General features: G+C 40.6%; 2 protein-coding genes across 3 annotated transcripts; both read right to left on the bottom strand.

Moving 5' to 3' along the window:
- Positions 1-15,892: 15,892 nt before the first annotated feature.
- Positions 15,893-29,705, bottom strand: LOC122777814 (Krueppel-like factor 15). Its single transcript, XM_044039300.1, has 3 exons — positions 29,454-29,705; positions 26,110-27,744; positions 15,893-18,779 (listed from the first exon to the last, which is right to left on the bottom strand). The coding sequence occupies exons 2-3, from the start codon at positions 27,642-27,644 to the stop codon at positions 18,611-18,613; spliced, it is 1,704 nt and encodes a 567-aa protein (XP_043895235.1). The 5' UTR covers positions 27,645-27,744; positions 29,454-29,705; the 3' UTR covers positions 15,893-18,610.
- Positions 29,706-43,451: 13,746 nt separating this feature from the next.
- Positions 43,452-120,593, bottom strand: LOC122776604 (copine-9-like). Of its 2 annotated transcripts, XM_044037204.1 has the most exons (20): positions 120,397-120,593; positions 117,401-117,441; positions 98,634-98,680; positions 94,721-94,824; positions 93,890-93,929; positions 91,610-91,689; positions 72,747-72,810; positions 71,708-71,811; positions 69,641-69,745; positions 66,577-66,618; positions 66,277-66,352; positions 63,236-63,289; positions 62,922-62,983; positions 62,456-62,502; positions 59,182-59,363; positions 57,962-58,089; positions 56,079-56,181; positions 55,619-55,676; positions 53,683-53,756; positions 43,452-45,916 (listed from the first exon to the last, which is right to left on the bottom strand). In XM_044037204.1, exons 1-20 carry the CDS (start codon positions 120,474-120,476, stop codon positions 45,734-45,736), a joined length of 1,674 nt encoding a protein of 557 aa, XP_043893139.1. In that variant the 5' UTR covers positions 120,477-120,593; the 3' UTR covers positions 43,452-45,733. The 2 variants fall into 2 exon arrangements, with proteins under 2 accessions (XP_043893139.1, XP_043893140.1); XM_044037205.1 differs by lacking the exons at positions 72,747-72,810; positions 98,634-98,680; positions 117,401-117,441; positions 120,397-120,593 and adding an exon at positions 92,581-92,666 and having other exon boundaries at positions 91,610-91,686; positions 94,721-94,780.
- Between the last annotated feature and the right edge of the window lie 8,063 nt (positions 120,594-128,656).

Raw genomic sequence — 128,656 nt, forward strand, 5'->3', positions numbered from 1 at the left:
TTTTCCGCAGCCACCTGGGCTGGAATGCAACTCATTATCTATTCCTTTGTTTCTACTATACCTTCCTTCTCTCATGGTTCATGGTCTGGATTTCTATTTTCAGATATTCCCCAATAGAACAAATTATAAAATATCTTCAGAGGAAAGTTGCTAATAAAGCACTGATGACCGATGCGAACATCAACATGGCACTGGCTAAATCTTGATTCTGGACCCTTCAAAATAAGAGTTGAGAAATGTTTGCCACTTTTTCCAATCTAATATTTCTTTTTGAAAAACAACAGAAAAAAAAAATATCGAGGAATTTCTATGTGTTTGTTTGTGCCGATCTGATGGATTCCAGATTTGCGGGCGTATTGTTGTGAATCTGATGAAGTGCATGTTGACTGCGTGTTAAAACAGTCGCAGATTGTTTTGTTTTTATGTTTTTTTTTTTTTTTAATGCATCAAAAACAGCACTGTGACACAATAATAAAAGAAAAAGATGAAATAAATTGAAGACACACAAGCCTTTGATGAAAACAGACACAACATCCTGTGCGCGTCAAAAATAGTGACAAATCTATTCAGTCGGGTTATTGTTGCAGCTCTAGACTTAAACTTTTCCTGCGGAGGAAACGTCCAGAGTGATGTGGTGAAGTCTGTGGAAATGCAATCACTGATCTGGACCTGGACAACTGTTTTAGTGCTTGGCAGAAAGTCAACATTTCTTGGTTTTGCCAAAATAACTTTGAAGATGTGACCAGCAGCTGGACAACAGCTAAGGTTTGGACTTTTCCGTATGGTAATATTTGAGAACGTTATGTAACCTGAGGATTTCCCGTTTGCACACGCTCTTGCCACGTGAAAGAAATACAGATTAAATTGAATTCCTCAAGGTGAAACCTGGCTATTTGTTTGCAAGAGCACACTATCTTATTAGCTTTCATGAAAAATATTTATGACGGTGTTGTTTGTATGAAAAACGGCAGGAAAGGTTGTGTGAGACATAAAAAGAAATCATGCAGCGGACTAATGACACTTTAACTGTTGCATTAAGTAATACAAGTGTAATCAATAATAATAAACTTTAATTAGATTCATGTTTCAAAGCAAACTTATCATTTATCTTTGAAAAGGTCAGAGGATGCAACAAGCATGGCTGAAGAAGTTTAATGGCACAAAAACTGTCTTTGACCTTCAGCGACGTAATGTTTCGTGACAACAGATCAATGGCCCTCAGGCCCAACGCTCCACAACATACTTCTGTTACTTCATCTAAAAGATAATGACCATTACATGACACATTTAAATTATATATCAAAGACTTTTTTTTCCCCATAACTCAAAAACAGGATGGCACGACCTCAGATCCTTGTTCCTTTGTTCCGCAAACACCACCACAACATTCCTGTTGCTATTGACGTCACATGCTGACAGTAAACGTAACAGGTAACAGCTTCGGAATTAAAATTGATTGGTAAATAAAGTTGTTGAGTTTTTTTTGTTTTTTGTTTTTTTTGCCTGGCAATAAAACATTTTTATTTTCTTGTGAGCAAACAATAGAAGCACCACAAGCTTCTTTTTGCTCATGCGCTCAGTAACAATGCAGCATTTTTACCAGTAATGACATTCTTTGTGCTCAACTTTGCAGAAGCAGCACGGACGAGGTAGAAAATACAGTCAGTAACGTTATATAGCATAACGCATATAAGATATACAAGTCATTGGTAGTAAAAAAAACAATACAATAGTCCCCCAAAGTTATATAAAGATAAAGTAAACTGTGAAATAAAATAAAACTAAACTGGTACAAAGTCATTGAGCATATACAATAAACTCAGAATAAATTGGGTTATTATAAGGAGAGAGAGAAATGGACAAAAGCCTGCTGCAAACTACTGGTCAGAGATTCCAGTCGGCATCCATTTAGTATACTTTTTTTCAATTCTCGCCATTTGAACAAAATCCGCTCCGATGTTTCTTCGTGTGTGACCCCTCGCTCGGTCAGACAGTCGTTTCCTCTTCCTCACTTCCTCAGATTCAGGCCCCAATCTCAACAACACAACAACAACAAGCTTTCAATGAAAGCACTTTTAGGGAATCATTACAGTTTCACACCTTGAATTATTGTGACAGTTGAGCGTGGAAGAAATTTCACTCCACTAAAAAGTTCAATTCCGGCCAATACGCCCACTCTTTATCCTCTGAGGGTCAAACGTCATGATGCAATCATGTGGACATTGCCTGACCGCAGTGTGCATGCCATATGCAGCAGAACTGCACCAAAAGCAACCAGTTTAATCCAGTCGAGCACTTTGCAGCCTGTGCATAGATCTGATAATTACAGGTCTGTGGACAGCATAGTGCGAGTGAAAAGGCCATTTACAACAATAACACGTTTCATAAATCTAAACACCTCCTCGCACACTCTGCAGCCAGCGAAGTGTAGACTGGCCTCCTCTGCACAGTAACTTATAACAATGCGTCATTTGTTGCAAACACCTAAAGGACTTTACGTCATCGTGGGGGATTTGCGTCGGCAAACTTCTCCACAGTCTCTACTGGGTCCAACTCGCTCATTCTCACTGTAAAATATAAGCATTTCGAAAATAGTGTCACAGTAAAAAGGCGAATTTCCTCTCCTGAAAGTGTGAGCTGTGTAATTGCCCCAAGAACACTGTCAACATTTATGTATTTCTATGTGACACCTCTGCTTGGGTAACTTTAAGTCATACGACGTCATTTAGCCAAAGTTGGCCTGCAGCATTAAAAACGAGATGAGCTACTGTGCGCGCTCTGCAAATCACTTTGCCGAGGCACATTACTACTTCCACTGGCACCCGGTGTTGGCGCGTGCACGTAAACTGTGATTTGCAGACTCGTCAAATATGAATGTCGTTCCCTCTGTGCTGCGTTGAGGCTGGCAGCGCGGGCATTACTTTTTATTCCCTCAAAACTGCTATTTCTCCTGCCTCCCACATTGACCATGAAGTGTACATGCCAAAACATTTTGGAAGTACTGGCATTAAAAACAAAACAAAATAAAATTCTTAAAAAAAACCTCAGGGGGAGCTTTGTGTTAACCACAGTGCAAGATTGAATCATTCATTTTAAAAGGGGACAGTTTATGAATAAGTGGAAAAGCAACAGAGAGAAATTGTAAATAAGAGGCTGGATCACGTGTGAAGACGCGGCGATGCCAGTTTGGGCTAAAGCACTGCAGTCATACATGCATTATGTTTAAAGGGGGTTTAAAATAGAGGCGAGGATTTCTGCTCTGACAATGAACAACTGATCATACAATACACACGAGCGTGTATGTGCATGCACGCATACTCTATCTATATCATCATCACAGACAGAAATATAAAATAGTCTGTCCTCGGGGGACGTGATGACAACATACCGACCAGCCATAAACCAAACTCCTCCAAAAGTCATTTAAATGGCACTTTTACTCCTTCTGGATCAGTTCTGATACCATGCAACAAAAAAAGTGTAATCTCTTTTTTTTAAACAGTCATCCAGACCATAAGGACGGCTATTCATCATTACTGACAGGTCACATTCATCAGCAGCCTTCTTGTAAATCTCCAGGTCTGCTGTGAGTGAGCTGTGAATGATGTTACATAAGAGAAATCCTGCTCGTACACTTCCTCGCTCTCGACTATTCATTTCGCCGGGTTTTAACTCGGCAGCGATGATTAAATCCTCTCCTTCCTCACATTGTCATCCGTGGGAATCGTAAAAAAAGACACTTTTGATGGTAATTTATTATTAGACACGGATGAGTCTTTCCTGCTTGACAAGTTATTTCGCTGAAGGCCAATTTTTATTTTTTATTTTTTTAAAATATGAATACATACTCAGCCCCTGTAGACTTGAAAGGGACCTCTTTTAAAGTCTGCTACTTCACAGGCGAGAGCAGCTGTTGCCAACTTGACTCACAGCAGGAGCAAGAGATTCCAATAGTGGCTTCAAACAGTGTCAAAATGCACCGTCAACAGAAACGTCTCAGCGCGCTGCCGCGTCTATATGAGGCTTGTTTTATAGAACAGGGTTTCCAAAAGTGTTTTATGAGGGGACTGACTTTTAGAGGATGACTTTAATCCAGAGCAAATCTGTGCATGATATTACATTTGGGAAGATTCCTCTGACTATTTTTAATACCTTTAGTCATTTCCATATATGCATAAATCGCAGCAAAACTTCTTTTTGCTTTTGTTGTCCTGATTCAGTCTCTGGGTGCAAACACCCCCCAGCTCTACCAGAAATAAATCAAATTTAAATTTGCCACTGTGGTAAGCATATGATGCTAGACTAGAACATTTCAGACTGTAATGTGCCTTAAAATGAGGAAACACTGACCAAAATGAATCTTCCTTTTTTGTGAATATACCTAAGAATGTCTTGTATTTGCACACACACCACTCTGTGATTTTGAGTCTTATTTCTGTATCTAACACATCCAGTAAACACACAAACCAGGGGCAGGAGCGAGCGACTGAGATTTCACACAAACCATTTTTTGTTACTCGTAATTAAAGATCAAAGTAAGTCGTAGTATTTTATTAGGACAAAGTTGGATATTTATTCCTAAAATCAAATCATTTTTCTAGTGCAAAATGTGCTTACCAAGCTTATTTTTTTCTTTTTATACAACAAACTTATTTCACTTTCTTGACAATAACTCTTTGTAGTGAAAAGCAGAATAATGTGCATGTTATCCATTCATGCACAGTCACACTGTCTCGGTTTACGGGAAGACTTGAACGGAGGCATAATTGACGTTATTAACCACACCTGTTTTTGTTGTGTTTTTGTTGCTACGTCCGCTGTGTAGAACTAACCCCGTCTGTTTATCTGTAGCCAATAACAGTGTTCCAACAGTCCTACTTGTGACGGCTCTTTGCTGTAGCATATGAACAAGTTAAATGGCAGCTATAAAATATATATATATATATATATATATATATATATATATATATACATATAATATATAGCAGTATTTTATATATTATTGGTTGTATAGCAGGCGTAGTGAATTCAAATCCCACGATGTTCCAGACTGGGACATCATAAATGTCTGTATCTAAATAATAGAAAGTATTTAAGAAAATAATAGACAATTTTCTCATTGAACTGGACGGGTAATATAATTGTTACGGCCTCCCTTTGAAGAATAAATGCATGGCTCAATAGGAGACCCAACATAAAGGACGCCACAAAGTTACCCAATCAATCATTTTGATTTATTAAACAAACGCGTCATTTCAGACAAAGTGAGCAAAAACAAAAGATTGGAGACCCCGGCAAAAAGGTGGTAAGGACCCAGTGCGTCCCCGAAAAGAAAAATAGATTAAATAAACAAAACCTCCAACCAACTAAAACATGAAATGGCAACTGAGGAGAAAAACAAAGAGGCAGAAAAACAAAAAGTCCTCCACCTGGCTGCCCTTTCTCCTGTCCGTTCTCTCTTTCCTCCTCCTTTTAAACTTCCCTCCCCACGATGATGCTTTCTCCCTCTCCACTCACAGCTCAGGGATTGCAATCACTGAAATGAAACACAGGTGAGTGGAGAGGAAAGACAGACGGGAGGGATAGGTAGAGAGAAGCTGCAAGCAGCCACACATAACAATAATCTAATAAAATACATACTCTTTTCTCTTGACAAGTGACAGCAAATGTATTACGTTAACCATTGTCTTTATTTGTTTATTTTTCCCCTCTTTTCAGATCTTGTCAGCTTAAGTTTTCTTACTTTCCTCTACTTACAGTAGAAATGCTGATTCAAGGTCAGTCATCTGTTAGTTTCATGAGTGTTGTCATGTGACTATGTAAAGTGCATTCATTCCCTGGACCTCTGGTGCCACAAATGCAAGAAAAGTAAAAAATACAATTCTGTCAAACATGGCAATTGTCAGCGATTTGTGTGGACAGGATGGTGTCTGGGTCTGGATCCAGACCATGGTCCGTGGTCTGACCATTTATGACCACCATTGTATAGATACAGCTTTTCTGCTATAGACTGCAGCAAAATTCAAGGACTAAAGCCAGAGTATGCAGATTTTTGTGATATTTTCCAGTATATGCTCCAAACTCTTACTGTGAAAACATGCTGCCAATGGCTTATTTCATCCAGACTCATTGTACAGTTGGCAGAAGATCAGAATCCAAGTCTGGACCTTATAAAAGAAGGCCGTTGCCAGGGAAGAGAGCTTGTGATGAATATGTAATGCACTTCTGCTTTACTACACTTTTTCACATCAAGGCTTCGAAGCTGCTTACATGACATCACTGAGGCTGACTCACATATAGGGCTTTCACGCCGGCACAGCTCTGATTCCCAGACTCAGGAGGTAATTAAGGGTCTTCCTCTCACTCAGAAGTTTGCTGGTTCTTTTTGGCATAGTGCCTTACTATGTTAGTGTTAGGCTAACTGACAATTAGTGTAAGTAATGATTATTATTAGTTGTTAACACCTCAGAAGGAGACTCTGTGGACTATGTTGTTTACAGATGATAATGATATCTGTAGTGAGTGTAGGGTACAGGTGAAGGAGAGCCTGGAGGGGTGGAGGTCTGCACTGGAGAGGAGATACATTTGGTACAGTTAAGATGCAAGGAGTAGAAGTAGCTAAAGTGTTGATACACTATAGAGCTTCCTCCTTAGAGGTGACTGTAGGTGTCAACCAGGAGAAGATGTCATCAGGCGGTATCCAAATCTTCTCCTGGGCCCCAGCTCATCCCCTCCGTCCTATTCCAAAAGCAACAAGAGGGTTTCTTGGCTGCCTCCCCCAACCTACAGACAGATGCCTTCCTCTCCCACCCTGTTATTCCCAGAGCTGTGAGCGTGTTCCACAGAGACTGTGCTGGGAAGCCCCTGCATCCGACCTCAACTGGGAATAGCCAGGCCTGCCATCCTTCGTCTACATTGTTAGACCAGGTCCTGATACTTGGTGGCTTCGATCAGGATGATCTTCTTGGCCTCTTCTGACCAAATGACCGTATCAGGTCTCAGGGTCTAACCTCATCTACCATAATGGTGCTGACTGCAGGAGAACCTTCTTAAATACCTGCAATGAAGCAATGAAGAGTACACAAGAGAGGTGAAGAAGAGGGTGCAGAGAGTTTACCTGCTCGGTTTGTCTTAATATATTAAGATTTGTATGAGACAAGACTGCAGGGCATTGAAGAAACACTGGTCGCAAGAGACACACCATCAGCTGACTGTTGTTGACTTATGTTACCTTACAGCAGTGGTCACCAACGTGGTGCCCTCGGGCACCTGGTAGCCCGCGAGCAGCCAACGAGGTGCCCGTGGGCACATTTCACTTCACCTCACTTGCATGTATCCATATGATCACTGAGTAAAATGTCCTTGATATTGTTTATACAAACTGTGATAATCATTAGGAGTAAGCACTGGAATTAATGTTTATGCAATTCAATGCATAATATTCATCATTTAAATGGTAAATTGCACAAAATAATAAAAATGAATATGGTAGCCCTCCATATTATTCTCTACCCTTCAGGTAGCTCTCAGTCTCAAAAAGGTTGGTGACCCCTGCCTTACAGTACTCTGGTACGCCAAGGAAGGATGCCAAAAAATTTAACGGTATTTTGGTACTGTTCCTAGTGGAAACACAAAAGAATACTTACGGACTTTACCAAACCAAACTTGATGGAAACATGGCTTCAGAATGACGGATATAGAGTAAATGTACCGTCCAGTAATGCCTCAAGATCGCCCCAGTATGAACTGGAAAATGTTAATGGGGAGAGAGACATCTGAACTACATCCATCCACTGTGGCCCAACTGCAGACAAGCAGCAGAAAATGGATTGATAGACTTTAGTTTTTATTTCACACCCACGGCTGCCATCTGTGAACTAGCTTTCACTATATTTTAAAGCACAACTACGATTTATGCTCCTCACTGATGCCACAACAGTGTGTCACATTAGTTAAAAACCGCTTTGAAAGTCTTCAGCCAAGGTCTGGCGGTCACGCTCCAATCCCAACCTCATGAGCTCCTGGCCCCTCTGGCCTTCTGCCCAACGACTGTTAGACAGCAAGAGGTGTTTTTAATGAAGCAGAACCAACGGGTGAAGAGAGAGGGAGAGAGAGAAATGGGGAAAATAGGGAGGAAGAAAATGATTGATTTCTCCTCCACGCTGACGTCACCGGTCAGCGCTTCAAATATAAAACATGTGAGAATATAAAGAGATAGGAGAAGCCGAGGAAAAGAAAAACTATAAAGAGGAAAAGGCACACTGGTGACCAGATGTTTTTTTTACTGAAAACTAGTGAATATGTAGGAGATGCGGTGAAATATCACGTTACATTTGACAGCTTACCAGTTTTCTTTTCAGTCAATGGAAAAAACTTCAATGTCTAGAGGTTTAACAAGGATTTTAAGCACAAAAAAGTGAGCTATGTTTGACTGCAAAGGTGAGTCGTGGGTTTGGCATGTTGCCCTAGGCAGATGAACGCTTAAACTGACAGCCCATTGCTTTGCATGCTACACTTCTTTTCAGCTCCTTTAACTTTAAATTGCAGGTTCTATTGACTCAACGTCAAACCGTAGAGACACATCATCATTATGCTTAACTGCCTCATCGCCTTTAAAGATTATGTTGGATCACGAGACAGAAACATAGATTTACGTGAATGTTTCTGTCCTACATTACATTATGATATTTGTTTTATTGCCTAAGCGGACAAAGAACCCGAGCTGTCGTGTTGAATACTGGTATTTATTTATTTATCACATGGAAAAAAAGGAAATTATGCAATTTAGTTCCATGTAAATATGAAGAATTTCTTGAAAATCTGCATTTTCTTGTTTCAATCTTTGCAGATACAGGCATGTGACCGATAGGATACATAATAATATGTAACACCACCATTTATGTCACTATTTACTGCTCACATACTAAGTGATAGGACCATTTTTTTACACTAATGTGCTAATGCTAGAGCTAAGTCTAGAGCTAACCAGCAGCCAATAGTGTGGCCAACAATTTACTATGTGGTCCAGATTTCTGCCTCACTTTCTGCCTCATCACCCAATCCTGTCCTGGGTGACTTGAGTCTGACTCGATAGGGATGTTTGAAGAATCTCAATGGCGATTGACTTTAGTGACATTGTGTCACACATATTTGTTTCCCTCAACTGAAGGTATTTCAACTGAAGTGTTCAAAGTGAACAACGTGAACTTTACATCCTTGCAGTTGAAGCCATATACTGCAAAGAAATATTTCAGGCTAAAACCCGTTTGGATTTGCATGATTAAGTTTTTGGGTTTTCATTGAGTCTTCGGGAAACCGGAACCATCTCTTAGTTAGGCTGCTATAGACCTAGACTGCTGGGGGAATATCTGTGGTGCACTCACACTCACTCTCTCACACTCAGGGTATGAATATGACTTTTATTATATGTCATTCTGAACAAGGTTAATGAACAAGGTTAATGCTCTGTGTCCTCATCTTGTAGGCTGCAGGATCCAGATCCAGAGAATGAGCTGGGGGGATTTATTTCAAAACTTGAGGTGAAAAGGTGGCATTCTTAGACTCCTGTGGACGGATAAACAACACTGGGACAGTTTACATGAATTGAAAACTGTTTAAGCTGTCTATTTACCACAATATATGCATTTTTTAGCAAACAGGAATATTGTTTACTGGCATACATTTGAAATTATCCTTTTAAGCAAGACTGCATGTAGTGTATTGATAATGAATAGCACCCAACACTAAGGGGTATGATGAAAACAAGAGGGTGCAGAAACCCTGTTACCCAAAACTTGGCACAGTACAGGTATCTATAGTGTTAACATCACCAGGGTAACACGTGGAGGGGGGCAATGTCTTCTGAAAGGAGGGAAGTTCCCTCAACCGATAATCCGTGAACATGTCACAGTAAGAGCAACGCTGGAATGAAGCACAGCCTTCGTGTCCACCCCGTGCTTTGGCTCCTTTGGCTTATGTAAGACATGTGGGTTGTCATAAACTTGGCACCCAGCGGGCTGGTTAGCTTCCTGTTGTTGACATACACGAGAATCCATCACTTCACACTTGAGTGAACCTGCTGTGCATGTGTCTGTGTGCATATACATATGTATACACTTACAACTTACCAACCATTTGTGCACCTGAATGTGCAAGGGTTCTTTTCATGTAAGTCTGTGTGGGTATTTCTTCAGCTTCCAGCTGTGTACCAGTGCAAATGCTGTTGTTGGCATTTTGTGTAAAATCTGAGGCAAGAAACATTGTGTACCTGAGATCTTTTTTTTTTTAACATGCATAATATAGAAGTACAACTAACACATATTACATTTTCTTTGACTACTAGTTAGAAAAATGTCAACGCATTCCAAAAACAAGGAAGAATGTACCACACTAGACAGCTGCAGCAGATAGAAATTCCACATCATCATTAGAAGCACAAACACAAACACAACAGTTCATCGTGATAACTAACTAAATAAATAATGATAATGAAAAGAAAATGCTATTGACATTGAACACAGCTCTAGGAACGCCGACGTCATCGTTGCTTTCATGAACAACGATGTTCTAATTATCTTAAAAGAAAGCTTAAGTGTTGCAATGTGTGAAAATACAGCACACACACACACACACTGGTTTCCATGACTACATTGACTTGTATTCATTTCATGGAGACTCTAACCTTAACCATAACTATTACTGGCCTAACCCTAACCTTATCCTAACCATACATCTTTACCTTAAAATGTGATCATTTACATATGGAGACTTGCTTTTCCCAGAATGGAGACTTGTTTGTTGCCTCACAACATGAGTAACACCTGGAACACACACAGTCGGACAGCCCAAACAAATGACAACCTAACCACAATTCCAATCCTACACTTAACCGGTTCCTCAGAAATGAGCTTCTGCCTCATAAGGACCAGGTTTTGGTCTCCATGGTCCTAACAAGGTCAGTGTTTATGCCAGAAAAGGTCCTAAAGAAGTGCAGGCACGCACACACGCAGATGTATTATTTTTTCCTGACTGTCAGATTTTTCTGATGTCACATACGTGATCTGTTTTTATTCCTATGTTAGCATGTATTATTCAATCACACACACACACACACACACACACACGTCTGAACTTGGCTGAGAGTCAAAGTTACATAACAGGTATCATCTGATCCCACATGTCAAATCCGCACATGGGCTGTTGAAGTTTGCTGCAGGCTAACTTGTGTCTGACCTTCAGATTTGTGTACAGTGTCTGTCTCTTAAACACACTGACACACAGCTGCTCAGAACACCATATCCACACGATATCCCCACAATACAAGTTTTGAAAAAATTCAAATAAATATTTAAACACACACACACACATCTATCTATGGGATTGAAAACAGGGAAACGCAGGTAAATACACAAGTATGAAATAAAAGCATCACAATGCACAACTGGATAGCACTGCAAACTTAAACATATCTGGACAAAAAGCAAACAGAATCTGTGCAACAATTCTGCTCTTCAACTCATGCTGTGTGACTAACTAACAACCATACCTATATTTTTGCTTTTATAGGAAGTAACAGTCTTATAGTCTTCAATTCAGAGTATGCCATTAAACACATTTGTTGTTTTGTTTTGGCTTTGTTTAAGTGTCATGCCCAAGGACACTTCTGCATAAAGACCAGGGGAGCGGGGAATCAAACCCTCCATCTTCAAGTTGAAAGACGACTCATGACTAAAATGTCTCACAATAAACTCAAGCAATATTCAATAAAGATTTATCCCAGTTGAATGAAATTAATTAGCTTCAGTCAGGAGAATTTTAAATAAATCAATCAATTCTTTTTTTTTTATATATAATTTAAACCATCATTTCATTTTTATTTCCTATGTCAACACGCCTGTGTTACTCTACTGGTATTTTATAAGCCCATGATTTGACTCTGCTGTTGCATGTTCATGCATGCTCAGAATGGCATTTAAAGCCAATGGAGTGTAGTTGGTATCCAGATGTGCTGAATTAAATCCTCCTGTTTCATCCCAGAAGGCCCCTGAGACTTGCGCTGCCTCATAAATCAACATGATCTACATGAACATCAGACACTGCACAGCTTACTTGTGCTGTTAGCTGCTCCCTCTCTCGTAGCGGCTACATCTCTGCTTTAACACAATGACTCAGCACACACGCTCAGAGCCAGTATACATCACAAAAAAAGTGAAGGGGGGCTAAGTAATTATGTGAGCTGAGAAAGAGTCTGGCTGAAGGAAGAGCAGAGAATGGGGGTGTAATTTCCATGCAAGCTCTCCATGTGGTACAAATCTTACACTGAAATTCCTCAGGTTTTTTTTTTTCTTTTCGTTTCTTTCAGCTTATTCTTCCCAGTGCAACTTTATGGAAAACTTTGTTCTCTATGCTTCATGTGAATAAAAGCACAGGGACAATATATTTGACTGAGGTAGACCACAATTAAACCAGCATAACATTCAATGTTTGGATTGTTTTAACCTAAAGCCAGGAAAAGTTGCTGCCTACCGGACATGGAAAGTGTTTTTATTGCAGCTCCCTGCAAAAAAAAAAGGGAACAAAGATATTTATTGTTATATCTTTCGCTATATGTTGAAAAGTAAAGGTTAAAAGGCAATAGGCTGATATGAGGCACACGTGCATAATGTTTATTTTTGCTTTTTTAGACTTGCAGGAAAGAATATTTTACTGGATTAGTAAATGAAATTACTGAAATAAATAGATGTTTAAATATACAGTAAGAGGAGGTTTACCATTTACACATGGCACTAAAATGTGTGTTAGCAAAGAGAAATAAGCATACAGGTGTGGGCCAAAAATGTTATAGTTGGACTTTGAAGCACAGAGGACAGAGATGGACATTTAGTGGTGTTATGCTGTGTTCACACCAAATCGCTATAATGTCTGTCGCGCTGCAGAATCACTTTAGTACATTCCGGAAGTCATCATATTTTGGTTGCAAAGCAATTCTTTTCACCATCAACCGTGGGGAATATCAGTTGCTATTGCTTGTGGAAATGTCTGCAGAGAAGAAACTGCCATCATGTATAGTTTCACAGCACCATTTCTCCAGTTAGAGCCTCTTCCAGCGATACTTGACACAACGCAGCCGAGACCACCGAAAAATTCTAGCCTAGCATCAATGTGAGCTAGCGAATTTTCAAATTAGCTGCTTGTCATGCTAAAGTATCACTGGCCTGATCTACTGTAGTTTGTACATTGACTTTGCCACTTGAGAAATGTGCGCCGTGTCTGGTGTGAACGCAGCATTAATCCCCGCTATCAATTGATACTCTGCTCTGCCCTCTTGAGGAAGTATCGTGTAAACGTCAACACAAAAGGTAGTGACGGAGATAACATTTGGGACGGACAGACCTAAAATGGAAGAAAATGAAGTATACATGGGCCTTTACACCGAACACCGGATGAGAGGATCAATACAACATAGTACAAAGCAAAGGCTGCAGCTCTTTAGCCTAGCTTCTTTCCAAAGATAATAGAAACCAACTGCTAGCACAGGTAACGCTAACAAAAGCAGCATGTTAAAAACAATTTCCATAATTTGTACAAGACAACCAAAACCTTAAAACAATATGTGGGTTCATACAGGTTAAGTCTGAGATAATCCTCTATGCGTATCTTGTCATCGCCAGACTGAAAACAGCTGCTGAACCCAAATAAGTGACAGGTAGAGCAAACATCAAAGCTGACTGTTGCTGCCTGTGTAGCAGACATGAAAAGTCATTTTTATCTCAGTTATCAGCAGAAAAATAGACAGGGAACAAAGCTATTGATAGTTATATTGTTATTATAACAATTTCACCATAGTTTCAGGCTATAGTAGAGCTTATATGAGGCACACATGTGTAATTAAGCCACAGCAATTTAGCCCAATAGTACATTTACATAATCCATGTTTGAAATAACATTTTAAAGCACAACCAAGAAAATAACATGCACTTTTATCGGACTTTTAGCGTTTTAAACTTACATTTTTACATGTCATTGACGAGTCAAAGGTTTTGGAACTACATAATGTCCACGAACAAGCAAAAAGGCAGCCGCTCTGTTTAGCTTAGCTTCTTTCCAAAACTAATAGAAAACAACTGCAAGCACAGCTAAAGTCAACTAAACCAGCATGTTTCTGTAATTTGTACAAGACAACCAAAATGTAAAAAACAATGTGTGGGTTCACACAGCTTATGTACAAGAGGATTTTCTATTTCTCCACCATCTTGTCATCGCCAGAATGAAAACAGCTACTGAACCAAAATATTACAGTTTCATGTTGTTATGCCCCCAGTGCAATAACTCACTTCACATTAATATGCAATATTACATTTTCATAGGTCATATGCAGTACTTATTTATTTAAATTTATTCTAACTGGAACATTTTTAAATTATATTGCTTGAATGTAAATGTGCTGACTGGGCGGAGCTCTGTAATTTTGCTTTCTTTCTTTCTTTCTTTTTTAAACAATGACAATAAACCTGTACTACATCAGATACTACGGTAATCGATTTGATTAGAAATAGATTAGATGTTCTTAGACTGATAAAGCTTGTTGCACTGGTTACATTATCTAAATATATTACCTGCATAAAACACTCTGTGAGAATTTATCTTTATGACTTGACTTTGTCCAGCAAGTAGGGGACAGCCCCAAATGTCATATTCACCCCACACACAATTGAAAGATTTCATATTGAACACTTTGAAAGGACTTTGAGAGACAAATGTATTTGCCCTCTTGTGCATTTATAATATATGTCTTATAATGCAACAACAGGCACTTTCTCACAGTGGTGCTGCGGCGCCGTTAAGTGCCTGTAAACAGGAGACCATGATCTGGAATTAGTGGTTTGTGTTGATCTCTTCTCTAATTAGAAAGTCGTAACTGTGTTGCAACACTTTCTTTTTGGGGCAGTAAATACAGCCCACAGTAAGAAAGAGATACAGAGATTTTATTCAGCTTCAATGATGAGAGCCAACTGAGAGTTTAAGGGCAAAAATCGATAATTCTTGCATTTTAAAGCGAAATGTTCAATACTTTAATGTCACACTGAGGTGCTGTGGTTTGAACTGAAAAGTACAATCAGTTGCTATTCATGTAATCCGACAACACGTGGAATTATAATTCAAACTCTGACTTGTTTACCAACACAATGATTGAATTCTACCATGAGAAACACAAGGATGACAGTGTGGGTGAGGAAAAGAGTGGCTTTTTAACCAGTAATACAGAAACACATGTTTTTGTTTAGGAATTTTTATTGTAAATGTGTTTTACATAGTAGAACAAAAGCAAAAAATATACCAGTTTTTAGCAACTCCTATTGTGTTACGTTAACAGAACACATTTGAAAATCACGCTTCACAACATGACAACACCATTTACCATTTACCATGAAACGAGACTTTTAAATGTGTTGCATAAACGTCTGACAAACCGCAAGTTGCTACAGCTTTTTCAATAATATATTTGAATTATCACGTTATGTACACTTTCTTTACATATTTCTTTTTTAAAAATCTTTCACAATTGCAATAATCACTAAAAGAATATTTCTCTTCTCTCTTTAGATGCATATACAGTTATTTACATACATTCATGGGCTCACATAGGACGCCCATTTAGAGAAGTGTTTCTTTTGATTACATGGAAGGAATGCCTGCCAGAGTTAAAACACTAACTCCATACAGCGTACAGGGGTATGTCATTGCAGGTGTCAGCTAATTAAATATTGAAGTGAATTTCAATTCCGAATTTCACGTTCTTTCCTCAAACCATTTCAATACTGAATCACAATATGGCACAGCAGTCCATCTCTGTGCAGTGGACATGTCATGTCCCTCCCATGCCTTTTTTTTCCCCTTTGTTTCATTCAACTCAGATGCAGAGTCACATAATCAAATCTATACATATCAATACAAAGGCAAAAAAAATGATAGAAAAGAGAAAAACACTCACTGTTTCCTTACAGTACAAGACAAAGGCAAGATAACTGGTATGTTCCAAGAACATGGGCAGATATTGGTGAGTTTGGATGACTAATCATTTCCTTTCCTCTCAGTAATATGCTGCATTAAGTGTTATTGTTATTATTGTTAGCGTAAGAGCAGAGACAATGAGAGCAATCCCTTATGAATGCTGTAATGGCTTACAATTCCAGTCGCAACAACACATAGGTAACAAGCATAAACAATTCAAGTTAAATTTGATATGTAAATCATTTAATATCATTCTTCAGCTCCTGAAATTAATATGTGGAATTGCATAATTGCATGAGACCAGGCTTCACTGGGCGCAAACTCCCCCTCTAGGATACAGTAGGTGCAAAACATTCCATATATTAAAGTGAGTCTACATAGATTTTTTTTTTTTTTAAAAAAAGGCCACTGTCTTTTGAAAATCAAGCTTATAATTCATAAGAATTAAAACAGTTTTTCACTGAATTCTGGCGTGACCAGTAGCCTTTGGTGGCTAATGTGAGCTAACATATTTGCTGACTCTACTTCAAATGTTACGTCAGGCTCATTTGTGCTCCCTTTACATACAAAAACACTTACTATTTCCCACTAACTGTCTCACTATGTCCCACCATGCAACAGTCAGACTCAAAACAACGCCATTTTGGCAGGAATCCATTTCAAATCCAGTCTAATCTGCAGCATATATTCCAGGCGATATGTCAGGCAGCTTCTATGGGAAAATGGTGGATAGCTGTGAGGATAACAAGGGGCGACAGAGTTATTTTATCACCACCATTAAATGAGCCTGGGAAACACAAAGACAATGCATTTTGCTTGTGTCGTGATTACTTCATAACAGGTTGAGAATCCAACACTTTTTAATTGGAAGAGGGGAAAGTTTATCAGAAAGTTGAATTTGCCTAGATACTGCAGTTCCTTTAATAATGTCCACTCTGGCTGTTTCTATACTTATATAATATAGTACCATAGTTATAGTAAGTTTGTTAAGTTGTGTGATCCGTGGCTCGATCTCCGTGGTTTTAAAGTGCACAGTGAACCGTGACACGTTAAAACCGGCACTTAGCAGAGCCCTTTCCTGCCATCATGGCGGTGTAAACAAACTTACTTCTCATCTCTCTGAATGGGCAATAAGGACTAAAATGAATTCCAGTTCATTTCAATCAGAACATTATGTCTTTTTAATAGAAAACTGAAGCAGAATTAATACGTGGCAAGAAAAGGGGAAAAAAAACTTGATTTGGCAGTTTGACCCATACAGTTACCAAACGTTCTGTGTCTTTTCATATTAAATTACTGTCGTGTATGATCATTTTTATGGGACATTAAGCAATACATGATTAGGCCTCACATAACAGCACAAAACTTGAGAACAAATGCAATTCATCACAAGTCGAAAGCGGAGCAGCAGACTTGCTTCTACGTATGCTTGTTTTCAAAGTGAGCTTGAAATCTTTTGCAGATTGCCATCAGATTTAGCTGCAACCCAAGTCTGTTTTCATCCAAAAATAAACAGAGGGCCATAAAAACGACAACCATTCTGATAAACAGTCCCCTTCTTCCACCAGATGAGACCAAGAGGGCAGGACTGTACGTGAATGAAGCGAGACATCTCACATTCACCAGTGCAAATTACACATTACAATGATCCGTGTTGGTGAGCGGTAATTCCTCGATGAGCTTTGTTCTTCCAGGGATCGAGTTTGAGGTTACTACGCAGGGTTGGTTTTTATTCACTAACAATACTCAAAGGCAACAAAGAGACCGAATCAAAGCTGAAGGAATGTTGATGCATCGTCTACTCTGCCGTCTATTGATGAAAGGGACATTTCAAGATGATTGGCGGGCCCCAGGCAACATCCCATCATCCCAATGTCAAACCAAAACAAAGCAAGGAAGTGGCTCTACGCCGAGTTTGGAGGTTTGCAAACAAAATAGAAGTGAAGCCATCTTGTAGATCACAAGGCTTATTAATATAATGCTTTTGCTGCTGGCAACAGATACAATTTAAACCAGTGAGAGATACATTATTCCTAATATTACTTTTGAACAACAAGTACAAAGGGGGGAAAAAAACGAGGGTTTTAAATAGTAGTGCCTCCCTATCCCACCCCAAGTCTCACAACACCTCTTACTACATGGCTTTTGAGTCGAACACACACCTCCGTGTTGGAAAGAAAAGATAAAAAAAGAAACAGGCTCTGAACAGCGATTTTCTTCAAATTCCATTAACGATTTGAGCGAGACAAATAAATGTTGTAATATACAAGAAGCTTATTCCACCTGTGAGGGTGTTATGTCAAGTAACAGTTTTTTTCTGCTTTAGTTCAGCTTTTACAGTCTTTTCCTCGCCACCCAATAAATTATCACAGTACCATGAATGTACGTCAACGCATACATACGCGAACAGAAACACACACACAAGCAGAAATGGCCCTGCACACACTCCTTTAAAGGGCGTTTGGACTTTCACCCTCCACCTCTGTCTGTCCTCGCTCTCTCACACACACACGCACACACACACACACACACACACACGCACGCACGCACACGCCCCACCCCCTGCTTAGCGTCAGTCTGTCAGAGTGGGTCAGGAGGGTCAGTTTGCAGAGCGTCCTGTCCTGCTGCTTCGTGGAAAGCGGTGGACTTTGAGGTGTTTCGACAGGTGATCACTGCGGGCAAACTTCTTCTCACACACGATGCACTGGTACGGCTTCACCCCCGAGTGGGAGCGACGGTGCCGGGACAGCTCATCGGACCGGGAGAACCTGTCATGGAGAAAATCTGAGATGTAATGAATCACGTTGATTTCCCAAATCACTGTTAATAAAGTCAATCTCACCAACCCATGAAAACACACAGTTTCTGTCAAGTTTTGAAAATAACAAGCGTAATCTGAGACGTGTGACACTGTTCATGTGTTTTGCCCTTTGTCTCTATGAAGGTAAAGCACCACCCTGTTTTTAGCTCATCACATATGCACTGCACCCTGTTCAGGCTATTCCTGGCCTGAACTGCTTTGGTCTTTACAGGCTTGTGATATCTTGCAGGGTTAAGCAGATGACAGTCCGGTGCCTGTTATACATGTGTGTCTTTTTTCTTGGGAATCTCACTCAAGCTGTTCAAGAATCAGATTAATCTCTATCGCGGATTAGTTTCCAGGCAGATTTCCAGTAGCAGCCGCGGCAGCAGGTTTACGGCATGAAGGTGATAATTCACCGAGATGTAAAGGCGTCACTCGCAGTTATGTCAAACCATTTCCACTCTTGACGCGGATTACACAACCGGCCTATTCATCATTTTAATGGCCCCACAGTAAAAAGAAGATAAGCGACACCGCTTATACTGCCAGGCTGTGGAATGTAAAAAAAGTCAAGAACCTCAAAACAAACACACACTTAAGGTTTTGTCTGCTTCAAAGTGAACTATGAAGCTCTAAGATGAAATTTATGTTTGCACGTTACCGACACAAACGTTAATTGTGTCGGTTATTTAGTAAGAATCAAGTAATCGGTAATCCTAGGCCTCCTAGAAATAACAGTGGTGTTTTCATCAATGTCTCAAGGGTTGTTAGTTCATGCACTTGGAGGAACCAACAATGTAGAGAACAATGTAGATGAACCGAAGAAAATGTTCACGATGACTGAAGAGCAAGTTAAAAATTGCTCTCCAGGATGCCGGCACGCAAGACATGTTCCCTTGTCAACGATAAAGAGGAAACTTCCCGACCAAAGCCGCAGAGGATTCCCCACAAGAGGCAAACACGCTCCATCAAAATGATGGAGGGTAAAAGAAGTGGAGAGAGATAAAAGGAAGAGCTCACGAGCCAGAGCCACCACCTCATCTGTCAGATGGTTGTGTCGCGGCTCAGGCACGTATGGCTGATTTCACTGCAGCAACAGGATGAACACAGATGGAGAACTCTGTGCAGCCGCGATGCCAAATGCATCCCAACGACATTTCATCACTCGCCAGGCGAGAGATCCAAAACATGACCAAAGCAACCGAAGGGCTTTACAGGGTGAACAGGTGGAATATCCTCGTGGTTGAGTCCGTCACCTGATATCAGTGTCTGATCTCAAGTGTCAGCCTGCCGATGAGCGGACTTAAGTCAGGGAAACAAAAACAACCAACAAGAGCTGCGGGACGCCGCAGTGAAGCGTCACCAAGGAAGCCACGGGGTGTCATGTTAAACACGATTTTTTTATGGGTTAACTTTATTTGTCAGTGCCCCATAAAACGGTGAGTCAGTTACCACATAAATAAGTCTATCTTATCTTATCTTAAATGTTGGCACCGCGTGTTTACGAGATCCGCATCCTCCACAAAGCTGTGGCACTTTGATGTCGTGTGCTCCGTGTATTTCATTTCCGAACAGGCTGTCGTTTTAATAAACAAGCACGCGTGACGGTCCAGACGCTGTGTTTCATGTGGCCTGTTGGTAACTTGTTGACAGTGATGCCGTGCACTGTTGACGGAGCGACTAATAAAAGAATTGTTTTCAAATTGCTCCCAGAATGACATCGATTAACACGTTTTGTGTAATAACACAAAGCAGCTTATAAACGTATACATATAAGTGTTCTTCTCACTGTGATTGTTGCACTGCGCACTTATGGTCCGGACCAAAGATCTTTAATCTGTGATAAATTTGGTCTCATCTATTATAGAGCTAATGGCGAGCGCAATCGGTCTATTGGTGGTAATATTAAAATACTGTCATTCATTTTCAAACTCTGCATTAAAAGGGTTGTGAACCTGTAACCAGGTCAAGCAGCTACGAGATGAATCACAACCATAAAACATTTGATTCAGAGGGAAACAATACAAAAGTGAAGGATTCTTCCATTAACCACCGCAGATGTTTGCGCCGCTCAGCCTCGATATAAATACAACTGTTAACTTGTTCTAAAGTGGTATTAGACGGAGTGATGACAATGACGTATTTGGACAGAGCGAATAATGTAATGTAAAACTTGTGTTGTAGTTTCTGTTGATTTCCACTGTTATACTTGTCTTGTTATGAGTGTTTATAGCTTGTTAGATACCAAAATCATGACCGCTCTCTGATAAATGTTATATAACGCTGAAAGATCCCATCTAAGCCTACACAATTTTCATATTTGCTGCATCCAAAAATATCTCTATTACCCAATAGTAGAACCTGAGCCCTTTTTCAGACAAAGAAAAAAAGAAAACCTGGCTATTTCTTTTTTTATGGCTGATTTCCATGTGATTTCCGACAACCTACACCTGAGGATTATGGGTAGAACCTCTGATATCACATACAACTTCTATGGAAGCACATCATTTTATTATTAGTACTACACATAGTGGTTACTATGTCATTTTCTACAGGTGACACGATCCTGGAGGCACGAAACATAGGCTGTGATGCCTTGTATTAGAACGCAGGCTACTGTGATTTTTAGAGTTTAATAATGGTATGATATTATCAGAAATCACATCGGTCTCTTTATGCTGTACTCTGCTCTATGTGGCAGTGCATGCGTTACTCACAGTCACTACACCCTCAAGCTGCATGGTAACAGCATCAAGCTGGGGCATGAAGCACACAATGACTCCAAAACATAGCGAAACATGCATTCAGGACCTGCAACTAGGTAACTGACATCAATCATGCGAGAGGTCTCACTCGCTACAGCTCTACCCCTCCCTCGTTATTTTATTCCAGCCGCTCCCGATGTGACGCGCGTGACGTTTCTGTGTCTTCTTGTTTGTTTGTTTGTCTCAGCTCTGGTGGGCGAGGTCACTGAGTTTATAGCTCCATGTTGATCGCTTGAGAGTGTTTTTCACATGTGGGGTTTTTTTGCCCTTCAAGTCCTCGGGGCAGTTTGGTGTGGCTGCAGCGCGACACATACTCTACTGTACATACAAGCGTGAGCGCTGTGGGAAACACTCACGCGGGTTTTGTTCTGGCATGTCCATAAACTGTGCTCGGCAGGCAACAGAAGCACAGTGAAAACAGCCTGGAAGGGGTTGAATACGCACCTGGAAACTCACAGCCGTACAGTACCTAAGCTCTTTCTTTGTGCTGTCACTGTGTTTACACCGAGGCTCAGTCTTAACTGACATCGCATGCTCAAAGAACAACAACATCAATGCATGACTGCACTAATCAGTGACAGACGTTTGCCGAATACACGCAGAGTTTTGAACATGCAACCATAAAAATTCATTTGACTGGTTTCTCCAGAATTCGAGTTTTGAGCCAGATCTTTTAATGGCTTTTTTTTTTCGTTCTTTTTTTGACAAGTTCTTTGAAGATCAGTCATGTTATAAATTTCCCAGGAGGATCAATAACACATAAAATCTGACGAGAAAGGGAAAGTAGTCCCTTTTCACTCCGTCCCTCGCTTACATTCGCACACAAATGCATTCTCGAGTTACGTTTCAAGTGGTGCATATTGTCTCCCAGATTACGTTTGTTTTGTTTTTTTATCACTAACAGGGAAGTAGTTACAAAAATGGAGGAAGAGGGGCTCAGTGGCGGCGTGAAACAGTGAAACATAGCGGGATGAGGACCGCGTAGCAGATGTTGACGCTATGAGGGGAAAAACCTTGAGGTATTCCATTGTTCCAACTGCATTGTAATTCTGATGGGTTGCAGTTCAACAGTATTGACAATTGTCGTTTTCTTTTCCTCCTGAATGAGAACTTTCTCGAGACAATATCACTTGAGATATATTTTTTTAAAATCAAAGCATGTAATCTAATATTTATCTCAATTGAATGGGACGGTTTATTTGTTTGTTTTGTCAGCTGCATTTAAAATTAAAATAAATACAACCCGGGGCAAGTGGAAAATATTTTTGCCTACTCAGTGTTCACGGGGCTATTGCAAAATGGAATCAAATAATACGACCCTATGAGCCTTCAAGTTAAAATGCTTCAAATGAAACTGCCTGGATTCCAGTTTACTGTGACAAACAATACCTTTTAAGATAAAACTGCTACATTTAGCTGTTTCTGCTAGTAGAAATATCACAATACTAGAGAATAGAGGTTTTAATTGCCTAAATAAATCTTACAACACACAATTTTTTCTTGAAATGTAATTGAGAATCGCAGTTTAGTGGAGTGGGGACATAATTTGTAGGCTGCTTGCGCTCACCTGCCTCAAACTGTGACAGCTCTGTCACCAGCAAACAATGACAATGAACCCATCGGCTGACAAGTACCACAACAAGCCACTGCCCCTACAACACACATTGCCAGTGTTTTTACAGTAAACTGTTCGGGTTTGAGTCCTTTTATGTAACAAAGGTCTCCACGCAGGTCTGACTTTAAATAGCTATGTATTTATGTGTGTTTCTTTCATGTTTTTACACGGTTCTTTGCGTATGCATCCGGCTCTGTACACGGTCTCTACATGACCATGGAACACATTCAAGGATAAAAGAAGAAAAAAACATTTTGGCAAAAGAAGAAATACAACTTTCACTGAGTTATGAGTTAAGCAGGAGTGCGGCCAATGAAAGGGTCTGTGCTCCAGAGGCCAACGCATGCGTCTAAGGTTACAGCGGGTAATGGGTGCCTGACTCCCCAAGCGCACCTCCATTTCCTGGCCCAGAGGGAGAGGAGCAAAGAAAGGGCAACTTTATAACACACTTTTATTGTGGCTCTCGCGTGAGGACAACAGAAGGGCAGTTTTGGGAGAACTGGGAGTATTAGATTTTAGGGTCAGCGGAAGAAAAACATGGTCCTGAGTTTCATAAAAACGTGAACGCATGCCTTTCAAAAAATGCAAAGATACACTTCAGTCATCCCAAAACCTATGTTTCTGATTTAAAAACTGGAAATATGCTTTAGAACTGAGAACAGAACGTATGAATACATTTCTAAGAGTGTAATAAATACAGTATATGCTTCAGATAGTAAGGTGAAGTTATATTCATGGACAAATCACAGCGTGGATGATTCCTGATGTATCATGTCCTCTCAGCATCCAGTGATCAATAAAAGCCTCTACAATACAGCAAGTGCTGCGTGAAATATTCTATTTCATTATTTTCCAACGGTAAAGCAAAGAATCCTGAGCTGCAATCAGCAACGATGGCCTTCCAAAACACGTCACATCATTGGATTCATTCGTACGATTTGAAATAAATGATCAAACTGTGATTTGACTTTTTTCATTTCGTTACAGCTTTGTGCAATTTGCGACCCCAAACTGACCGAAAATACCAAGGTCTGGAAGTAAATCTAGAACAAATTGTACTGTTTACCACTGCACTTTATCCAATCAGGAGCCACTGAGAGGCGGTCCTCTCTGCTCGTGACGTTGGGCTGTTTTTGTCAGTGAACAAACACATTCATGATGTGAAATATGGACGAGGTAGGGCAGTGCTAACAGCAAAAGACCAGATCACTGACAGCAACTTCTTCACTCTCACTGAGAGTGAGTTAACATCGAAACCACTCACATGTCTGTGCAGTTACAAAGTAGTAGCAGAAAGACAAATAAAAACATTCTATCTCAATGTATTTGGCGCTGTATAGGCAACCAGTGCCAGGACGCAGTGACTTCTCCTTCACTGGGAAAACCTCTCTGTGAAGGACAATGGCAAAGATCCTGTATTTACTAAACAATTTCTTTGTCTTCAAGGTCAAAACAAGGGAAATGTGCTATACAGTACAAACGAACATACGTCACGTAACAATGCAAGAAACTGTTTGCACAAGAGCTTGTTCAACTCCCAAACAACTTGATATTACATAGCGTTAACAAACACTTAGGAATAAGCCCTAACACATTGCTTATTAAGAAAGAATGTGTCACATGTGGAGGATTTGAAATGGCTGCAGGTGCAGCGCAGCCACCTCTTACTGTGCTGTTCGAACCATCACTGACCTACCTTCTTGAACTTGACTTAATCTAACATTACCTTTCAATCTTACCATAATTAATCCTTAACCACACTTATGTTAAGGGTTACTAATGTAACCCTCCTGCCACAAACACACACGGGCTATAGCCTATGGTGCGTTGGGCAATACGTGCATCTATAGAGATGAAACCCATTGAGCAACAGGTCAAAAGGTGGCATTCGATAGCAGGGTACATCTACTTTTTTGCAGTTGGCTGAAGACAAATACGGAAGAAGAGAAAAATCCAAGTGAGCCACTCTAAGCCCGGAGAGTCTTAAAATATAAAGTCTTAAAACATAGCATTGAATTAACGAGCTATGAGACTTGCCTAAGGCGAGAACTTAAACTTGATCCTACAATAATCCAGTGAATCTCTACTGCTTAAACGTGCACAGGTGAAGTGGTTGCAGACTGTGTGCAAACACGTGAAAATAACTAACAGGGTACAAAGTCTGAATGGCAACTTCAAACATCGCTCTATCTAATCTGGAACTTTACCATGGTAAGAAAAAAAAAACAGAAAGATAGCGGGACACACTGCCAGTGTGTGTGGGACAAATACATTGAAACTATCTCAGATCGGATGGTAACTTTCCAAAGGTTGGGCCCCTCCATCCGTTAAATATCTTAACTGATCCTTGTAACTTTCTGTAACCTTTTGACAAAACAACGGGGGTAGCATAAAAGATGCTCACTGTTTCAACCAAGGATGGAAACCCTCCAGTATGTTTCAGACACCAGGATAAAGTCAAACTAGACAAGTGAACTCTGTCATAATCCATGATGGATTATTATCTCTACTTGAGTGCCACGGTCTCTTCTTATCTGTATCTGTACTAATAAACGCATGGTTATTTACACGGCGAGCTAATGTTTATCATCGTCTGTGTCGTCAAAGCCTGTGCATATCAAAGTCAGTTATCAATAGCAGTCTTCAGCGTCCACAGTGGAAGTTGATGACCCTGCCTATTGTCTGTAATCTCTTCAATTCCGATAATCACATACAAAAGTTTGCGGGTTGTAGTGCGATTAAATACAATAAACCTACACTAATGCATTCTTTGATTTCTATGCACTTACTGAATCTTAGACCAGAACTAAGTCTACAGGGAGCAACAATGGCCTGATATACCTCAAATGTATCTTTTGATAATGACTGACTTCTCTTTCATTTTATATTTGAATCATTTGATCACACTTGCTCACCTCCATCCACAGCCGGGCCACGTGCAGGCGAAGGGCTTCTCGCCCGTGTGTCTCCTCAGATGGGCTTTAAGATGGCTGCTCTTGGTGTACATCTTGTTACAGCCGGGAAAAGAACACTTGTGCATTTTAATAAGGTCTGCTACTGCGCTCTTCTGGTACCTCTGTGCTGCAGCGAGGACCCCAACAGCCGAACCTCCACCCAACACACCTTCCCCAAGCCCAGTGGGTTTAGCAGCAATAGGAACGGGCGCAATCCGCACAAATTTAGACGAAGAAGCATTTTTGTTTTTATTTGAGCAACCGATGTTTGCCGGGGAAAGCAGCTGAGGTACCAAAGCGAAGGTTTGCCCCTGGATGTTCACCAGGAGCTGGGCAATTTTGATATCCGATGAGGACTGGTTTGACTGAGATTGAGTTTTGTGTGGCTGGGTTTCTTGGGTGACAGCGTCAGATATGGCACTGGGGTTTGGTTCTTGCTTGATTTGTATTGGCTGGATTTGTAAGATGACAGGCACACTGGAGGGACCATTGGTGCCCTCTGATGAGGCCTGCGATAAGCCACAGTCCTCCTGTTTGATCTCATCAACTTGACAACTAGAAGCACTACAACTCGCTATACAACTGGCATCCACTGTTGATAGTGAATTGTCCATTTCTGAAGCACATGGTGAATGTTTGGTCTCTGTGTGGGACAAATATGGAGAGTGGGCTACGGGAACAGTCTGATCTGAGTTCTGTGGCACTGACACCAATTCTCCTGCTAATGTCCTTGAACCTTCAACCTCAGCATCCTCCGATGTTTGTGACATTGCCTCATCGCTCCCCTCCTCTTCTTTCTCCATTGCCACCACCATGTTTTCCTCAAGGAACTCCTCAATCTCTTCCAGGGTGGGCTGAAAGAGAAGCGCCGTAGGATCCTGCAACTCATCAAGGAAAACGGGAAACTCGTAACAGTCCTCTTTGTCCTGCTGCTGGAGGAGACTCAGTCGCTGCTCTCTCTTGGACTCCCAGGTCTGGCCCATAGGTAAAAGGGGGGCAGTGAGAGATGAGGAGGGTGCTGAGGAGACATACAGAGAGGAAGAAATAGAAGCGAGAGAGCTGCTGCTGATGCTGGCATTATGATTTAATGAGGTGGTAAGGGAGTTCTGTGAGAGAAGAATGTCCAGCAGGCTGTCCTGACTCTCTCCTCCTGACGAGGAGCTGTAGCTCCCGCTGCTCCTGCTGCCCCTGCTCTCAAAGCCAGAGTTGAAAATGTGCCGGGAGGCTGGTGATGAGGACTCTGGGCTCGAGCAGAGGGAAGAACGAGGGCTGGAGGAATCACTGAGGTCATCCTCGGAGAGGCGAGGAGAGGAGACCGTCAACCCTTGGTAAGGGTGGTGGTGGTGGTGGTGGTGGTGATAACCGCACGCATCCGTTACCATGATGCCCGACAACACACCACCATTGGCGTGGCGACAGAGGCAGTTGCAGTCAGACCCCAGGGAGCCGGTGTAATACAGGAAGGTCTCCTCACCAAGTGGCAGGTGATCCACCATTCCTGTTGGGATCAATGGCAGCTGACTCTGGTCTGCGCTCAAGATCAAGCTGTTCTACTGGAAATCAAGTGAATGTCGAATGATAACTTCTTTCTTCTTCCTGCAATAGAAGAAAAATGTAACATGTTTATCATTTTTGAAAACAAAAAGACATATTTATGTATATATTTAAATTGGACAGCATGTCAGACAAAAAGAAATGATTTACTTCTGAATAAAAAAAAAACAACATCTCTCCAGTGGCATCCGGTGCGTTCAGGTTCTCGGAATCCTGTGCAACAGCACAGTCACACTGACAGAGTTATTAATCTGAGGGATTAATGTTTAACACAACAGTCTCTAAACGTTCTATGAAAGCACGTCGACCTGCAGACTTACTGAAGATGTATTTTTGGTGTCTCTGCACTACCTGCTGCTTTAGTAAAGGATCTGCGAATGATGGCATTTCAAATGGCAACTCCAGCACGTGTGTGCAGCAGCAACGGATTTGAAAACTGTGTGTGTGTCTGTGTGTGTGTGTGTGTGTATACGCTGCAGCTGCTGCTGGTTCAGCCTTCACACTGACCATGTGGAATCAGAGGTTCCCAGTTTCTCACCACTTGTGACACATGTTTCGCGCTGCCCTGCTTTTCCTCTTGTGGTCTCACAGTTTAGTCTGAAGGATTAAGTAGCTGTCATGGTGCAGGACTTGCAGATATACTAATATTATTCTTATGAGAACAGAATGAAGAGGTGACCCTAAAGAGTTCCTGTGGAGCACCAAGAGGCAAATACTAAAAGATTCAGACTGCGAGAATAAACAACAACAGATTTGAGTGGGATGAGGATTTAGGGACTATTTTTATCCATCAAACAGTGCACCATGGATCTACTTTGCACATGGATTAAAACGAAATGCTACACAGTCTTAACTGCAGTGAGTTGTCTTTGGTGATTAATCATGACAATATGATCTTATTTAATACCTTCAATAAGCCACGTGTTGAGCATCAAATAAGAGAGTGAAAACAAAATGTGTGTGCGCCCTCTAGTGTAAAGCCAAGGAACAGCCCTTTCTTGAGTGTAGTCAGGAGATTCAGATTCATGTGGTCAACACAATTAACTATTTTAATCAGCGATACAATAAACAAGAATATTAAAGTTTGCTGTTTATTAAATGTCCAAGTGCTGCTGTTTCACACCTTCAGTTGAGTACGTATCGATAATATAGAGACTAATAATGGTTATATCTATATATGTTGTAGTATATATACACAAATGTAATATTATGTGCAAAATACGACTCAGATGCCCTGTGCGTGTTTTCCAATGTGATAATATAGCATCATATGACATCGAGGTTCTGCAGCTGCTGCATTCAGGAGACACCTCATGTGGGAAAATAGTTTTGAGAGCACCTTGGCTTGACTAGGTCTTAAATCATTTGCCCTAAAGTAACCCCTCTGACCGTGAAACCCCAGAAAACAGCAGTGCGATGCTCTCCTCCAGTCGTCTCTAATTACAGAGCTTTAATCTGCGGACTGTGACATCCAATTTAATCACAGACATCAACAAGAAAATAAAATGAAATAAAAATAAATGAGCCCGTTTCAATTTTACAACACAATATAGATGTAAACATGTTGTGGTATCCACCTCAGCGGGAATACAGGGGCTTACTTGGAAGGAAGCGGCATCACACGAATAACGCATCCAGTACATTGGAAGCGCGCATGGCACGCTTTTTCAAACTCCCCGATCAAACAAACAGAAAACACACTCCGGCCACTCTCATATCACACCGTGCGCCCCTGCTTCGTCTGCACTCACCTGAAAATGTGTAAAATCCCGCTCCACTGCTTCGAGAGCTGCTGTCTCCAAAGTAGCTGTCAGTGCGTAATCGTGCGTAATGGCAACACAACACAGCACGGTCTTTGCATAACTGTAGGCCTCCACAATCATGCACTCTCTCTCTCTCTCTGTCTCTCTCTCTCTCTAAAACACACACACATACGCGCGCGCGCGCAGCTCGCTGTCATTCACTCTCTCTTTTTCTATCGCTCTCCAAAGAGCTGGTAGTTCACTTAACTGTCACATGATCGGAGCTGAGCACGTTAAAGCAGTCAAATGAGGGGGGTCGGCTCATGAAGGCTCGCCTGCTCGGCACGCAGCAATTGGTTCTCGGTGGACGGGGAAGGAGGGGGGGCGGGGAAATGCGGCCCCGGGGTCGAGCGTCAATGGAAAGAAGAAGTGTATTTATGTGTGCGTGCGTACTACTGAGAAATGATCATAAAGCTGCTTTCAAACTCCAGTGTTAACAGCAGAGGACTTACTGGGCCATTATGTTGATTCTCATTAACACTTTGCAACTTGTACTTCAATCCAATTAGGATTATATGCCATTGAGGGTGTTGTTGTGTTCATTCCAATGCTCTGTGGTAATAGTCAGCATGGGCGAACAGTGCTGTATCACTCAGCCATGTAATTACAAATAGTCAGTGGTGTTGCAACAGGGTAAGCAAAGCAAGCCACAGCTTGGGGGGCCCGAGCTAAGAGGGGGGCCCCCGACAATGGCTGTGTGTCTCAAGTTTGGAAGACACCACACGTAAGATCAGTTGAATGACGTATCAGCATGCATCTGGGAAACAAGTTGCGCTCAATTAGAAGCTGTAGTCTGTGTTCATTGTTGACGGGACTACATGGCTGAGCAGAAGAGAATTGGGCTTGTAACCGGTGGGTTTGCCGGCCCGAGTCCCCACAGCCACGGGGGGTAGCTCCCTGTGCCAGTCCCAAGACCAAATAAGTGGGAGCATCTGCTGTGGCGACCCCTAGAGAGGGAGAAGCAGAAAGAAAAAAAAGCCCCCTCTGTATTCGAAGTTGAAAAATTAAACACAAAAAAGTTGTTCAGCTTGTTATAAGATCAAGTGGGAACCAATAGTGATGTCACTGATAAGAGTCTGAACTCCCAGCTGCAGCCAGACACCTATCGTTCAATACCAGCTGTCAGTCAAACTGCTTTCCATTCATATTCGCCGTCTGTTTTCTGACAATTAACTCAAAACTCAAAAATTTGTTTATTTGATCGTGTAAATCAAGTGAGAAATAAGAGTTTTCTTTTTTGCAACCAGCAGAGTCGCCCCCTGGTGGATAATCAAAACATTCTTACATACGTCCGAACGAGACCGATTAAGAGTTGAAATTTAAAATGAACCTTAGGTGTAAATAAAGCTTTTCATTGACATAAAGAACTAGTTGGAAAGCAAATGAAGGTCACTAGGTTATCATTTTCAGTGGTTCTGCCCATCCAGACTCCATATCACCCAGCCTTATACGAACTCATAATTCACGACGGCATTTAAGCCGTCACAGTGTAACATGATGGTTACACTGTGATTACACGTCCAAGAGCACAGACGTCAACTCTGTACGTTCGCATGAGTCTGAAGGCACACTGAGTTTCTTGTCTGTCACCGACGATCATGACTAAAGTGTCTGAGTGAGCGAGTGGATGAGGGAGCCTTTGACTTGAGTGAGGGAGCGTGTTTACATGTTGCCTAATGACATCACTAATAGAAGTTTTGCTTTCATTCCAGCTGAGCAGACTTCATATAAACACCTCCACTGGGTTGAGGTAACTCTACTGGCTCCAGCTTAATTAGATTTGCCTGCGTAGGTTAGATTACCTTTCAGTGTGTTTGGATAAATGATCCACTTGCAGCAGCCCGCTTGTAAACATCGGGAGCATTTCAGTGTGTACGGCGTAGACTCAGTGGCTATTATGTTACGGCTATTATGCATTGAGGACATGTGTTTTGTATGACTCTTAAAGAATAGCATCAAGAGTCATAAAAGCAGCTGTAACTGCTATCTCTAGAAAAACTCACACACATCACATTTCCTGAACAATTAGGATGTTTCTTCAATCATGTCAACCTCACAATTTCCCTCTGCTACAAATAATGCTACTGAGGTTTCACTGCAAAACTACTACCCTTTCACTATTGCTTACAATCATGTTGTGCTAGTACAAGTGCTGCAACAAGTGTCAGGATCAATATATCCATCCTTCCATCCATTATCTACCGCTTTATCCTCTACCGGAGGGTCACGGGGGGTGCTGTGCCAATCTCAGCTGACCTAGGGCGATAGGCGGGGTACACCCTGGACAGTTCGCCAGTCAGGATTAATACATCTATCTATAAATTCTGTCTGAGTGTGTCTGTTATTCTCATATCTCTCGAACCGATGGTCCGATTGATTTCAAACTTGAGTAAGAGCACAACTTTCTGTCTGTCTGTCTGTCTGTCTTTTAATTTTGTCAACCACCCATTCAGTCAATTTCAAACTTGGTAGTCAAAAACTGGGCGTTAGTGATTGTGAGGTGGATCTGACCAACATGATACACTCTACCTAAAAGAACAGATAACAATGTATAGAGCTCCACTAGCTGACATCACACAACCAAAGCAATGGCTGAGTCCCATTTAGTTTCATTTCTGTTTAGGGCTCTGGTATCTGGTAGCACATGTCAACCAAAGTGACTTGGACCCAAATGCACGACTCGGGAGATGAAGTGAAAAACAAAACAAACTTTTATTTCCAAAGTGCAACAAAAAAAGTTTGAAAGACAGACAGAAAACAACTACTAACAAAAAACAGGGCTAAAGCTAACAAACAAAATCATTCATTCGAGGAAAGCTAAGAAACAAAAAATACTTTATCGAGGGAAAAAGCAAGGGCGTGACAAAGTAGCAAAGAAAAACCTGACGAGACAGTGGCATGGAGCAAATAATGATCATTCCTGACAAGACAAAGCCACAGGAGTAACTCTTGTTCTCTGGGTCACAAGACACACACACACACACACACACGACAGACAAAGCAGACGCAGACCATATATACACAAGGTAATAGGGAACAGGTGGAAACAATCAGGGCGGGGCAGACAATCAGACTGGCAGGAAAACACAAGGAGCAAGTTACCTGAAACGAGGGGGGAGAGACATTTCAAAATAAAACAGGAAACACAAGACAACAACTAAAACAGCCATGACAATCTGACATTTCACATATGCCACATTCTATTCTATCACGTGATATTGTTTTACCAGGAAGATGCACAGTTTGGTTTGCACAGATTTCGGGCTGCACATGAACCACATTTAGTGGACTTTTATAGATGTAGAAACTATCATTGAGCGCCTTTACTGGGACACGTGAATAGAATGTGGCCACTTGTTTCAAAGTCAAAAATGTCTGCTGGAGAAAAAGTCTGTACTTTTTCCTCCCACCACTGCAGCAGCACATTATTCTGCCACAGATAACACTTTGAGTCTAAAGGAGTGTTTTCTAAGAGAAATGAACCATGGCTCATTTACCCAACTCTCAGCCTTTCCCAGTTGATACTGACCTGAAATCAGGGTTCCTGTAAAGTTTTTTTTAAAAAGACACAAGGCGACTGGTGTTGGCTGTGTCCAGTCAACACTTCTCTGTGTTCCCACACAGATTACATCTTCACTCATAATGGTCAGCTTGTTAAATATGTTAGGAAGTCCCGGTATCTTGTTAAGCCAGGCTTTACTGGAGCTACTGTATCTTGGTGACCACTTTTAAGTCCCAAGACATATTTCTAAGTGTAATTGGATGTTGTGTTTGAGGAAGTGCTGTGCTCATGGTGATTACTCACTCACCGATTCTCATGAAATCCACAGAGGTTCTTTTCTCTGCCCTACAAAGTAATTGGTTTCGGCTGCTCTATTCAAACTCACAAACACCTACACATATGCATATTATGTAAGTCCCAGATGGACTTAATGGATCAAATTGATTTATTTCCTCTGGCAACGGCTGTAACTAGCCAAAAAGTAAAATGGAGAAAATGTGTGCTTCTTGGGTGCAGTTATACAAGGTCGTAATGATCACAGAGCAAACTTGGAAGTTGATTTGGGTGTCAAGGTTACATTTTCACTCATAATAAAATGAAGTGTCCTTCTAAATCATCATCTAGACTCCAGTCTGCATTATTACGTGAGTGTTTTGCAGTGTTTTGACATAATGTAGAATAAATCACGTTATTTGTGCTGTTTTTCAGTTTTGTGTTGATAATGGCAGTATAGGGATTGAAACAATCGAGAGCAACAGGGAGAAAATGTTTTGTTCAGACCGTAAAAGATGAAACATTTAAATGGAGACAATGAATACCAATCATACTGCACAAGGACAAAAATCAATGAGATACAACAATGCTGCAGGTGTAGGAGAGGAGAGTCCAGCGACTCTTTTTCTGTTTGTTTCTGTGTCGACAGGAACAAACTTGGCTTCATAGGTGGATGGATGCAGATAGCGTAATCAGTTCAACATCATAATGTCATAGTTTAACCCTTTAACACTGCTGACGACACGTCTGCACAAGCGCACTTTGCATCACCGTAGTTACGAGAAATTACGTGAAAGTTACGTTTCTGAAAGCTGAGAAGTTCCACGTCAAACCCCGATGTGTCGTTATTGAGGTAATTTTACTTGTGCTGTTGCAGGACGCCGCCGAATCAACGTCTTTGTCACCAGAGAGGAGAGAGTTGGTAAAATGCCTGTACATAGTTTCCATTTCTTTGAGAAAAAAAATCAACCAAATGTTATTTTAAATATGATTTATACTGTTCAAATTTCAAATTCGACATGCAAAATCTGTTTGTGTACAACTACAGCGTTTTTCCTAAATAAAACATTTTATTTTTATTCATTTTAAATTGTCAATGCACTATTTTAACATGTAGTCATTTGTAAATAACTGCCAATATTCTGGAAAATAAATAGGCTGGTTCAAATAAGTCTAAAGGTCCAGACGGGCATTTTGAAAGTCATAAAAATGACCATGATTATGTCATCTAAGATTAAGTAGATTCAATTTAATCCAAAAGATAATGGGTTCTTCTTTGAATCCTATGGCACGTTCCCACAAAGAACATCAATTCAGTTCTGACAGTTAAGTCAACTTCGGACATACGGGTGACTTGACCTTTTTTGTGACCTGATATTGATTAAGCTTTAGCCAGTTTTAGCCTCACAAGCTAACACTGACACCTGCAGCTTTAAACCCTGTCATGTAAACAGTTCACTGAGCGGATGACTAGTCCTCTCCTGACATGATACAAAACTGCCACTGACACTTGTGGTATAAACACCAATAAAAGAAAATGGGTGTTTTTCATGTTGCGGTGACTGGGATGTAATCATATCTTTTGCCACAAATGTGGAAAAACCAGACCGTGGGCGGTCATGTTTGGATTTTCTCCTTTGAGACGTTAAAAATGCTTTTCCAGGAAGAGGTGTATTGTGGGTAGTAAATCTATTACAGGACACCTCACCCTTTTGCCTAAAGTTTCTAATTTTCTCAACACACACACACACACACACACGCATGCATGCACTCAGTGTATTTTCAGACTCTCTCCTGAGACGTTCACCGCACCAATAGCAATGTGGTAAAAAACAAAAAAACAGGAAAAAAACAACTCGTTGTTGTGTATTCCCTCTGAGAGTTACACAATGACTTTTTAATAAATCTGCGATGCTTCTACCCCCAACCAATAACTGCCACTGCCACCAACACAAACACAGCCCTCCTCTGTCTGAAGTACTTCTTGGACAGCTTACTTTTTAGTTCCGCTGGCACGTCTCATCATGTCTGATGGATTAAGTGTCTGCGCCCACCTATATACGCTGCTCTGACTCACAGTGAAGGATATGCAGTCAGTCATGCAGTAAAGAATATTTGTACACTGTAGTACTGTTACACAACTACTTTGAACTGCATTTATACGAAGTCTTGTTTAACTTGTGTAGCTTGTAGTAATGGATGACCGTCGATTGTGTCTCAAGAAAAAGAAAAGCGCGGTTTTATTTTTTTTTAATTAACGTTGACCAGTGGAGACATGATTGACAGCCCTCTGCTGGAAGAGATGAAGCCAGGTACAAATGTGAACATGGGTAAACAGGTGAAATTGGAATGATGTGTCCGTCACCACTGGGGACAAAGGAAAGTATTGCAGAGCTGTAGCATCAACACCCTTTCTGATATTTCTTCAACAAATGATAAAAACAGAGTAAAAACTGAGTTGGTGTGTAACTCATTTTGGCCATGACACTGCAAGAATCTATGTCTCTCATAGTCTCTCCAGCATTGGATTATTAGATACAGATTGACACTGATGTGAAGTAAATGCTGTCTGACATGTGAGTGGATATTACGGTGAAGAAATCTCATGCAAATCCATCCATTTACTTACTGTCTATGCAGGTCTGAGTTTCAGTGGCAGCAGGCTAATGAGAAGCTCGTCCCGGGGGTGTCAAGGTGTCATGTGCCCCGCGGCCTCCTCCAAATGAGACGTGCCAATACCAGCAGAGGGAGCCAGACAAAATTAGACGTTAGAAAATGACCCCGTCAAGATAAGGAGTGAAGCAACACATGACACTTTGGTCAGAAGAGAGTCCAGTTAGGTTTCAGTGACGGGCCCCCTATACTTATCAGTCATAGTCATTTTTGGAACACGTGGGTCTTTGGAGACCGTTGGACAGTTTAGTTGCAGGCGAGACGGAAAATCACAAAAATTAAATATTACTTTTACATATATTACATATATACTTTTTTTTATGAATATGTTCAGCCATTAGTTGATTAAATACGAGAGTCCCCAAACCTCCATACAAAATAATGTATGTCGCTGTTAAGAATATGCTTGACGGAGTCATTAGTCATGCTCGGTTATGTAACGACTTATGACTCAAATCCACACAGATGAGAAAAATATCTGTTCACTTACTTATCACAAAGACTAAAAGCTATACATTCAAGAAATAGATAGAAAATCACAAAATAAGGCCGGAGGTAAGGTGAGCAGTGGCTAAATACTGAGCCAGCTGTGGAGTTAATTAAGAGTACACAGGTGAATCTAATTGGGGTGGATCACGTCATGTCAACGGCGGGAAGTAACAGGAAGTGAAGATGTCTGACGATGGGATTGCCAAAGTAAAACAGGAAATGATGAATAACGCAACAATAAAACAATAGTTTGAGCGAAGAGTCTTTCTGTGGTTGCAGTGCGGCATTATTCACATGTACAGAATGGGAATGAAAGCTTTAAAAGTCAATAACCTATCAAACTGATTTTGAAGCTATTACGTTTAAGGTAAACGTAGAGTCAAACAAAAAAAAATTCTTTTTTCTCATAATATTACAACTTTATTCTCATATTATTACGAATTTACATAGTTTTGTGTGATGTAATCTTAATAAAATCCACACTGACTATACATTACTTATTTATTTTTTTAATCAGGATTCCGTTGACTGAGAGTCTCAGTGTTAACGCTGCGAGATGGCAGTGAAGCAACACATGACACTTTGGTCAGAAGAGAGTCCAGTTAGGTTTCAAGGTTAGAGAACAATGAACCGTGACGTCCGACACGGTGACGCACATGATACGTGACAGAGTTCACTGCTTCACATTCGTTAAAAAGATCACTTTCTACTTACATACGCTGTTTTTGTCATCAGTGCCGCGTCTGCCTTGTTACTCTACACTTAAAGAAGAAAAGAGCAGAAAGCAGGAGGGAAACAGCGTCCCCATGTTTATTTGTTCTCCTTCTCTCTCCATTTGTTTAACCTATAAAAACCTGACCAGGCAGTTCATCGTCTGCTTTTCAAGGTCTTGAACCAATCTGTTGTCAACACATCTGCCTCGCTGCATTGACGCACATTTGTTTTGGGGAGGGAACTTTTTGAAATATTGTGTTATTGTTATTGTTTTTTTTCCCCTTTCTCTCTGAGTATGATTCATCAACTAAAGCAGAACTCTCTTTGACGCTCTTCCTCCCTCTCGCCCTCTTTTCGGGTGAATAATTGACAACATGAATCCAGCAGTGTCATGAATAAAAAGGTCAGAAAACAGATCTTCCTAATGGAGCAGAGTTATTTCTCTCTGTCAGTGGGTGTTGGATAAACACTTGATGCTAATGTGGAGGAAATGTCGATTACTCACATCCAAACGCCACCGACGGCACCAAAATATGCAAAATTCACATACCTGCTGTGTGATTAATGTCCCTGCTTTGTTGTCTCTCCTAATGCATTCTAGTGGCTGGTGACCAAGTGAATCAGGTGTATAAAAGACGGCCTTGTTTTCCCCCTCATTTGGCTGCATTTTCTCAGTCCGAGCCTATAATTATTACTTTGACTTTCAAAGTAAAGTAAAGTGCTATGTGGCAGACAAGTTGTTTAGCAAGTTGCTTTCAATTAAATATGTGAAATAGTAACAAGATGTGACTAGACCTGTGAAATAATGGGATCTTAATAGGGTTGCTATTCACATTTGAACTCAGAAACATTACCAGTGCCTGGAATTTGGTTTCTTAACAGTCGTGTTTAAATACTTTGTTTTCAGACTTTCGTTAAAAGTCATGTAACATTACTATATGGTTAGTTAAATTAAAAATAAGGCTGTTGGTTGCTGCAGGGCCCAAAAGTCATTGTTTAAGAAGCTTTTGAGGCAGTGTATTGTTCCACTTCCTTGGCACTGGGTGCAGGGTGGCTGCTGTGTGTGTGTGTGGGGGGGGGGGACTTGGCTTTCAGACCATCAAATGCACTCTTCCAACTGTAGATTTATTTTGTTTTGGACCAGGTGTCTCATCTGCTGAGACATCGCCAGCATTTAATTTGTCACAAACACTGCCAACAGCATTCTCAGGGAACTTTCTAGAAATATAGTGCAGGTTGCTACGTCTTGGTTTTGTCAACCTGATGGTTTAACTTGCTCTCTTACATCCTGATTTAATGCCAGTAGTTATATAGCAAATCTAGTAAATGCATACAACACATGCTGTCTATGAGCCGGGTCATACTATTTGAATTTGCATGTGCACAAAGACCCGGGTCTGTGTGAGGAAATTTCATCATCTGCTCATTTCAAATGTGAGCACACCTACAATTTGAGTCTCCACAGACCAAAATCTATGCATGCTCCATGTAGCACGACATTTTCCATTGGGTCTATTGGGAGGTGTGCTCAAAAGAGAAAAAGAAGAAGACAGTAACCATGGAAACTTGCTTGAGATTATGCATGGAATCTGCAGGTAAACATGTTCTATATGCACGCAGCATCACTTTTGCTGAAATTCAGTACAAGCCATCTCCTTAACTTCCAGTCAGTCGTCATTAAGTTAAGGTGACGTTGGTGAATAAAAGTTTCTGATATCGATTGAAAAAGGTCACATTGTCTTTGTTTGTTTCAGTCGTTAACCTTGAGGGACTCAACAGGGCCTAAGATGAAAAAGGCGTCATTTCAGAGCATAGCACTGCTGCATCCTTCTGTGCAAAGCCTCCGCTAAATACCATAACCTGTCACTAAATACTCTTGGTAACTTGGCATCTCTGCATCTTTGGCTGACAGCTCACAGAAAATGGTCAAAACCAGTCAAAAACCAGGAAGATACAGTATATTCCGTTAAGTGCTTAAAGGTAGAGTGGGAGACAATTTTCTGGAGCATTCTGTATTGGTTAAAATCCTCTTCACCCCTCGCTTGTAACTAATTCATTAGTGCACTGTCACAGAAATTAAAAATTGTCCGTCAGCTACGGAACGGACAGGCCTGTGAAAACTCCATCCACTCATACTGAACGGCCCAAATTAAATAATCAGATCGCGACGCATCAATCAAACCAGCCATGTAACCGCCCTCTTTGTGCATTAATCATGCATGGTCAGAAGACAACGCCAGAGCTTATGCTAGCTTGCTAAAAATTCAACAAGACAGTTGTAGCAATGTGCAAAGTGATGCCATGGTGGCCCTGTTTCTACTGGACAGGGAGGTTAACTTTATGATCTTTGTGATCTTTTTAGTGTATTTGGTTTTTCACTTCATTTGAAGAAGTATCCTAAAAAAATTTGCGCCAGTGCTCGTGAATCTGTGTTCATTGCGCGTTCCTGTGCCGGAGAAAAGTCTGAAGAAATCAAAATTTAGCCTGCTCAAAGAGTTTCTCCAGGATCTCCAACGCTACCTTTAAAGACTACAAGAAGAGACAAACGAGGGCACACTCCTGGTGTGAAATCTCCACTAGTGGAGTGGAATGTACACATGCAACTGACACTACAAAGACTTATGAACGATACCATTGGCATGCACTTGCAAATAGAAATGCAAAGCGTCTCTCCTTAGACCCTGCATGTGTTCAGTATGACCCACCCTGTGTCAAACACTGGGACACGGATCACACCTTGACATGACCTTTTCCTGCGATGCTGTAAAAGATCATAAATAACTGCATTTAACCACCATGATTGTTTGCCACAACTCCTCAGGTCCCACATGATGTTTTTTTTCCCCAAGACCTAGGGACTGCTGACATGGTTATTGCCATGCTCCACAGAGAATATTATGCCTCCAAGTCCTGGATCTGTAGACTTAATCCAAACCATTAACCGAAACAAAGAACAAAGCTTTGCCTTTATCCAAACTCCAAAGCAGAAGTATAAAATATCTCCCTCCTCCTCTGTCTGTTCCGATCTTAAAAGGTCTCACATTAGTGCCTACACCACGTTGGCAAACTCATCATTTAATAGCTTTAACTTGTGTCTCTGCCGAGTCAGTGGCGGCAACAGATGGCGATGAGGAAGAAAAGTGCTTCAATTGACTGAAATTAGGGATATATACGGTATTATAAGTATGACAAGACATGACAAATATGCATCTCAGAAAAATAGTGTCGGAAAGGAAAATAACAGACTCATTTAATAAGAGTGGTATCAGTCTTAGTGAGATTCTACTAATATGTATTTCCCAAATATTCCAGCTCAGGGGAAACATGACATGGATTTATGCAGCGTATGGTTGACGTGTCTCCCCCTGCTTTATAACTCTGTCCACAGCACCTCTCGGCCGTGACGCCATAACAACAACAACAAAAAGCTGTTGTGTAAAGCGGCTCATTGGTGAGGTCGATGGAAAAACAGAGGGGGGCTACATTGTCGTTACCGTTATTAACGCTGCTTGTGCTCTCAGTGGGGCTTTGAAAATTCAACACCACTTTTATTATTCACGCAGCATTCATCTGCAGAAGAAGCTGTCACTGTGAGTTAAGCACCGCGAAGCGATACGCACAGTCTCAGAGTGACCCGTGGTATGGATCTCAAGCAAGTTGTCTCCCTTTTCCTGCTCTTTTTCAAGCTTGAAGGCTTCATTTATATTTGCCCAAAGTTTCCCTGAGCTAAGCCTCCCTGACCTATTACCCAAAGTCCCACAAACCCAGGTTTGTTCAAGTCCCTTTAAAAAAAACAAAAAACCCACACACGTACGCACGTTTGAGCCAGATGTTGTTCCTTGTTTCTTTCCACACACTCATAAAAATGATTCTTTGAGCAAAAGAAGAAGATGTAATGACATCAGCGTTTTTTTGCATGTTGTTGCCCAGAGCCGCAGCAGACTGAGGCGCAACGGCTGCGGCTAAATCAAACATGAAAGGCTATCAGTGTTTGACAGACACACTCGGCCGTCACGTGCACCGATGTTTTGAGTTCCCACAGTGCGGCGCTTCACTACGCCCAGTCTCTCTTAAGCGCAGGCCACGTCTGTCTGCTCCAAAAACACCTCCTTCAGTAGCGGGTTTTCATCCAGGCCGAGCTACTCCTCTGGCTCTTTAAGTCGTTATGTTTAATAGGCTGTCACGACGTATCCAACACCAAGTGTTCCTCTGTGCAGTTGCAGTGATCTGTAAAGTCCTGTGTGCTGGTGTCTACATAATGTACTTATACAATAATAAACAACCTGTTCACTCAATCCCAATGAAGGGACCCATAGGGCTGAGACTGGGAGAAATGTGTCATTTTTGGGACTTCACATGTCTCAGGCCATCAGTCAAATCCATTTCTACTCATTAGTAACAGTTTAGTGAGTATCCGTGAGCTTTTATGCAGACAGGGCAGGAACTGTGTTGACACTGGCCAATCCTAACGTTAACCTCGTGCCATCAGGATTAGGACTCGTGAGTTACAGCTACAACACTGCTCTGTTGACTCCAGTTGTGCTTTTAATACGGTTTAGAGCTAATTGGCTAATTTTAGCAAAACATTCTATTGGCATTGAGAGCATGCTGCCATGCTGGAGTAAGAATCGAGTCAAAGTGGCACAATAACTCATTACACCCTTGCAGAGATGATTGTGTCATGTTTTCCTAGCCTCCAGTGCTGCCATTTCTTTTTCTTTTTTTTTATCCGTTTTTTTGGTTTAATCTATTTTAGAGTAGCGGAAAAATAAACTTGCAGGAACACTGTCAACAACATCTGTTCCGTTTATTCAATATTTATTATTGTAATTATTATCATGCAAATGTGACAAATAATGTGTTATATCATAATCAGTGTGGTGTAAACTGGCAGAGCAGAACCAAACAGCACAGCAGAGGCAGACTCTCAAGTTTAAAGGAGTGTTCAGTTTACTTGGTCATAGAAACTATATGTACAGGGTCAAACTACCAGAGGGTCAGGCAAACAGCAGGCAAGAATCCAAGGGTCAAACACGTGAAACAAGTCAGATCAGGCAGACTAATGAACTGGAGAGCATTGTGGAGCTTGGACAAGGTGAAAGTGAGCTGATATATACACACACACACACACACACACACAGGGGAACTGATGAGCTGCAGGTGAGGGGAATGAGCTGATTGCATGGAGGGCAGGATCTGAAACGACAGGAGAGTTAGTGATAAATAATATGAGAGAATGAAAAAAAACAAGAATTACTGTGAACTGTTAAGATCACCATATGTTGCAGAACTTGCTCGTCTTCACCTGTTGATGGTCCAGGTCCGGTCACATGGCAGCACATGTTTCTATTGTTTGCTGAATGTTGTGAGTCTGTGTTGCATATAAAACATTGTTTGTGTGCCGTATTTTGTATATTCTTTCTTTAGTTTGTTGTTCATTTAACGATACATGACAAAAGAGGAACATCCACAAACTCGGCGCACCGGAGGCATTTTTCACAGCGGACATTTGGAGCGGGTTAAAGCGCAGGTGTTTCTGATGATGTTAACCGAGGCTCTCGTCAGTTTAAACGGTCACGACACTGTGACAGTGAGGCAGCGTGCACAGAGGAACAGACGCAGTGGATTTGGAACACTGGCCATCATTCATTTTGATTATTTACACCTGTGATTCTTTTCTTTTTTTCACCTATAATCTTGAAACCTAGACCAAAAATATATACCTTTCTGTTGTAAGTTTACAGCTACTGTAGTGATAAAACCACATATTTTCTCAAGGTAAAAAGTAAAGGTGTGAATCGTTCAGAATCTGATAATCTGATGAGAATGATTCATGAGACAATGTTTTTGATTAAAAATTCTACTTTGAGAAAAGTTCTGTTGCCATGAAATCAGGGTAAATGTGTTTTTCAACATTAGGTAGCTTTCCTATTTAGAAAAACACAAATAAAGCCAAGAAAAAAAGGGTATCCCGGGTATAAACAGAAAAAGTTATGTAAGGGCATGACACACAGAAAGCCTTTATTTTATATTATATTGTAAGGTCTTCTGAAATTAAACAGGCTATCCCAATCAAAACTGAAACAATGTTGAAGATAAAAGAATTTTGAATCCATTTAGAATCTTTTTACATAAATTGGTATAAAATCTGAGATAAGGAAGCAGGTCTGAGGCAAACATGTCGCCATTTTGTACAACTCTGTGGTCTTTTAATCAGTCGACCATTTTGATTATAAAACCGCTGTGTGCCACTCAAACAGAACTCAAACAGAACTCAATGACGAGACTACTCGGCGTTTTGGTAACATTGTAATGAAGTTCATCATCTGGAGGAGAAATAACGAAAACACAAACGATAGCGATGTGCTATATCAAAACACAGCATTTGTCAAAACAACTGTGTTTGGAATGAAAACTCATTCATTCATCTTGTTTGGACATTTCATAAAAAAACGTCAACAGACAATACAGGTTTATCATTTGTGACACAAATTCAAAAGGCTTTTAAAGCTCTAATCTAAGTGGGAAACATGTCAGCGTGACTTCATGACTTCACTATATACTGCATGTGTACAATGGAATTCTTTTCTTTTTTCCCCAAAACGACTATGCTGACTATAGACATGTTCACACAACAATATCACAGAGAGAGAGAGACAAAATTGCTCTTGTACAAAAAACCACATTACAGGCGAACATGCCCTCTGAATAACATAATATGCAGCTGTCTTGCAGAGACCACACATGCCTGGATTTTATTTCCTTGAGAACAGGTCACACATCGTTGCAGAATATCAAAAATACTCGGGTCTCAGTGAGGGCGTTCCGAAGCTTCACACACCAAATATACAAGGTTTCTGCAGGACATCGCACACACAAGTTTGCTCTGAAATCCGACAAACCGACATGTACGGTGACTGTACAGTAAAATGCATATAGATTTTCTTTAGATAGACGTCTATTTCTTCAACAACTTTTAGCACTGGAACAGACATTTTTCCAACATGCAAACTATAGTACAAGTTTATAAAAAAAAAAGGAAAAATAAGAATATGCTTACACGTAACATTAAACAGCATATGCAACCCTATAAACCACTACCATTACATTGATATATACAAAATGTCTTGGAAACATGACACACCTCAGCTCCTAAGTTATTATTATTATTTTATTTTAATTTTTTTCAATCAGCACGATTCTCTGTCATCTGTTGTATTGTGATAGTTAGGTTGAGTTGTATCAGGTCATGCGTTTGTACTGAGAGAGCTGAGTAATAGGTGTCATGCATAATAAGGATAGCCTGCTCTACACGGCAATGGACACTAGGTGGCAGACTTTGCCCACTTTGTACACGCGCCTGCAGCCTGCGCTGCCTGGGAATAAAATGTCACGTCATGGCAGGGGTTGAGAGAGGGACATGCACACTTTACACTGGGCATCGGGTGTATTGCTTTGTTGGACAAGTGTGTGTGTGTGTGTGATTTCCAATCCCCCAAAAAACAAGGTGAACTCAAAGGTTAGTTTAACTAAACTGAAGACAGCATGACAACATCTTTGATGTTCACCATCTGTGTCTGGCGTCAAACAAATCCCTGACCGCTTTCCTCTGACCTTGTCTATCACACCGTCGTTCCTCCACACTAGTTTTTGACTTTCTATTTCTCCCATCGTGCCCTTAACAATTTCTTCCATTTTACTCCGAGCTTTACCTTCCTCCCACCTTTCTTCCCTGTATGCTTCCTTCTCGTCCACCTCTCTCTGCAGGACAGCCGGAGAGACTGGCATTTCTCTAACAGCAGGGGTGAGGATGGGGGGTGGGGGGAGGGGTGCACCCGGCCTCAGCACACGCTGGGCAAAGTGTGTGTGTGTGTGTGTGTTAATAATGAACGTGTACCACAGCCTCCACACTAGATCCTCAGAACAACATCCACATGAGTAACCCGGTGAGTCTCCCCGCATCGCCTCCCCCTCTCTGCTTCATCTGTTGCTTGGCTCCATCAGTTTCAGTTTTGAGAAATTTGGCACAGCTTGATGATGATAATGAGAGAGAGAGAGAGAAAAAAAAACAGTGACCACTTATTGAAATGAATTACAGTTCAGCTGTTGCCAAAAAAAAAAAATAGACCAAAAGCAATCGATCTAAGATATCGCTCCTCGAGGGAGTGCAAGTTTTCCATCTTGCACTTTCAAGGACTTGGACCAAATGAGTGAAGTGTTAACATTTCTGAGGACACATGTGAGAACCCTTTGTGAGTCTGGTGAGGGAACTTAATTGAAGAAGTTAAGCTCCGTAAAAAGGGCGTCCGTGGTTCAGTCTCACTGGTTTTTCACAGAGACAACCGGCCGCGATGCTGCAGAGAGGAAGAGAAGATGAGGAACAACAGCAGGTGGGTCAGGGATGAGCGCCCGCTGTGTCTGTTTGATGTGTGTGTTCAGCTTCAGCGGTGATAGGACAAGAAGGGGGTGCGCGGGGGGGGGGAGGGGTGAGTCACGGGTCGATCCTTCTGCCTCGCCAAAGTGACAAATAATTGTATGGAGGAGCGGAGGAAGTGAGAGTCAGAGATGAGCGCCGGTGTCAGATATGCTGGTGAAGCCCAGGTAACGGCGAGTTGGAAAGGGCCGGTCGAGGTTCAATTCCTCGGGTTTTCATAAAAGAGAGCAGCTGGTCGGGGATCTCGGCAAGGACGTCTTTAGCCAGCCGGGCCATGCTGAGGACTTGGTTGCCAGATCTGTCAATGTAGTCTCTGAATGGAACAAACTGGAAGCAAAGGGGAGAAAAAACAGTTTCCAGTTTTGTTTATAAAATCTATTTATTTGTGTATTTTAACTACAGTAGGGTTGCACGTAACAATTATTTTCATAATCTATTCTTTTGTTTCTCGATTAATGAAGTACTTGTTGAAAATGTTTACCAAACCTGGAAATGATGGAAATGATTGTTCACAAAACAAAATTATTCAAACAAAATTATTCATATTCAAGAAGCTGATAATTCAGAAAACTCCTTTTGATGATTGAAAAAACAAACAAACACTCAAACCGATCGGTTCATAAACAATTCATCGAATAATTGTTGCAGTCCTAATGTTACATGCTGTGGTTTTTGTCTGCGTTTCAATAAAAGAAGCTGAGAATTGTCGTTTCCCTTATCGTCTGCTTCACTGACACACTTTAATTAATGACCAACATGACCTTCACGTCCTCTTCTTATAGTGAATCCCCTCATAAAATTGACCTTTTATAATGAGTTCGGATGCCTCCCACTGTACAAGACATTGGGCTGTGACTCTTGTGTAATCCCGTTTTGTCATGGCTATACATAAAAGAATAGCTATGCTATAGATTCCCAGTTTATATAGGAATAAATACCAAAAACTCTGTACTATATAAAAGCACAATGATTTTTGAATAAGAGTTGATATGTCTATAACCTGATGGTAAAAATATCTCTCATAATGACGAGGACCTTTCTAAGATAGTCAAATTGATTGTTCTGCCTGACATTTAGATGTATTCTAATAGAATATTTAATTTACCATAATGGAAAAACTGAGGAATTAGTGATAGAGACTGGTACAAGTCATGCTTCCGGCATGCTGAAGTGAAACGTCACCCTTCGCTTTATTGTGCTCGACATTCTCCAGCTGTCGTAAACACGTCTGACTCAGACAATCTCCTGCTGCATTTCTCCTGTGTGAATGGCAAACTCTGGAAATGGCAGTGAATTTATGTCTGAAAATGGTTGGAGCTTACGTCCTCAGTCCTGACTAATGCTCAAGTGCCATTGCTTGAGGACATTTCTTAGACTTTGCACGATTCTCTGTGGAGCCACAAAAAGAAAAAATAAATAAATAGGAACATATGCAGCTGCCTGTTCTAAACAGCACCTGCAAGCAGATTCTCTAGTTCAAGGACTATTAAACAGTTTTGTTTTTCTATGTGCAAAACATTTAACAAACAGAAGAATAGATTCACTACAGTACTATTACAGTGCTGTGCAAAATTCAGTCAAACTCTGTGATCGTTGATGTTTGATTTAGGGTGATGTGACGGAAAGTCGGTCTTTTCTTTTAGCAGCGCATGAAGTGGGGAAAAAAAACGAGTGTCAGTACTCAACTCTGTTGATTAAACACTAAATCATTAAACACTTAATTATGCAAATCTTATGTAAATAAAAGATACCAGAAAGTCCCTATTAATATAATTATGTTACACATTTTCCAATTTGTATATTAAGACGATCTTAACATTTCACACAATGATTTAAAGTTATACTCTGAAAATAAAACATGCACTGCTTCCGTTCTAATATCAGCAGCACGTTTCATTTTTATTCAAATTCATACAATAATGCTTTTGTCTTTTTGTTTGTCCTTTGAAAATCTGAAAAAAAAGTAATTTGAAAAATCTCTTTCTCTATCTTTCACACACACACACACACACACACACACACAATGGATTTGCATTCTTTGTTTTGTGGGGACACTCATAGACAGAATGCATTCCCTAATCCCTTACCCTAACCTTAACAATCACAACTAAATGCCTAACCCTAACTGGGCAGGGGAGTCAGAGTGTCAGCCAACTGTTCTGCGAGCCAGACAATGGAGGAGTGTTAAGAAATGACGTGTTGGAATGAGGTGTTAAAATCCCTGCTCCAGCCAGCAGGGGCACTGCTGGGTATGGCCTTTAACACACACACACACTTGTAAGTCCCCACTTTGCTTTTTATTAAAAAAAAAAATCACCGGAGCGTCTTAGACATGATTTTAGCTTGATCTAAAGCATGACTAACAGGGAACCTGAAAAATGTCCCCTGTTCTATGGCGAGTCCCCTGTTTGTGAGTGAGTAACAACACCAAAGTCCCCTGTTCTACTGGGTCACAAGTACACGCACACACACCTGTCCATCTGTCTCACTCAAGACTCAAATCCCCATGGGCCATTAAAACATCCACAAAGGTTTAGCATGTTAAGTAGGAGGAATGACCTTCCGCTGTGTGTGGCAGTGCTTCAAGATTCTCACGCATGGCACCACAGTGCGACCCTGCGAGCACGCCATTGTTCCGATGCACATCTGTGAACATGTCCAATGAGTGATCACAATAATCAACTGTCATTAACAAACACACGACTCTAGCGACGACAGGTGAAAGTCATGTAGTATTCCCTGAGAAATGAGTTTCCTGGGACATTATAATGAATTGTACAGATAACTTAAACAGAAAATAAAAGTGCTGGTACTCAAGATGGTACACTCATGAAGGGCTGGTACTACTTCAAGCACCGCACATCAAGAAGCTGAGTTCACATGTAAACAGCATGTGTATGTCATGGTCAAACATTGATTGTGAAATAATTATAATGCATGGTAAAATAAATGGTGATCTTTGCACAATACTGTAGCAATAGCATTCAATCTCTTTGTATTGCAACCTGTGCGACACACTCGTCATGACAGCTTTACTTTTGCTTTGTTGGGAGTGTTGTGAAAATCTTTAGTTTGACTGTTTCATGACTTTTACATCAAATTTAATTTGGCAAGTGACTTTAAAGAGAGAGAGAGAACGGACAACTGGGAAGAACAGTATATCTACCAATCATGTTGTAGCACTGAGGTTCACATCAGCTTCAAGTGATTTGTGAAAGATGGATGGAAGAGGAGGACACCAAGCTTATAGACAGGATTTGTTCAAGTACTTTGATTTGATGGGAGGAGCCAAAGTGGATCAGAAGAAGAGAGTGGAGAGCTGAAGGTACTTAGTGTCTGAATTGAGCCATGATAGAGGTCGGTGACTCACAAAATCCTGGAACACCTTTTGGCAAAGAAAGGTGTTTTAAACCTTATTTAAGTGCAAAGTCACAGATATTTTTTTCAAACTTTTCTGACTGCTGATTCTACTTGTGCTTGGTTCTCTACCATTCATTTAGACAGGAGCCTGCTCTTGTTAGTCTGAAATAGCTTCCCGGAGGTGTTACCATGATGGAGAGACTTTTATGCCAGGAGGAACAGACCACGTGTGAGAGACGCTGTAACAAGCTGTTCCCTTGTAAAACCAAAAACCCAATGTTTCTAAATTTAGATGGGGATACTGACATTACAAGACTTATGGTGTTTAACAGCAGTAACTTACATAGATAGTTACTGCTAACAGAAACCGAGAACCGCCATGGTTGCTATTATATTTTTTTCTGTGTGTTCTTTCAAGATCACGTAATAATCAAGGTAAATGAGTGCGTTATCTCCGTTTTATTTATTCCAACATTTTCAGCTACTGGCAGGTGTCAAAGCTTAGATGCTGCTCACTGAAAGAAATCTTATCTTATCTTGTTATCACGAGAAAATGAGCGTTGTTCTGTTGAGATAACGCCCTCATTTATCTTCTTATTATAATGGATAATGGACCGTTATCCTGTGATAACGGATTGCCTATAGCATGGCCACAGTTGGTTTCCTCCACACAGGAGGTTTCAAGACAACTGCAGATCAGCTCATGCTACATACATTAACTGTAAAGTGCAGTGAAGGCAGCGATCTGAATGAATCGATAACAACAGATAAAGGCATGAACATGCAGAGGGAGGTGATTAAAAGATTTCTGTGTGCCCTGCAAATGTGATTAGTTAACAAACCATGCTGGAGAGACTTAATTGCAACATCAATACAACTTTAAAGCGCGTGCAAAAGATGATCCCGCTATTAACCTGGTGCAGCTCAATGGCATGTGTGTACTATTCAATGTATAATTGCTTTTCACTGACACAGGATAAAAGGTCAAACCGTTTAAAGGTGCAATACGCAACTGTCCAGATTTTTACTGGCTGATCCTTTCAGCTCAATACTCCCTTCTGGAAAGGGTAACCAGAACAAGTACGGCGGGTACTTCTGCCTCACAAGACATCAGAAAACAAATATAACCTGAGTACAAATATAGTAGAGGGCTACTCACGTTTCTGTTAACTGTGTATGTCATGATAATGAGTTCCACATGAACACAGCGATAGACATAACACGATAAGCCACTCAGTGGAGGCAGAAAGTGAGTCAAAGCGCTCAAGTGAAGGTGACTCTCCAGATTTATTTACAAAGAGAGCTAATTCCTTGGCTAAAAAGGCCAAGGAGAACAGGGTAAACATTGATGTGAAATATCTGGGATGGAGATATAAATACGAGCCACAAAGGAGCTCGAACTTTTGTTTTGTTTGTGGTCTGAAAATTGTGCTCAACACTGTGCCCGAATTTTTGTTTTTTTAACTGGATGTGTGTACAGTTAATCACGGCGTCAGGCAGAGAGAGTCGTATCCCCCTGGCTGTGCATTCAAGGAAAGTGAAGCTATGATATTAAGTTTGGTATTAAGTAAATTAACACCATCATATGAATAGTTTAATGCTCTGTTTTTAACAGACAACAGACAACAAAAAACCCAAGGTTCGTGACCCATGTCCAAAAACATGCAGAGGTGTGAATGTGACAGTGAATGGTTGTTTGTCTCTGTGTGGAACCCTGTGACATCTGAAATTGACCCTCATGTGGAGGATAACGTGGTAAACGATGAATGAATGAATGAACATCATGTCGAGTATTAATGGTCTGTATTTATATAGCACTTTTCTACTCTTGAGCTGCTTTAAACTACAGTTCAGGGACAGGGACTGTAATGACATATTCATATACAGGACTTTAATGTGGAGTTGGTCCCTCCCCCTTTTGCAGCTAAAACGGCTTTCACACTGCTTGGAAAACCTTCCTCAAGATTTTGAAGCATTTCTATAGGAATTGGTGTCCATTCATTCTGTAGAGATTCTGTATGTATGAGGTCAGGCACTGATGTGGACGAGAAGGCCTGGCTCACAATCTCTGTTCCAGTTGAGGTCAAGGCTCTGTGCGGACCAGTCAAGTTCTTCCACACCAAACTCATCAAACCATGTCTTTACAACCCTTGCTTTGTGCACTGGGGCGCAATTATGTTGGAATAGTCTTCCTCAAGAAGCTGGAGACATAGCATTGTCCAGAATGTCTTATAAGATTGTCCTTCATTGGAGATAAGGGGTAGGGTTAATTACAGCTTCATGACTCAAAATGGAGGACAGGTAAATTGATTACTAAATATAAATCATCTTTATATATCGTAATGTTTTATTCTAAATCTCCCAGCTTGTGATCATCACTTGACAAAAACATTTTATAGGAAGGAGAAACATTAGTTCAAACTATGTTTCCCACCTGCTTTAAATTGCGTCCCCATCTGTAAAGCTCATTTATTGCACTTACCTCTTATATATGTGTATAAATCGGACCAAGTTTAATAACATTTTTGAATTTAAACAAGTTCAATCTCCTTAAATTAAAGTTATAGGGGAGATACCTGCTATAACTTTAGATTTTGCACTATATCTAACCATGCTTAATAACATTTGTGAATTTGAACAGGTTTCCTCTCTTCAAACTAAAGGTAAAGAGGGTCACAAATTATTTCAGACTGCGTTTCCCACCTGCAATAAATTATATGCACCATCTGTTGAGCTCAGCTGTTGCACTAACCTCGCGCTTAATAACATTTGTGAATTTGAGTGAAGTTTCCTCCCCTCAAACTCAAGTTAAAGAGGGTTGCTTTATGTCAGACTGCATTTTTTTGGTTAAGATTTGATCGTATAGAGATTGACAGAGTAATTATTGTGTACAATTATACAAATTGAAATATAAAAATATAGAAAACTATAAAAAGAAATAACACCAAAGACACTCCTGAGGCACACACACTTTTAAGTATTATTTTTAGTATAAGGAATGAATGCACCAAATCTATCACTCTGACCTCGACTACTTTGCATAACAGATGATGAAGGAATCAGGTTACCTGTCCAAACATATAATGGAGGGGGGGATTCAGAATAATTGTACATAGATATATATAACACATAAGCTACAAACAAATTCAAGCATTTATGTAGATAGATGTGTCATGTGCTACTTAACAAACAGCACGGGTGCCAAATGAATGCATTAAACCATGCCGTATGATGGTATATTTCCATTTACTTAGCTGAAATCCAGGCTGAATGACGAAGCGCCACTTTCCCTGAATGCCTGCTCACCTGCCAGAGAGCTTCTGTGCAGCTTCTGCTACGTTTGAGACTCACAAAACATACGTTTAAACCCTCTTAATACTCCTCTGTACTCAATTAAAAGCCAGGATTATTCAGTATGAAGCTGCAGATCTGTTGATATTGCACATCTTTCATGAGAAAACTGAAAACAGAAAAGCTACAGTGCTCTGAAAAAGTGTTTAGTGTGTGACATATTATATGCAACAGATATAAAGATAAAAAGAAAGATCATTTTCACGGTTGAGCTTTGCAGTGAAATTGAGCGCGGGCTTGTGTAAAAAAAGAAATCTATTCCCAAAAACACACAACCCGTGTGAACGGTCTCATTACGCGTGTGTCTACACGAAAAGAGAGACACGCCGCAGCCTTTACGCGGCGCACGCTCAACCGGCGTGAAACCTGGCCTGACAACCAGTGGCGTTCAATTGCTGCATGTACAGGAAAACCTTTTTCTAAGCTTATATCAATGCTGACATTATAGAACCACATATATAGTACGTATCATACAGTTATTACACGTTTGCCGTCTTCTATACCTCACACTGTATTTATCACGGTAAACACTCATTTATCATCAGCACTTCTGAAGCTCTGCCAGAGGACTGTCCACTTTTCCACGACTGTACAGAAAATAATGCACTTGTCAGAGGCCATAGCGCTGTATTTGACCCCTATTTATTTGCCCTGCTCTTTTCTGTTGCCAGATCTGTTCCTGATGGGACAACCGCTCATTTTCCTTTCAAAGAACTCACTGCTAAAGAAAGAGCCGCTCAAAATGATAAGGAAAATGATTCATGAGGGAGAAGGAGATGCTTTTTCTCTATTAAATATCTTTTCATCCAGTATATTTACATTATAAATGATTAACACCACATTTTTTCTGTGGTAATAACAGATGATTACTATGATTACTATGTGGAAATATAATTTTAGATAAACTCTTATATTTTCCCCACAGTGTAGGTTAACATTGACTAACTTGTTGCTTTGTTAATCTGCAACATTTCACATTTCAGAAGAATTTTAAATTTATTTGTTATTGAAAATGACTGTACAGCTTATCATAATAGTTGGAAGTGAGAGTTTTTTTCTTTCACTTACTTGTTTTTGGTTAATCATGGACATGGAGGCACATATTTTACTAGTAGATTAAAAAAAATCTCTATAAAATCATAAAATATATTGCAGTATTGATGAAAATCTGGATCAAAATGAACCCCTTTGTCCCAGATGATTGTGTATTTGAACTGAAGATGAGCGTTGTACTGTATATTGTCTGAGGCATTTCCCAGGGTGCATGTTTGAGTAAAGTAATCCATCATCCTCTGGGAAATACTTTCACCCCATGCTGCTGCCATTGACAGGAAAAGTGCCCCCTCCTAACCTGCAAAGTTATACAGAATTATGACGAGTACCTGAACAATGTCTCTCTCTGCAAGACGTCCTCTGGAGGACACTCGCACCTCGTCTCCATCCAGTTCCTCCATCGCTGTAAAGGGCAGAAAGTAACACAGAGAGTGTGGCTGAATACTTTAAACCACCTCAGGAGAATAAAACCGAGGTACAGGATGTTCCTTTTTATTTTTTTCCTAATGTAATTGCTCAGGTGGAGCGCAGCATGGAAGTGAGATATTCAGCGGAGAAGGGGTTTCAATGCTTTATGCACCAAAAATGTAGCAAAAAAAAAGATGTACAGTTACACTGCAGGTCAGAAAATGAAAATAATTCTGGCAACTGGTGGGGAATGCTGTGCAGTGCATTTACCGGGAATGCTCTCAGACAGCCATTTCGACCATGGCCAAATATAGAAGGACGTGCTCGCTCCCAAATTGTGCTCTGATGGAAATGTTTGTCTGAGAGGTGTTCAGAGACAGCACTTGCACAGCAGTGTACGTCCGGCATCTGCACTCACTTTGACAGACAAAACAGAAACAGTCTGGATGTGTGGAACCACCAGGTGAGGTCAAAAAAGGTCAGGGAAAAGACAACATGAGGACAAACACCAGGACAGACTGTGTTTAATGATAACAGGTGCAGTAGATTTAAAACTCCCAAAAATCAAGTAAAAAGACTCACACAGAGTCTCCACTGAAAGGTCATTAACTCATCAGTGGGCTGTAATGTGCATCCACAATTGCCTTTATTGACTTTCTCCAGTTACTCCCCCAAGAAGGGGAACTGGCACTTGTTTATATAAAGAGCCAATCATGATCCAGCTTTTTCCTCATTTTCTCAAAGCTAAGAGTCAAATTCCAAAGTAGCTTTTTCAAATTAATTCTTTCATTTTTTTTACTATACTATGTCTATCTAAGTTATTGACCTTAATACATTCTGTTTACATTACAATACAAACATGAACACACGAGGATTGGCTGTAGTGCTGCTCCAACATGAACTACAGAAGCCCACGCAGAGCGGCAGCAGAGGTAAAAGAGAAATCACACAAATTGTCCTCAACCATTAATACCACTTAATTCATTAAACAAACTAATTGTCCATCCCTATACAGGGCAAATATCTTCCTGACATCCTGACTTACTCAACTCAATGAATGGATCACGGGCTATGAAACACAACAGTGTGTTGATTACACTTGTTGTCACTTATCTAGTGGTTTTTTTAGGAAGGCAGAGAGCACAACCGCATTATATTCATTATATGGAGCAAAGCAATGCTGTAGTGACACAGTCATGACATGCATCCGTTGCAGTGCCCCTGTCTCTCCGCGTCGCACTGAGATGAAAATAGGTCAACTTTTTGGCACTTTCAGCGCATAATTTGATATTTGGGCCAAAGAAGTTGGTCAAACTGGACACTGGCACTGTACACCATAAGGCAGAAAACGTCCAGTATTATAGAGAGAAGAAAAACCCAACAGCTCACACAAGCACTAGGTATCACTCACTCACTCATCTTCTCCCATGTTATTCTCCACAGGTGAAAAAAACTCCCCTTTAACAGGAATATTTCTCTGACAGAGCCAGACTCAACGATGAGCAGCAATCTTCCTCAACTGGTTGGGGTGAAAAGAAACATGGTGGACGGAAAGGGGTAACTTAAAATGACACTAATTATGGAGTTCCACAGGGCTCAGTGCTTGGGCCTATACTTTTTACCCTGCACATGCTTTCTTTTAGCAATCAGAAAGCATAATATACACTTCCATTTTCCACTTTATTGATCGATGATAATAATAATAATAATAATAATAATAATTGTTATTTCAGGCACCCACTGAGCAAGACCATAAATAGATTGATGTTTTGGTTTTTTTTTTGTCACTGAATGTGACCTTCATCTGTCATGTTTCCTCACTCACACACAGATCTATTACAAAAATGAACCACTCACCATCAAACTCAGCAGGACCAACACCTACAATGATTATAGACATCGGGAGCGACGCAGCCTGTGCAGGAAACAAAAGGAAAGATTAATAAATGACATTCATAGGATCAAATTTATGTTTTTTCTTTATAATCGTTATTTAATCTGATACGTGAGGTTGTTTGAAACATTCAGGCAATTTGGAGAGCGATGGAGAGAAATCACTCAGAACTATGTAAACCTGTTAAACATTAATCAGATGTGTTTGTGAAACAGATTTTGACCTCTCAATAAAGCGAATGAGGGCAAGTTATTTTTAGAACTGATCACAGGATCCGGAGCTGCTCTCATCCACAATTCCAAGAAAGCATCATTGCTGTAAAAAAGACAAATATCTGAAGAAAACAGGATGTTAAGATGCACATGAGCCGCAGAGGAAACTGTGCGAAGAGCAGTGTGTGTGTGTGTGTGTGTTTTGACTCACATTGACCACAGCCTCTTTGGTCTGGACCATGTCTGATATCACTCCATCTGTGATCATCAACAGGACAAAGTACTGAGAGCCATCTGTAATCTCTGCGGCACAGCTGTGAAATGTGCACACACACACACACACCTGCATTAGGACCCTGTCTGTATACCAGATTACGAAGGTAAACACAAAACATACCTGTCTGTTGGTCTCACACAAAACTCTCTCCTCATCTTTACTAGGGCATGAATATTCAATAATTCATTTTATTATAAAAAGTAAATCACTAATTTGTGAGTTTATTCAACCCTTAGAACACCTGAGCAAAAAAGTACTCAAGACTGTTTAAAATTGGACTGAATTAAGTGAAACTTGGAGATACGGCACAGTTCAAAGTTCACATGGCTCGTTTTTATGAACAAAATGAAAAGAAAAACACTCTATTTTGTGACTTTGGCACAATTACTGCTACTTTATGTCACGACGAAAAATGCAATATAAAATAAATCATACTTTTGACTCAACAACTCATAAAGAAGATGAATATGTGACTTAAACACACTCCTTCAGGATGTCCATATAAGGAGTTGTGTATTATTCCCATGAGAGCACCTGTGGCACAAATATGGGCCGTGTGAGCACAAAGGGTTAAAATAAACATTATTTTGGAGACTGATGGTTCCTCCCGTGTCACATGGTGCAGCTTTGATTTCAGTCTAGTTCTGAGTGCTACAGGATCTGAGGAGAAACTTCTACATCTGCGGTGCTATGTTGCAGAGTCGAGGAGGAGAACTTCCTCTCCGACAGCTCAGACAGGTCAAAGTGACGTCTGCAATTAAACGCAGCAGGATGTGCAGCGGTGTTTCAGAGCTGCAGCCTTTGCTCTGCTACCTGGTTCATGATGAGTGGCAGCGTGTTTGCAAATGCTGATATTTTTAACCTGGTTTTCATGTTGAAGTTAGTCCACGTTTAGCTTTGAGAGACATTTAACACAGTCACTCCACCTCATCAGATCTCAGCGTGTGTGTGTGTGTGTGTGTGTGTGTGTGTGTGCCCTTACATGCAGTGGAGCAGGGAGACAGGAGAGAAGAGAAAGGAGAGAAAAAGGTGCCACAAACAGACTCTGAACTGGAATAAGACAAAATGTTGCTCCAAATGAGAAGTAGAGGGAACACAGAGCCTGTGTAAATAAATTATGGTGTGAAATTGTAGCACCTTCCCTCAATGTTTCAGCGAGAGGAAACATTTTTCAGTTGTGCGCTCCCTCGTGTAAAGTTTTACTGTATTTGCAGAAATATTAAAGTAACATTTTATTATTTGACAGTGGGTAAAGTATTCCACATTGCCATTTTGCCAGTGTCCCCTTTGTATAAAAGATACTGCAACATAGTTATTCATTTTTATCTGTAAGGTTTGATGACATACATTCAGTTTTCCTACTGTTTATCGGTATCCTTTTGTAATTTTACCTTCTTTTCAATACAAACGCACATATGAAACCCCTAAATTCAAAAACAATGTGTTCAAGTCCTATCATGTTTATATTATTATTATTTTTTGCTTAGAATGCTTTATTTACGCCTTTATTCTCACAAAAGATTAACTGAGACAAAGGTCAGTAGGGCACGGAGTCTGTGGCTAGTTTACAAGCGACTTTAAACCAACCCATCTCTTAAATGTGCCATTTTTGAACAATCTTTGATATGATGTTTTGGACCAGAAAAATATTGGCACTAGACCAAATTTACTCGATGACCCATTCTTTGGGGGGATCTTCAAAATGTACTATAATTTCACACACTAAATTACTTGTTTTAAGAACAAAAAAAGAAAATGAGTTAAACAGTTCTGTTCCCTTCTGCAAGTTCCAAAATTCCATGGACTTTAAAACTTACTTTGCCACTTTATTAATAACAGGTGCAAAGTTAGTGGGGCCGTAGAGCTGCACCGTCCTCAGACTCTGGAAATAGGCCTCGAGAACGCCCTCTATTCCTACACAGTTTGGATTGTCACTTTCTCCTCCCTGTAACAGACAGCACAACACGTTCATTAAATACAAGCAGCACAACAAACAGGTTCATTACCTGACTTTGACATTGACGAGATTACACAATAACACTCAATAGCAACATAACAAAACTTAGAATGTTTCGGCAGTGTGCTAACACACTTTGAGATATTAAATTGAAATCCACTTCAACTGCTTAAATTATCCGACAGTTATTGTGATAATACAAACTAATATACATTCATGGCCATATCTTCTCGGCATAAATGGGGGTGCATATTTGTTCCTGTTTTTTTCTTCAAATAGATGTAGCTAAATAATTATTTCATATTTGCTTTACTTTCACGATATAAATGAGGAAGAAGGTCATAATGTTGTTAAATGGGATGTTCTGGCCTTTGGGTTCTACGGGAATTTCATCATCAGCTGTTCTGAGCTACCAAGAAGCTAATCACAAATGTAACTTAAGGGAAAACGTTTGGGACCATTTGCTTTATTAACATGAGCCACCTGCCATTGTTGTTCCCCTTAAAAAGTAGAGCTGTAATAACCGGTTCCTTTTTAACGCTATGTTCCAGTATGTACGATATAAGATGGGGTTGATTGTTTAGTCTTAGTGTAGTTTGGACTCGATGGATAATATGATATAATATGGTTAATGGAGACCTCAGATTTGTGACTCATGAGCTATGTAACTGACTCGTGACTCAGAATTGAGACACAGTCAGTCACAACCACACTTCAAAATCCCTTTAAAGATATAGCCAAGAATGTTGAACTGAGACAAAACTTACTTTTAACTTGTCATTTATTGACTGAATTATTGACCTCAGACATAACATATCTGTTGTCAGATATGATAGCAACTTTGGTAACACATGCACAGAGTTGGCGTCACTTCAGCTCAGCATCCAGCAGTTTGTGACTGGTTCCCCTCATCCCTCAGGAGGATGTGTGGAAGATGCTGGGAGATTCCCGCTGGCAGGAAGATGAGCCAACCTCTTGTGTGACCAGCTGCTGTCACAGCAACAACTCCTGGTCCACACCACACCCTGCTTAGAGTAAACTGTGGAGGTGTCTCTGTATATGTGTGTGTGTGTCTCTCACCAGTGGGAATGCATGGGAGATTTTGCCATCAGGGGGCAGCTTAGCTCCGAAACCATAGGCGGGAAAGAGCTTGTCGCTGTCGTAGTCCTGGATAATCTCACCCACAGCTTTCAGAGCCATGGCATATGCATTCATCTGGTAAGGACTCATGTAGTGGAGTGAAGTGGGCTGGGATGGGTTTCCTTGGAAGACACACGTGACACGGTGAAATCAATGATTGCACACTTTGGTTTTCACCTGCGAAATACACTGTATCAGCAGTGGAGATTTGGCATAGTAATGATTCATTTCTAGTCAATAAAGTCATTAATTTGTCATTTCTCTTTATGGTCAAGATTTATGTCTTCAGAGGACGAACATCAACTAATGTAATAAGCAGGGGGACGAGGTCAAAAATCATGGTTCAAATGTGAGGCGAGATAAAGCTGCACATTCTCTGGACATAGTGCTGCGACTCGAGAGGAGGGGAGTGTAGCTACAGCCATGCTACTACTGCTAATTGTGGACCACATGTCACACATTATACAGTATATTTAAAAAAAAAGAAAAGAAAATGTGGCTGCGAACAAGCTAAAAAAGTTGCAACTGTGGAGTAAAGAATTATAGTTTCTTTAAGTGTGTCTAAAATATGGCTGGATGATACACAGAAGCCATAGTTAGAATAACTTCTCCTCAAATGGGGTAATGATATAAAAAACCTCAGCGCGCTTTATTAGCAGTTTACAGTTCCCCTGTGAGTAATTGCACTTGCTGCCACTTTTTTTAAATTACTAAAGGTGAGAAAATGAAGTAGAGACAAAGAGCTGAAAAAATAGCAGTACCACTGATTGAGAAAGAGGGAGACAGAGAGCAGGACTATGTTAAAGGATGTTCAGCTCCAATTAAAATACAAACATTGACAACGTATGAAACTCCACTACTTAAGAAAGTAGTGGAGCACACACACATACAGGCCATATGTGTGTGTGTGTGTTCAGCTCCTCCAGTGGACACAATGTTGCTGAATTTTACATGAATTTTTTTATTAACTAATTTATCACAACTTTTTTTATTAAATGTGGCAAGTTGGTCAGAAACACAATTTTTGGTGGGGTGACAAACCTTACAGAAAATGCACCAAACATGTAACCGTAAGTAAAAGAGAAGATGTCTAACGCCAGGATGACACCATACACTTTATCTCCTCTTTTCCTGTGGGTGTTCTCCCGAAGTAGCAGAGCATTTCCATTTTAATTGCAGTATACACCGAGGCTATGGGTGTGATGAACAATGTGAGAAATTGTGGCTGCAATATGTGGTAATTGTAGAAGAGACAAAAAAGACTCATATAAACAAAATTACAACAGGTAATTTAAACATGGCTGAGTGCTGTTGTCCTTTTATCCCCTTGGGAGTAAACGTGTTATAAAAGTGTCCTTCCTTTAAAGGGTACGAAAGGCACGGGGTGGGGGTCGGGGTGCTGATTTGATTAGCCACAATAGATACCTGCTCCAAACACACCTGCAGCAGCGGTAATGCATTCTCCCAATCCCATTTAACTTCAAACTGTGCCACAAGAACGCCTGCAAAATACATTCACTATGCCCTGCACACCTTGCACACACTGCTGACTGCACTTTTCAACATGTAACAAAAACGAAAAGAGCCTGAATATATTCAGAACAGCCGCCATCATATGCATAAGTGTACCTGCCATAAAAAGGTCATGTTATTTCCAAAACGGAAAGGGGGAATTATGGTTGTGCACGCCACCATCTCTGAGAACCAGGGAAAACAGATTTGAACTGTACAAATCTCCCATGAGAAAATCTACACACGCAAATGTGTATTATTTCACAGCTTTATTTCACTGTGGGACAGCCTTTTCCTGCTAGGAACCAAAGATTGTTTTATTTTGTAAACAACTCACTCCTTGCACCAAACCCCATAGAGGAAAGCAGTGATTTAATATCACAGCAAACAGGCATTATTGATCCACTGCTGCCTTTACCACTGAGTTCAAATGTGTTATTTTGTGACTTTGGTGTTTGAAATTCCTTGTTCAGATTTACTAAAGGGACACAACCTTGCCAAGAGAGGCAGTAGACCAGAACCCCTTTTGCCCCCTGGAGCTAGAAACATTGATTTTCTCTATAGAGTTTGGTGTGGGAGAGTGAGTGGTTTACAAACCTCTGGCACCACTGTTTCACCCTCAGATTTGTGATATTAAGAAATTTGTCACAGTTACAATGTAAAAGTAAACAGTTGGGTAATCTTAAAGGTGACATAGAATGCTTGTATCACACATATATGTTAGTTATGGAGGTCTACTTACATATATTAACTTGTTTTCATGATTAAAAACCTCCTAATCGCTGCAAACGAGCCGATCGCGGATGCTCTGCATCTCAGCAGCTACAATGAGAGTAGTTCTTCTTCTTCTGCGGTTGAATGTACGCAACCGGATGTGCCCGGACTAGTGCCCGCACCAGGAGGCGCTACGGTGGTGAGAGGAGTGGTGAGGATTTCTGATGACGACATCAAATTAAGGAAGTGCCGATCCGCTGATCCACAGAGCCCAGGAAAACAATACAACACTATTTTCTCAGCAGTGGCTGAACTGTTTGTTCTGAAACTTTAGGGTTTCATAAACAAGGTAATGACGCAGATACACACAAACGCAGCGTTAATTGGAGCTTCCGGTCTATGTGGGCTTTAATGCTTGACTCCAACCTTGGAAACGATACACTACTTCTTACCTAATCATTTACCCAGCCAACATAGATAGCCATGTACTGTGATATATTATGTACACATACAAGTGATTTGCACACAAACCGACAACTCAAGAATAATATTTTATACCAAATTATATTTTGAGTATTTTCAATAGCTTCACTCTACTAAAGGGTACTGACTGTGGCGTTCTTTCGTGTCCATCCTCCACCAATCCTGAACAGATATGAGTACAATAATGGACTAAAGTGGTTTAGTGACAGACTAAATTTGTTTTACAATTGAACTGAATAAACCCACATAGGCCAATGGTCTTTGTATAGCAAATACTATTTCATCTAACATTTTAAACTGTCACATTCCCTTTACTGTTGGTTGTGTAAGACATCTGATTCATCACTGGCAGTTACTCTTTAAGATGTGAAGGCCTCGTGTCGTGATTGATTTCTGTTTGTAAGGGCTGGGGCATATTGGTGTTGTGATGCAATGGCTGGGAGCCAGTGTAGAGTTGTAGCTTTATATTATATGCACAAAAGCAACAACAAAGTCAGTGACTTACCGTTAGATGCAGTGAAGTCTATAGCCACTGTGAAATTCAGCTGGGTTCTGTTACAAATAAAGTGGGAATCAAAGAGGAAAACAACAAAGAGCATCACACTCACACTTCAGTATAATTCAAACATAATTACTGGTTCCCTGGCTAATTAGTATGGTGGAGCTGCATTCCACTTTTCAGGGTCTAATTAGGTAAGGCAAATAGAAGCAGCTATTAAAAGTGAATGAACTAAATAAATTAGGTATTCAAATGTGAGATTCATCAATCCAAATGTCTCCAAAAACCTGCCGACAGGAATTCACCGTGATGCTTGCAAAACAGCTTTTTGTTAGATTCAATCCGGGACGTTTAACTTCACACACACACACACAAACACACAGGCTCACAAACTGACGTATAAACAACCAAAACGGTGGCTATTCATGTTCACTGTGAGAGGACAGGGGAGGCTAATTATTATTCCACTCACCCTCCTCGGATGAAATCCACAAAGGTGTACTCGGACTCCACTTTGAAGGACAGCAATGTTACCTGGTGCACACACACACACGCACACACACGCATGAGAGTGATAAACAAAGAGGGAGGGTAAAAGAGGATGAGTGCCAGGAAGCGAGAAAGACAAAATGACAAACAGGTGCCAGACAGTGAGAGAGTCGGTAAGAGAGAAGAAGATGTAGGAGGTTATGATGCCGACAGTATAAAGGTATAAAGTACAAAACAACCATGAATATCAATACAGAGGAAGTGACAGGCAGATATGGGAGTCGTGGGTGTACTCACAGTTCCAGAATTGATGTATTTCTTCTTTTTGCCTTTCTTTTTGGGATTTAAAACCTGCCAGTAATGAGAAGTTATAGATTGAGAGGGCACTTGTAAAACCACTTCACATCCCAGAATGATGTTTAATCATGAACATGAATAATTCAGTAGATTCATGATAATAGTGTCAGTCCATGAATTGGAAGGGATGTTATGTTTAGCTATGTGTGTGTGTGTACGTGCGTGTGTGTGTGTATAGAAAGAGTATGAAGCTTGAAAATGGACTTAAAGGACCGAATCATCCATGCAACTGTCATTGTCTTTAAAAAAAAGATTTTTATATTGACTGTGATGATTTATTTATTCACAATGCTGCAGTATGCCAGTAATTATTTTTTCTACACACAAATCATTGAATGTAGACTTTGCGAGAGAATACTTTAGTCTGGCTCGTTTTAATTAAAATAACAGTCATAACCATTCATGGTTAATGCAAAAGTAGCACTCAAATAGTGGTCAATTGGAGAGGAAACAAGAGAGATGACCTGGACAGGCTATTTTTTCCCTAACGATTTAACACCGAGGCTTAGCTGGACTGTGAGGCCAACAAAGGTCAGAACTGAGAATCAAAACCAGATACATGAAAGCAGGTAACAAATAAAGTCAGGGCAGAAAAGACTCAATAGTCCAAAAACACAGAAACAGTCAGAAATGCTTGTTATCCGAGTCGAGCACAGCACAGAAGCACCGAGCAAAACATAATCATGGAAAAACAATCAGTAAAAGAAATGCTCTCAGTGTTTCAATATGTTTACTTCATTTAATATTACATACTTAATAATATAATATACAAATCTGGACATGGGCGTTGGAAGTTTTGGTTCTGATTTGGTGGTAATTTGAGCAAACATTGACAAGCTATACTGTACGCTCATGCTACAATAGTTAGCTTGGTAGCATTTGTTTTCTTTGAGGAAGTACTTAAGGTTTACTTCTCCTCCAAAAGTTTAAATTACTGGTGGTTAATAACAGTTGCTTTGCACCGTTGTCTGCTTTGAGTTAAAGGTCAAGTGTGTCATAATTAGTGACACCTAATGGAGAGACTGAAGACTATAACAAAACAAGGACTCCTCTGCTCACGAGTAACTTTCCCCCGGGTGTTAGGAACTACAGTTGTTGTGCTTTGTTTGTGAAGTAAACATCCACTTCTGACCACAAACTCCGGCTGGTTAGTTTGTGTGAGCTGCTGTAGATACATGGCAGCACAAGATGGCGTCCTGCTTTTGGCAAGACCCTTGCCTAAAGTACATGTAAAAGGCTAATTTTTAAAAAACAAAACTAAATGTAATTGTTTTAAGAATTATACACATATAGTGTACACACATTATGGCTATCAGTTCATAGCCATATAAGGTAAACCTGTGGATGAATCACTCAGGGCCTGTCTACATGGAAAGTGTAGGTGAATACTATACTTAGTTATTGATCGCATTGGCACTTTATTTTTTTTTATAATGGGTCCCATAGTGGGAAAGTCTCGAAACGCTACCCTTGCATTTTTGTGTATATGACAAATAAGCTACTTTGTGGAAACAATGATGTCGTAGTCCCACCTCCCTCTTGCGCTGGCATTCGCTGTCCCTATCTTCGACGTCGTCATTGTCATCATCGTAATCCGTTGTTTGGAGATTGTTTGACAGTGTTGCCAACTACATTCAATGAAAGGTAACTAAACTCACCCTGAAAAGACGCTAGATAAAACTAGCACACGTCCTGTCCTCAGAGACTTAGACACAGGGGCCAAGAAAATAATGTGTGTTGAAAACTAACAGTGAAACTGAATGGGAAAATAAGGAGGGAGAAAACAAAAACCTATTTTTATTTGAATGAACAGATCAGTGATTGTCAGACATGGTCAGCTGCACTGCACATCTGCACCTCGTTCTTGTCTCGCCTGCAGTAAATAGAACTAGATGAAGCTCACTCGTGTGGCAGAACTGACCCTGTCTGTCTTAGAAAGTAATTAGGGTTACGCCAGAAAGTCCCTAGTTGCTTTTTTGGAAAAAAATAATTAAAAATTGGCGGGGGTTCGTAAAGTCGCTAAATGTAGCGACAAAGTCACCAAGTTGTTGATGCTAACTTTTATTTGCTTTCTTTATTTCACTCTCTTTCCCCTGGCTCGGTTCATCCAGCCTCCATTTCTGTGATTACTTGATTACATCTGTGATGTCTTCTTCTTCTCTTGTGGTGTACTGTAGTGTTACAGCGCCACTTGCAGGCCTGGCATATGTACTACAGCATTTTGAGTCGTTTCAGGGGGTTTCTTGTGGATGGAGTAATGTCCTGAAACGATGCTACGTTTACAGGAAACTTTTTCAAAACCAAAAAGATTGTTTATGTTACGTCACGTTTCTGTGTGGATACGGCCTTAGTCAGGAAGTCAATCAAATAAACAAATGAAGCTGCCCGTTACAGTTCACGCGTGTTAACGCCGCAGCCTGGTTTGTTCATCATTGACATTTCTGAAGTAGACATTGTGTTACTTCAGGCTTATTGCACTTCTTTAGATTTGAAATAACACGATAGATTAACGAGGGTGACCTAAAAACTGCCAATGAACATGATTTTAAACATCCGATAAAAAACGTGACAGCGATTAACTTGTGCCTTTAATCACGATTAAAAAATATTTATCATTTGACAGCCCTAGAATATACTTATAGGTAGTACATTCAATTTCTGTCTACAGATCTACCACAATATTACATGCTGGACCTTAAAACTCCTCATTCAGCTGTAGGATGCTGGTGTAACAGGAGAAATGATGACATTTCTACCACTTTGAGAGGCCCTACATTTATCAGTTGTTGTATTACCTCTATTTCAGTCCCTCATTTTAAAAAGAAAATGCTGCACAAGCTTTATGAGGGTTGCAGGTATTTACCAGCCTCTGCAAAGCCAGCTGAAGTCAAAATAACAAAATCACCTCAATTACATGTTACAAGGTCTTCATATGACGAAATTGGTGAGCAACAACAAACCACCCCCATCTCATTTCTCACCTCATAGACATTGAATTGGTTCTGCCCCCGAGACAGCTCTCTGTAGCTGGTGGTGAACTCGCCGATGAAGTCATGGCTGCAGACAACACCCACACAGACAGGCAAGAATAAACACCAGCTTCATAATTTAAGATAAACTGTCATGTCTTTGCCTCTATTCTCATCTATTTCTGTATGCATGTGCCTGTTATAACCAAGGCTGTGCCTGAACGCTAATGCTTTTTACCCCCGCAATGTAGAAAATGCACATTTCTTTCTAATGGAAGACTCAGGAGAGTGTAAGTGGTTTTAACTTTTTACCTTCCATCTCGATCCCAGTCATAGACGTCAATCTTCACCGTCCTGAAATAGACAAATAATATCTCATTTCTGAAGCTCTGCTCTTTGCCACATCGACGACTCTCAGTCAAATGAGAACATGAGGTTCTGCATGTTAATAAAAACTATTTTCACGGCGTCACATTGGGAACACGGAGCAATTACACAGCAGAAAATTACACTGAAGAAAATGATTGGGGTAGAAGTTATTGCTTGAAGTCTGCCCCTCCCCCCTAATATCTGTGGGACACAATGACATTGGTTTCCACTGTACAATGGGATTTAGGAAGAAAAAAGAAAAAAAATATGAAAAGAAAAAGAAAGAAAGAATCAGTGAAGTAATGCATGAGGATGTAGGGCATGGGTGATGTGGCTTACAAATAATAACTCCTTGTTTTAAGGCTAAGTCCCGAGCTCATGGAAAGTTTTATTTTTAGAGGTTTGCACTTATCACAGGACTGAAATAAAATACACTATCTACCATAAAAACACAGTAATATGTTTATGATCTGTACCTAATCTACAGGTGTTATCTATAATTTTAGATGTTATCCGGTGTACTTCATTGGCATTTTAATGCCTCATAAATACAATGTACAGTATTTCATTCATTATCATGGATATGATCTTCTCCATCTTTTGCCTTCTCCCTTTAGGGGTCACCACAGCAAATCATTTTGCCTCCATCTTGTCCTCTCCCTTGTGTCCTCTTCTGTTACACCAACTGCCCTCATGTCCTCCTTCACAACAATCCATGAACCTTCTCTGTGGTCTTCCTCTTTTCCTCCTGCCCGGCACTTCCATCTTTAATATTCTTTGTCCAATATAATCTCAACCTTGAGTCTCTTAATTTATCTCCAAACAGTTTCATCTGAGCTGTCCTTCAAATATGCCCATTTCTAATCCCGTCCATCATGGTCACTCCCAACAAAAATCTCAGCATCTTCAGCTCTGCCTTCTGTCTTTTAATCCGCGGTCTCACCCTTTCACTTTTGCACTCACACCACTCCTGTCTATTGCGTTGGATGGTTGACCCCAGGTATTTAACTCATCCACTTTAACGACCTCTACTCCTTGCGTCGTCACCACACCACCTGTCTTACTGTCATTCACACACAGGTGTTCTGTCTTGCTCCCACTCCTCTTTTCTCCAGTGCATACCTCCACGTCTCCATGCTCTCTTCCACCCATTTCCCTACTCTCACTACAGATTACAATATCATCTGCAAACAACATAGTCCACACAGTCTCCCGCCTGACCTCATCTGTCAACCTGTCCATCACCATTGCAAACAAGAAGGGGCACAGAGCTTTATGAGCCTTATGTAATCTCACCTTTACCTTGAACCCATCTGTCACTCCAACTGCACACCTCTTGCTCTGCACCACCCTCACATAGCACTTCTCTTGGCACCCAAATATAAGTTTTCTCTAGATCCACAAAGACACAGAGTGCATCTCCTTCTGAAACTCTCAAAGCAAACATCATAAATCATTAATATAATGTCTGACTAAATGCCTTGATATCAGTACTGCAACGGCTTTTAAAATGAGGAAAATACATCACAGATGTCATATCATGATATGAGAATATCCAAAATCTGTCCAATGCTATGAGGATGGGTATTGATCTTCTTATACAACTCTCTGTAACCATGAATAAGCATATTTCGGAGATGTCTGACTTAAGAATGTTTCTACTGAGGATTCATACTCTGCATGTCCATGTGACTCTAATGTCCTCATGAGCCCATATTATCTGCGGCAGTATGCAAGAATTCCATGTGGAGGTAAGTGAGCACATAGACCACACACACCGACAGCACATGCATGTTCAGTGTTACACAACATTTTCCAGTCCGAGCTGTTGGTGTGCTGTTATGTCGTTGAAGACAACAAAAAAGCACTTGCATGCGGTTGTGTGAAGTCTGGTGACACTGTTGGTCACGTTGCTAAGGAACTGTAATAAGGTTTTTTCACTTAAATCTCTCGTTAGATTACTATTGTAGTTTTATCGGTCAAAAAGTGATGTTCAACCAGTTTCTTATATAGAGCTCAGATCAGTTAAACTGCAGAACTGCAAACATGGCAGCCTCTCAGTATCTTTTACTGCAATTTCTTGAGACCTCCCTCCCTGACCTGTCAGGACCTGCTGTGTGTACAAGTCATCACAAGATAAAGTAGCCTCTACACGACAAATAAAAACCAGAAATCTAGAAACTCAGTTACTTTGCTGAGAAATTGTAATATTATTTTTTATTTTTTATAGTTTGCCGTTTTTTTGAATTGTAACAATTTGCACTAAGCATTACTGGGTAAAGTAATAACATTACAGTAATATATTACTCAATAATGTGTTAATTCACTTGTACCTACACATGTACAACCCAAGGAAATATCGATTTAGGGCAAACTACTGGCAAGAAATCGCCACAACTGGAATGGAATGTGACATTGATTATGTAATGCATGGAACACTAGACAGACGCTGACCGAAACCCCCACGTATGCACAAGTGGGAATGCTTAGAAACTCTGTGGACACAGAACACAGAAAGTATTAAAGTACTTTTTATGTTAAAAAGAGTTTTATTTTAGCTTCTTGCATTCAGATCACTTCATCAAAAAGCATCCTTGAAACAGCCAAAATAGATGACAAGATAAGTTGAGATCAGATACACTTTGCATGCAGAAGTATTCGTGCACCTGCTCAGCACAGTCACACCTGACTTTGAAAGTGTGGTGTTAAAACTGAGTCAGTCTCAATAACACCAGTGCTGGTCCCTGGGACACAATGACCGACTGCTGGCATTATTCTGACCGCCCCAGCAACACGTGATGTCACTCACAACAATAATGCCTATGTCTCATTGGGCCTTTTGAGTTTCCTCTACTTCAACTAATCAAGGAAAGAAATAATATGTGCTATTCCTGGACATTTCACCACTTATTATCCAGTGCCTAAAAGGAGGTTAATCACCTCAGCATGAGTTATGATTCACTCTCCGTCTGAATACAGAGCAGAGTTGTGTAAAAGGCTCTCTGACCTGTCATAGTCTCCATTGCAGAGCGCTCTAACAGGGATGGTGAAGGGCTGCCACACTGGGTTCAGGGTGTTCTTGATCACCTCTGTCTTGTGGCAGATGGTGAACCTGTCGGCAAAAATACAAGATGTAAGACTGTAAAAGGGACGACGTACTCGTATGGCTCAGACTGTACCTTGGTGGATACTTCGACATTTCCCATCTCCCGCCTCCTGTGCAGCAACTCAACTGTGTCTTTTCTTTTTTTTAATGTGTCTGTTTAAGTATATCTGGGGGACATGACAGCATTTCAGATGGGCTTTTATTGCTACAATCATTTCCCCACAGCACAATTGTATAAGACTGTAATAAAAGAGTAACTGAGAAACTGAGTTGATTTGTATAAGAAACAAGTGAATTGAGAACCATGTGGGACAACTGTTATTATTTGGGATGACATACAACATGTAGCTTTGACTTTCAAAGTGCTCATTAAACACGTCTTTAGATCTTTATTTTTCCAGTACAAGATTTTCAAGAGTCCCATTTTACAGCCATGTATTTTTATTGCATCTACAAACGGCTCAGTGCTCTTAACAGCATACCCTTTCAATAATAGTGGCATTATGTCGGTTAAATTACACCTGCCTACCTTAAGCATAATTATTTTTGCATATCATTTAGTTCATAGCATGAACTAAAATAGCTGTTGTATAACATTTCATTAATATGGAACTAGAACATGTAGATAATTGCAATTAAAGGTTGTGTTTGGTCCTTTTTTACAGTATGTTTGTTAGTACTAGAAGGCGTTTCAGATGATAAATGCAAAAAGTGTAAATCTAGAAATGAGAAAAGCTTTTGGTTTGATTGTCCTTGGTGTCATGCTGGACCCACACATATGTAATGAAGCTGTCAAACGAAAAGCTTCTCATTCTGAACTGCATTACGGGACCATTTTAGGGATGTATGATATTATCAACACAATATCCGTATAGGCCGACACTGGCTTTGGAATGTATTATCGGATGTCAGCAAACATGCCAAGATGCCCCCAATATGACTAACGACTAAATCAGTAGGTTGAGTAGGCTGCTACCTTCTTGACTTCTAGGCTTGCACCCTCTCCAGCTCCAATTTATTTCGCACAATGAGGAAAATGTATAGCTACTGCAACACAAGAATGCTAAATATTACATAAATTACATCTGCAACTTGGTGGACAAATCTATACATATTGTTTTTTGTTATTGGCCCAAGTAGTCCTGATAAGCACAAAGTCCAATATCGTACATCCCTGGTCCATTGCTGCAAACATTTCTAGCACAGGTGCTAGCCAATCAAATCATGATTATCACTTGACTCAAATACTACACAGCCTAAATGGAAATGTGTTTTTTGTTCTTGTTGTTGTTGGACAAAGTGTAGCAACATTAGCAATTCTTGCTACGTAGTTATCCATCATAGAGACTGCTCTGCTAACCTCCAATAGCTACCCAAAGAGAAAGGCATGTGTGAATCCAGTGTCAGGCTTCGGTACTCAACTGTTTATCTGTCAATATCCAAACAATGTATTTATTCGTTTTCATTCCATACCATAAACACCTTACATTATAATCTCAAGGGTTAAGAGCACAGCACTCACCATGACCAACTTCCTAGCAAGAGTCACTAATGTTGCTAAGGCGATGGCACTGCACTACAAAAACAACTGCAACGGGGAAAATGGAATGGAAAATGTCCAAGACCTCCATTTAGACAATTTGGTGTTAGAGCATAAATGCATAAATGTATTTAATTGGCTAACACCTGTGCTGGAATATTTGCATAACATGATTTGCTTGACAGGCCGTCGTCTTGCAGCTGGAACTATTTCTCGACTTCTGCCGCACACACCGTGAGCACAGTGGAGCAATACTTTCAAAATACACTTCAGCAAAGCATGAATTCACCCCATTCAAGGTGAAATTGAGCAGTATATCAGTTGATGTCTCCATCACATACTTGTAAGTGCAGTGAAACAGTGGCTAGATTAATGATGAATCTGCAGTTGAATGTATTTAGTGTACATGTAAGAATGTCCAAACTCACGTTCCGTCCTCATTGCTGCGGTAAAAAACCAGGAAGGGGTCTGACTTGCCAAAAAAGTCCTTCTTATCCAACTTGTTGGCACACAACTGCATAGTGGCAATATCCTAAGAGAAAGACAATTACTTAAGTTGATCATAAATATAATTATTCTGATGCAATTTCATTTCGGAGCCAGCAACTTGTTTTTCTTCAGAAACGCATTTCTTGGAGACAAAGACACAGGGGTTTTGGGGAAACTCTGCTGCGAGACTTTTTGACTCCCTGTGAATAGAGAGGAACAGGCAGGGGGAAAACTCAGTGATGTAAATGTGGATCCTCAGCACTGGCAGTCGCAACAGCTTTACAACAAATTTGTATCTTAAGGTGATTTTGATTCCGGGTTTCATTTAAATTGTACTTTATTACTGGGAGGTGGTGGATTGTTTGTGATGTAGTCAAAGAGATTTACTTTATGCATATTTATGAAAAGATACTGCAGTTAATGAGGAGCTGGGTTTTTTTCTTCTTAGCAGCAGAAAAACGAAAGTAAACACAAACGGAGATAAACCCGGTCACATAATTGCCTCTGCAGTGCACATGCCCATACACACACACACACACGTGCACACGGGGGATATTCTGTCAGTATCTGACTGCCTAGTTGGGATTAATATATCATTGTGACAGGGGAATGGAAAAATTGGAGGAGAAAAATCACTTAGTTCATAGCAGGAAACTATCTTGACAGTTAATTTTAAACAAATTCAGAGAAGTGTAGAGAGGTCTGGGCAACGCACCATCAGTGCTGAACACTGGGAAAGGAGAACATGAGGATGGTGTCTCGATAAAGTTATTTACACGTGCACATTTGTTACATATTTAGCTTTGAAAGATTGGTTCATTCATATGTTTTCGGTGCATTTGTGTGTGTGCATGCTTGCATGCAGCATAGGCATGTTTACGTGCTGGGGGAGAGGATTTCAAATTATTGCATCAGGATAGAAATTCCCAACAAAATGATGATGTTCCTGTGTGTGTGTGTGTATGAGTGTGTACTGACCCTGCAGTTACTTAGCTCCTCTGCGGCAAAGATAATGACTCCACACTTTTTCCCTGGAATCCCACTGAGAGCGCAAGAAGCGACAGTGACAGGCAGAAAGAAAGAGGGAGAAAGAAGTTAATTGTAGCATGACATAAATTATACAATTGCAAAGCAAATGTCATTCATAGCTGTGAGCTGTTTTTTTGTGATAGACGACGGCGCAGCATGCAGATTGTCATGTTTAGAATGTAAAGCTCACATTCTAGGATGCACAATATTAATAAAACCAGAAGACATCTGTCTGAGTGTACATGAACTTCCAAGCCCATTTTTAAATGCTATAGCTGTGTCTCAATTTAGGGGCCACCTCCTTTTGAAGGCTAAACTGTGTCACAGCACAGCAACAACTCAGCTGTCCCATTTCAAATGCGGTAAGTAAATGTTGCCGTCTGTCCCTGAGGAACAACTGGCCTAACCAATCCCTGGATTCAGTGCCAGAAAAACAACAAAATGACCAAAGAACATAAAACCACAATCTTATGTCAGTTTGGCCTCAGTGGTTGAAATTGTGACCAATAAGCCAAGTGGATTAGACAAAATGCAGTATTTGGAACATGTTTTCATTGTGTTTTATGAACTTTAAACATCCACCCTTGTATGTTTAAATTTGTAAATTGTATGCAAATTTGATACCATGTCAAGCTTTTTATGAGGTCATTTCTCTGGGTATAAAAACTGGCAGATAGTACTTAAAAACAATCTTATTTGGCAACAAAAGAGATCCAGTAGAACAACTGAAGGTTATGTGAAGGCCACATCAGTATGAGTAGCATGGAGGCACACATGCTTGTTCAGATTTATGCTGCCAATCCTGGATAACAAACCAAAAGATGTCAGTCATGTCAGTGATTTACAAACTAAACCCAAGGTCAAATATCAATGACACCAGTCAGGCTGTAGTTTTAAAATGTGCATTGAGCTAAAAACAAACAACAACATTTACATTGTAATGGCTTTGAAACAATTAATCCAAGTCTGAGTCAGATGTTTTCAGCCGCCTCTCATGATTTCAGGTTACACATCTGATTTCCTCTTACATTAAATTTGACAAAAACCCCTGTAATAAAACGTGTAGGAGGAGGTGTGGACATGACAGTGTCAATAACTGGCAGGAAACGAGGATGAGTCTGTATGATAACTTCAAATAGTAGGATGTAAACCCAGAGGTGACTCTGTAGGCAGACATTAGTAACTTGAATTTGATTATGGCCAGCAAGGATGTTGAAGAGAGGTGGAGTGACATGTGACTGAAGACAATCTGCATCACTGTGGATAAAGGAAATTCTGCCAGAAGGGCATGGCAGTAGTCGAGGTGACATAACCATCATCTGTACCAGTGTAGAGGTAAACGACCAGAGGAAAGACGCAACATGCTCGGATATTAAAGAGGATATTAAAATTGAGACCTGGGTTTTGTACAACCTTAGTGGTTATGAGGGAAGAAGGCCATTCTGATGTTGATGTCTTGCTGGAAGGGTAGACTGACTTAGAGAGACTTTGAGAGGTTTAGTTAAAAGTAATATTTCTTCATCCGTGTGGGTATCTGAGAGAGAAGCTGAAATCTACACTGAGTCTATGGGGTAATGGTAAAATGATAGAACAAGCCAATTGTTTATATGGTATATTATTAAATTTGCAATATTGTAATGTCCCTGTTGTATGTCTGTGTAAAGCATGGCTCTCTGGCACCCTCTAGATAGCGTGTAAATGCCACAGCACAGTGTACAAATATTGTGTATTAATGACTGTATGACAACATTATGAGTGTATGTAAACTGTAAGCTAAAGAACTGTACATATTCTGTTCCTGCCCAGACACTAAAAGAGAATGCCATCTCCTGCTCAATACACAACCAGCCAGCCACAACCAAGTATCACTGTGCATGGTTACAATTGGTCCCAAAGAAAAGGTGCATATTACAAGGAGAAGGGACCCCAGCACAGAGCTATGGGGCACCCCAATGACGAGGGATTGCCATGATACATTTAAGGAGTGAGAGAAGATTCAAACCAAGATTGCACTTTTCCCAACCTGCACATACTGGGTGAGAACATGGATAGCAGAATATGGTGGTTCATTGCAATAAAGGTTGCTGGGTTGGTAAAACTCATGATGAGATTACATACAAAGTCAATGCTAAGATGTCGATAATGAGAATTTCATAAATCCCAGAGACAAATATGTCAGTCGCTTGTGTTGAAATATTGAAATAATGTGAGTGAAAAATGTGTATGACACGATGGAGAAAAAGCCACTAGGTATTATTTATTTTATTTAACCTTTATTTTACCAGGAAAGTCCCATTGAGATTAAAAAACTCTTTTTCAAGGGAGTCCTGGCCAAGAGGCAATTCTTCCAATGTCCAGATGAGAAAGGAGGACACTTGCTGTATATGTGCACACCCTGAGTGATAGATACCTGGTGGAAAGTTGGACTACCTAACTTTACTTGATTGAAGCTGTAGGTCATTCTGTACTTGGTTGGTTGTTGGCTCTACCATTAGCCCCAGGAAAGTAGTGTCGTGCACAAATGAGTCGGTGATGCAAATCATGAAAAACAAAAACACATTCACTGGGAATGAACTATTAGGATTTCTGTCACAGTTAACAGACTCCCTTTAGTGGAACAACTGCTCCAAATGCATGACTGATTTGAATTGAGGACCTGTTTACAAAACAGAGAGGAGCCCTCATAAAAATCACAATCTTTTTCAATCCATATTTATTAAGTTGAAGTTTCCTTTGCCCTTGTCTTTCTTGACATATTCCAACATTTCTTGGCTCATTACAACCACCTACTGTCAATCTGTGAAAGCATTCCTTATTGACAGAAGACACTTTGACATGTTTTGCCAGAGGAAAATAATAATGCATGGTTTCCACGGAGGTGTTTCAGTTTCAGGGTCCTGACATGGTGCAAGTCGTGCAAGTAGCATGGCTCCCGTACAAAGTGAGCACAGATATTAAATGTATTGTAGTTTGTAGGGGGTTTGTGGGTATCCCAGCATGCTTTGTTTGACGCACACCAAGTTGCTGGTGCTAATTTTTTACTTGAGAACAGTTCAACTATTGCAGATGGACATTCATTGGGTCACATTTGTGACAATTTAAAATGTAAGAACTATTGCATTTCACCTTTAGAAGGAATATCAGTCAGGAAGCAGCTTATAAAGCCTCCATAGCGCCATTGGATGTGGACTTCATTAGATGAAGGAATATGTTTGAACCGGTTTAAAAATAGCAGATATCAACATTTAGTATTATGTGACTATGACTTTTGGTAAAAAAAGAAACAAAACCTGTGGTTGACTGAAGCAGAGACAATGCTTGTTGTGACAGAAGCAAACATAACAGCCTCCAATACAAAAGGGACAAGATAAGAGTCCGGCTTCATTATACTTTCTTGAATTACAAGACGTCTAAAAGAACTGAAGGGGGTGAGCAAAATGAGAGAGGAAAGGAGGAAATTATACATTAAATTGAAACTATTGAAAGAAAGACGGCTGTGCTGCATGTACAAGTCCCTTTGATGGAGAAGTCACGATTATCTATTATAGTTATATAATAATTGATTGCACCTTCTCATCAGGTGGGAGGATCTCAGAATCTAAAATGGTAGTATTCAACATAATAAGAACCAGTATTACTTAAGTGACGGTTCTCAAAGTAGGTTCCTCAGCTGCTTGGGGGTTCACAAGAAAAAGTTACCAATCAATTAAAGATTGATGAATCACAGGTGACCAATAGTTTTAATGGCTTTCATTGGCTTCATTAATCTAGAAGTCATCTTTGGCATGTTGGCAAAAGTTTGGATACTTTCAACTTTTAAATCTAGATACTTCATTAACTTGTCAGAATTGAATTGACTCATTTGGTTTTGTAAAACAGGTCGAGTCCCACCTCTTCAAACCTTTTGGTAACAGTGAATGAATGTGTGCTCCCCGGTAGCAGCTGTCTAAAAATTTTAATGGAGCCAAGTGATGCCCATAAAGTAGAAAATAGGCTATAAGTAGATATTAAAGTACCTCAAGCTTGAAATTTCAACGTTGTGAAATGTCATTAAGAAATTGCCATTAATGGGAAATGTTGGTCAAAAAAAGATCTAGTAGACTGAGACTAAATCTAGCCAGGTGTGACTGCAGAGAAGCTACAGGAAGTGATGGCAAACATGTGTGCAGGCTGGGCTTTTGAGAAATAAAGCCCTGTGGACAAGGACAAGGATCTACAAAAGCTGGCAACAGCAGACTATGCTTAAATAAAGTCCAATAACACAGACGACAGTTCACTCATGTATGAATGAAATTCCTTGAGAAGACAAGGTTGTTCACAGGAAGACAGAATTGATTTACTGCTGACTTGCTGACTCACCATGGCGCACTGCACTTTTAAATGACAATTATTGTTAGTTTTCTAAAAAAGGAATTGACCACAATTACATTTACATGTATTTACATGGTAATTAAATCCACTTCATCCGGAGTATAACCTATGCTGATTCATTTATTTATCCTTTATTTAGCCAGGACGGTCCCACTGAGAAACCAGATCGTTTCTTCCACTGAGTCCTGGTCAAGATAGCGGCACACATAATAAAAACAGTTACAGAGACAAAACAATTTCAGACATAAAACTCACAACAGAATATATCATCTAAAAATGACCTACATTGAACAATTTGTCATTGTAACCTGGATGAGGCCACTCATTAGATCATAATTGTGAACAAGGTTTTTTTTTTATTTTCATTATAATCTCATGCGTTATGCTTTGCCTTGTCATTGGTTTTATTCAGTGAGCACAGTGTTTGAATGATGTCTGAATGTCAAAGAACACTGGGAAACCAAGAAAAAAAGAAAACTGCAGAATGCTTTGAGTATAAAATTAAGAGTAAATGGGTCCTACGCTTCATTTTTTATTATGAGTAATTATTTTCTTTCATAGCTGCCCTCTATGCACTTTCCCTCTTATTTTCTCACATTGCCTTGTGAGGCTCAGCCATGCAGGAAGCAGAGCTGCTGAACACTGACCCTAAATATTTGATCTGTGTCCAGGTTCAATGTCACGATGAAGCGGAGCGAAGAATAATAGGCCCGTAACTTCACCACTGACAAAGATTTATTTAGCCTTGCTATCAAAGACGAGGAGAAAAGAGCAGGAGAGTAACGTGAAAACAGAGTGACCGAGTAAGAAACATTGATTTACGCGCACAGAGACAAGCGATAGAGAGAGAAGAAAGAATGATGAAAATGAAGTAAAATCTGATGAGAGTGAGCGTTAGCCGCTTTATTCATCCCCAGCTGTCCATGACGTAGTTGTAAAGAAATCGATGGATTCTCTTTGCTCATGCTGTCTGCCAGATGCAGCAGGCAACAACAGGGAGGGAATTATTTATGAATCTATCTACACAGTGTTTCCAACTGCACAGCCACCAGCAAGCCCACTGGAAACATTCTGGACTCCAAGCCTCGACCGCTCAGACTACAGAATATTAACAACCCACTGTTCCTCCCTCAGATACTTCAACAGGCTGCTCTAGACACATCTAGAGAGCTCTGTAATTATGACGTCCGTGTTGTGTTCATGACGCGCCAAGCCTGATTTGTAAAACAGTAAAAATCCAAGTGCATTTTTTTTTTTCCTCGCTTAAATCCTGGCACAAAACCTCTGCGACATACAGTAACAACAAAGTGGGGCAGCTGTGAGCGATTTCATGAGCTGCCAACAGATATTACCGCAGTAACATGAAGTATAGTCTCATGACACACTGCTGGTGAACCTTAAGGTCAGAGCTGTCATTTTAAAAGTTCAGAGCGTGCCATGCTCGGGTATGTTGGCCTCCTTTTCTTCTTCTTTTACTTCCTCTTCTGGGAACATATTATGTCTCTCATGCCAGGTTCTGTGATTCAGACGCTGTGTCTCAACTCAGGGGCTGCTTTGCATGTACAGGCCTATTGCATCACAGCGGACTGCAGACTAGACAATTCTACTTGGAAGGTGCCTCCACATTTGTAATTCCATCCCAAAGCAACCACAGATCCAATGGATAGTGGGCTCTGTGACTCAAGTCTCTTGCAGTCATCATACAAACAAGCTTTGTATATAATTATATACAAACCGATACAAAGTAGTGGGTAGTACATCCAGTTTCTACCATAAACCCCTAAATCAGGGGTCTCAAAGTGGTGGCCCGGGGGCCACATGTGTCCCTCCAATCGATTTCATGTGGCCCACCAAACAATATCAAGTTATAACGAGTAATTTTTAAATGAATAGATTAATTTTGCATAAATATGTTTTTTTTTTTTTTATTGTTGCATAGTAAAACAACCACTTATATTTTGAAATGATCCAATCCAACTTTATTTGTAAAACAAACACAGTGGACCAAAGTGCTGTACAGAATAATTAATAAAAGTCGGAAAAGAAGAAGTAAAAGACAGAAAAGCTCACACGAGGCAATAGTGTTTATATTAAAAAAAAAGGAATTACTATGGCATATTGATGATATGAGCTCATAACGTCCACCGCAACTGTTGCTTTTCGCAAAAAAGTTGTTTTTTTTACTTGATTGGCCCCCGACTGACCAGACGAGACTGTCAGTGGCCCACAGGTCATTTGAGTTTGAGACCCCTGCCCTAAATGTTAACCACTGTGAGTTTAAATATGCATTGGTTTATCAGTGAGGGAGAGATGCACACCATCTGAGAACAACAACTCGGACTTTGAAAAAGTACAAATGGTACATTCAAGCTGATGATGAATGTGTAGAAACACACCAACCAAGATATTCAGCTCACCTTGAGGCCATTTCCTCTGTCATTTTAATGACTATTTACTCCTCAGTTTTCAGTTTATACCCCGACTTTCTCATTTCTTATGCGTCTCTCTGAAACGCCCTCTTTCTCTGGGCTCATTCCCAAATCGGCTATTCTGTCTGTTATCTCTTTGCCAGGACCACACTTATATGAATTACATCCTATTGTTTTGAAATGTGCCACAACCATAACGTTTCCTTGTTTCTTCAGTGTAGCTCCCTCACAAACTGTCCTGCAAGACTTTCCTCATAAAACTAATCCAGCATTGGAAACATCCGTGCCATCTCATCGTCTACAGTGTGACCCCAAATGGTGGCCCACAAGAGCAAAATGCGCCAAACCATTTGTCCCCCAGCTTTCAAAAAAGTTCCAGTCCATTTCATACCATGTGGATTTGTAGCTTTACACCACAATGATGATATCTTGGCTCTGCATCCCATTATAGTCATGGGTTCAGCGGATGATATGACTGCCTGAGCAAATGAACCACACACAGAGGCGATCACTGATGGTGTTGAAGAGTAATGAACGTTTTAGTTTGTTAAGTATGAGCTTGGGGTTGGAGGGTTTTTGATTATCATTCAAAACTTGCCCTTTGTAAAATCTCTTCAAAGTTGCCATGCCTTCATCTGAGGAAATGAGCTGTAGATTGTGACTAATCTTACTCGTTGCAAAGGATAATGCATTACTACACTAAATGACATCCGTTTCAGACTTCAAGCCTCAGAAACGTGAATATAAATATAAATTTTTTTGAGATGTGATGTTTTTTTATGCAGCTTTTTTAGCCTTTCCTACTGCACCATCATGCAAGACGTAACAATGGCTAGCACCTTTGCCTCACACCAAGAATACCAGGATTTGAACCCAACTGTGGTTTGCATGTTCTCCCCGTGTGAGTGGGGGTTTTCTCCGGGTAATCCGGCTTCCTTCCACAGTCCAAAAACATGCAGAGGTTAATTGAGTGAGTCATTTAGGAGAACACGGAAAAACAACCACTACCCAAAAGATTAACATTAAAAATGAACTGAATTACACACGGTACAAGGATGATACGTGATACTCAAAGATAAAGACAGAAAGATAAATTCTGAATGAAATGGCCAAATGTGCGACGTACTCAACATTTTAATTTGCCCGTTGCAACAAGTGGTGTTGCTGGCAGGATAGCTATATGTTGTCAAAATGTGTGGCTCTAACAGAACAACACTGTCACATTGTTTGCCAAGAAGCTCAATGCTGGCAAGCACGAAACAAGCTCAAAGCTAATTTCGGCTGGCTTCGCAAACACACATTTCATGAGCAAAAGTAACAGTAAGTGCTGCCAGTTGGAAGATGCACTGTAGTGATTCATCTGCTGTGAGGCAGATTTTTTATTCAATGGGAAATTGAACCTGATTACAGCACAGAACAGTTTCCCTGAATTCCACCATATTTTATTGATACATTTACATTCTTTTAGAATTACTGATCCATGAAGACTGAGCTGGGGAGGTTTCATTCTTGCAAGGTTTTAGAAATGGCCTTGTTTCCACCAAATGATACATCCATGGGGTGAGGGCCTGATATGTAAATTACGTAGCTTAGCTCACACTATTTACGCAGCTATATAGGCTACAAAGCATAAGCAGCACAGTGTCCACGAAGAAGAAGGCGACAGTAAACAAAGAGCAATAATGGGCATCCAGCATTCTGTGTTTTCTTCTTTGGCATGTGGCTGTTTATCACAAGAAAAGCACAAGTTATGTTTGAGCAAAGGCTGCAGGTTGTATGTCGCACAAAAACGGCGGTGGTCCAGCTCGCTTGGTACCACTACAGAAAGGTGCCAAACATTGGGATAGAACAGATTAATTATATTGGTAAATACCTGTGTGATGCACCAAACTGAACCAAACTGTAACACTTGGAGGAAATAGGGCTTAACTGTACTACAGTATATTTGCAGCAGAGGAAACAGTCACATATTTGGTTTTTGTGTGAAGTCGTTCCAACATAAGATGCACAGACGCAGCCAAGTCAATTTGTCCTTGTGCCTGTCTTTGGAGAGAAGACCACACAAGACCTGAGCTGCCATACCAGATGGCACAGTGATGAATACCGTTCTGTGTGGCACAGACCAAATGGACAGAGTAAAATGAAGGGGAGCAAGAGAGGAGAGATCTTGTATGTGTTTTAAACTTTAGCTTGAAACCCATCAAAAGGCAGAGGTGTTGAGTGTTGGTATCAAAGGTAAAACTTTGCCACAAACAGAACACCACAACACTTTCTTCCAAACTATGCTATTTTCATCTACTCAACTTACTTTCAATACTGTCCACACTGGTAGTTAATTTTTCAGTTTTATTCTAGAACTGTATCCCAAAGATTACATATGTGACTGCATAATGATAGACCAGTCTCCTATATGCAATTCCCTTATTGTAGAAAAAGACTAATAAACCAACTGTTGCATTCTGGTTAAAAGAAATGCTTTGCAGAGGGTGACTTTCAAATGAAGCAGAAAGCAAGACTTCAATCCATTTTCTACCACTTTATCCTCCACACGAGGGTCGCAGGGGGCTGCTGTGCCAATCTCAGCAGACATAGGGCGATAGGCGGGGTACACCCCAGACAGTTCGCTAGTCAATCACAGAGACAACCATTCACTCTCACTCTCACACCTGCGGTCAATTTAGAGTGTCCAATTTACCTAATCCCCATATTGCAAGTTTTTGGATTGTGGGAGGAAGCCGGAGAACCCAGAGTAAAATCCACACACACACAGGGAGAACATGCAAACTCCATTAAGAAAGGCCCCGGGGCTCAAATCCGGGTCTTCTTGCAAAGGAAAGAGTGCTAATCACTGCACCAACCGTGCGGCCTAGAAAGCAAGACTTGTTTGAGAAAATATCGGGAGCATCCATTTGAGAAATGTATAGATTTAAAGTATGTGACAAGGAGGAGACAAGGTTTGTGTTTTTATTTTCATCATTGTTAGCTATCATAAGCAAGTTTAGCACTGGCAGGATCCAAGTTCCATGTACAGTGTGAATGTGCAATGACAATAAAGATACAACATGCTATTGTCTTTTTGTATTGCGTGACATGTATGTGTTTTGGCTGAAAGTGTGCATATTTAATTTGATTAATCTTTGTATACAAGAGGATTCTTAAATGTTTCAAAACTAATATATTGTTAAAAAAGGTGTTTCTGCTTTGATGCCATTTGTATCTGTGCCGCTTTTCTCACTACTGTGCTCACTGGCAGTGCTGTTTTTATATTTTTGTGAAGGATTAATGTGATTTTGCCTGTAGTAGTTTTGGGGCCAAGTGTCAAGTGATAAGGCAAGTACTCACAATAGTTAGTTTTCACAATCTTGCATTACTTTTTTAGCACATCCATTGTGGATTTTAGACAAGGAGAGTCAGAATTCATAGACACCATGGTGACTATGGGCAGTTATATCTTGCATGGCTGCTGAAATTTTAGATTAATTTCACCATGACTTTAAATGTTTGCAGCTAAAGGTCGGGGAAAACACAAAACAGTACTTGTTCTTATGATGTAATGTCAGACCATGTCTGTAGGCAGAAGTGATTAGAGTCGTGAATGGCCAATTACTCATGAGGGGTATGTGTGGTGTGGGGGAAGACGGTGAGACAATGTCAGACAATGCCACAAGCACTTATCTGAAAGCACGGTGAGTCAGTGATAAAGACTGGCACTTCCAATCGAGAGAAAATGTCTAGCCTGTATAAAACCGGGAGGGGAAAGAAACTTCCCAAGGAAGAAAACCTTGTTGACTAATTCATGAGCGACGGCGAAAGAACTGTAAGCCTGACCGCCAACGGCAGCAATCCACTGCAGCATTGAAGATGGGCTGACCAACTGAGCAATGTACTATTTTCACTTGTCAGTTTTGCTCATTCAAAGTGTTGGTTTGTGTCTATGGGAATATATGCTGCAGGTACAAGTGGTTGATTTTGCCTCATCTCCACGTCCACATAGTCTGGTTGAACCCAGCCGAGTCTGCAGGCGATTTGATTTCGCTCTGCTGGCAAGGACGCTGTTTTGGCCAACATCAGAATCGTTTAACCAGAACCAGAGAACCCCTAACAAAACCCCTGGTCCACTAGAATGCTATGATGACAGAGAAGTGATGTCTAGCAGCTTTGTTTATCCAATTTGGGATTAAAATATGACTGCCTTGGATGAAGCAAATTCAATCTCTTAAATTGCACGATTTAGATTACCCGTTTACCTAACTCAACAGGCTACCTAGCTCCTAGTACAGTCATGTCCCGCCTTGACTACTGCAACGCCCTGCTAACAGGCCTCCCGACCTGTGCTGTGAAACCACTACAGATGGTCCAGAACGCCGCAGCGCGCCTGGTCTTCAATCAGCCTAAAAGGGCACATGTCACCCCTCTGTTCATTGAGCTCCACTGGCATCAAATTCAAATCACTGATACTAGCCTACAAAGTGCTTCATGTGTCTGCTCCCACCTACTTAAACGCTCTCCTAAAGACTCATGTTAGCCCTCGACTACTCTGTTCAAAGGATTGTCGTCTGGTGGTGCCAAACACCACGCACAAGACAATCCAGACTCTTTTCATGTGTCGTTCCACGCTACCAGAACAGGGGCGTCCCTGTCTATCCAGATCTTCCAAGAGCATCTTCTGTCCTAGCACTTAACCTCCCCCTCCCCTGCACAATCTCCATCTGCAAAAAGGTATAACTATTCATAATTAATGCTCCATAAAAGAAAAATAATGACATGTTTATTTGTTTGCAATTTCTGCCAAAAGTTTTTAGTGCTGTATGTTTTGGTCTTTGTGAGTGTGGAAACTGCAGGTGATCCCAATAACGCTCCCAATTACACATCCTGCCCTCTGACACTCTTGACACTTGAGTGACCAGTGTCTCGCAGCACAAACTAGACAGGTATAATTTCATGCCACGCAACATAACCCTACCGGCATATAATTTTCTCCATTATCTGCCACATCAATCTTAATCTGGCAGCTTATTTGCCTTGCTTTTTTCTATAATCTTCAAATTATTCATTTGCCTTTTTTTTAAGATGATTTTTGAGAGTTTCATATACAGAGAAATATAGATGTTCATTTGTGTGAGTGTATCACAGATTATGTTCCTCCAGAAAAATATGAATTCCAGTTTAAAAATACCTCTGGTACATGTGCCGTCATACTGCATGGGTGTCAATATAATGCACCCTGCTGAGTTTTTTTTTCTTTTTTAAAAAAAGGGTATATTCTGGATCATTGTTGTACTTGTTCTGCCTCGGCTACTAGCCCCCATGGTTACCATAGCAACACAGGTAAGTGGAAAGGAGTGCTTAGTTCGCCACGCAGCATGAAGCCCGTTTCTAAAACTGTTGACCTATAAAAATGTACACCCACCAACATGAGGAGGCTACCGGAACTATACAGGTTCTCCTCATAATGTGTATGTGTGTATGTGTGTGTAATTGTATCTGTTACACATTTAGGACCTTTTCTGGCATAAACACTAACCTTGTCGGGACCAGTAGTCCTCATGGAGACCAATACCTGGTCATAATGAGGCAGAACCTCATTTCTGAGGAACTGGTTGAGCTAGGATTTCCATTGTGGTTAGGTTAAGGTTAGGGGTAAGACATTAATTGGAAATGGTTAAGGATAATGCTTTGTTTAGGCTGTCCAAAAGAATTTAACTCAATGCAAGTGTCCCAGGACGAATAGCTGTGTTTGGTGACAGCAAATGCCGATACAGATCTCAATTAACCTGCATACACTTGGGTTGTTTTACTGCTTAGTGTTTAAATGCAAGCTTTGTTATATTCTCATTATTGTCTAGTATATACATGGACTTTGTTAGTTGTGTTTCGACATAAACAGGTTATTATTAAGGTTAAGGATACAGCTTTTCTTGGGCTGTGCAGGTGCTTAACATGTTTTTTCATTTAATTTAGTTTCAGTCAGGCAGTCTCATTGAGATCAGGATCTCTTATCCAAGAGTGGTCTGAGAATAAAGAACAATTATGAACACAGACACGTAAAACACCTTGTGTTGTAAAACTTGAAAGTCGTCGGCGTAACACGTTTGGAGCTCATTCCACTTAAATAAAGCATAATAGAAAGTGGTTCTGCCACCGTGCAAGACCTCCAAGGTTAGCAGGTTTTAATGAGCTAACTTAGGGCGTTATAAATGATGAGTCTTCTTCTTCTACTTTTCCTTTCAGCTGCTCCCTTCAGGGGTCGCCACAGCGAATCAACCTCCTCCATCTCACCCTGTTCTCCGTATCCCCCTCTCTCACACCAATTAACTTCATGTCCTCTTTCACTACATCCATAAACCTTCTCTTTGGTCTTCCTCTAGACCTCCTGCCTGGCAGTTCCAACCCCAGCATCCTTCTACCGATATACTCACTATCCCTCCTCTGTACATGACCAAAACATCTCATTCTGGCTTCTCTGACCTTATCTCCAAAACATCTAACATGTGCTGTTCCTCTGATTGACTCATTCCGGATCCTATCCATCTTCGTCACTCCCTAAGAGAACCTCAACATCTTCATCTCTGCTACCTCCAGCTCTGCTTCCTGTCTTTTCCCTCAGTGCCACTGGTCTCTAGACCATACAACATCGCTGGTCTCACCACTGTCTTGTATATCTTTCCTTTCATTCTGGCTGATACTCTTTTATCACACATTACAACCAGCTTGAACACGTTTCTTCACCTCTTTTCCACAATCTCCACTGCTCTGGACTGTTGACCCTAAATACTTAAAATCCTCCACCTTCTTTATCTCCACTCCCTGTAGCCTCATGGTTCCACTTGGGTTCCTCTCATTCACACACATATATTCTGTCTTGCTGCGACTAACCTTCATTCCTCTTCTTTCGAGAGCATCTCTCCACCTCTCGAGCTTTATAAATGATGAGTATGAGATGTATATTCGTCCTCAAATGTAATGAATGGAAGACAAGGCCTTGCAAACTTGTGTGTGTGTGTGTGTGTGTCTTATAGTTTTCAGTGAGACATACAAAGACAGAGTCTTCTAAATGACGTCATAAATCTGTATCGATGACTGCAGTTTGGAAAACCCACACAATTATGTCTTTCTCTGTCTCTCCCTCAGTCTTGCAACAAACTTTCCTCCCCTCCTCTCAATTCTGTAGAGTAGTCTGTCACCCTTCACATTCATCCCTTTCGCTCTCCATCTCCCCTTTATCCACCCTCTCTACCGCCCCCCACCCTCCCCTCCGGGCTCTGCTCTGTCTGATCTATCAGAGGCTCCAGACAGCTGTCTATTCCCTGCAGGCAGCCATCAGAAACACTGACCATATGGGAGGAATAGTGATTGCATTCTGTTGGTTTTGTCCTTTTCATTTCCATCCCTTGTGCCAAATTCCTCTTGTATAGCCGCTCCCTTTTTTTTCCCATTCTTTTTACTCTACTTTTCGTTAAATCTTCCAGGCTGTCAAAAACTGCTCAGGCCTCAGCAGTGAGGGAGGGAAGGATGAGCGTGGGTGGAGAAGAAGTAGGTATTTTCTTGACAAAACCACGGACACCAGGCGTATCCAGAAATCATTAGGGAATAATGTGACAGTTACATATCTCTGTCGTATTGTCTGGCTCACTGCAGCTTGTATGGGGCTGTTTCAATTTGGAGCAAGTGTTTTTGAGGGGAACCAAGGATACTTTTATGGTTTTGTTTTTTGTTGAATAATTAAGATTGGAAAAGTTAGACTTTTGGGATTATGGGAAATCTTCAAAGCCTTGTTTGATAGTAGTCAAGATGTCATTCTTTCTGTGCAGGTATGCTTTTATAGCCATATTTATAATAAGAATCTTAGATGAACTCTTAGTCATGTGGCTATTTTAATGTAAAAGACAAAGCTCCAAATTCACAGAGATGTATTACCCTGCTCATGCTATAGTCTCTCTCAGGTCTACACTGTTCACCTACATTGGTCCAGACTAAAGTGCAGTTATTACACCTTTAATCAATGCTATTTTGAGCTCTGATGTGTTTGGCAGCAGTGAAGCTGGTAGAGACCAAATAAGAGCTACGGTGAATAAGTACTGATATTAATCTTTCGCATGGGCAGAAACACAACCACAAAAAAATACAACTTTATAATCCAATTAGTCCATGTTTATATGGCTTATTTTGTAGTTTTGTTGTAGAGGCTATAGATTTGTTTTAATGTTGCATTAATACTGTAATGATGGATTGGGGAGATCCCACAGATCGGTACTGCCAGAGTTTTAACACCACATGTTTGTTTTTTTGTTTTTTTTGATTTACACTTGTTTTTTGCAATGCTTTGAATAAAAATGATTCATGCAAACTGAAACTTGTTTTTAAGGCTTTGAGAACTCACAAGGGGTTACTATAATGCATCATGGTGGGGGCGTGCTGCTTGATGCTGCTATCATACAGTAGCTAACTCTGAAGCAAGAGTTGCTAATGTTGGGAGCACTTGGTTTGACTAAAAAGACTGCAAACGGGGGGATCAACCTTTGCACAGAGCTCATGTGTTGGCCGGCAAAAATTTAAATGATGTCATCATTTGACTAACTTGCGAAACTTTATGCAAAAAGCAAACATAATTTCAAAAGTTTCCCATTTTTCTTTGCATTTTTACTGTAAAGTGATGGATAGATCAGGCTTTCATTAACACAGTGATAGAGAATTCCTCGTGTACACGTCTTTAAGCTCCTTTATCCCAAATTGATGACAAAATGAATCATTTTTAAATTTCTTCAAACAGGGGTCTTATTGTATGTACTCTTTTGTCATATTTCTTCCTCCTCAAGGTGAATTCCATTAATGGATAAAGTGAAAGGATGATTAATCACATAGCCCCCCTGGCAGGATTGTGATGAGTGTGAGTTATTGTCAACATCTTAAAAAGCCAATTTAATTATAAAGGGAAGACAAATTATTGAATTTTTCATAGTTAAACTCTGAGTTGTGCAGAAGTGATGGCGTGGACATCTTCATCCTTCTGATGTAGCTTCAAATGGTTACTATTGAATCTGTATGTGTGTGTGTGTGTGAGGCATTGTTGGCGTTCATTGTTGGCATCACATTCACTTCATGTTCAAATGATGCCAAAATACTTTGTTGCTCTTGCAGCATTGTGGCATTTGGGCTCAAAGTGAACCACAGCTGGCTGTTTGTTTGGTCTGTGGGAGCATGATAAGCTTTCTCAAACATGTAAATATTGCTAATGGCAGGATAGAGCTGCATAATCCGCCTCTCAGTCGACTGGACTCTTTACCGTGTTCGGTTTCAGACACGAATCAGGCGGTGACTCGTACAGGACTATATTAAAAAACAATTTCTTATGGGAATAGTTGTTGCTGTTGGTTGAGCTAAACCTCCAAGAGCAATGCCAAAGGCGCTTTAGTGACGGTAAATTGGCTAAGTGGAAACCTGGGACAGCAACCTCAAATTGTGGTAAAAGTAGGTGTATAATCGGAATGAGTGAGAAAGTTAACTTTCAGAATTTAACTCCCACTTAAGGAGAAGTAGTAATAGGAGAAAGGAAACTTCTCAAGGTCTCTAAGTTTAGTTCAGCACTTTTCCATGCTAGTGGTATATGCCTCACAACCACCACTTACATCCAAACTAAATTTATACAGTAGATGTTCAGACTGAATTACTTGATGCAAATTTCTACACATATTTATTATTTAATTTCCTCTCTACTGCCACCAACAGGTCATGTATTTATTTACCCAAATGAAATATTTCAAATGCTGCTTTAAATTGTGTAAAGCAAATCCTTCCTAAATGATGCAGGCTATTAGTTTGATAATCCTCAGGAGGTTTATTTAATATATTAAATAAAACGACTCAATGAATTTTGAATGGGTGGCCATAAAAGTCACACATTAATTTCTCCCCAGTCTACACTGTAATAACTTAGGGTGAACCCTTGATATTTCAATTCGTGCTAAAATATCAATCAGTGCAGTACATTGACTATATATATATACTGTATATATATATATGTATATATATATGTACACACACACACACATATATATATATATATATATATATATATATATATATATATATATAAAAAACGTGATTTATTAAAGCGAGTTACTTTTCCAACATGACGGCCAAACGTGGTTATTTGGAAAATCAACAAATTAAAACAAACAGCAACTATTCATTTCCATCAATGGCCTCGTTTCGTTTGCAATCAGTTTCTAATCAACTGAAAGACGAGCCAAATTTCTCTTTCTAGCTCGAGGTGGTGGCTCCATCGCAGGCTCAGAGCACTCGCTGTCCACAAGCTCACACATTTCCACCCGTTTCTATGTGGTGACACTGCAGGTGGGAGGCGGCTGCCATCAGTACACATTCAAATCGCCAGGTCGTTGCAGGAAACAAAAGCAAAAAGCTCACATGCCTGCATTGTGTGTTTGATATGAATGTCTTCTCCCACCTGGGGTAAACAAATTAGGGTTGCTATGATGATTCACTAAGAGGTACAAATTTAACAGGAGAACTATGCCACCTTTGTTCAGTTGATATAATACTGCCTCTGATTCATATGCTGTCCAAAAACGAGTGTTACTACTGCATGATGAGCTCCACTGTGTATAGGCAGACAAAGGGCCATACGTTGTCTCTGCAATAAAGTGGCTTCAGAGCTGGTCCGTGACCTGTCTGACCTCACATCTCCGTCTGTCTCCCAGCATTCCCTTCTCTCCTTAGCGCACAGCGTGTTATCGACGGTAGCAGAGATGCAACAAAAACAACCGAGTACCACTGCATCACGTTCCGTGTTGTTGTTGGTTTTTTGACCCTGTAAAGGCAGCATTTCTAATTTCATGTGAAAAACCGAAAACATAAGCAGATCCGGTATGCATGTCTCAAATGGTGACAAAGATTTCTGTGTGACATAATAAAAAAAACTAAATACAGCCTTGGCAACAAGAGCTTAGTAAGCAGTGAGGCTGAATTGGCCAAACACTGATCAAACAAAGCAATATATGAGGTTATTTTAACTGGGTAAGTCTGTACACACACATTTCATTGGTGAACATGATGTGGTTTCAAACACCATCCATCAATAAACACGGAACAAGAGACGGAGGAGGATTCATTTCACTCTGCCCAGCTGAAGAAATTATTCATGTGCATCATTATTATCATTATGAACAAGATTCAAAAGCTTAACACATAAGAATGTATGCCTGCGCCAACCAATCACGTTCAAGGCTCGGTATTGATAAAACATTTTCAATATGTTATCAATATCCGTCAATACAGATTCCTGAACCATATGTGTTTCAATACCAATTGTATTTAAATCTGTTTTCACAAAAAAATACTTTATATTACACATTATATACACATTATGGTAAAATTCTTTAGTTTTAAGCCTCATCTCCCTTTTCTCCTTTGAGAAGTGAACTCATCTGTGTGTCAGACGTGGGTCAAAGAGCATGCCGTGTGCTCACTGGCTCACTGGCGCTGATGAAATTATCTCCCCGGACACTGAAATTTGACATCAAATGACGACACATTTACGATACCAGTTGACACAGAGCAACATCGGTCCAAATCACATAGGTATTGAAGTTTGATAGCGGATCCAATTCCCACTGTACTTCACATTTTCAGTCTCATCATATACAGTATGTATATTATGTGAAGTGAAATACCTTCAAGGCATTTACTGATAACATATGGATTATTCAGCTCAAAAACGTGCCGTGGAGATCACAGTGATATTGAACTTTGACCAAGAAAAATCTAATCATATTCCAGTTCAAGTACAAGTGTGTTGCTAATGTAATGAAATTCCCTGCAGGAGCCTCTGAGGCATCACGTTCACAAGAACGGGATGAACAGACGGACAACACATGAAAGCTTAATGCTTCAAGGGACAGCTGCTGCCGCTGCCGCTGCTGCACAGGGGCATGAAAATGGCAGTAATTTCTCACTGACACAATGGAAAGGGTGTTGGGAGGCTGTCAGACTTACGAGAGGTTCTTCTCCAGCCGTCCTCCTGTGGAGCCAATGATTTCTCCAAGGGTACAGAAGGTCTGGCCAAGAAAGTCCTTAGAGGGAGAAAGATAGAAAGGAGACAAATAATTGCATCAGAGAGCTAAGAGAGACTTCTGGTTTCACAAAAGAAATACAACCTCTATAGCACTGGAAAAAAAACAGCCCAATAATTATGAACAATTCATCATACTTCAACAAATTTAATTAAAAGTTTTAGATGTCAAACTCACGGCCACATGTGACCCACCCCCCCATCAATTTACAATACAGTTTTTGAATACATACTGTGCATCATTCCCTATCAAAACCAACACTTTTATTTTGAAATTACATGGACTATCATAAATATTATTTCAATGTCAAAAGTTTGGACTTTTTTTTTCACTTGACCTTACTGACCAAACTAGACACTCGAGTTTGCGATCAAATCTCAATGATTTTTCACTGTGTCACATTTAGGAGATTATATTGACAGAAATTGGATATACTGTAGGGAACATACAAACAAATATGGGTATGTATTACTTCCGACCACGACTCAACCTTTTAAATTGCCATGTATTATACTCACAAGATTAAGGCCTTGAAGTCCTAATGAGCTTCACTGAGTAAGATAGTTTTATGAGCTTGAAAAGATTGTGCTTGAGGCAAATGTTTTCATTCCTAATAGAAGATGAGAAATGTTTTTTTTTTGTTTTGCCCACACACTACAGAGACGTGAACATCAAACAGCAAGGAGATGGCACACATGGCACGGTGATATTCCTGCACAGTAACAAGACGAGCGTTACACGTCACTGCTTTATTGTGTGCATGGGCGTGAGGTGAGCAGGTGTAGGGTGCAAGACACACAAAATAAAACATGCACAATCTGCTGAAGGGGACCGTGTCAAGCAACATCAACATGGGTTTTTGCTTTTAAAAACAAGTCGTGAAAGTTGCTTTACCTGAGTGAACGAAAATGTAGAAAGACAAAATGAAGAACAAGGTTATATGGTGGAAGCTTTCCAGGAGGGAGCTGGAGGTGTTTGTCCTTGATGAGATAAGATGAGAAAAAAAACGTGAGAAAAACACAAGAAAATTAAAGTGTATGAAATGTAGCAAAGTCTCTTCAGGGACATGATTCTATATATCAGAAACTTAAAAGTGAAATGAATGAAGTGTAATTGAAGGACTCAGGAGGGAAAACACAATCTGCACATAAACTACTCACCTTCTGTTCTCCCGTGTGATTCATTTTGTGAGGAGAGATGAAAAAATTGTGTCAGGATATGGATTTAAAGACTCACAAAAACCAAGTGAGTGTTTTATTTATGCTGTAGTTTGTGGCTTTTCAATATCAACAAATGTTTAAGTCGGATCATTACCAAATGAGTTCACCTCAGCTCTGTATGACTCTGCAGTTTTTTGTTTACGTGTCTGTGGAGACACACTGCACACTGAGTGACCCGCACAGCGGGGTAGGGGAAGAGGCGGAAGCACACAGCACAAGTAAAGCTTGGCCCACACGAGAAGATTTTGAAATCTGACTTGGTGTCACACTTGGTGTTTCATCAATACATTTCAGGAGGGAGATTCCGGAGATGTGTGCGTGCGCAATGTTTTGTGCTTAGAAACGCAAATAAGTGTGGTACAAGTTACGGTTCTAAACAAAAGTATGCAACATCTGTTTCTTGGTCAACTCGCTCTCATTGTTATTGTGGGGTTCTGCTCACACTCCAATCACAGTTCAGTTGTAATTATGTTTAATAATCTTTAAATCGTGTCCGTTAACCCCTCACATGACAGGATAATTTGACCAGATAATCTGTTCAAATCAGTCTGAAATCGAAAGGCACCCACGATTGTTGGAAGGTCCAGATCGGGACCGAAATCAGGCCAATTATCTAGTGTGGGGCAGACTTAAAGTGAGACAGCTTCATTCAGCAGAACTATGGCTAAAAAAACTCTTTAGAATAGTTTCAGAAGTGGTTTTAACTTCCAAAAATAAACCTGGACGTTCAGTAGGACTTCACAACCATAAAACATAACTTACCAAAGTACTGTAGGAAATCCTCTTTAGTTTTGTCACTCTGAGTGTGTATTATTTTAGTAAGTACTCAGAAAGAGGTTGCAGTATTTTGGTAATTACTTGGAAGTCCACAAGGGACGATAGAAGTTCCGCACTAGAGATTTAACAATATGAGTAACACTGACCACAATGTGATAGATTTCAGAGTAAAAAAACGTCATTCAAGTACCACATAGTGTACTTACGTATTTGGAAATGTTGCAGCTTCTGGAGTCCACGTTGTACCTGTGAGAAACAAATGTGAGGACAGCGGAAGAACTTGTTCTTAAGTAATTCAGCACAACATCATGCACAGATCCACTGATGGATATTTTGGAGCAACACGTTATTGAATCACAGTGTAAAAGCTTTAAAATGAATTTGCCTCAGGAATGATCTTTAGTTCAAAACTGCATGATTGCATTATTCTTAGTTAGTTGTGGTCACAAGGTAGAGTGGTCACACAGTTTTTTTTTTTGTGTCATTTCAAAGTAAATTCCCTCATGCAATAAAGGCAAGTATAACTCCAAATATCAGGGATAAAAATGACAAAAAGCAGTGTTGTTAGATACATATTTTGTATTTGAGGTAAATCCACTTTAGTCTCACAGTTATTTAACAGATGATACATTTTAACTGCACTAAAGTAAAAAAGAGAATATCTTCATTGACCATATTATGTGCCTGCCGGATCTGGCATACCATTTCAGATTAGTATTCATTTTTTGAGAAACAAACACCTGGAAAAGTATTTGAACCAGTGATGCTAATTTAAATCAGAAGGATTTTGGAACCAGTCAGTGTTTTAATTTCCTTTCATGATTGGACATTTAAGGAAAGGCTGGTTTGTTTAGTCTAATGGGGGAAAATGAGCTTTTCCTCAAAGTAAAGAGATTGGCTTCATTCAAATGTAATCAAGGGCATTGCTACCTTAGATTTGTTTGCTTCAAATCCATGTGGGTATACCAGGAAGCATCATAGTTTCAATTTAAATTCATGTTTATTCAGGAAAAAGCGACAAAAAAAAAAATACTTACACATCAAACCTTAGATTCTGTTTCTCTTCAAAGAAGAAATCCAGGACAAACTTCCTGACAAAGTCTGGATTGCGAGTGTTATCTATTACTTCTGTCCTGCCAAACTACAAAAAAAAAAAAACAGAAACAGAAAGAAGTGATAATTGGTGATAATAGAAGCACGGATTAACAAATCAATACCTACTACGAAGCATTAAGTAATGGATTAGAGGAAGAAGTGAATAAAAATGCATGAGATTGAGCAGCAATCCCTATCACCCTATTGATTGGGATCAATAATATAAAAAATAAATAAAAAATACACCACCACATTGAATCACACTGAGCCATCTGCTAAGCTGTGCGTCCCTAAAGAAATCTGACGTCTACATTAAAGCAACATTAGAGCCAGCATTCTACCCTGCCAGCCCACAAAGGTCCCAGCTCCAGCTTCTCTCCAGAGCCAGGCCATCTCTCCATCTCTCCAACAATCACACCAGTAATCCCCCCCAGTGGACTGCCAGCCTCGCCTCCGCAGCCTGTCTGACGGCGCGGCGTAATGAGCTATTGATCTTGGCACTGCCTCAATACCTCGACTCATGTCTTTAGTGCCCAGCGCACATAATCCATGCTATCAGCTGTGTCCCAAGCCTATCCATTACTGAGGCCTTACAGAACCTACCTGCTGTATCGACCCAAAGGGAAAATCCCATGATATTTCCTTGTTGTGTTTCTATTTTCAAGGAGTCTTTTGGTTTGTAACCTCACTCAGGTGTGATTGGTTAATGGGTGCTGAGGCATTGTGAGTGAAGACTACGGAATTGCTTTGTTACTGGGGAAGATGTTTTTGGTCATGAACAACGAATGGTCCCTACATTTTGGTGTATACTGAGTGTAAAGGACGGTAAAATGGCTCTATTAGCGATACCTTGTACTTCCAATAATCTCTCAAGCTACTTATTTGTTTCCCTCCCCCTTTATTTAACTGTTATTTTGGCCTTGAGCATGTTTCTCTGTGAACCCGTGCATTTCTGATCCTGGGTAAATGTTCCTTCACAAAGACTCACAGAAGGAGGATTTGTGTTCAAGCAACCACTGTTGTGTGGAAAATTGCATTCCATTGTGTTTGGGTAAAGTAAATGGACTTCAGGTGGACTACCTATGTGGTAATAGAAAGCTTTACTCAAGTTTAATATAGAGCCACTGCAGATACTGGTTGCTAAGGAAATCTGAAGGCTATCAGCCGTTAGCTGGTTGTGTCTTATAGTTTATTTAATGGGTAAACAATAAAACATTTGGTGCATATGTTAGTAGTGTGAGAAGTGGCAAGGAGAACAACACTCACACAGAAATGGAAAATATTCAGATCACATCAAGCCAAAGTAAAATGTATGTGAGAATCCTCATAAAATATTACTTCTAGAGGTTTATGCTATTCCTACCATTTTGTGAGAATAACTAAATAGTCCCTCGGCTGTTATCTGCAAATAAAAATTAAATTTTTTTTGCAGATAATTTGACAACTGTTGAGATACTTCCTGACAAAAATCCAATTTGTGTAATGCCAGTATACCTTAACGATCACAGTTACATCATCTTGTGTTCAAAGTTGTGATAGCCCAATGTATATGCTAACACGAACTTAATACTCCAAAGAAAGTAGAAAAAAAAGTTGAAGTAATCATCCTGAGAGCTGGACCTGGCTCTGAGCCTGAAAACGCTCGCCAACTCACGAGATAGTTACAATAGTTTTATCTTTTTTTTTTTTCCTCTGTGGTTTGGTTTTCTCTCTATCTGACAACTTGTTCCTGGGATTGTAAAGAGTTTTTTATTGAAGAAAAATAATCCACAGAGGTCTCATGGGCATCTCAAATCTCACAGATTTGTTTCACCTCTGTCAGTGGCCGCACTCGTCTCAGCCACTTCCGTTGAAGTAAACCAGTGTCATCAACACATTTCATAGTTTTGAATGCTGGCGTGAGCAGGTGTTTATGTTGGTTACTGAAGCATGGAACCACATATGCCTACATTTACACTGCATGGTGCAAGGGACCAAATAATGATCTGGCACAAATCAGCTATGACCCATGGATTCAGGTATTGTAAGATCAGTTTCAAGCTTCATTTATATATGTACCCAGTGGACCCATGTGAGGGTTTCATGCCTTTCAAGGCCCCCTTTACACCTGACATAAGAATGTGTTTTCTGTGATCAGATAGCGATCGGATAGCGCTTCACCGCATGCATTTACACATGGTATTAACAAGCGTCTTCGGTGTCCACAAGACCTGACTGCTATCTGATCATGTTCGTCCCCCCTTACTTCACCTCTCCCTCTTCTTCGGCAAAGATTTCCAACAGCCGACTACAGCCCTGCCCTGTGTGTCGTCATATCAACAACAACACAAACATTAGCCTCACGTTAAGCAGCAATTTTGTCGCCGCTTTCACGTTAGCTGTGAGAACGTGTTTCCGCTTACGTAAGTTGATGTGGATGTAGCAAAGACTCATTATTGTATTTACACTTAAGTTCCATGTAATCGCGATGCGTCTCTAACCACCTCCCAAAGTGGTTTGGCAGATTGGATAACAATCTGTCTTGGGTGTATTTACACCTGTACTTAAATGGTTAGGCGCTATCCGATTGCAATCTGATCACAGTAAACACATTTTAACGGCAGGTGGAAAGGAAGCCTAAACTTTTGGGTCTAGGATTCAAAAATTTCATAATATCACTTCTTTCAGTTTCAGCCTACTAACCTACTAACCATTGTCAACTGTTAATGCAGATTTCAGACATGGCCGACATAACGGAATAAGACATCAAGACCTGCAGTGTAACTGCAGCCATAGACAGAGCAGACCATGTGTTATCTTCCATCAGTCGCCACAGATGATTGCTGGGAGATTGTAAAGTGCAGGATCATATCTATTTGGCTGTGAAAAATGATCAGAAAACAATTTCAGTGCACAGCCTCATTCAGCTCGAACAATAAATGGCTGGAAAAGAGGATGGACAACAATAACCTTACACAAACCACTGAATAAGAAAAGATCCATCATGTCGGGGGAATATGGTTTAGCTGGGGACATCCGGATATTGTGGTATGAGAAATCTTTAAATGAAAGATTGTACTTATAATTCACATATGAAAAACGCACATTTATGATCTGCTCATTATGTTGGTATACTGTGTGAACAGCTGGCAGCGAGACGTTTACCCTGTTGATAGCGGCGCAATTCATGCCGCGTTTTTGATTAAGCCCTGTCACATGGCATAAAAAAGGTGTGAGGTGTCTTGAAGCGAGTGAATAAATGGCAAAGTCCTCACAGAGACATCAGTATTGACTTTGAATTTGAATTTGCAAATGGGTAAATACACCAACTCAGGACAGGAAGTCATGGGCAAATTAGGGTAGATAAGGGAAATTCACAGAGGCCATAATGAAGAGCCATGTTAGCCTGCTGTTAAAAGGAATGACAGAGGGTGAGACAGCAAGAAGCCAGTAGGAGCAGATGGTGCATATTTAAAAGCACCAAAAAGAAGTCTCTGAGTCATGATATCAATTCCCTTTGTCTAATAAAGCCGATATAATGAGACTCATTTTATTCTCTGACCTCTATTGTTCACTTTTTGGCTGGGGTCAGTTGTGGGGGTTATACTTCTTCTTCTACCTGACTTAATTTAAGACAGAGGTTATACTTGTGTGGGCAAGGGAAGAGGCTGACACTTCTAATTTTCTACAACAGTGTTCTCGGGGCTTTGTCTCCGGACTTCAACTTAATAACACTCCTGAAAATTACTACTATCAAAGACAATGTTCTTTGATGTTAATACTTATATAGCACGTTAAAAAAAGAGAAGAAATTTACAAACGACTGAGTGAAATATTAGATCTTCATACTGGAAAACAAAACGTTCCTTTGCTTACCTCCCTCCATTCTTTGGTTCCCACACCTTGCAAATACAGGACGACCACTGGAAGGGGAACAGATGGAGAAGGTTGATGAAAAGAAGGGGGGAAAAAAGTGATTAGTGTGATGGATTATAAATGTTGCCACACATTAAACAGCTCAGGTAGGAAAATCAAAATCTATCAGATGTGGTTAGAAGCAAATTTAGTGTGACTCTTCGCTCACATCAAAGTAAATTGTAATAACTTTGTTTTCTCTTCCCCCTCATTTCATATTTTACAGATATCCCGGATTCCAGAGTTGTAGTACTACAAGTACTACACTATAACTACACATTGTATAGCTACTCAATACTGCTAACGTTACTATCCTCATCCACCCTTCATCTATAGCTCGTCCTTTCCCGAGGGTCACGTGAGGAGCTGCAACCAAGAGGCGTGTTTTACATGCTGGACGAGGTGATGAAGATGATGTATGATGATGATGATAAATGTTTGTTATTGATTCTTGAAAGCCATCTCTCCTCTATCTTCTTCTCTCATTTCCATTCTTCTTTTCACCCACCTCTCCTTCACTAACCCCCTTTCCTTCCCCATACATTCTCTCCTACCACGGCCGGTCGAAGCAGGTGGCCGTACACTCCCAGTCTGGTTCTGTCAGAGATGTATTCCTGTTAAAAGGGAGGTTATATTTTTTTACTCTTTCCATTGTTGCTAAGTGTGTGCTTATTGTGTTCCTTTGGATTTTCTCTATGATGCTTGTAAGGACTTGACCTTACCTTGTAAGAAAGTGCCTTGAGATAATGTACTATATGTTATGAGTCAATGCTATAAAAAAGAAAAGAAAAGAAATGAAAGATAGCAAAAGGGTCGAAATGGATGTGCGGATGTTGTATGTTCTCCACGTATGAGGTGTTACTCCAGCTTCCTCCCACAGTCCAAAACCACGCAGATTGGGGATGTTATGTCCAAAATGTTCCCCCACCTTTCACCAGAGGTTGGACCTTAAGAGGACCGCCACAATATATCATACCTTTGGGTCATTTCCTCATTTTGACAACTGCAGGACAACACTGGCTAATCAAGGTAATGCATTTTCTGCCTGTCTAATCTGTCAATATTGATAAAAACAGAGAGGCAGAATTGCTGTGTATAATGCATACGGTGTAATTATAAAGACTGTATGAAACATATTTGTGGGCCCAAGAAACAACAAAATCAGTCATGCTGTGCCCAAGCTTGACACATGCTAATGTTTAAGTGACAAAAGCCCTTTAGCAGCTGTGGTGATAAGAACTCCCATTTGCTGGTAGCATACAATAATATTATTATTATTATTATTATTATTATGTGCCTGCCGGATCTGAAAAACAATTCCAAACATCAGCCGCCTCCTGCTTAGAATTTGAAACATGGAAGGAGGTTCTACTGTGAAAGAATAGGGGCCTATTTAACGCATTAGCAACAATGAACTACTTTATTTTAGAATTAAATAATAATACCTCTCTTGCCTCTCTTATTTTTTGCTCCATCTAAATCAGCCTCCTGTGAAAAGTCCATACCTGCCTTTGCCCGGCCTATTTACACCACTGCACGTTGGTATCAAAGTTGGTGATAATAGTGTTACTTAAAGAGCTGAAAGAAAAAGGTGGTACTTGGTATAAAAGGTTTGAGAACCACTGCTCTAAAGTCTAAAGCATATCATTTGAAGATACTGGGGGCAGTAGGAGCCAATCTCAGCTGACAAGTTAGAGACAGGGATAAAGGATTGACAGGTCTGTCCTATCTCAAGGCCAATGTTAAAAGATAAACAACCCTTCATACCTTCATTTTCAATCTAGAGTTTCCAGTTAGCCAAACCTCAATCAGTCTGCATTTGGATTGTGGGAGCACGTTTGAGTACCTGGAGAAAAACCCCACACACCCCACAGCAAGAACATGAAAACTCTGGGGTGGAGTGGTGCAGAAACCACCACACCATTATGTAGCCCTTGATACATGTTGGAGAAGGTTCATTTCCATGTTGAAATATAAGACATGCGAGGCAAAAGAGTTGGTGAATTGTATCCATCACATTTATACTACAAAGAAGCACATCCACATGACATCATGAGACAATGAGGCCTTGCTTTGTTGCCTCATTACATTTTTAGGTTCGCCAGAAAAGACCATCTCTTGTTCGACCAGAGGGAGCAGCACAGCTGAGTGTGTGCACACATTCTTGGTACTTGGTAGTTTTTCATATACTGGATTTCTGGTATATGAAAAATGTATATCATTAAAAAAAATAAGGTCCAGTTTTTGTTATGATCCGGTGTACTGCCCACCACTAAAGTGCACTATGTTTGGACACCTGCAGCCAGAAACAAGCAAATACCATCATTTCCAAATCTCATTAACAGCCCCGCACATGCATGAATTATCCCAATTATATAATCACGACTGCTTGAGTGAAACTTTTATCTGAAAGTTTGGCTTTCCTTTGCAACACACACCCACAGCTTCATTGCACTTGAAACAAAAAGTAAACAAAGTCAATGGAGTTACATTCTGGTGTCCCTTAACTATTCATTACCCGTGGCTTTGTGTTTATCAAGTCCTACTGCGGTTTGTTCGCCAAACATTAACATTCGTCTTCTGAGAAGAAATTGTACAAATTTGCTTTGAGTGCGACTGCATGAATTTACAATCGCACTGAGGCAGCCCAATTATAACCCACAGAGATTTCATACTGTCATGCTAGGCTAAGATACACTCACACAGTATGTGCATGCAGCGGCAAAACAAAGCTCATTAAAAGATCTTATGGGATGCATTGATAATTAGCCAAGTGTTGCTCTGCATGTCTAGACGGGCACATCAGCCCCTGCGTGCCTCTGAAGTTTGGACATTAGCTCTAATGAAGTTCAGACTATCTAAACTGGTAGATGATTAAAACCACATCTTCTGTCCTAATGAGCCATTAACGGAGGGGAGATAACAGAAAGGGCAGCACGCAGACAAGCGCTTGGACAATATATCTTTAGAGGAAATTCTTTGGCAGATTATTCATCTTACTGAAAGCATACAGTTCTGCATCTTTCAAGATAAGTTATTCAATTTGTTTGCCTCCAATTCAATTACAGAAAAGAAAACATGACAAATATACAATGGGGATTTAATCTGTTTGCAAAGTCATGGCTCGATGCTGATTCTGGCCCAACAGCTGAAATAATGATGTTCAAGAGACAAAGTATAGTCTCTTCATCCGAGATCAAACTCACGAGACCTTGTGGTTTGCCTCAAGGTTGCACAACAACATCAGCCCGACAGCAGGCTCAGACTAATCCACACAGAGGTTACATCAGGGTTAGGCCATGTACAATGAAGCTGACTGATTGCCTGCTTCATGGAAAGTGACTGAGAAAGGAAAGGGCCCATCTGGTCAACTTAGGGAAGGACCACACCATGAGGCAATTTGTTGTCAGTCCAAACTCTACTCCCACCCAAAAAACTCCAGCCAACAGTTTGGCTGCAGGACTGATACCCAGGTGACCATAAACATGAATGGAATTAGGAAATGAGCTCAATTCACATGACGTTTGACACTGGATCCACAGCTCAGTGGAGACTGCAGTGGCATAAAAAAAGAAAATCCCAAACACAATGTCTGTATTTGTGTGTGCACATGGATGAAACAGTGATTTGTACCCAAATGTTTAAATGCACTTATTGTAAGTTTGGATAAAAAGCATCTGCTAAATGACATGTAATTTAATGTAATTTGATCAAAAGCATATTAGCCACAGAAAAAAGCCTTGTGTGACTTTACATTATTATAAGTACTACTAAAGATCTTGATGTTGGACATACAGTATTTCAGTAATGACTCACCGGTTGATCTGGCTTCTGCTTTGAAACCAGGGTTCTATTTCCTTTGCCGCCTACCAGTGTTTTCTTCTTTAGTTTCTGCCACCTCTTTAGAGGACGTACTGTCATTCCAATGTGCTATGTTGCATCCTTGGCAAAACTAACCCAGCTATTATACACTAGGAAAGATCTCAAAGCTCCATGTGAGAAAGAGAACAGTTTAATTATACTAGTAGTTTGACTTATCGTAATTGTTATACAAGGTAATAACGTCCACCTTGTAGTATAAATACTGTATGTATTGCCTGCCTTGCAATACCTGGGTCAGGACCTCTAAACATCCCCGAAAATCTCTAGTTTTTGTGGAGACTTACAATGGAATTGAGTACAATCAGCCAGGGGTGGAGTTGAACTTGCGACCACTGAGTGCAACCACTGAGCCACTCCACCACCAGGGCAGTGTGCTTCTTGATAACGAGACCTATCAACATGACAGCCAACATGAAATACGATCGTCTAAATGAAGACAAGCAATTTGTGTTTCATTACCCTAGCAATCTTTTAAGCTGTGGGGTAAGCAGAGCTGATTACTTAATCTTCTTTGTTACCGAAATCCCACTTAAACTAGTCTCACTTACGAACTACACAGCAGTCTCTGCAAAGTCTGCTGAGTATAGGAATAGGACTTTTCTAGTCATATTTACCACTCAAGACACTCCACACTACAGCATGGCCATTCATACATTCACAAAGCACATCTACTGTTCTTTCTATCTCGCCATCAGCACGCTGCCTACACACCGACCCACTCATGAGCCACGGCCAACCTTCAGGATATCCACAGGAAAAAGTCAGTGGGAGCAAATATCAACAAGAGCTACATTCACACCAACAAGGTACGCCAAGAGGAGAATAATCAGGAGAATGAGAGCAACAGCCGAGGCAAACAATGTTCTTTAATTAATAGCTGCAACAATCCAGTAGAACACACTGCCAGGCCAAAAAAAAGTCACTTGGATCGCCTTTAGTTGTGATAATAACACATACTGTATGCATTGTTTCCATAAGTAAATGCAATGGAACAACATTTATTTCAGTCCACAGTTGCCCACAGTCCACAGTCCATCAATTTTTCAACCAAGATCGTGTATTTGATATAATGAGCATGAACCACTGTGTTATATCTTCTCCAGCACATCCCAAAGATTCTCAGTGGGGTACTGCACTCATGACGTGGCTCTCGGAGCGCGAGTAGCTTCTGAAAATTGATGTATTTCCACTTAAAACGAGCTATAAGGGAAGGTCTGATTACCATAGTGATTGGCCTTTGAAGTATTCAATAGTGCTGCGGCTACAACACAGCATGAAGATGGAGCTAAACACAGAAGACAGTCTATATCGTCTGTTGTGGAGGACTTCTCACCACTAGTGTTGCCTATATCTGGAATGTTTTTTTGAGTGATGACATAGAGCTGCTGATGAGGGAAAGACTAGAGAAACGCAGGCTCATCCCCAAGATGGAGTTTTTGCGTCTGAATGTTTCATCGTGTCGGGGTATAAAAAAAAAACATACAGCCCTTGATTGGATGCAACTTGGTATACGCAAGCGTACAGGATGAGTCATCAGAAATCTAAAAGGGGATTCAAGGGCATGGCAACCTCTAAAGTCTAATTGGAATGTTGGGGGAAAAAAAATGCCCTTTTGATATTAGGTTGTATACAAGAATGTAGGTAATATTTCAACCAACATATTTGTGATTAAAGCACTAAAATCCTGATTTTGATGCCATGAGGCCTTTAAGGTGTGAACTTCGTGGTTGCCAATCTATGCCACTTCACAATGGATGCCTAATAAATCCGAGTCTGTCTTAAAACATGCCCCAAAAACCTGGTTATTTAGTATATCTGGGTAGTTTTTGGGTGCATAACATTGCTGAACCTAGATATAACTAACTGAAGAAATCCCAGATCAGAACACTGCCTCCACTGTCTTGTATGGTAGACACTATGTGAAATGTATAGTAAATGTAGAAATGTAAAGGTAGAGTATGCAAATGGAATCAATGTGTTGGTATTACTGCTGGTAAATAAATAAAGATATGGCATGTGAACAATATGTATCCACACATCAAGAGACTCTGAATTCCCTCCATTTTTGCACGTCTCTCCCATCGGCTTAGAATGTTAGTGAAAAAAAATGGTAGAATGTACTTGTGGACTCATGCAAGTAAGACAAGTGCGCTGACAGCAAGAGTCACCTGTGTGAAGGCTTTGTTGACGGGGGATTTCTTGCAGCCTACGTCCTGGACGTTTGCACGGCAGGAAAAATGTAATCAGAGAGTCGGCAGGCATGGACAGGATGCCACAGGCTTATGCAGGCTGAGGACACAAGCTGCTCACTGTGAGGTGAAACTGAGAGGCGGACGAGTGGTATAAAGGGGACGTGGATGGTATAAGTAGGGAAAGAATAATGGACAAAAAACGGGTATTGATGCGGGGTATGTGGGAAAAGGACATTGCATGGATAATCGATTGTTTGGAAAAATAGGTGCAGTGTGAAAATCCCAGTCTGGCACAGTCGGGCTGTGGCAGATTCCAGATGGAGATGAAGGGCTAAGTATTAAAGGGCTTGGCTGTCACAAATCCCCCACAGATACACCTGTCACACAGCGATTTAGGTGAGGCATGGTGGTCACACATCCCTCCTAATGTATTGATCTGCTGCCAAGGGAGAGATGAGGCAAGAGAGCACCTTTGGAGATTAGCTTAACCTCTTTGGAGCAACTTTGACAAAGCTGCCCAGTTGGGAGCCCATGCAGGGAGCCCATGCAGCATCCAGTTTCCTGTTCTGTGAACAATCAGACTTCACGGCATAAATCATGTCATGCTGCAAAAGCAACGAGCATCATATTACACTTAAGATACAATGGGCAGGGGTTTCTTTGGTGTTATTAATCAATAATTCCATTGTGATCTTTCAGCATAACTCTTCTTCAGCTTGACCAATCAGATGACAGGGCAGTCGAGAGAGTAAGAGTCCCCCCTTCCTCTTCCTTATACACCACATACAGGTTCTTTATGCTGCTGCTCGCATTAATATATATAACATGATATAACATGTCGATATTGGCAGAGAGTTTCAGAGGTGGAGGGACTGCCTCAGGTCACCTGATGCTTATGAAACTACTTTCTCTGTACATGTTCATCTAATGAGGAGCTCAGGACAGAGCTGCAATCCCAAAACACAAGTATTTTAATAACTTATAGATGAAACTCAATAATCAACTTTTTTTTTTCCTTTATTCTTCGGGGTTTGGTGTAGGATAGCAATAATAAACTGAACCAAAATTCTAAACAGCATATTGTTCTACACAGTTGTGGAATAATAGTTGGTCACTTACACTGTAAGTTGCTCATTTGCACATCAAACACACTCAGGACAAGAACATTAGCATTCATTTGGAGTCGCCTGATGAATGCAAGTCCAATAAGCCATTCTACTGCGCCATAAGAACAACTGTTTATGTGCGAAGTGCCTCCCTGACATGTGTCACAAGTGTGTGTGTGTGCACTAGGAAATTACATGTCGAATGTTCCCTTTTCTCAGAGCAATTTATTTTGATCATACATACTGTATATGTCGGTGTTACTTGTGTTTGTTACCTCTTTGTTAACTCTTTAGGACCTTTTCTGGCATAAACACTGACCCAGTAGTCCTCATTGAGACCAGAACCTCGTCTTAATGAGGCATAACCTCATTTCTTAGGAACTGGTTCGGGCTGAGATATAAATTGTGGTTAAGGTTAGGGTTAGGCATTAACTGGCTATGGTTATGGTTAAGGTTAGGAATAACACTTGGTTTAGGCTGTCCAAGTACATAGAGTTCAGTGACCTTAAAGTAAGTCCTTAAAGGTGACATAGAATGCTTGTATCACACATATATGTTAGTTATGGAGGTCTACTTACATATATTAACTTGTTTTCATGGTTAAAAACCTCCTAATCGCTGCAAAGGAGCCGATCAAAATATCTCCTCACTGACGTTCTTGTCGTTCTGATGACGACATCAAATTAAGGAAGTGCCGATCCGCTTCGCAGAGTCCAGGAAAACAATACAAAACAATTTTCTCAGCAGTGGCTGAACCGTTTGTTCTGAAACTTTAGGGTTTCATAAACGAGGTAATGACGCAGATACACACACAAACGCAGCGTTAATTGGAGCTTCCGGTCTATGTGGGCTTTAAAGTGTAACAAACCCCCTCTTTTGAGGCTTACTCTGCCTAATGCCTGTTTTTGAAAAATGCCAAGAAGTGAGCGAAGAGCTAAGTCGGAGAGAGGATGATGGAGGGAAAGTGGGGAGCGGTGCAGGGGGCGTGGTCTGGTAGTGAACTTGACACTCAGTAGTAGCTGAGTGGGCTGTACATGACTAAATTGGGTATTGCACCGTCGTTATCATGTGGATATGCTCTTACCCAATGCATGTCAGTTTGTCTTCCAGTTCATGTACACATACAATGTGGTGGGCGTGGAATGGATGACCATGAATAACTGAATCAACAGGAGCTGCTCACTCTCTCCTCAGATCTCATTAGGAGTCCTCAGGTGTAATCAGTCACCAGTGACCTTTATTTAGATGCTGTGACTCCCACTTTGCCTTTATTCGCCTCTGCAACAGAGCCTATGTTGAATTCCAAATGAATTGCCTATGCAAAGGATTTTTTTTAATACCATTCAACTGTCGAAACCAAAAATCATTTTACAGCAAAATCTACATTCATATATTTACAGCTGTAAGGCACGTAGGGACAAAACTGCCCTATTGTATTATTTAACAGTGATGAAAAGCTGAAAATAACTCACTCTGAATCACATAACACAGCCTTAATCACATATAGCTTTGTACTGGATATCAGATCTGAGTCATTTTAAAACCACTGCAGATGCAACAGCAGATTTGTATAACAGAAGAAGGAACAGACTCTGAAAAACACACCTGCTGTGCATTAACCAAACTTCAACTCCCACCTGCTGATGACTCACCGCCCTCGAGGAGAAACAACAAAATACAGGAAGTAGCACAAGCGGTATCTAAAATTCATTAAACGTGACTCACTGGCATCACAGTAAAGAATAATCACAATGGTTTAAATACCGTTCCATGGACTGGTGGGAGTGGGGAGGCCGTCTCTCCCACTGATTTTAATGGAGTGAAACACCCATGCATGTGGATGAAAGCTGTCAATGCTCCACCGGCAAGTGTTACATAAGAGAAGTGGGATGTTTCATACGGGCGCCTGATAGAAATAAAAGAGAGATAAATTGTGCGTGCAGCACCAGATGTACAATGACAACATGAAGAAGCTGAATGATTATCTCTTTTCTTAAACTTTCCAGGTTTTGATGATCCGTGTCAGTGATTCTCTTTATATAGAGAAGGAAATGACACTTTCTAAAATGGAACCGGGTCACTTCAATAACAGAAAGCTGCTCCTAAACAGAAAGAAGCACACTCGTAGCTACTGGGGAATGAAAAGGAAAAATACCTCATGAATTCCATTATTTTTATCTCGAACCAAAGGAATGTGTCATCCAGCAGCATTTGTCTGACCACAGACAGAGCTTTTGGCTTTTTTCCTTCCAGCCTATAACGTCGGTAGGGATTTCAATTCCGTTTATAGCTGCTGCCGTTAAACTGGAGAGAGGCTTTACTGCTGAAGAACCATTTGCATTTCTCCAAGGGCAAGAGCCATGTCGCAGAGGTCACACATGCCTGGAATATGTTAAAAACCAGGACTGGACTAAATGCAACTTTGAAAAGTGTCAACACCACTGACTGCATACACAAATTAAGGTTGTCTTCCAGTTTGAAAAGTAAAGCACAGGAAGTGGGACAGAAAAAGCACTTAGCCACGAGGGGGGCGACTCCACTGGTTGCAAAAACCAGTACATTTGAATAGAGAGTCATTTCCCGAAGCTCTAAATCACTAGTTTCATGTCTTTTTCAATAGAACACGATGGTAAGTTCGTAAATCATGTTCCCGTTTAGAGGGGAAAGAAAGAGACATGTGAGTGGAGACCAGTGTGATTGACAGCTGGTACCATCCAATCGGGGACTGGTTGCAGGTGACGGTAAGGCTTCACATTTACAATAGAGCCAGAAGACTGCATAAACAGCAATACATTGTGTTGTGTGTGTGTCTCAGAATGGAAATATGTGCAATATTATCTCACATAAGAATAAAAACCCCAGAGAATTTCTCTTATTGGGGGTAATTGTCCTTATTTCATGTAAGTGACTAAAAAGGTTTATTTGAAGGCAATGAATACCACAAACCCTGTTCTTTTCTTACCGTTGTCTAAATTTCATTTACAGAGTGGATCAACTGTGACATATTTCCAGGCCCTAGAACTGTTTGAATATAGAAATTACACTGCAATGAGAGAGGAACAGGGGAAAAGGGATTAATGTTGCGACTGTAATATTTGCTAATTCCCACCCAATTCAGCGCTTGTAAAAACTAATAAGCTGAAGTGAAAAAAACTTGCGCTTCCATTAACATTTCCATTTATATAAAAACATCAATAAAAGAGCTTTTTTTGGTTCTTTACAGTAACAGACAATGATCGCACACCCATACATCCTCCACATGTGGGAAGATACCGATGGGCATAAGATAATTTGACGGAGGAAGAGGAAAGAGGAAGTCAAATTGAATTTAGGCAGTGACTGGGCAACGCGATACAGAATCCTTCAAGGACAAACTCTGAGCGATCAATAAATTAGATAAGACGAAGAACATCAGAGTCTTCCTGTACCTTGGCACATTCTTGTGAAAAAAACTGTCTCCACACAAACTCAAGATGCACTTTTGGCTTGAAACTGTTGGCTCAGATTTGTCAAACTCTTGAGGGGAAAGTAGGAGAGAAAAAAAGAATTTACATCAGTTTGCTTCATTTGTTCAGGATGAAGGCTCCGACTATCTCAGCTCAAGGAAAGAAAGGAAAGAGTGAACACCACTAATTGAATTTCTGACGATCCTCACGGTTCTACGTGAGATGAAGTGTAGACACTTTTGAGTTCTGCTTTTATTCCAAACTCTATTTCTGTCCTAAATGTTCAGTGATGTGTTTATGACGTACAGTTTTTTTCTCTCCATTGTTGTCCCTGTACTATAGATGTGTCACCAATCACTGGCTTTTATCCCTGAAAGCCTCACACAATAACATACACTCACTTCATCTCAGCCTCAGAGTTTCTCACAGACTTGGCCTTTGTTCACTTGTAAACTTCTTGGCAGCTCTTGTTTCTCCAGCTCAGCCTCCAGATCTCCAAAAGGCAGATAAAGTATTTAAGAAAGACATTCTGCTCTTAAAGCTGTGGTACGCAACATATGTTTGGTGTTACTGGTTCCTCATTCCACAACAACCTTTTGGCGTAATGTGACTCAAGTGATCCGAGTGAAAATGAGTCTCTGCGCCTCCTCTCTAACAAAATGGGAGTCAATCAGTACGGATGACATGAATTTCAGGGAGCAGCTCTACCCAGAATTCGACATTCAATGTTTCCATTCAGCTTTTTGCAAACTGTGTTTTCCAATTATTTGAAAGAAATGAGCATATTCAAGGGACCGTTCAGGTTGAACTGTTTGGAAATAAAGTCAAGGTTGAGATCGTTTAGGCAGCAGGAGGAGAAGAGGACGGCCACAGAGAAGGTTCAAGGACATGAGGGCAATTGGTGTAAAAGTAGAGGACAGTAGGGCTGGGCGGTAAAACGATAACGATATGTATTGCGATAGACACTTCTGCGATATCAATAGAAAAGACGTTCAATAAAGTCACTCAGCCTTCATTTAGGCAGTGACAACTTCAAGTATTTATATAGCGCTTTACTATAGCCTTGATGACCACTCAAAGCTGCTTTACACTACAGTTTTCCCGCCATTCACCCATTCACTCACACTTTCCATGCAGCACATCGATGTATTTTCTATCACTCATCTTTTATACCCACTCTAGGCGGAGCCGGGAATCGAACCCACAACCTTCGAGTTGAAAGACGACTCAATGAAAGTCCAATGCCTCTGAATCTTAAACCAGAGACTGGTCTGGGACGCACAGATGGGTCCACTTGAGATTTAAATGGGTCACCAAATAAATGGTTGAATTTTCCAAGCCTCTTTAATTCATCACACATGTAGATCTTGGAAATGGCGAGCTCACTTTCCTAAAATAGTATTCCAGTGTTCCAGAAATGGCAGTTACAACCATTATCACACATCACACAAGCATTTCCTGGTCATATTTGTGTGAATTGGATTGTAATGTCTTTATAAAGTGGGTCTCCAAATGAAATGTTTGAGTAACTTTATGGTCAATGGAGTTTCCCATACTAGTAGTTTACTAGATAAGTAATGACTTGTGACTTGTGATCACCTGAGAGGACAGGATGATCCTTTGTCACTGGACATGGACCGGGACTGAGTGGCAAGTCTGTCCTGACTTAAATTCAGAACAGTTCACATACTCCAAGTACAGATCAAAGTAGAGATGGATGTGTGTGGGCTGACAGTATTCTACAGGATGGTGTACACATCATGAGCTTTGATATGTATTTCACTGTGCACAGGAGCTCAGGAGGCCACCAGCAGCCTCTGTCACTGACTCAAGAGAGCACACTGCTGAGAAAATTGGAAAGTGCTCATCACTCATGGGTAAGGCAGCAGGAGGAGAGAGAGCATTTTTGTAGCCTCTGTGGCTCATGTTGTGTATGTCAGCCTCCCCTGATTCTGTGCCGTCAGAAACATGGCGGGGCTCAAAAAAACATTTCCCAATTCGATCTTCATCTGAGAGATCTGATAGTCATTCATAATTTCCTGCTCTGCACAAATCTCATGACCCTATCAAGGTCACAGGAGAATTAACTATGATAGTCTTGGGTGTCCATGAGCTGTGGAAGCAGAAACTTTGTATGTCTCTTTCTCTATGGAGTTCAGTTACAACACTTTATCCTCACCATCATAAACACTCGCAACTGACACTCACGTCCCCTTTTCTGGCCATGTACAAGTACATCTGCTCCAATGGAGTCGCTGGATAACGGTCAGGATCCATTTTGCAAGCTTCTGTGTTTTCCTAATTCTCGCCATTCGAAAAACCGGGGGTTGTTTACGCGCGCTCGCGCGGGGCGGTGTAGGCTGACCTCCTGATTCTCCGGGTCGGCATCGCACATATTGGAAGACTGAGTTTTCTGTGGGAGAGAGACAGCCCCCAAACTCCTGCGATAAGCTTTTTAACCATCACAATGACTCTGAAGGTGTTAGCACAATAACAGAAGGCAAACCTCTTGCCATGAAAACTATGGATTGCGCCCAGAAGGGACTCTTTAATCAAACAGCAGGCCTTTGAGTGGTGGACCTGGCTGCAACTGCGGCTCACACTGGTTTACATTATGGTGTTATGATTGTGCCAAGTTGTGATATGAAAGGATAACCACCATCCTCCAGAACTCCAGTGCAGCATGCAGGGGATTATTTTTAAGAACCTCTGGATGAATGACCATACCCAACAGCTGTATCCAGACACTGGTGGTCACACAAATCTGTACAAATCCAATGAAATGTTCTGGTATCCTGGCAGACTGGTCAACATCTGACAAATCTGACTGTATTGAGTTCAGTGTTCAGTGTTGGTTGCATGTCTTTCCTTCCTCCTCTTATTAGTTCAAATTAATAAGCATCAGCTCATTGTCACAATGTCTTCTTGTGATTCCTTGTATATTATTAGTGTAGAGGTTTTAACATCGAGCTCAAAACAGCCTCAAGTCTTAGTGGCAGACAAGACATTTCAGATACTCCGGTGCAGACTCAGGCTGCCAAACTCCTGCTTTACCACACCCAACAGCATTCCACACAGTTTTGACATTATACCATTCCAACCTGCACCTAAAACCATGGCATGAACCACATTTAAAACTCTTTATTCCACTGAATTAGAGCAGCACTGTCAGTTCTGAACGGCATTCAAGTCATAAACTCGCATCTCAAGCTGAAAAACCTATTTGTTTCGTTCTTTCTCTGTATGCCGTTTAGAATTTCTATATTTAGCATCTACACAGGGAGCAGTCCTGTCATACGTGTAGCTCCCGGTGAGCACTTCTAATTGAATTCAGTCAGTTACATGAGAAGTGGAAAATGAAGGTTTGCCTAATGGAGTATACAGTTCAACCTCCTGTCTGTTGCATGGCACCCACACTGTTAATTACATCCTCCCGTCATAAAGCACCGTCGCATTATTGCCACGGCGTTCCGTCCCATGTGGATCTGCTGCCAAATAGCTCACAGCTGAGTCTCGACAGCTCGCTGAATATTTAAAGCTGCGGTGCGTAATTTTGGTCAAGCGACGTAACATTATAATATTAAGTCATATTCCAACCTGGGCGACATCTACACGCTATACTGAGAAAGACAGAGAGTCATATGAAGCTGACAGTATATATGTATGCATATATATATGCATATATATATATATATATATATATTTGTACTGTATATCCTAAGAACATTTTAAAGAAAACATTTTTTCTATTCAATGCACCTTTAAGTTACAGCTGCATTATTATACACATTGCTTTCATTTCCTTAACAGTATAGCAAACATGTTTTCAAGTATGAGGTTGTTTATCCTGTCAGTCAGTGCAGATTCATATCAACGTGTTGTTCCAGGTGGAGCTGATTGGCAGTTTTTTTTTTCCTCCCCTCTCAGTGATTAGGTAAGTGTCTGTTCGCTCAGACAGGAAACAACCCCGCATGAAGCGATGCGGGTAAATACCATTTGAGGGGGCTAGTTTGACTAACACTGATCCTCCATGAGTCTGAAGGCTTATAACTTATCTTAACATGCTGAAACACTGCACAGAGATTTTGTCATGCCAAGTGTTTTGGTTATAACTCATTACTCACTTGACTATCTTGGCGTACGCTCGCTTGTCCGACACAATGCTACCGATGACAAGCAACTGTGACTGTTATCGTTTCCTCAGGCAGTGCATGACATTGTTGAAAACTGCATTCAGAGTATTTAATTAAAAGCTAAAAAAAACCAACCCTGCCATCTGAATCCTTTGCAAAGTATTGTGAGGGATCAGATCGGGGAGAAATAAATTATACGAAATGAAATGTAGCCTTCCTCATGCAGACAACCATGGAGACAGCAGCAGTGCTGGGTGTTTTTGTGTCAGAGGGACACTGGACAAAATTTATATCACACTGTATTAAAACACAGGAAAATCAAAGACTTAAGGTGATGGCTGTCAAGAGCCTGGGGATACAGGGAGAAGGTGGTTCAATTAAAGCCGGATCAGTGTTTTGGTGTAGCTCTGCTTTTACAATGCATTTCTAATCAGTGGCACTGACAGCATATCCAGAGGTCTACTATACCCTGTTGCTCTAATGATATACAGCACTGTGCAATACAACTTCTGTCCTGATATGTTGGACATATACACATATATTCATGTATACACATATATATATATCTATATCTATATCTATATATACATACATATATATACATATACACACATACATATATACATATATATATATATATATATATACATATATATATATACACACACACACACACACACACACACACACACACGGTATGTACAAGTGGATTTGAAGAGAATCATACAAGACTGCTGAAAACATTCTTTCACTCACAGATTTCACAATAAACTCCAAGCTGAAATGATTAGATGTGACACACACACACACACACACACACACACACCAAGCTTCAATCCATTACACACTTCTCCGCTGAATGACGCACGTTCTTCAGAATCCACTCGAGACACAGTTAGAAGATACTCGTCCTTCAATTTTCAAAACATCTCAACCACAATTTCCAGCAAACGACACATTAAGTGCGACACCAACACAAGCAAATTGCAATGACAATGCCAAGGCTGTGCTCTATTAAGCATAAAATGTTTACCGTAATGAAGTAAATCCATCACCGGCGGTCTACTTCAAAACCTCAGGGTAGACGCTTACATAATGTAATCAAGAAGATATTTAACAGGTGTATATTTCGATTCTCAGCTCATGGTCATTGAAGACGACGGAGCACATAACAAGGCAATTGCAGGATACTACACTCTTGTCTTTGCCGACTGTTTTCATTATGAAAGTGAAGATTGTAGATAGCTACTGTGCCCCGGGATGCCAAAACAATCTGAGACAGGCTAATGGGAGGACATTTTACCAGCTCCCCACAGATCCAGAAAGACGGCAGAGGTGGAAAACAACCCACAAGCAACTGATTTTGTGGTCGACTCCCAGTAAATAATGCACTAGTCTAACTGATGTACAAGTCGACACGGCAACGTTATCACAACAAAGCCAGAGCGCGTCCATTTGTTTCCCTCCAGGCTTTTATAAACTTTTAGTGACTCTCTGGAGTAAAATGAAGGGACGTTAATCAGGAAGTTGAAGATGTCAGGATACTGCAGGTCTGAAATAAAGTCCTCTCCACCCGTTTTTGCCCACATCTTGCGGCACATCGGTTGATCTCCATGGATTTAAAGTGCACAGTGAACCCTCCTTAGAGTGCTCGTAAATAAGTTTGCACTCTCGACCATGACTCGGCTTCAGCTCCACAAGTGACAGTTCTTTGGATAGTGAGCAATTTCCACCCATTACTTCTGCAATTTGTGCAGTTCAAATCTTTAAAAGCTTTAAAAGTGTGGAAAAGCTCGAATTAGCGGAGTCACTATGAAAAACATGCATGTGACCCCGTCCTGTCTGCCGTGTGTTAAGTGGGCATTTCGGAGGCTGCAGACACCACGTTCTTCTCTTCTTCTTTTTCCCTTCTTCAGACGATCTTAGTATCAGGACTGGAGGAAGGATTTGAACGACTAATCAAAAACAAATCTCTCAAGCTGAAGGCACCGAAACCTTCTGTCATTGTTAATCTACACAAGCTCTGTCATAGCATAGTGTTTTCTGAGCACCTGCACCACATTGCTGGAAACCAGTCTATGCCAAGGACCGCTGAGAACGCCAGGCAAGGACACTTTAGCTTTGCAGTGCAGACAAAGCAAATTTATCCTCAAGCATGTTTACTTGCACAACAAATTATTTGAAAATCAAGGAACTTTTGTTGTGGAAACATTACATTTTTGGCGAATAGTATGGCTAATACATTGATTTAAGTGAGGGTGGTTTGCACACATAAGTAATTCTTGCAAGTTTAGACACGGTGTAAAGTCTCCTTGCTACTCAATTAGTACTAACGCATGGCAGTTTCCAAATGCATCACCCCTACATCACTGAGCAGCTTTCCCACTCAATATCAAACAGCAGTGTCCCTTAACTATTTTCTTTCCATCTTAATTTTCTTCTTAAATCTAAAAAAAAATCCTCATAAAGTAAATGAAAAAACGACTTAAACTTAAAATGCCACAGCCGAGCCTTGGCCTGTGGTTCTGAGGAAAAGCTTCGGGGTAAAAGAGAGAGACAGGAAAATAAAACACACACCTACACAAGAGAATAATGAGATTGGGAGTCGCACTTAATAGTGAGGGAGGGAGAGAGAGAGAGGGAGAGACAGGGGGCTGCAGTTTTAGTATCATCATGTAGGGGAATGCAGCTTTATATTTAAAACTACTGGCGCAGGCTTGTGAAACGATTGATGGGGGTAATACCGTGTCGGAGGCTTTTTAATCCCCGCTCTGTCCCCTGGCTGTAATTTCTCTACCGCATGACATAAAGGAGGCCAAGAGGCCTCACATCCTGACCTTTGGTCAACCTCCACGTTTCTGACCCTCCCCTGTCTTGTCCTTGTTCTTCACCTGTACAGTGGAACATCATCGTTCATCACGTTTTAACCATTATCTTGCTTTTAAGACACTACAACGCAGAACGTGTTCAATGTGCACACCGCAACGTGTCTATTTCTAGCTATTTCTACCAAATCACTTGCATTTTTTCATCCAAACACCAAACACTGACGCCCTTGGTAAGTCACCTGCCAAGTTTGAAGGCCATCAAGCAACACATGAGACAGTTATGCGACTGAAAGGCAGCCGGATGTTTCTTGAATGATTAGATTTCTGCATCAAAATGACTAAAAACAATGAGACTAACGGTGCTTTTCCGCTATACAGTTCTAGCAAGACTCGTCTCGACACACACACACACTAACTAAGAAAAGCAGTTGGTTCCGGTTTACTAAATCATTACAACCGGTTAATTAAAGAGATTAGTTCAGTACTTCCTGCATGACTGGAGCACAGACTCCATCAGACACAGTCACTGAACTTGAAAAAAAATGACTTCCGTTTTCATATTGAACGTTTCATTGGCTTCGGTCGCATTTTAACGGCGTCCTCGGCCTCGCAGGGGCTGCTCATGTCAGGCCGTGCATCCGCCGGTCCTGCAAATATTTCGCAAGTGAAGCCTCGTTGAAAAGAAATAACGAATGGAATAGAAATGTTCAGCAGAGCTGAGGTTCACCAGCTGTCGTGAGGCATCGAATAATGCTCTTCAGCAGCAAGCAGAGAGTGCGCGCGAGAGAGAGAGAGAGAGAGAGAGGCAGGCAGAGTGAGTCGGTCATTTGGGGGTCACGCTTTTTCTGAAAAAGCTCAACATTGTGTGGTGTATGTATGCAACTTAAAAAAAACAGGGAGGATCAGTCACTTCATCGAGAAGTGAGTCGAACCTCATAATCCTACACTGATGTCATCAAACTGGTCATTATGTTGTTTTTCTTTTGACTGAGAGAGAGTGAGAGAGTCCCAGAGCAGCACAAATGACATACTGTGCATTTAAGGCTAGTAAATAAATACTGAACTGGCGAGAAAATGATTCACTCTCCAAAAGCACCATCAACAAACAGTTCAGTGGAGATCATGAAGCGCTGTGACGTACCAGGATCTGACTTGGAGAATGTGTCTACATCCAGGAGATTCCTGTGGAAACAGCAAAATTGAAAGTGTAAGTAAACATGTATCCTTTCGTTCATTCATGCTTTATTCAAAGCCGCTTCTGTAACGTCTTCTTTAGGCTAACTTTCAGCAAAGTCTGCATTTCCCTCCTCTCCTCTCACCATCACCTCATGAACACGTTTGTCGACATATTCACAAACAAACGGCGTCACCGTCTTCTTTCTTTTGCGGCGTCCTGGCTCTTGATTACATAACGAGTTGTTGGGAAACAGGAAAAGCTTTTTCTAGATCAGACAGAGCGCTAAATATAGATCCATTTAACAGATATGTCAGTATTTCACTGACAGCATCCAGCGTTAATTGATTTTTTTTCTCTCTTTGCTCTCCTGGGTGTTGCTCAGAAAGTCTCAAATCAGCGTGGGCAGGTTTAAATTACTCCCAAAATATATTGTTATTATTAAATTAATATTATTATATTGCTACCAACTGTCTATTCTAAATGCAAGCTATGGTGAGCCAAATTAAATACTTAATTTATGACCCAAAGCCTGATGAAGCGTGATATAGTTGCACTGAATGTCTTCCTGTAAGAAATTGTTTGACAGACTTATTATTATTGACCACAGGGGTTAGGTTTCAAAATAAAGGACGTCCTAAATGTGGGGCTAGTGTTCAATAAAAGTCTTAAACATAACTTACTTTGCAGGTGGGGACACACAAAGGAATCTGACATGAAGGCAGGATAAAAATAACAAAAGGCCAAAATCTGACAAAGGGGAGGCATGAGGGAAAAGAATGCCTGGAACACGGACGTCACTGGAGCGAGGAGCAAATAACAAACAGAACAGGCTCAGCACACGAGAGGGACAATACATGCACAGCAGGCTGGGAGCTAACGAGACACAGGTGAGTCCAATCAGGACAGGTAATTAAAGCTGCGGGCGGGGGGGGGGCGTGGACAGAGAGGCTAAAGCAAGAGGTGACACACAAGGAGAAAAACAGCAAAGTGGAACAGGAAGTCAACCGCTGCTGTATCAGCCAGTCGCAGTCAGGTGAAAGCATGGATAAAGGACGCAGGCTCATCCCAAAAGCCCAAATAACAGGAAACACTGTAAAAGTCTACAAATGCTAAAAAGTCCAAGGAAACTTCAAAGCGTCAAACACACACAGATAAGATAAGATAGTCCTGTAATTGTCCCGCAGTGGGGAAATTTGCAGTCATTATGATTTTTGATGTAATGAGTGATTTTATTTTATTTACTTATAAGTATTACTTATTAAAAGTAATACTTTTATATTACTTTTTTATTTTATTGTGTTATCTATTCCTTTATCATAGTCCATTTAACCTCATCAGAACACCCTCTTATTTGACTAGCCCTATTAGATAAATATTGTTTTTAAAGTATCACTGTTATGCAGCCAGTACGGTTATATATGGGCTGACAATATGGGTCCCAAGTGGGTCCCGGAGACCACAGACAGAACAAACTTTGTAACCGACGTGTAATCTTCTAATCCTGACAAAGCACAATCCAGGATTGGGAAACACTGGACTAGACAATCCAGCCAAGATGCAGCCAGACCACACCTTTGGGCGTTCAATCCAACAGATTCCAGGGATTTGGGATATCACAGAAACTTGCATGATTTAACATGACTTCGGAATATATTCTTTTATTCAACAGAGTGCTGAATTCTGGTGATTCATCAGGTCTTTTTGGTTTTTCCTCCTGACTGACTTTGTCGTGATCCTGTGAAGTTCTTTGAGGTGCATCGGTTCAAGGTCGTGATCAAGGTCACTGTATTGATACCCAAAGGGTAGAGTGACAACAGTGCTTCGTACTTGTTCTACATGTTATTCTATTTGTTAAATGAAGCCGTCTGTTGCATTTATAACTCTAGCTTAGAAAAAAAAAACAGCTGGAAAGCAATTTCTGCCAAATGCTCTTACAGTAGATAAATACCATAAATATGTCTTATTATAGATTCACATCAGCATTCAAACATTACTTATTGGGAAATTGGAAAATGCAGCTTGTTCCAGTGTCTCTGATAGGTTCTTCTTCTTCTTCAATGCAGGTAACAGATAAACAACAACACAAAACACAACCTTTTAATAAAAACTGCTCAACATAATCACAGTTTTAGAACGCAGGCCTGAGTAGTTTGGTACTATTTGGTTTTGTTTGGCGTTACGTTGTTTTACATCAGTGTATAAACATTGTGATGTTTGAGTCCCTTCATTTTTTTATTTAAGCAGTAAATTTGCCACGGTAAGGAAAACACTTCTCCTTCATCTAGCCCTGCTTGCGTCTGACTGGGACTCATTGGGGTTGTCAAACTCCAGGTGTCTGCTGCATGGTCACCGATGTCAGTGGGGACCACACAGCGGCGACAGCAGCTACTCATTATTCAGGAGCGGGATGAGAACGCCTGACAGGCTGACAGTCGCCACCAGCCAGTATAGCCAACCTTTCACCCACAGCAGCTTGCCATCACCATACCATCACTGAATGTATGCTTTGTTTTTGTTTGGTTTAAAACAGCACACTGCTTCTCGTGATATAGGTTAGCTGGAGTGAAATATATATATATTTATATAAATAAATAAATAAATAAAGAAAGAAAGAAAGAAATAGATTCACACCAACTGTCAGCCGAGCCTGTGGGGGAATACCAGTGAGCTCTGCTGGGGTCAGGATTTTTAATCACCCTAATGCATTGGAGTATTGGAGGTAAGTGATGGGATTAACTGTATTAACATACAGAATGTCAGCTGTGTGTGTGTGTGTGTGAGAGAGAGAGGATTTACACATGATTGTCACCTATGTCACGATGGATGGATAGATAGATAGATAGAGAGAGATAGATAGATAGATAGATAGATAGATAGATAGATAGATAGATAGATAGATAGACAGATAGACAGATAGATAGATAGATAGATAGATAGATAGATAGATAGATGGATCTTACCTGCACGACACAGTAACTTCTATTTTAGTTGCAGGGACTCTGGTGTTGAGAGGATCGAATTCCCCGATTGATGCCATCATCACCACTCAGGAAAAAGAAGAAGAAGAAGAAGAAGAAGAAGACGATAAGCGAAGTGATCATTTACAGTCGAGTTGTGTTTGCAGTAAATCCATTGTCGAGAGTTTGTGCGTTGTTGTTTTTTTTGGTGCTTTTTTTCTGTTTCTGAAGCGGAGAGCAGCGAGAGAGCGAGAGAGAGAGAGAGAGAGAGAGACGGTGATGGCTGAGCCGCGGTGAAAGTTGGTGACACGGATTTAAAGTTCATCCATCGTTCTCGCGCGCTCACGGTGCGCTCCCCTGATCGGTCCGGTGCCGAGGAGGAGGTGGAGGTGGAAGAGGAGAGAGAGCACGAAGCAAACCAGAGACGCCGTGCTTTCTCTCTCTCTCTCTCTCTCTACTCTCTCTCTCTCTCTCTCTCTCACTCACTCACTCCCTGTCTCTCCATCCTCAGGTGAATTTGTTTCCTATTGTCAAAATATGCCAACTCCACTTTCTGTCACTGCATTCATTCATTCATGCTCAACCAATATGAATTTGCTCACCATTGATATACAGTGTGTTGCATTCGTTTGAATATTAAATAAAAAGGTCAAATTAAAAGGAAACAGATAAGAGAACTTGCTTCTCTATAAAATAACAAAATGAAACAGCAAGTCAGTGTGTTTTATATGGACTGACAATATGGGTCCCAAGTGGGTTTGTCCATGGTGGCCCACATGTTCTTCCCATCTGGGGCCCATGGTACTGAAACCTGTGTGACCTGAATAATTTACCCACTTTAAAGTCATGCCCACTTAGTACCCAAGTCGCCGGGAAAGGGTATGAAATGGACAAATATGGATCTGGCCACCATGGACAAACCCACTTGGGACCCAGTTTGTCAGCCCAATATAAACCCCCTGTCGGCCCCACATTGACATGCTGGCTCGGAAGGTACTTACAACCCAAATTAAGTATATGTATATGTAAAAAAAGAACAGTTTGAAGGCACAATGATCAAAACTGTGTGGCTCCATGTCAATGGTTCCCATAATTCTGGGTCAGAAACCACAGATGGGTCTTTATTTGGGTCCCCAAAAAAATTTGCTTTCATTTGCGACGTATGTGTATATTTCTTTTAAAAACATGTATACGATTCATTTCAATTCATTTTGAAAATGATGTTTACCAATTTTCCAATTCACAATGTTACCGATATTGCTGTAAATCATTGGCTATATAATGAACAATGTTGTCAAAATAGTTTAGCACCATCTTTAAAAAGCAGCTCCCCATGTAGAAAGTTTGGGAAACACTGGTTTAGACCACAATTTGTCTCTAAAATTAAGTTTCAGTTCATTTTGGAAATAATCTTTCATCAATTTATCAAAATAGATTGATGTAATTAGACATGTGCGGGGGTCTCGCTCAGATAATGAGCATGTATGATCATTAAAACCTCATTTACGCTTCTGTGGAAAACACCTATAGATTCACAGAAGGGTTGTGTCTGTTTGCTTATTTGTTCATTTGGGAAAACAAGCTTTTAGCGATCGTTCAGTGTCAGACACAGGGCGGAAGGAGTGGGTACAGTGTGGCAAGAACAGGAGGAAACAGTGGTAAAAACACACACAAAGACATTGAGTCAGACATGGAAGAGATGACGACAAACAAAACAAAAACAAGGCATTCTGAAGGAAAACACAAACAAAACAGAGACTGTGGAAACTCGAGTGCCCTTAAAGACCTAGAATGAATCATTATGTGCAGAAATAGACCCGTAAATGGATGAGTTCAGTGAAATGTGATTGTATCGGTTCTTCTTTAGCCTTGTCATGCACCAGCAATGACAAATAGATGTTACTCCCGGCACTGTTTGTGTGTTTGTGTGTGTGTGTGTGTGTGCGCGTTTGCCGCGCGTGCAGATCCACTCAATTTTGCAGCTGATCAGGCAGAAATTGAAATTTTTCATGGCCAGCGAGAGAAAATTGGGAGCGAGGCAAGAACGGAGGAGGGAAATGGAGAAGGAGGAAGAATAGAGAGCCAAAAAAAAAATGATGGCAATAAATGAAAGAGTCCAGTAAGAGACAGAACACAGTCGAGTCATTTACCCAATTTCCACTCTCTCCTCTCCCGATGACCTATAAGAGGATGTAAGATTGGATGATAAAGTGGATACAGGTTTGGAGAACGTGTGTGTGTGTGTGTGTGGAGAGAGGGGTGGCAGTTAATTACCCAGAGAGGAGAAATCCTGTTTAGTTTCCATTTCAGTGCAGAGCAAAGCAGGTGTGTGACATTTGGTGAAAACCTCCAGCAGAGCAGTTTCGTGCACAGCCAGGACGTGTGTTAGGTAAATCTGCTGAGTTGAGGACATCAGCTTGTTTGTAAGTGTGTGTCTAAACTATATACAGTACATGAATAAACTTTCATTCCCTCACTTCTTCAACTTTCCCTTTACGGTTTGAATGCAGAGTACCAGCAGTAGCAGTAGTAGTGATCACAGCTGAGATCGGCACAGCGATCCTGTGCAGGATAAGGAGGGATGTTTTTTTTACTCTGAAGCACTCGGAGTTGTGTTGCCTTATATTAAAAAGTGCTATATAAATAAAATGTGATTGCTTCACAGACTTTCCTCACCTGATCTGCACAGTTATTGCTTATATGAGGAGGTGGGTGATCCGAAAAGTGATTATTTGTCTCTGTGATGACCCAACAGGACAACAGTCAGATGTCTGCAATTAAATAAATCCTTTGAATTCCATCCATCCAGAGTAAGACCCATACACTTTCATAATAGCTGACTTTGCTTTCAGAAAACGGAAATAAACACCTAACGTTACACCGAACAGGAACTTGTCAAGAACAAAAGTGATTCATGGTTGAGAAACTAGTACTTTGATACAGAATATGAAGGCTAGAGCCTTAATAGATGCATCAGAAACAATGTCCATCTCTCACAAGTACTGTGAGGTACCAATAGGCAGTATATTTGTAGTATTTGTATACATACGTAAATATTAAAATTTGTCTTGTGGGACAAGAAGAAAAGACTGAGAAACAGAGACAGACAGAAAGAAGGTGATGGAGACAGTAGAGGAAAAACCGGTACACCAAAAACCTGGCAGCTTCAAAGCACAAAAAAAGTGTATAGGTCATGTCCGAGAGAATAAGTAGAGACAGTAATTCAACATTATGGATGCCACCTGTCGTAAAACACCACTAACAATAAACCAACCAGCAACCTGATGGGTTGTTAAACGTGACAGACTGCCTGTATGTCAGGGCGAAACAGCTATTTACCTTTTTCAGCGGCTTCGCTTGGTTTCTTTCACATTTCGGTAAAACGGCGAGACGTCTGCAGCTTCAGGAAGTGACACGTGACAGTCGCTGCTGTTCATCTGCGACAAGATCAAACACATATTTAAGAGAATCGTCAATCCAAGAGGGAGAGAAGTGATTAGACTTAGTTGTCGTCCAACTCCAAGTCACTATGTTCTGTCCCAAGATTGATTGATTGATTGATTGATTGATTGACTGACTGGGCTGAGTCAATCAATCAGTCTACCTGAGTCAGGGAGGCTGTAGTATAGAGCAAACTATTTGTTTTAAAAAAGATTATCTAGGAAAATTGTACAAAATGTGTCTCTCTATAATAACATGTCCACATGACCTGCGTAGAATCTTTGTGGAAAAGGTAATTTAAGTGATGTGTGAATGTGGTATCGTTGGTGCCAGATGGGCTGCTCTGAGCATTTCAGCTCTGATATTTTCATCTGCTGATCTACTGGGATTTTCACTGACAGCCATTTCGAGAGTTGACAGATAATGGTCCAAAAAAACAAAAAAAAAGAAGCAAAAAATAACCAGTGAGCTGCAGTTCTCTCGGGAATAAAATGTCTTATTGGTGCCAAAGGGTCAGTCACCGGACTGCTTTGAAATAATGGCTTGAACTACTTGTTACAGCCAAAGTAAGAAGAAAACCATCTCTGACCACACGACAGATCAGTTCTTAAAACGGATGGGCTACAGTCCCTGCTCCATCTTTATTAGAAGTTATGTGTGGCTCATGAAATGACAGGTGAGTTCATGTCTAAATCACCATCAAATGAATATTGAAGAACAGGCGTATAGCTTGACCTCTGCCTTCACTATACATTCCAACTTTACTTATGCAGAACCTTTCATACATGAAACAGCCCAACAGATCGTCCTCGGAACAAACATAGAAAAAAGAGGGGATAAAAATAGTGGCGTGGCCGTGGCGGTTCACTTTGAAATGCCTTTGATGATGTGACGGCATGTTTGATCTGCCAGGCTCGTGTGATCGGCTGGAGCTGCACACAGACGAGGCGAGTACAACAACGGTTCAATAAAGCATCTGAGGCAGAACGTGTGCAACCAACGGAGGTGGCGATGTACTCAAGGCTCTTCCTCACTTATTTTGCGAAGGGTCATAGGTCAGCGTGCGATGAGAATTCTGATTATTTTCACTCAAAACATCCAAACAATACGTCTGCTCGCTCACAACCAATTGTTTTTCTCTTTTCACATTTCAGGCCTTTTCCTTTCAGTGTCAAGGACTGAGCTGCAAATATGACAATCATACACACAGTCATCCTAAAAAGCAGAATGCTCACATCCTTGTAAAATATCTGTATCTGCAATTGAGGGAAAAGTCCATTGCATTAGAGCGCTAGTGCCAAAACGATCCCATTTTTGCTGAAATACCCCCCTCTAGTGTTTAATCTGCAACATTGCAACTGTTATGCACAGAAATAGTGTCAGATCCAAGTGCATCTGGGGTTGAGAGAGGCTCAGTGACGGAACAAACTGTCTTTCATGCAGAAGGTCAGATGTTTGATTCCCAGTTCCACTATAGTCTACATACCAACGTGTCCCCAGGCAGGACACTTAACCCCATGTTGCTCCTGACAGCATGTAAATGATATTTAATCGAAAACAGTGCTGCAACACACTCAGCATCTTCTCATATTAGGTTTATACGTAGCAACGTTTTAAAACTTTTATTTTATTTCACGTGCTGTTTCACCAAAATGTCATAACTTACTTAGAAGCAGTGAGTTGATGTGGGGGCTTTATTTTATCAGATTGTAGAACTCTCATTGCTTTGTTATGAAGGAATCGGCATGAACATTGTCCTCAGATTCATAGATTTGTCGAGTAATATATATATTATTGTTAATAAATCATTTACAAAACCATAATAGCTATTGCAATTGTAGCCAAAAACCTGACCATATTCTCCATGTCACTCACCTTTAGTCACACTGTTATAGGTGACATGTGACCTCAATACAATAAATATGGACATCACATACATCATTCTGGTGCAATAAATAAATCGGTCCTTTTTTTTTTGCTAGAAATTACTCCAACCAGTATATCTAGGAAGTAGTATCCATGTCAATATTATGCAAAGTATTGACAGACACACACACCCTTATTATTAATCAGAGATGTGTACGCACTAACTGTCATGTGCCTTTTCCTCCCCTGCATACATAAATTAAATACATAACATCTCATTCTAACCCTTTTCTGTCCAAATTCCACACTGGTAATTCACTCATAATCCAACAGATGGCAGCCGAGGCCAAGCTCCTATGATGAATTGTTCCACTGAAAAATGGAAACACGACAGGAAACACTAATGTTTAATATCACATGAGATTACTGGAATTAAAAAAAAATAAATCACACAAAAACTCCACAATGTCACACAAACATGACATATTTTACTTTTACAGCTGAACGACTCTGACATTGTTTTGTTCTAAAATCAGCTGGTGCCGCGTGCCTCTGACTATTTTAATACACACACACACGCACAGAAAGTGTCTCTCTTTCCTCAAGGGGGCGTGACCTCACTCTGATCGAATCTTTCTTCCAGCGACATGTTCTCACTTCAGCAGCTACCTCACTCACTCATGTGCACATATGAATTACATGTGTGCACACAGGAGCAGGCACTCGCAGTCACACATACACACAGCTTGTCACCCTCCCTGCTGCTGAGAGCCCATGACAGGAGGCCTCAGGATGAGGAAAGATGGTGTTGGAGTGTTGGAGAAGTGGAGGGCAAACATACATGTTTGTTTAGACAGCACCCAGATGTGCTGCGTGTGTTCTGCGGCGCGCACAGCTCAGCCGGCAGATGTGCCAGAGAGAGTGAATTCACTACATAATTAATCAGACTTCGACATGAGTTTTTTTGAGTAGACATGAAAGAATGTGTTCAAGGTGTCTTTGTTATCCTTAAGGGTTTGGTTTACAGCCAGCAGTCACACATAAACATTATCAAGTAACCACAAAACACAACAGATAAATAAATAAACACAGCAATACAATAAGCACATTGAAGAACCATGATGGATTGTGTTTTGTGAAGTGATAGAGGTCGTGGAGGTCGTTCAGTGCACATTAAAGTGTAACTACACCCCAAAAACACTCTTTTCAGGTGACAACCAGTGTATGTATGTTACAGTGGTGGAAGTTTTCATCACTCTCTTGTCTAATTAGTAAAAAAGCTTGTTGTCCCAGACTCCTCCCCCCTTTATAAATGGTTGTCATCAAAGTCAAAGCCTAAGTCGTTGTCTTCACTGATCACCGCACACAGCTGAAACTGTATTCACTACCAGACCACGCCCCCTGCACTGGTTCCCACTTCTTCCGCCCTCAGTCCGCTTCTTGGCATTTTTCAAAATCAGGCACTGGAGCGAAATTAGCCCCAGAAGAGAGGGTGGAGTTACCCTTTAAGGATACCCTCCAAGCGATGATTCTGTTTATAGGGAAGAACAGATGCAATAAAACATTGTCATAAAAGTGCCGTCGATATTAAAACTGCTGAGCTCGTGATATAAACACATGCGCTGATGTGCTCTCCGGTATGCAGCATCCACTTGTGGTTCAAGGCTCGGCTTATTATCGATCGCCGCGCCGAGGTATTTGTCCTGCTCCACCGTCTGGTTGTCCATCACCGCGGGAGAGATGACGGGAAGGATTTTTTTGCTATAAATCAATACACATCTCCTTAGCGTTAGTGTCCACATTAATGTGTAAAGAGGATGATTTGCACCATCACATAAAACCACCCACCACAGGACCGTGATCAGTGTCGTCTCTGCTGAGGAGGGACGCCATAACCGAGTCACCCACAAAATTTGATGTCGTCATGGCGGCTTTGGCATTCATTTGTATACATGACAAATTAAATAGGGGCGCGGACGTAGCCCTGGGGGATCCATTCACCCTCACCTGCGGTGACCTTCCTGTTAAAAAAGTCCACCAGCCTGTAAATCAGGCCTGCGTCAATGATAAAAGTGCTCTTCAACCAAAGCAGAGGAGAAGACAATAAAAAGTAGACAGACATATTTGAAGGTGTCCCTGTTGCGTCATCCACACATTCAAAAGTCGTCATGACCAGAGAGGTGAGGGCCACCAGCCTGAAGTCTTTAAGTGTCTTTGGGGGGTTTTATTTTTGGGCAGATGAACAATTATTGAGTCCTTCCAAAGACAAGAACCATACGCAGGTGTAAGGACAAGTGAAAAATGACACTGTAAGAATATCTGCCAGCTGCATGGACACTTTGTTTCAAACACACGACCTCCAATGTCATCAGAGCGCGGACTTCTCCTTTCCGTGACGCCGCAGAAAAGTTTGCGTTCTAGTTAATTATATCTATGTGTTTTTCTTTTTACACATGAAATGTGCATGAGAAACCTGTTTTTTTATTGTGAACTATGTCGTTCTACATCAATACTTTTCATCATGATGGAATGTTTTGATTTAATTTTAAACTCATATCGCCTGACAGCTTTTTTCTCAAAAGGTTTTTTCCACTTGATTGGCCCCTGACCAGATTAGATGCTCATTGGCCCCCAGGTCATATGAGTGTGAGGCCCCTGATGTACAGGATTAAAATCAATTTTTGAAAATAAACACCTCCCCATTAAAATTTCAGATGTTGAAACGATTATAAAAAAAAAATCTCATCCCATCAGAAATATCCTGTTTCCTCTGTTTTTTATGCAAAAAACTCTTATATAAAAGCATAAACCTGCTCATAGACTGAATTTGGAGGTGATGTTGCACCTCTAACACTCACACACTCACAGACAAGTGTCTTGACCTAGTTTTTCCATGAATATGCTGCTGGAGGGCAGATGTGTTTGTCCCCTGAGTGAGTAACAGAGCTTTTAATGG

Source organism: Solea senegalensis, linkage group LG11 (assembly GCF_019176455.1).
Source record: "Solea senegalensis isolate Sse05_10M linkage group LG11, IFAPA_SoseM_1, whole genome shotgun sequence".
Lineage (NCBI taxonomy): Eukaryota > Metazoa > Chordata > Actinopteri > Pleuronectiformes > Soleidae > Solea > Solea senegalensis.

Bases quoted from the DNA above. Each gene is read 5' to 3' on its own strand.
- LOC122776604 (XM_044037204.1), bottom strand. From the start codon at position 120,476: ATGATGGCATCAATCGGGGAATTCGATCCTCTCAACACCAGAGTCCCT. The intron at 91,690-93,889 runs GTAAGTACACTA...CTTTCTCCCTCT, and splicing joins GCTGCAACATTTCCAAATAC to AAGGACTTTCTTGGCCAGAC. The intron at 59,364-62,455 runs GTAAGTCACTGA...GTGTCTTCCAAG, and splicing joins AGACTTCACTGCATCTAACG to GAAACCCATCCCAGCCCACT.
- LOC122777814 (XM_044039300.1), bottom strand. From the start codon at position 27,644: ATGGTGGATCACCTGCCACTTGGTGAGGAGACCTTCCTGTATTACACC. The intron at 18,780-26,109 runs GTGAGCAAGTGT...TCTCCATGACAG, and splicing joins TGGCCCGGCTGTGGATGGAG to GTTCTCCCGGTCCGATGAGC.